Genomic DNA, 144,179 nt, shown 5'->3' with positions numbered 1-144,179 from the left:
ATATGAAAATGTTGATGAAACGCACCCCGGGTCTCAAAACTCTGCATCAATTTGTAACTTCCATACAACTGCCCTACAGATGAGGGGTGGGGCTTGGGTGGAGTTTTGCCCCCACAAATTGTTCAAGAACAAGGAAAAAATTAAATGAAATAAAACTATGGGGGGGGGGGGGGTAGATTATTAAGGGATGTATCTCACTTGGCTTGCAACTTGTTCCCAACAAATATGTGACTCCACATTTGGCTAGTTGCAGAGACACCTCGGCGAGTTTTCCGAGACATCTCCCCCCCCAAAAAAAATCGCCATTTCGGAGAAAATTTGGTTTACATCAGAATAACAACCACTTCATGAATAATAGTATTTGCAGGTTCATAGAAAGGAAAGGGGAATCATAAACCAACGCTGAAAAACGTCCTGTCGACGGAAATGATAGCTCAGTGGTAGAGCGTCCGACTCATGAACAGGAGGTTGTGGGTTAGATGTGCGGGGGAGTCATTCCATTTTTTTTTAAAAGGGCCCTTTTCTGCCGTCTAGGCTTGGCGCTAAGAATTTAGGCTGGAAAAAGGATGATAATGACGTGCTACAATATGCAGGGATAGAGCACTTTATAACTGATTTGGCAACCTTTAGTAAATAGTAATAATGATAATGATTATGATGTTAACATAACAATGATAACTAATATAAAGATGATGGTGATGATAATGATAATAATAATTTTAATAATAATGATAATAATGTTAATAACGTTATAATGAAATTGATAGTAATAATGACAATTTTGATTATTAATAATGACTTGTAACATTTTGCGTAAAAGGTGAAGGCTCCAAGGCTTTCTGAGAGAAACGAACCAGCAAGTTTGAATACAAAAAAAATAAAAATCGCTTTAACAAATTGTGGATTAAGGTCAAGAGTAAAACGTATTTCAAAATGAAGGAAAGTTGCGTGCATAAGGATATCTCTTACTAACTCTGTATGATATCGTGCAGGGTCGTTGTAAAGAAGCAGCAGAAGAAAAAATCTTCCCAGGGGCGCGTGCAATCGTTAAAGGTATCAAAAACACCGATTTTCTTTTTTTATAAAAGGGGAAGTTTTGAAAAATTGGTCAATCGTAGGGTAAAACGTAATTACATGTAGTCTATGTTTTTTCCAAAGCTTTTTTTAAAGACTAGCCAAACGTGTTAAGGGTATGTTTTGTTCCCCAAGCTTTTTGCCCGGGATCATATTAAGGCGACAAATAGTTTAGGGACCAAAATGTATACATAGAGCAAGCAAAAACTTGTATAGGGGGGTTATTTTGCCCACAGAGAAAAACTCGTTTAGGCGGTGTTTGGAAATAATTTGGGTACCTGTGTGTACAGCAATGCATTTGACTGCCTCCCCGGTTTTGACATGCACTCATCCGAGCAAAATTGCATGAATCACCAGAATGCTAGAGCTTAACAATATACATGTATAATATAACCAAAAGAGACATTGGACACTAACGACGAGTTGCTTTGCTTCAATTCATGGCTGTTACTGAGCATTATTGTTTACCTTGACATCCGATTACAGCTCATTTATAGCGTTTATTGTCTCTTTCGTTTCTATTATAATAATGTTGTTTCGCTTGATTTTGTAATAAACACTATTTTTTAGCAATATTTACCACTATTTTTCAGCACTATTTAACTCTATTTTTTAGCACAATTTTAGCGGTTACTAACCAAAATCGATAGGTATCAGGACAATCGATTTGGGTATCTTGCTTTGTTCAATTTATCCATCTTAAGAGTCATTTATGAAATCAATAATATATACGCATGTTGGCGTAAGAAAACACACTCATTGAGAGGTTAGGTTTTGAATATGGGGAAAGGTGCACTTTAAATTATGTAAATTTTTACAAGACTAGCGAATCCCAATTTCCCCCCAGTTCTCTGTTAAAGACGCAGGTCTATTGATGGATATAAAGAATAACCCAGTCGGGGTCTCAAGGCGCTATAGCTCTGTCGGTAGAGCGGGGGTTTCGCATTCCGGTGATCCAGGTTCGATTCTAAAGTGGTGCGCTAGTGCCCTTTGGTAGGGCATTTATCCTCATAACCAGGTCCCTCAGAGAGGACCTTAAGCCGTTGGTCCCCTGGTTGCTTGGTTACTTGCATTCGTGCTTTCTTAGCAGTCAGGTAAAAAAAACCTCGGTGTAACATATAACATGAGTTCCCCACCATTGCACCAGTGAATAAAATGGTATATCAACACACACACCATAATCTGAGCCTCTATACGCTCCCGTGATCCGGTCTTCTCTCAGTTACAAAATGTGAAACATACACAGCAAAAACTGTGGTGTTAACCGGTGTACATAGAGGACCACATCATTTATTTTACACCGGTGTGAAATTGGTGGTGTTAGTTTTACACCTATAAGTGTTACTACAACACCTTTGGTTGTTACATTTACACTCTTTGGTGTTATGTTCAATCTCTAGGGTGTAATTTTAACACCTCAGGGTGTGGTCCTCTATTAACACCAATCGGTGTTTTTACAGTGTACTATGGGGTAGGGAGGGCCCTCGCTATGGAAATTTCTTCCCGCGAGAAATCCGTGAGAGCCACGCTCTGCTCGCGACATTTACGATGAAGCTAAAAACCCTTTTTATCAATCATTTGTGTATGATATTATTGTTATTTTATTTTCTACCCCTTTTCATGTGTCACTTGAGCATCTTTAGCGATATATTATATCAAACGGGAAAGAGAACTTCGGTTTCGACTGAACTGCCGTCTCAGGACGATCTTTAGGACACCACACACTTATACGATTAGTCCACGAACTGATTTTAGAACAAATCGCATTCTTTTTTTTTAGTTGAGGTAAGAATAAACCGAAGGAACAGTAATATAACAATTTTGGATGGTTGCAAGCCCTTCTATCGGAGTAAAAAAACAAATTAGTTTCATATCGTAGCCAACGACTGCCACGACGACATTATGACTAGATATAGAATTCGCTTTTGTTCAAAGATGAGCATAGTCAGATTTGAACATAAATATTCGTACCATGATTTATAGACATTACAGACTACGATATTCCATATTTCAATATTAGAATTATACTCTACTACGTTTTATTCGAAAATCGGGTCGCAGAGAAATTTTAAGATGTGCGGTTGTCTTTAGCTGTAGACTTTTTAGATATGAGAAAGTAAACTAACCATCAATGAAACCAAGGGCGGAAATCTCTCCCCAAAGGTGGGCGAGACCAGGTGCGGGAAAATTAGACGAGCAGAAGAAAAGGTTGAAAAAATGTTATTTACCCCATGTAAGGTCGTTTCTACCAAAATACATGTTTTATTTCTATTTTGAGTGGTGCATTTCTTTCCATCATAAAACACCAAAAGTAGTAGGGGGACATTTTGATATTGTGTCCCCCAACTATTTTACGTAGGGGGCGCGTCTCCCTGGGATTTCCGCCCATGACTCAAACACTAAATGATTTGTCAATGGCAAAAGACAATCAACATTAAAGTGATGAATTTAAAACGTCTCGATAATTGTTTTTAAATCGTTTTTTTTAATTTGTGGGCGTCAACTCGAAGGCAATTATGCAAAATCCGACTTTTCATTACCGATTTGAGCGTTGGCGCGACCTTCAGCGGTCTTTTGTATTTGAAATGATTATTTTTGGCACACTTTTGTAATCATGTTAAAATATTGATAATGGCACTATTGCTTTACAGTAGGAGCATTTTCGCAAAGAAAGTTGATGTTTTAAATCCTGGTTATATCAATTTACACTTTCCATTTATTACAATTATATTACTGTTTTTATACAAATGTTACAAATACGTCTTTCCTGTTCAGATTTCATCATGTTCATAGCAAGCCAATGTCATCGCTGTTAAAATATCGAGTTTCGCTCCCATTTCTAACATAGAAAATGTCTGCGAAGTCGTAATGAAGATATGAAATAGAATGTGATATTAAATGATTGAGCTTAAAACAGTGTACAAAAATGACATTGTAACACCATATTAATTTGATCGAAAATAAATCACTCATAATCAATTGACCCCATAGCACCTCCATGACATAAGTAGGCAAGGAGAAACACAAGCTTTTAAAATATGTGAAAATCTTGCGGGTGATAACCTGACTTTGTTGAAATCAAAGATAGTTCAGTCTGCAAAAAAATTGATCTTGCTGGTAGATGTAACTGCATCTCCAGTGTTTCGTCCTCGCCCCGGGTCCTTGTACAGTGTTAAATTAAGCACTTCGGGATTCGATTTCTAGTTCATGTAAACCGGGAGAGTGTTATTTTATAGCACCTTGCTATTGCTAGGTTGGAAATATTGATGTGCTGCATCACGCACGGGTACACAGGAGGACAAAAACCCAGAAGATTTCACATAAGAGAAGTAAAAAAAAATAATTTACAGAAAGAAAAAACGAAATCATCCTGTAAAATGCTATAACAGAAAAGATTTTTTTAAACAATTTTTTTAAACACTTTTTTAAAATGCTATAACAGAAAAGATTTTTTTAAACAATTTTTTTAAACACTTTTTTAAACAATTTTTCAGAACAGGTCTATCAAAAAAAAATTGTTACCATTTTTTTGGTAATTTGACACAAATGCAAGTAAGATTGCTCAGTGCAGTAAGATTACAGGTGGTGTACAAGTCATTGGCGGCGGAAGCCAAAAATTTTAGGAGGGGACAACCAAAATTATTAAAAAAAAAGGTCTCAACACAAACATTTTAGTAGGGGGGACGTAGGAAAATAAATTGACAAGCAAAAAAAAAAAAATTGTGTGTGTGTGTGTGTGGGGGGGGGGGGGGGGTCGTCCCCCTCCTCAAATTTAGGGGGGGGGGCACGTCTCCCCCGCTTCCGCCGCCTATGATACAAGTACATCAACCTGTTCATAAAGGCGTAAGGCATAACGGTAGACGCTGACGGTATAAGGTGGTTTTTCAAAGAGCATTCTGTGGAGCTTCTATGATTTCCTTACAACCTGAGAGTAAGAAAGTATACATATAGGATGGGAAATGCTTTATTCTGTAACATAATCAACTATATTTTTTTAGCAGAGGTACTTGGAGTCCCTAATTATCTTTTCCTGATAGACTTTGAATGAAATAATACTAACTGGAATACTGTCTCATGTAGGTCTAGTGCACGATTCATATAAATTCAAAAATGTTGTTTTAATGATCAACTTTCTTATCTAATTCTAATGCACCGTTCTCTCCTGACCAGTCAGTAACTAGAGGTTGCACATCACTTATTATTTCCGGTGAAATCAGGGAATCTGAAGTCCTTTATAAAAAATTAAATTCATATCAAATCAATAATGCACATCTAAGAACTGTAAATAACATGAACACATAAATTAAGACTATTACTGCTTCAGATACGTCCAAAATGAGCGTCATTTTATCTTTTGAGTATTTGACGGGATTTTATTAGTAGGATAGTCCAAGAATATCTATCACCACCCTTTCTGTAGGCAAGATTTTTAAGTTTGCTGGGTTGCACAACCGAGAAAAAAATAAATCAGCGGAAAAAAGCATGTTCATATTTTCAGGTAATAAAGTATATTTCATGATTTATTAAAGAAAAGGTAATTAATAATATCACTATTACAAGTTATTTCTGGTGATTTTCGCCTAGCTTGATCATTCATTTTTATCCACCACGTCGATAGCTGGCGCTGGTCATTTTCGTGTTCCGTCTCGTCTTAATTTTGGCAAGATATTCAAATACAACAAAAGTCCTTTTATACACTCTTCGATGTGTTTTGGGCAAGGAAACAATTGAAAAAAGGGTAAAAGATATCTTCAAATCAATTTTACCAGCTAAATTTCATGTGTTCTTCATATTAAGGTCTACCTTTATTTGCATAACTATTTCAGAGTTCTGCGCAAATCATTTTTCACCAACTTTCCAAAAGTAAGTGGGGCTCACTCAAGCAGAAATATTTTTCGACAGTTATATCGTCATTTGCTTAAATGGATCTGTACCAATATTAAAATGTGGAAAAATCTTCAGGATATTACAAATTTATAATTTTACAGAACTTTTTCTAAGTGTAAACCTTTTTTGATATGCACTGTATATATAAATTATATACATACCTATTAAACGTCTGCTACCTGCGGTTTCACGCCCGGACTTGACGTTATTGAATATTTGTGTGTTGCGGCTGGTATATATATATAAATATATATATAATATTGAAAAAAAAAATACTTCTTAACTTATTACTACTTGAACATTTTCATTATTCGTCTTTTGAATTCTTAAAATAAAAATAAAAAGTATTCATCAATCAACAAAGGCTACAGAATCCAAGATAAATTTCGTGTGGTGCGCACCTTTTAAAGTAAATTCTCGCTGTGCAATGATAGTTTTACGATGGTAATTACAAGTATTCGTCATATGATCTCAGTAATATAATCTCGGTATTATGTAATGAAAAGTTTGAAGATGTATATGTCTATAAGATTGCGGGAGAGTAAGTGTTTACTATGCATGTGAGCATGTGGAATTTGTGCATAATTATCTTGCAATGTGAAATCTGTACATGTGTGTGGGTGAGCGTGTGTGTACAGTGTGCATTAAGAATTAATATGAATCATTAATGTAGAAGAGTTATCAATGGAAAAGAAGGGTGGGGGAAGTCAGTAGGGGATATTAGCTCGCTAAGTGGAGGTATTTCACATTCCAAATTAATTTTACAAAACATTTACTTTCAAGAAACTAAATAATCTCTAAAGAAAGAAAAAAAAAACATGACATGTACAGATTGGCATTCGTCATTAAGCATGTGATTAATACCATAGCTTGTCACACTAAAATCGCAGTCATGTTTTTTGAGACTACATAGAGCATTGTAAACTTAAACATAACCAAATGTCCCTCAAAGTTGATTATTTTTGAGTTGAAACTATTTTTTTTGGCAGATATATGTAATTGTACTTCCTGTTTCGTAACCGCATGATAAGAATTATTTTTCTTTACAAATTTTACATATATTTGCCGGTACGTACGCTGACATACAATATACATGAACGCTATATACTTTTCATTTGAACACGTTGGCAAAATGAGGGAGAACGTTGAGGAGTTGAATTTGGCAGAGGTTGCATTTTGCAGTTGAACGACCAAATATCAACAGCCAGGAGAAGATCATCGAAAACTGTCACCAGGACTGTCTCTGTAAAGCATACTGATTGTCAGGAAGCATGCCATATCCTTCAAGGTTATGCTTTAAATACGAAGTCATGACCCTCTCCAGGACCTTATCAATTAATGAAATTTGATAATAATAATAATAATAACAATAATGATAATAATAATAAAATAATAATGAAAATAACAAATTACAATAATAATGGCACTGATTCATTGTTTTTTTATCCAAGGTTAAGAATAATGGTTTATGAAGATTTCATGCATTAATCCAGTATGATTTATCATATTGAGAGACAATAAAACAAAAATGCATGAATTCGGAGCAATGATGTCGATGGTGATGAAAAATCCACTACTACTTCCTATCACTGTGACTTGAAGTCCTAATATTGTTGATTTCAGTTATTAACTGACAACGAAAAACATTTCTTGGGTGCATTATGAACAACCTTTACACATAACTTTGAAACAATAAATTTGATACCACAACTAAACTTAACCTGACCCGGGTCCCATCTGACACAAAGGTTAGTGATTAATCGCTAAATGAGATGGCTTATCAAGATCATCGTTACATGCGCATTTTAATCAGTAGTCTGACCAGGTACCAATCAGATTATTCTTCAAAATTAAAAGGATTAAGGGCTAATTCTTGTGTTACGGGACCAGATCCCGACTACATCCGTGAAGTCCGACGGCTCTCACTACTATCTAAGGGACGTGGGTTCGATTCCCAGCCATACCGTTGCATTCCTGCGGCAAGAAATTTACCCAGGTGCTGCACTTAACCCAGGTGACATAAATGGGTACGGACAGGAAGTAATTCCTCAAAAAGTTGTGAGCACCGGAATCGGTATAGACTAGCTTATATAGCCGGGGTACTGTTGAAGCGCCTTGAGCAGCTAACAAGGTGGATTCATTGCCTATAGACCAATTTCACAACGTGAGAGGGCAGCAGACTGGTCGCCATGCTGCGGTGGGCGAATCAACTTTTATAGTACACAAGTCAATAGGGTTTTTGGTACATTCGTTCGATTTTTTTTTATTTTGGACCAATTGAGCAGATTTCTTGTAAGATTCACAATGAGCATTAATCGGAGAAGTTCAGGTCGCAGCTGTGCTGTGTTCAATTGCCACAACAATTGGAGAAAGCTTCAGGATTGGAAGCAAAGTGAATGTGAAATTCACTCGCCTTGGACTCATGAAGCCTGTTTGTGTGTGAAGCCGTACTCCCTGCATAGGTGTGTGTGTGAGAGAGAGAGAGAGAGAGTGGGGGGGGGGGGGGTGGATGGCCCATAGGTAGATTTACTTAGATGAAAAAAGCATTATGTTGTTGGATCTGGACCCCATTTCATAAAGAGCTGTTACAATAACTCTTGCTGGAATGACAACTTTCACCCAAAAAAGCCATTCAAGGCCCTGTTTCATAAAGAGTTGCTATGATAGCAACTCCTGCTGGAATGGTAACTACCATGGCAAAAGTGAGAATTCTGCTTCCTGATTGGCTTTTATAATAATAAAAGTTGCCATTCCAGCAAGAGTTGCTATCATAACAACTTTTTATGAAACAGGGCCCTGGCCCTCTCTTCCCCTTCCTCCTTTCTCCTTCCTCTCTGTTTTATTCTCTTGCCTTGCCCCCTCCTTTTGGATACTTATAGGCCTGCATAAAATATGGTGGTGGTGGTTTTTTGTGGGGGGGGGGGAGGGAGGGGGGATTTATTTGATCATGCTTAGATGGAAATATCAGTCCCTCTCTCTCTCTCTCTCACACTATCCCTCCCTCTCTTTCCCTCTCACTATCCCCTCCTCTGTATTACACTATCCCTCTCTCTCCCTCTCACACACTCTCTCGCTAGCCCCCCCCTCTCTCTCTCACTACCCCCCTTTCTCACTATTCCCCTCTCCCCTCTCACTATCCCCTCCTCTCACACATACTCTCTCCCCCTCTCTCTCTCGCACTCTCTCTCTCGTTCACTCTCCCGCTACTCTAACACAACTCACTTTTACTGACAAAACTAAGGGGAAAAAGTAGCCAAAGTGCAAAAATTCATCATACCTTCATCGGTCAGATATGGCCATTATCTTACATCGTCTACCCAGGTGTCCATGCTTTATTTTATTGATTTATGATGAAGTTAATGACACAATATCAGAGCTTGTTTGTAATCTTTCATTGAATTTGTACACAGAGCCAATCGCGGTCAGCGCACTTGCCCACCGCAGCAATGGCGTCGCCGATAGAGGGCCAAATACATAAACCGGCCGTGAAATTGGTCTATATAAATCCTATTATTCTTAAAAAATATATTTACCGTGTGTAAATTTAAACTAAGACGTTAGTCCAGTTTGGACTTTGATGTCTGGAAGCTCTATTTCTCAAAGCTATAGAGGGTCCTCTGAGTCCCAATACTTAACAGAGCTGACGTCACTGAGGATTGGTCTTTTTATGGTCAAGGTTTAGTGTCAATCCATTCATATCACATTTGCACCTGTGTTAGGGAACACAGAGCCATTAATGGTTCTGGGTTACACGGGCCTAATCACTAGTGGCAGGCCATAGATATTCATTCGAGCCAACCCATTGCTATTTTTTTATTTTGATATGGCTGATTGACAAAGTGTATGCATATGATTGTACATCTAAAACTGATTCTATTTTTGGTAATTACTGAACTTCCTTTTCCCAGATTGGGAAGAAATATCACCAATTTTGGACTATATTTTGACTGGCGGAAGGATTAGGGCTATTTTGCTATTTGAGGTAATGAATCTGCTCCCCCCCGAAGGTGTCTTCAAACACGCCAATTTATTTTCAAAATGAGCCGGTCGAGGGACCCTTTTCTGGTCAGATATGGATTGCCAGATATATATTCTATCCACTGGTAGTAAACAATCGACCCCAAATTTCATCCTTATTTTTTATGAATTTTTTAAAGTGCCAATTTAACACATGAGTCTATGGGTAATGAATTAGGCCTGTGAAACCTCTGGGCGATTGTGAGTCAGGAGGCCCTCTATGTTAAGGCCTGGTCACACCGCCCGAGCGTTGTTGGAGCGGTAGGGAGAGAGGGTCGAATTTCGCTCAAAAAATTGGGGGAAAAATCGAAAAAAAAATCCAATCGAAATCGAAAATGGTGAACGGTAGCGAGCGGTGATGATTTTTTTTTCCCGCTCCACGACCGCTTCAACAACGCTTGGGCGGTAGAAAGAGAGGGTCGAATTTCGCTCACAAAATTGGGGAAAAAGTCAAAAACAAAAATCGAAAAAAAAATCGAAATCGAAAACGGTGAACGGTAGCGAGTGGTGATAATTTTTTTCTCTCCGCTCCACGACCGCTCCAACAATGCTCGGGCGGTGTGACCAGGCCTTTAGCTTAATTTGGGAAAGAGAGCTTCCATACATCAAAGTCCAATCTGGACTATTGTCGTGTTGCAGGAAGATGAATGTAATATTTTCTATTAGTGTAAGATTACGATTCTGAAGTTAAAAATGATATTGAATGGACATCTATAAGTCTTGAAGTTGGTCAGTCTATCTGGATGAGTGTGGGTCTAATATTCTATCGTTGTATACTGATTGATTGATTGATAACGAATTTATTCATTCCAAAATTTCAACCAAGTTACAAAGTAAAGCAAAATATGATATAGCATTTTGAAATGAAATAGGAACCTTTTGGAAGGCAAAGCGTGTTATTGAAGGTTTCCCTCAATAAATAAGACGCATTAATGCAAAAAACCCAATATATATATATATATATATATATATATATATATATATATATAAATAATGTACAAATCATATTGTTCTTGTTGAAGTTCAAAATATACAAGTCATCATATCTTTCTTGTAAAATTATATGTAAATACTTGTGAAATATATATTTTCTCCCAAGTAAAAGATAAACGAGGCTGGATTATATTACAAGATATGAAGAAAAACTGAAGAGGACACACGAGACAAAACTTTACGAAAACAGGACGTGACAGAACGGTGCAAGAACAAGACATGACAAAAAGTTATTCCAAAACAAGACAGACGAAATATTTCAAGAACAGACAAATTGAAAAAAGACAACAACAACAGCAGCAAAACAAAGGACAAAAACGAGTAAAAGAAAAAAATAATCTGCACAGGTAGAGCGAATGAAAAGACACGGGAAAAGAAACGAAATAAAGGCGGGGGGGGGGGGATCCGGAAGAACAGAAGATCCACAAGATATCCTAAGTAGGATGAATGATGTGAGTGTTATAGTTATTGTTTAGATTGTTTTAAGTGCTCTATTGAAGCTATGGATAGTTGGCTTATTTCGTTAAAGTTTGCGGAAGTGAATTCCAAAGTTTGATACCAGAAGATATGAACAGTTTGTTTGTTAATAATGTCCTCGTTCTAGGTAAATGGGAAAGTCCAGCAGATCTTGTAGGTTAGTGATGTACATTGATATTTCGTGTAAACATAGAATAAAATACGTCTGGTAGTTCATCTTTACTAAGATTGAACATTAAAGATCCAAGATTATAATGGTAAAGATCATGTATCTTAAGAATTCCATGAGTTTTAAAAAGAACATTCGTATGTGCCCGATAATTGGGACCTTTCGCAATCTTCACCGACGCTAATTTTGGGGTCCCCTTACACAAAAGTTATCGCTTAATCATACACTTGATTTTTAAGATTGATTGTACATTATAGTCAATAGAATCAAACGTAGAAAACTGCTGTACGATCAATGCTAAACTTTGTGTTACAGGGGGTTACAGGCCCTACAGATCTGCTTTTCGTGTGCAAAATCCTTTCCCGCGACACCCGCACTATACATACATGTATATTATGACCGATGGCTGGAGATATTCGAAATGCAGGACCTAAAATAGATTATGACATGGATAAGAAAGTGGTTTTTCAAACAGATCGAGTACATATTGAATGAGGAAAAACTTACTGAATGAACGCTTAGATATAGATCATTACAGTCCATCGAATCGATATTGCATTTAATGTGGATTATTGGTGGATCACTGGCAATTGATTTCATGGGTCAGATCAACCTCTCTAGCCAAAACCATTTCTGTACACAGCATATACATGTACAATACGTTTAAGCACGGACCCTATAGGGTCCATGGTTTGAGCTAACGGGTTTTTTTGTTCTATTGTGTACGCCTTCTACACAAACGATATGCCTCTAGCACACGATGTGAGGGGCATTATGTTTTACATTCCCCAGAAATGGGGATTAGATTCAAATTCCGGGGGGGACCACTTCCATTGATGAGTGGATACCAGGCGCGACAATAGAGTTTCGAAAAGCACCCTAAACAATGGAAGTAAGTCTTTTTCATATTATGAAAATGCATCTCTTAATTAGTATTTAGATTGTGACATCCTACAAGTATTGGATATGTCAGTATCCCCTTTTCAGCATTTTAAACATCGTTTTGACACCCTTATAACGCTACATAGGTCTATACGTAATGTACTTGCCCACTCTGTCCCCTTTTACGCGTGGTTGCTCTTGGTATCCACTAATCAATGGAAGTGGGCCCCCCGGGCGGCCTCTCGAGCTCTAGGAGGAATCAAATGTGGCTTTGGAAAGTCGTCCTCAATCGGATATATCGCTGTTACCATAGTAGCAACCAGAATTTTGCACACGAAACGCATATTGAACGTTTCCGTCGCAGATGCGAAACGAAAAAAAAAAATCTCATGTCACACAATTTGCATTGCCGGCTAGAGTTTTACGACGGGCCCAAAAAGTCTCTTCCAAAATCAACTACCGTTGTAAATTAGCGTTCGCGTCCTCAAACGAAAGGTCGGGAATGAGAATGGCAAATACGCGCAAAGCTTTTTTCTAAAGAAGTAAAAGTCTATTCAAATGAAAATCAGCACAACCCCCATGCAATAATACGAAAGTTCAAATGCGGGAGTTTCAGCGTAGAGTATAAGTTTAGTAATATACGAGTCGGGAAATAGAATTTAACTTGATTTATAATTCCAATATTCCGTGAAAGAATTTTGCATGTGTTATCTAAATGTTCTTTCCATGACAGTCTATCGTCGATAGTTACTCCAAGAAATTTCGTACTAAGTTCTCTTTGAATATTAATATTATCAAAAGTAATGTTACCTTGGAGTTCTTCAATGATATTGCTAAAGAGCATGTAATTGGTTTTAGTGAGATTAAGCGATAATTTATTGGCTTTGATCCACTCTGAGACTAGTTTTAATTCTTTATTGAGTGTGTCAAGTAAATATTTGGGGGTCCTTATGGGAAATAATATATTTGAGTCGTCGGCAAAAATCAAGAAGTCTTATTATATCATTAGTTTGGGGTGTAACAATTCAAGATGGTAGTGATCTAAACTTGATCTGATTGGTCTATCAAACTTTCTCTGGTATAAGGGGTGTGGTGATGCTCTGTGCAAGTGACTGGGGCTGGAGTGTGAGTCATACTTCTTCCATGAAGTTAGCTGACGTCACTGAGGATTGGTCTTTTTATGGTCAAGGTTTAGGAGTTAAATAGTATGGGGGGGGGGGTTTGGAATTCCCAGATGACATTGGGGGAGTTTGTAAACAAGTGAAGGTGAATGACTGAAAGGATAACAGGAAGTTAAATACATACTACAAAACACTATTACAAGGTATGGACAGGAATGCACATTAATTTTTCTATTATTTAAAGTGTTTATCTCATGCATACTTATCACCAATTTGCATGATTGTTTAGACCTTTGAAACATATTTGATTTACGGTTTACCTACATAAATGTATTAAAAATTACAATTTGTACTTGTACTAACAATAATTACAAGAAATCGAAACGAGGAAAATGTTTACATTTAAATTGTGTCTTACTATTAGCGTAGACCGGACTGAATCAAACTATCACTGCAAATAATCACTGTTGTTTCTTATAGTTATTTATGGGTCTAAACAGAGGGCGAATCTATCCAGGTGAACCACGGCATGAACACAAACTTTGTAATATTTTTGCATTACATAATTATACTATTAGAATTCAGCAAGAAATTGATCCACAATGTGCTGCACTCAACCCAGGTGAGGTAAATGGGTACCTGGCAGGAATTTATTCCTTGAAACGCAGCGCGCGTAACAGCTGCACTGCTAAAGCCAGGGTAATTATGCTGCATACTGTAGAGCGCTTAGAGACTTCTGACAAAGTAAGTATTAAAGGGGAAGTTCACCCTGAAGAAAACTTTGTTGTAAAAATAACAGAAAAATTGGTAAAAAATTGGTGAAGGTTTGAGGAAAATCCGTTAAAAACTAAGAAAGTTGTTAGAGTTCAAAGTTTTAGATCTGTGACGTCATAAACGAGCAGCTGCCCCATGTGTTATGTAATATAAAATGCATGAATTTCAAATTTTGCATGGTTCCTGATTACTTAATTTTGTGTTCTATTCATGATCAAATTCAAATTTATTTATTTCACTTCCATCAAACAAAAACAAATTGTATACCATATATAAACATGATCGGGTGTGAAATGATTTGTCTAATGATATACAAAAGGTACAGTAAAAAACCATTTTGTATTTTCTGAGAAAATGACATTTCTTTCATTTTTTACCATTCGCTATGTATGAATGCTGCTCGCATATGACGTCACAAATCAAATAATTGAAATTCTAATAACTTTCTAATTATTTGATGAATTTTTCTCAAACCTTCGGCAATATTTTTTAAATAATTTTTCTGCTATTTTTACAATAAACTTTTTGTCAGGGTGAACTTCCCCTTTAAGCGCTATATAAGCAAGTGTAATTATAATTATTATTATTAGACGTATTGATTAATTCGTCACATTCCATTTTTGAGCTTTGAGCGCACACACTCACATGCAACCAAAGGCAGTGGATCGTATTACCAAACACTTTTAAGGAATTCAATCATACCAAACACAATATTCTAAAAAAATTCACCAAACTTTCACCATAAACATACGAATACCTACAAAATACAAATATGTAAAAATTTTGCCAAAATCATTTTTATATTAACACGATATAAGCTTCCAATCGGACCACTCTTCGTATGTGAAATATTTCGGTCACTTGAAAATAGTATGGTATTACCGGACATCGTGTTTTCTATGGGAAAAGTTGAGAAAACAACCAAATAACTGATGAGCTATCTTTTACAATATTTCATTATTTTGTGAATGTAAAGACTTTAAAAATGTGTTTTTTGACCATTTTCATCATTTTTCTATTCAAGTTCCTTTGGAAGGATGTTGCAAAGTTTTGAGCGTATGAAATATACAAGCTTGGCATTTACCAGCAAAACGCTGTCCTGCCGAGTCTTTACGGGTGTTACCATAAACAGAAACAGAAATTATTTTCTGACGCGTACAACGTGCGCGTTCGGTAATAATGATAATAATATAGGTATATTTACCCAGGGAAGCCGCTTCAGTTCCGAAAACTGTCACAGCTATTATTATTACCCCGGCTTTAGCTGGGCTGCCTAGGCGCTCAAAGCATTCAAGGAATTTCTTCCTTCCCATTCATCTCACCTGGGTTGAGTGCAGCACAGTGTGGATCAATTTCTTGCTGAAGGTAATTACGATCATGGCTGGGATTCGAACCCACAATCCTCTGTTTCAAAGTCCGAAGACTAATTCAATGGGCCACAACGCCCCACTAGGTAATACAAGGCCGATCGGTAATACAATCACTCTTTCTACAGTGCGTATCAAAAAAGTTTACTTTGAAAAAGCCCTGGGAATTAAAAATTCTACAACATGTAAGTTATTCTTTCACACATATTCCTGGATTTGGGTCTCATCTATCCAATGAATGTAAAAATTGTGACAGAATGTTACACTTGAATGAGCATTGTCCATTTTTGTAAAGCTCGCAGAAATCCGTTTGGCTTTAATGCGCAGAAATGCTCGTTTTCACGCTGTGTCAAGGGGAAAAGGCGAAATCAAACTTAACCTGCACAACATTTCTCATAAATTTCCTTGCACTTTGAGTCAATGGAAGTAAAACGATTACATGCAAGCATTTTGTAACAATTTTGCCACCAAAATTAAATTTTTAACACTTAGTAAGCACAACCTTTACCGCTTTTGGATCTGAGGACATAACTAAATCTAAACAAAAGCTTATATCGGACATCTCCAACATTTTTTTTTAACTTCATGTTTAAATTCCGAAGCACAAAACAGAATCACAATAGAATCTATATTATACAGTGCGTATCAAAAAAAGTTTACACTTAGAAAAATTCCTGTAAAATCATACATTTGTAATATCCTGAAGATTTTTCCACATTTTCACATTGGCATAGATCCATTTAAGCAAATGACGATATGATCATCGAAAAATATTTCCGCTTGAGTGAGCACCACTCACTTTTGAAAAGTTAGTGAAAAATGATTTGCGCAGAACTTTGAAATAGTTATGCGAATAAAAGTAGACCTTAATCATGAAGAACACGTGGAATTTAGCTAGTAAAAAGGATTTGAAGGTATCTTTTACCTTTTTAAACTTGTTTCCTTGCCCAAAACACTTCGAAGAGTGCATTGCGCCCCACCCCACTCCCCCACACACGGAGGCCATCGTGACGATATTTGCTTTACACTGAGCTGTGATTTACATGAAATGGCTTTTATTTTGTTAATCATTGTCAAGCTTGGGAAAGGTGTGGAAAAACAAGTATTAAATGAAAAACGAAATGTAAACCCACTTTAAATGATAAAAACTTGCTGGAGATGACTGGTATAAACTTTAGTTCAGATTCAGTTTTGTCCTCGAATCAAGCTGGCACAAAAAGGGTAAAGGTTGTGCTTACTAAGTGTTGAAATTTCAATTTGGGTGGCAAAATTGTTACAAAATGCTTGAATGTATCCGTTTTATTTCAACTGACTAAAAGTGCAAGGGAAACGTATGAGAAATTTTTCGCAGGGTAAGTTTGATTTCGCCTATTCCCCTTGACACAGCGTGAAAACGAGCATTTCTGCGCAAACAGATTTCTGCGAGCTTTACAAAAATGGACAGTGTTCACTCAAATGCAACATTCTGTCAAAACCTTTACTTTCATTGGATAGATGAGACTCAAACCCAAGAATGTATGTGAAAAAGTTACCCACATGTTGTATATTTTTTAATTCCCAGGGATTTTTCAAAGTGTAAACTTTTTTGATACGCACTGTATATATATGTATACAGTGCGTCCCAGAAAAAACGAAACCGAGATTTAGCGATCATTTATCATTACTTAATCATAAATAAAATAGACAAATGACCTACCAATTTAAAGCTTAGAATCTCCTCTTTCATCTGATTTTACTTAGATTATTTTTCATTCACGCATGAGTGAGCAAATACAATTTGAAGAAAGGATATCAAAAAATCATTTGGCGAGGGGTGTCTTGGTTTCAAAAAGAAAACCACATTTTTTAAAAGTTCAATATCTCCTCTTTAATTTGATACCTAAATTACAAAAAATGGTCAAGAAATAACAAAGTTCTGGTCATTTGAAATAAGGCTTGAATTTCAATAATTTCATAAAATGAAGAGGTTCTCCAGGCTTGCTTTCATACTCACTCGACACTCTGTTTTGTTGACGATCAGCCATGCATTCAATCTTTTGTTCACCATGCGAAATCTTCTGTGGGAAACCGGTGAAAACACGTTTATCTCATGAATTATGGAAATACAAGCCTTATTTCAAATGACCAGAACTTTTTTATTTCTTGACCATTTTCTGTAATTTAGGTACCAAATTAAAGAGCAGATATTGAACTTTTCAGAAATGTGGTTTTCTTTTTGAAACCCAGATACCCCCGCCAAATGAGTTTTTGGTATCCTTTCTTCAAATTGTTTTTGCTCACTCATGCGTGAATAAGAAATAGCCTAAGTAATATCAGATGAAAGAGGATATTCTAAGCTTTAAATTGGTAGGTCATTTGTCTATTCTATTTATGATTAAAATATGATAAATGATCGCTAAATCTCGGTTTCGTTTATTCTGGGACGCACTGTATACACTTGTTAACATATCATATATATATATATATATATATATATATATATATATATATATATATATATATATATACATATATACATGGGAAAATAGGTAGGAGGGGAAAGAGAGAGATTAAGATACAGGGGGAGAGAGGGAGGGGGGGGGGAAGAGGAGGGAGATATTTGCTCGTTGTGTTGGTGTGAGAGTGTGTGTGTGTATGTGTGTTTGTGTGGAGGGGGGTATTTCAATTTACAGATTAACTTTCAAATACACAAAGAGATACTTAAAAAAATGTAAATCAATTATATCATCTTATTTCACGGAAATAATGCAAAAAGATATTAACAGGTTAGCACTTATCTTCAAGTATATACTTGGTACCATGCCCCAAAATCGCAGGCTTTTTTATTTACCCAAGCTAGAATATGAATGTGAAATTGAACATAACAAAATGACCTTCAAAATTGATTATTTTGAAATGGAATTGAGTATTTTTGGCAGATATATGGAAATGCACTTGTATATATCTCCGGTTTCGTAACCCTATGCTAAAAAAATAATTGTTAAATAACTTTACCTATATGTTCAGGTATGCTGACATATCCTGACTCAGCACGCTACTTTACTTTTGAAACACTTTGTTTAATGAAGGAATATATCGAGGGTGTGAAATAATCTGTCTGTTGATATACTAAAGGTACGATCAAAACCATTGTTATTTTCAAAAAAAAAAAATGCCAATTCGTTTGATTTTTCCCCACGTAATATGTAGGAGAAACTGCTCGCACATGACATCACTAATGAAAGCATAAACATAATAACTTTTTAAATCTTTGATAGATATGCCTAATACCTTTACCAATATATTTTTCCTGCTATTTCTACAATGAACTTTTTGTCGAGGTGAAAATTACAATAATAATAACAAAATGCCTGTATACTTTATACTGTCACTTAATTGTGACTTGTGCATATTGAAAATCTCCACTCCTCAACAACCCACAGACTCCCCATATGAAGCAGGCGTATACTCTATATGTTGGTGAGTGCATTATCATGTGATATGAATCATCTATGTAGAAGAGTTGTTTTGGGAGAGGGGGGGGGGGCAAGATATATATATATATATATATATATATATATATATATATATATATATATAGTAACAAAATATGCTGAAGATAAAAGGTAATGCTTTCAATGCCAATATAGTTTTTATTTACTCGAATTTTCGACGGACCTCCGTCTTCTTCAGGAGTATATACAATGTGTGGTATCAATCAGAGAGCGCATCCTCAGACAGATGTTGTTATGATGACTGGCTGAGGATGCGCTCTCTGATTGATACCACACATTGTATATACTCCTGAAGAAGACGGAGGTCCGTCGAAAATTCGAGTAAATAAAAACTATATTGGCATTGAAAGCATTACCTTTTATCTTCAGCATATTTTGTTACTATTAGAGAAGCAAACACGTGAAACTTTAAGATATATATATATATATATATGGGGAAAATAGGAAGAGAGAGACAGAGAGAGAACGGGGGGGGGGAGATATTTGCTCGTTGTGTTGGTATGAGATTGTGTGTGTGTGGAGGAGGGGGTATCTCGATTTACAGATTAAAGGGGAATGAAACCTTTGGAACAAATAGGCTTGTGTAGAAACAGAAAAATCAAAGAATAAGAATAAAGAAAGTTTGAGAAATATCGGACAAATAATGAGAAAGTTATGAGCATTTGAATATTGCAATCACTAATGCTATGGAGATCCTCCTATTGGCAATGCGACAAGGATGTGTGATGTCACTGATGAACAACTTTCCCTTTGGTGGACTATAAAATATCCACAAAATGTCTCTTTTTGCTTTTTCTTATGATGATACAAACTCTTTATCCATGATGTATTCTTAAAAAATATGTATTACATGCCCTCATGTAGAAAGAACACATGATCTATGGATAGATGTGATAAAAGAGGCAATTCCAGTGAAATATATACTAAAGTAATGGGAGAGTTGTTCACAAGTGACATCACACATTTTTGTCGCATTGCCAATTTGCTATTTCCATAGCATTAGTGATTGCAATATTCAGATGCTCATAACTTTCTCATTATTTGTCCGATTTTTCTCAAACTTTCGTTGATCTGTTTCTTTGATTTTTCTGTTTTCACACAAGCTATCTTGTTCCAATGGTTTCATTCTCCTTTAACTTACAAATACACAACTTTGAACAGATAATCAATCAAGAAAACCACCAAAATTTAGATCAATGATATTAACTTATTTCATGGAAATAATGCAAAAAAGGTGATATGAACAGGATAGCACTAATCTTCAAGTACATGTAAATACTTGGCACCATGCCTCCAAATCGCAGGCTTTTCTTTATACCCTAGCTAGAATATGATTGTGAACCTGAACCTAACAACATGACCTTCAAAAATAATTATTCTGAAATGGATTTGAGTATTTTTTTGCAAATGTATGGAAATTCAATTGTATATATCTCCTGTTTCGTAACTTTTTTTCTAAGAAATAATTTTTAAATAGTTTTACCTATATATGCAGGTATGCTGACATATCCTGACTCTGCACGCTACTTTTCGTTTGAACTCGTTTGTTTAATGAAGGAATATGTTGAGGTGTTGCATGGATGAGACAGGTTGCATTTTGGTGGCAAATTTGCGCAAGAGTTCAGCGACAAAGCCATCAGAAAGAATGAGTGTTATAAGCATTATTCCATCATTTTGCAATACGTCAGGCATCATTAAAGGGGAAGTTCACCCTGACAAAAAGTTCATTGTAAAAATAGCAGAAAAGATAATGAAAAATATTGCCGAAGGTTTGAGAAAAATTCATCAAATAATTAAAAAGTTATTAGAATTTCAATTATTTGATTTGTGACGTCATATGCGAGCAGCATTCCTACATAGCGAATGGTATAAAAAATCAATGAAATGTCATTTTCTCAGAAAATTGAAAATGTTTTTTACTGTACCTTTTTTATATCAATAGAAAAATCATTTCACACCCGATCATGAATAGAAAACAAAATTAAGTCATCAGGAACCATATAAAATTTGAAATTCATGCGTTTTATATTACATAACACATGGGGCAGCTGCTCGTTTATGACGTCACAAATCCAAAACTTTGCACTCTACTAACTTTCTTACTCTTTAACGGATTTTCCTCAAACCTTCACCAATATTTTCTACTATTTTTTCTGCTATTTTTACAACAAAGTCTTCTTCAGGGTGAACTTCCCCTTTAAATGCTTTTTGAGTCTCTGTTGAATAAAAAGGTGCAAAGTTCTATCAGAATAGGTGCTCCTAGTGTGTTCGTTAAAGATGCAACTTTAAAACTACTTCAGTGAAGGGTGTGAACATTGTAAAATATTACAAATATTGGATGAAAATTCACACTTGTCTAATCATCATCATAAAAACTATGATAAAGTGATTAAAAAATACCACTTTAGTTCAGTCTGAAATGGGGGTTCCCGTGCACCACCGTGATATATTTTTAACCAACCTTTTTTCTATTGCCTGAAGTGTCTAGTTAATTAATCTTCATGTTCCCTTTGCCAAATTGTGTCGCATGCTATTCAAAATTGGCAATTTTAGCGGCCATCTTGGATTTTCATGAAAATCAATTATTTTTCCACAAAAATAAAATACGCTTTTCACTATGATTTAAACAGTGGAAATCGATTGCAATCGTTTTCCGGACTGCCCGGTAAATATTTTCAAAAAATTATAATTTATGCCAAAATTTTCATTATTTCGAGAAAAAATGCATGTGCATTAAAATCTTCCTCTTTTATCATAAACATCAACAACTAATGCAAAATATAAGCATTCGACACGAAACAGGATATATTAACGGGAATACTGATATACTTCATGACAAAGCCAATGTCTTAATTTGCTGAGATAAAGGGCAAATAGTTCCAAATGTATTACTCGATATTGCGATAAAATGACACCAGAAAGCAACCTCCGTGTCTGAGTCACACTAATGATACCGACTACAATGTGATCTCTGGCATGGCTTTCAAGAGTCGAGAGAGTACAATCGGTCTGGCATGTCTTCGTCGATAACACGAAGAAATGCATTTAATGCGCATAGTGACGGAAAGTTTTACAGTGCGTCCCAGAAAAATGAGTGATAATAGAAAGTGGTGTTACTAAATTTTCATTTGCACGAGCAAATTTCCATTATTGAGTTAGCTTTTCTGACTTTTAGTGCTGTGTATTCAGAAAACAAAGTTCATAACTTAGTACACATCTTTTCTTTTTCATATGATACATCATTCTTTAAGTATGATTGACGTATGGTTGAGAAAAAGTTGTCTGAAAACACACTCGATTACACTCGATTGTTGAAGCGCTGTGGTGTAGCGGTTCTGATTCTAGCCTTGTAATCGGAGGGTCGTGTGTTCGAATCTCTCCATGGCCTAGCGTCCTTTGGGAAGGCGTCAATCCACAATTTGCCACTCTCCACCTACTTAAAAAAACCCTTCCAAATATAAGTCAGGTACGAAAGGGAGGAAGCAAAAATGCCATTCTTCTCAATTGGGGCTCCAATCTGGTAGATTTTCCCATAAATAGGGGTGGGTGACTTTGGCAGCCTCCTGATGGGGTAGGCTTATTATGTAGCTGATAGATGAAACCTACTCTTTCATCTCCAAGCGGTTTCAGTGAAAGTGGCTTGCTATATAGCAGAAACACCTTTTGGTCACAACATGCTCAATGGGGGCTTTAAAATGGTAGATTTACTTGTAAATACGTTCTAAAAGCAGAGTAAAAATTTACCCAATATTGACCAAAAGCCTGAAATTTTTGGCATTATTCTCATTCTTTTTTTTTTTTAAAGATATTACCCGAAATGTCCAGAAAACGATCGCAATCGATATCTGGTATCTAAACTCTTAATAATCTTCTCTCATAAATCTCACTAGTAGCAATTTTTATAACTTAGTAGTATTTTTAATAACTAGTAGTTGGATAATACAGAACAAGCAGAGATGTGAACCATGGAATTGAGATATTTCTACAGTATATTTGTAGATTTTATTCAATCTGAAATGATAAAACAAAACAGCATATTTTGAGTCATCTCATCCTGAATTAAAACATGCACTTAAAAATGAATATTTTGTGTAACCTGGTCTTGATGCATTTACATTTGTCCATCAAAGAATTACTAAATATTCTGACCAAGATTGACTTTAATTGTTTTTAGTAAAAGCATGGATTAAGACTAATATAAACCAACTGACAGTCTGAATGTAGCAGACAATATTATTTTCTATCAAAATCACTCCTTATAAATTAAAATCATTGCCCAATTTTGGCAGGGCGCCAACAAACATAGTTGAGTCCAACTATGCAGACACAAATCTCTAATAACTTTTAAGACTGCATTTCTCTAAATTAAATGTACATCCAATTATTCATGAACCAAAACTAGTTTTGCCAGAAACTTATTTCTACTTTTTTTCAAAATACACTTCATGAATTCACCAAACGTTCATGTATCAGACTCATGACCATGTTTTTGTATCCTTTTGTATAGATCTATATAAATTTATGCACTTTCACTCACAACGGGCAACTTGTCTTAAGCGTAGATATGCTTTAAAATACAATCCAAACTTTGAAATATGAAATTAAACCCACATATTTTGTTTCTTAATTCTCACTAAAAGATGTCTTATATTTTCATGCTCTTGCTAAGTCTAAGATTATAAATCCAAACCGAACTGAACTTCTTGGAAATGTTTATATTCACATTTTCCAACATCACTAATAAGTAATTGCTCCAAAAAAAAAAAAACTAAACAAAGCTTTCAACTGAAGCTTTTCATTAATCAAATATTCAGATTTTAGACATCTTGTAGCTTTTACTTTATAACATAAATTTCAGTTATGTGCATTTAAGACAATTGTGATCAGATTTAACACGAGCATTTGGAGCCAAAAATTGTGTACTAACTTCAACCTCTTTTCACGTATACATTTATAATGAATTTTTTACTTCTATTTTTCGTCAATAACTCTCTTTGACTTTCTTGACATAATTATATAATCAACAAATTATCTCCCCTATTATCTCATTAATCTACGACACTTACTTCTATGACGGGACACAAATGAACATTGCTGAATTTTGGACATAAAAGGTGACGAACTGCAACACCTCCATTAATTGATGAACGTGAAAAATCTGATGCTGAAGATCACTGCTGTAGATTGACAAATTTGCTATGGTATCTTTGAGATAGATATTTAACAAACATTATAATAATATATGGCGTTTAATCCAAAACAAATCCCTTTTCCAAAGTGTAATCTTTTCTCAAATTTAGCCTTTCTGAAGGATTAAATTTTCTCATATATTTAGCTTCTTACCAAAACCGTAGTATTTTAATAACTTACAGGTTTCTTTACAGATTTTTTTGGTGATACAACTATCAAGAAAAGGTAAATAGGTTGTACTTTTTTCAATTTGAGAACAAATTGAACTGATTTAGAATTTATTCAAGACATTGTTGTACTTCGATTTTGTGATGAATTGTCAAAGGTACGGAGGTGTTGATCACAATATTTGTACGTTCAAACCCAACTCTGTAATTATGGTGTAATTTGATTTGATATCGCTTTTTAATTTATGATCATGAGTGTTATATTTTACTATGTTCAATTTTGTTTTATGAAAGAAGAGAATAAAAGAATACTACAAAACGAAATTTGTGAAGGTGCCGTAAAGCCGAGTGGTTTAAGGCGCCTATCTATTGAAAGTCCGGTGTTCGATCCCCGGCCGCGGCACCTATGCCTGTGAGCAAGGTATTTAATCGGCAATGCTATTTTATCCTGCATTGAAATAAATGGAAATCGCTATACGCATTCTTGGTAAAAATAAATAAACGATAGTGAAAAGCCTGTTATTTTAAGATTTTCTATTGTCTTTGGAAAAACATATTATGGAAATGATTGATTTTCATGAAAAATCGAAATTTCCGCCCAAAATTGCCAATTTTGACCCCCATGGGATACAATTTGGCAAAGGGCACTTCAGGCAATACAAAAAATTGGTTAAAACTATAAATCAAGATGGTGCACCGGAATTTCCGACTCGACTTTAAGAGGAAACTGTTGAATGACATTCATAACACGTGGCTACATTCAGGATGCGAGGCGGGACTTAGCAGCCATGTAAAATTTTGGTTTCTCAGTCACCAGGAGAATTTATATTTTATTTTCTAGTCCCGGTGTGCATAGTAATACGAGCACGGAGATGAGTGAGTCTCGATAGGAGTGGCCCTAGATGACCCCCCGTAAATCAGGGCGTTGAAGTTTGTCCGAGGGCGGTGCTTGGTTCCATATAAACCAATCAGGCAACCTTATCCATATATACCTCTGATTGATTAAATGTCCATTGATCATCCATGACCTTGGTTAACAAATTATATTTTGATCTAATAAAAAATAAGCGTTTGATTTACTCTGGGGATGTTATCTGCTTTGGTTGTTATAAATATTGGCTTCCACCTTTACAAAACACCGGGTAGATCTAGCAGACCTTGGCACATCGGGCAGTAAACGGAGAGAAAATCGCTCAAGAGCTCTACATTCCTCGCCACGGTAAGTCCTTTCTATCTCTTCTGTATACTAATATGGCTGGTAAGTGGAGCTGCAAAAAATAACAACCTTCACCCATAAGAAACAAGAAACTTATATCATATATCATTAAACTAAAATTATCTTTAACCTAACCAGATACAAATCTCGTTTTATTTCATTTATAATCCAATCAAAGTGTGATAATTTTCATCCAAGTTTCACTCCACAGGCAGATAGTGAAGAGACAAGGACTAGGTCTTATGAAACAATGACAGGTGCATAAGAGAAATGTGCGAAATATTCAAACTAACGACATTTAGATGCACACAATTGAGGCCATTGTTATCAATGAATTTCGAAATAATTTCATTTCCGTTGTTATTTGTACGTTCCTCTTTATGTGGACTGCAATGTAAATCCGTCACATTATAAAAAGGCATGTCAGTTAAACAACATTTATGACATTTCCAATCAATAAAGTATTCATTTGAGTGTTTGTATTGATCTTTTGTAACATCGGAACAGGATATATGAATCCATTTGGTACAAATTGTACATTTCAACCCATTATGTGTAGCTTTTACCTCTTTTCTACATATTCCACAAAATGATGATTTCAGCATATACGACGATTTGAAGAAGGAAAAAATAAACTTAAACCAATTAAAATTAAACCGAAACAAAGAAAATACAAGTCAAATGGTCTAAAACAGTAAAAAGCTTCTACGTATATGTACGTGAAGCAGAGTCGATGGGGGTCCCTCTAAAAATCTAAACAGAAGTGTACATGTAGATTGTTTTCCAGCATTCATTGTCCTTAGAACTACAAGATCTTCAAAACCAAAATTCTCAATTAGCTGAAAGCAACTTTGCTTCTTCTAAAGATCTGATAAGCTTTTTGACAGACTTGCCGTTCGTGGTGGGCAATGCAACGAAAATACGACCATCATTTGACCAAGTTGCAATGATTTAAGTAGATTTTCGAGCTGCTTTCAATATTTCATAATTTGCTGCTGTGAGATCTTCGGATATGGATATTCCAGAATTCTTCAACTTGCGTCGAGAATGAAGTATAGCTTGGCGAATGCGGTAGGACGTAAGTTTCACTATTATAGCTCTGTGACGACTTTCAACAGTTGACGTATATGAGTTCAATTTGCTGGCATAAGTTGACGAAGACGGTTCCGATGACGAAGTTGAATTCGCGTTCAATGAGGAATTCATAGTTGGCGGTGAAGAGGATGTAGACATGGAAGTCGGAACTGATGTATGTACTTTGGGCTCCTCCTTGTTATGAATTGGTCCAATCCGATGACTTCGGTCAATGTCTTCATTTTTTAACTCGACTTTCAACTTTTCATTCACAATCTTTAAAACCACATCATCCGTATTATCAAGCTTGGTCTCCGGGATGCCAAACAACCTTATGCAATTCCTTCTGGAATACAACTCTGCTTCATTTCCTGCAAGTCGAAGTGCTGAGATTTTATCATTCTGTTGAGTTAGTTGATTCTGAATTTTAGTAATCTCATTGCTTTTGCTTTGTAAGTCAACTTGTAGTGACATTATTTTATATTCATTTAATTCAATCTGGTTTGTTAGCTTTGCTAATTCCTGTCGAACTATTACAAATTCTTCCCGAACTGCGTCTCGAACTGCCTTCTTTAATACATCGGCAAAATCTTGCTGTTTTGTAAGTTCTCCAATCAAGACACAATGTTGAGAAGATTCAGACGATTGATGTGAGCTACGTGTATGCCTAGCGTATAACATTGGAAGTTTTAGACATTTTGTCAGTATAAGAGTACAGACTCAACCCAATTAAAGATGGCTGCAAATGACCGGTTGTACGTTAAAATGCAATCGTACTCGCTCAACTGTGACAGTAACAAATGATTCCACGGATCAGTGTTCCGAATGAGCAGCAACTATACCGTGTGTCTCAAAAAACGTAACACTTTTGAAATGGTTGCCAAATTGAGCATATGTAATTTTATGAAGAAATGTCGATATGTATAGAAAGCTGAAGGACCAACCTTTCATATGATATGAAAAAAAAAAAAAAAAAATCATGTTTCGATGAACAGTGTTCACTTAGTTAGAGGTATGAAAATGTGCCTGCACATGATTTTTCCTTCCAATTTTGGACAGGTAAGTTACTTGTAGCTTACAAAATAAGGTCGATATGAGATATTCATGATCGATGGATCAACAGGATATTTTTGAATACCTTGAATACCATTCCCTTTTCTCTGTTATCAATCCCGAAACACCACCGCCCACCCCCCACCCCACACACACACACACGCACACACACTTCCACTCCCATCTTATTGTATCATTGATCTGGTAGATGTGAACGGGATTAAGGATGAATGGGAATTGGCTAAATTGAAATATTCCAAATCATAATTAACATTACGCAACCCACTGTCCTCCCCCTCCCACACACGCACACACATACAACCTTCTTCCTATCCTCTCACCTACTCCTTCCTTTTTTATCACTTTTCTTCTGAAAGTTTGGTGGATCATTTTTTTTCCATTAATAATCAAATTATTAACCAGCCACTCATTTTGATCAATGAAATCAATCGATAAATCACTGAAACATTAATTCCATCAAGCAATTGCTCAAACCAATTATCACACGCACACAAACCACGCACACACACGCACGTACACGCACACACACGCGCACACATTAGGGCAGACATGACAAAAACAACTTAAATCTTTTTTTTTTAAGATGTTCATGTTTCTTTTATTTTTTTTCTTATTTACAACAAATTTACGGAAGAAAACAGATAAAGAAAAGGCAAGGGGTAGGTGATGGGATGGGAAAAGGTTGTGGGGGAGGAGAGTGGGTTGCATGTCGATTAATTATGATTTTGAATATTTCAATTAAACATAGAATCATACTAATCGGTGTTAAAACCAGTGAAGAGTTTTTATATATGGTCCAAATATCAATACTGAAACCTGGTTATCTTTTAATAGCTTGAATTTTGCGAAAATATCGTGTTAGTCTACATAGTCAGCGGCTCGTAGTCCACATACATGTAGTCAAAAGTCGGTGAAGTATATGTTTGGCATTTGGTGTGCACCCACTAGGAAGAAAACATGTACATTAAGGCTACTGTACATATTTGGGTTCTCTCTCGGATGCATAAACATGATTAAAAACGCGAACGCCCTGTTCAAGCAAACACTCAAGCTGCCCTGACGGAGCTTGAAAAACCGAAGCAAGTGCTTAAACGCTCAAGCATAATGATTGTTTTACGCATACGCTCTTTAGCAATAGCTTAACCGTCAAAGAAATACTAGCAGTCAGTTGACAATTGCTTGGACTTAGTAGCAAAAGCATTTTGCTTGCTTAATTGTATGCATTCAGAATCAAGCAAAAGTCAAGTAAAAGCCTATCAAATGCAACTGCTAGTTTTTATGCATCTGACCCATTGCTTGTTTTTTAAGAAGTTACTTGCAAGTAATTGCTTCTTTTGCATCTACCCATTGGCGAAGATGAATTTCTGTGAAGCGGGCTGTGAAGACAGATCAATCCAGTGTCCTTTCATATGAATATTTGGTAGCATTAATTTTTAAGGACCTAAAACGAAGTTAAAGGTTAGATTAATTTTCTTGAAGCGTGAAAGTGGGATCAGAGGATGATCTTTTCCAGGATATAGCAATTAGAGGCAGGTCGGGTTTTTAATACTACAGATTGGATTAATGTAGGATCCTTTGATGTTTTGTAAATTTTTCATTCAGAGTAGTAATTTCAGAAACACTTATCGCTTGGAGCTCTCACACTTTCCTTTTAAATTTTAACATTTTTGATAATATTTATTTATTTATTATTTATTTATTTCAGTTTTATTTACGCAGGGTAGCCCTTTCAGTTATAAAACTGATTTACAAAGAGGTCCTGCAACGATAAAAAGAACATATACATATTTTACAATGGACATATAAATAAGATACAATCATACAATAAAAATAACATTATTGAACCTTAAGCAGAGATGTTTTGATATTGGAGTTTTTGTATACTGAAATGAAATTTAGATTTGGTGTACATTGATTTTTTCTTCTTCTGAATTTCATTAGATTCCATCACTCATGTGGCAGCCGAACACTATTAGTCCAGTCAATCTAGCCAGAATAGGGGGGAGACCCGCCACTAATTGCAACACTTGATTTTCCACTGCAATGCTTTCCAGGGCCCATTTCATAAAGGTAGAGCGTCAGCGTCAAGTCCCAAAACAGCGTCAAATTTTCACTTGCAGCGTCATGTTTAATATTTGACGCTGCAGCGCATTTCATAAAAAGTTGACGCTCCAGTAAGAGCGTCAACTTTTTACTGGAGCGTCAAGTATGGTTACTGGAGCGTCAAATAGGGTTAAATATTTGACGCTGGTCATGGGGGAGCGTCAAGTTGACACTGTAACGGGTTTTTCATTGTTAAGAATGGTGTATGTTGTGCTCAGGCATGCCCACAGGGCTCTTACAAGAGAACAAATATTTAGAGCAATGTCTGATGATAATAATGCCAATAGTAGGCCTAATAAAGAATATTAAGGTAATGCTTTCTAATAGAAATGCTTTTTTTGTCCTGCCTACCGAAAAAAATAAAATGCTGAGAAATTCCTCCGAGACAGCATATCTTTCAGTTTATCCCAGGGCAGGTAAAAAAGGAAGGTTATACTATCATGACTATAGACAGACTTTAAAAGAAAATGACAAATGGAGAGGATTTTTTTTTTGTGGGAAAAAATCATGAAAATAGAGGAAGGTGGATGTATTATGTGGAAGTGTTTAATTTAAGGCCTGAAAAAAAGCCCTATGGCCATAAAAAATGATAAATTGCTTTTTTTCCCCGTTTATGACTTTCTCAAAAAAAGTTGTGGCTGTTGTGTTGGCACTGTCATGATTGTTGAATCCATTGATTTACTGAAGTGAATGGTTATTCGCCGTTGAAACTGATAACTTAAAAATAATTTCCATTATGAACAAAAATAATCTTTTAAGGTCATTTTCGATGTTTCATGCATAATTAGAGCGTACAAATTTACTTGCTTCAGGTGATTTTTAACAGCACTGGGCACTGCACCAGCAGTGGCCTGCGCCTGCCTTCAAGTTGTTGTTGATACAACCTTGCATTACTAACACAAATAATCAAGTGTGGGACTGGGATTAAAATTGTACGGTAGAAAACTTTTGAAGGTGAAATTTCGACGGGTAATAATGAGACCTCATCTTTTTCAAAATAATCTTTTCCCTGCCACAGGGCTAATATAAATAAATTCTCTTTCATAAAACATACCCACTGGAGAAACTATGCTATGTGATCACAAGGAAAAATAGCATTTTCTTCTACTCTCTACTAGAATTGCAAGCCATCACCGTGCACCATAGAACCATCACTCTGCTTCAACGGCTAGTCTTATGCTGCAGACCCTGTTTGCAGTTGCTAAATAATAATGTCGCTCCCGAAAAAGTTAACAAGCAAACAAAATATATATATTCTTTTTAAATGTTTTTCTTCTAATTTTGCTTCTCAAAGGTGGGGGGTGGCACAGCCCGGCTGTACCCCCCCTGATCCGCCAGTACTTTCTACCTTAACTTGGGACTTGAATTGAAAACAAAAAACTGGAGAGAAAGGGATTTCCCCCTAATCAGCCTCGTACATGACTATTCAAATAATTCGCTGGAAAGTCAAGCTGACTTTCCAGCGAATGTGCTTTTATGAAATGCAAAGTTGCTAGCATAGCAAGTTGCTAGTATAGCAAGTAAAAGCTGCTATTCTACCAGAGTTGCTATCATAGCAACTTGCTATGATAGCAACTCTTTATGAAATAGGCCCCTGGAAGGTCCCCTTAACAACATACTAAAAGTCCCCAAAAATCCAAGCAGTGGAAATTTATGAAATTTGCATATTATGCAAATTAGCCATAAAAAGTTAGAAAAATAAGGAAAATAGTCCAAAGATTACAAATTAAGCGTCCAAAACAATTTAATTTGAGCGAAAAGTAATGATAAATAACTGTATTCAATGTTTTTATTCAAAAGCGCAAACAAATCTACCTAATTTGCATATTATGCAAATAAGCATCCTTATATGGAACAAATTAAAGATATTGCAATTGTTCTCATATAGACTGATTAAAAACATTTGATTTATGTACACATTTATATGCTACTATCACTAAGCATGAGAATTCATCACAATGCCTGAAAATTAAATTTTTATTATGCAAATTAGCCATTAAAAATAGGAAATAAGGAAAATAATCCAAAGATTATATTATTAAATGTCAAAAGCAATTAATTTGAACAAAATTTTAATGATGAATAAATCAGTACAATTTTTTTATTTTAAAAAGCTAGCAAATCTGCCTCATTTGCATATTATGCAAATAGGTATCCATATATGGAAAATGTCAAGAAATTTTGATTTTCTCACATTGACTGTTGTTCAAATCATTATGCTGCTATCACTAAGCATGCATATTTATCCTAATATAATTTGTATTTAAGGGAAATACTGGAAATGTGCTCTTCACGTCCTAAAGCCATGTTGTTAGTCTGACAAGATGATGCAATTGGCAAGAACAAAGCCCATTATTTGAAATTGGTGAGTAGTTTGTTAGAGCTAACATCCCTTTCTTATATGGATGGGAACGACAGAAGGGAGGCCAAGAAAAGCAAACTTATGGCAGGTGAGATCTGATGAGTAGTCTCATAAAGAAGTGTAACAGAGATTCCATCTGGCCTAGTAGCCTCATGCAGATTGCTTTCTTTAACAATTTCTTCAGTAGTTTGGCTACACCCGCTTGACTAAAAAATAATATGTTTTCTGGCCATGTCTGGGTCAGAACAGGGTTCCAGGACTTGCAGAGCAGCGTCATCATCATCATGATCAGTGGTAAATACTAAGACTAAAGAATCTGTTGTCTTCCAATGTCGTCCATGATATTAAGGGCTTCCAACATGGTAGTTGTTACAGCCTGGATCATTGCCAATCCGGTCAACAAATTATGTACTATAGGCTTGTCTATAACCATTCTATGGTCCTCTAATGCATTGTAGCTATTCTGAGCTTCACCTTACTGATGCTTTAGGAGCTCAACATGCGCAAGCCTTCGTATAAAACTTTTTTTCCGACACAATTTATGTCCAGTGTCTCATTGAGGCGCCTTGTGTCGGAAGAAGACAAGGGTAATGGTTTGGTTCTTGTCAAAGTCCTCTTGATTGACATTCAATCTCCTATGCTCGACTTGTCGGATTTCAGTATGTACAGAGAGTTGTATGATTGTCCAAAGTACATCTGTATGACACTATGAAATTCAGCATTCCTCCAGAAGACATCCTTAGTCGTACCATAATTTCTGAAAGGTTTATTCCTCTGTATACCCTCACGGTATACCAATGAATAACACAAAGTGGCAAACAAATCCTGGTATGGGTACACACTGTTTAATCATTGTTGGATGGTATTTGATGGTGATGTTAATGGTGTTCCGTTGGCTTAGTCCTTCATCTGTTAACGTCTACTTGGTTGTTCATTGTCTCACTTAGGAATTTCCATTTGCCATAAATATCAGGAAATTGATATTATTTGCATACGATTTGCTTAGAAACTTAGCTACAATATATGGAGATAGTTGCCATCCTTAGGAGATTCATCAAAGAGGAAAGAACAGAAAACGGATGCTTCATCCTGGAGCAGCAACTGGATTCAGCAAGGACGTCTAATCATGATTCCTGTATCTGAAAAGATGTCTATATACACTTTAAGCCTTTATCATGACTTTATGAATGGCTTTCATGTCGCTCGTATGGGCAAATGCTCATTGGTACAATACTTATAAACCATGCCCAGGGATCTCGTGATCCAAGGAAGTTACTCATATTCACCACCAAGACAAGTGGTGTGCTACAAGGAACAAATATTCAAAGCTAACGAGCTTTTATTTGAACTGGTTGTGACATCTTGTACTGATCACTTGACAATCAAGGAGCATGATAGCGTGGACTATACTAGCAAGAAACGCAAAGACTCTACCATGTCAAGGAGAGAACATGGGTAGAAATATGAAGCATTCAAACAGTGGGACCCATGTAGAACTGATTCATCTTTGCACAATATGAGTGGGGTATCTACTCCGGTTGTAACTGCTCATGAAAAAAGTCAATAACCAAGCAAGGTCATCAAGGTTACATATATATAATCTACGTGGAATTTTAGAGGAAAATATCACAAGTTTTCTTGATTATTTATAACATGCCGGATGCTTCTTTGCATAATATGTACATTCCACTTCAGATATTACGCTGATATTTAATGTACTAGTAGGCAATCTTAGTAGTCATACATGATCTAGATCCACAGAGGGGAGACCTTTGAAGGGCCTTTCAAAGACCAAAAATTGGCAAGGTCTTATACAGCAGTCTCCAAGATCACTGAATTTTGTCATTTCTGTGGAATGGCTCAGAAAGACCCCTCGAAGAACTCTGAAAGACACCTGTCCTATAGAGATCTTTCAATGGTCTTTCAGAGATGTTTATGCATCAAGTAATCCTTCAGAATTCTTTCCATTGACTTTGCCTGGTCTTTCAATTATCTTTCGACGATTTTTCAATGATCTCTCATGAGTCTTACAGTAATCTCTGAAAAAATATCGAGAGACTGCCGAAAGATCATAGAAAGACCAATGAAAGACCAGCAAAAACAATTTTCCTGTAAGACCGCTGAAAGACTGTTTTGAACCGTTTCAAAAAGTTTTGGACTCAGGGGGACCACAAAGACCATTGAAAGATCTATCAGGAATCGTGAAAGACATCAGATATCTTTAAAAGTTCGTTGAAAGATCAAGCAAGTTTTATGGTCTTACAGCAGTCTCTCAGAGGTCTTGGTCTCTGTGGAATGAGGGTTTAACTGTTTGTGTGAGAAAAATAAAAATTTCTGGTTTGTTCTTTTCCTACAAGTATGCTCATAATTATGATGTAGATTTATTTACATTATTTTTTATTTGAAGAATTATTAAATTTGTAAAGATTATCATAAACTTCCGTTCAATTTATATTGTTTTCCGCACTTGATTTCCAAATTTGGGATTATTTTCCTCATTTGCAAATTTTTATGGCTAATTTGCATAAAATGCAAATTTTGTGATTTTCCCATGCTTGTCTATTTAATGACTTTTAATATGGTTTTAACTTCCTGTAACTTAAGGCATTGCCATATTCAAATTTCAATAAATAATCTACTTGCATTTCTTGAGGAATGTATCACCAGTGTGTTTTCTTGAATATTTATTACATACTTATTTGCATAATATGCAAATGACACTACAGACACTAAGCTAAATATAAATCTATTCAACGTCCTTAGTGATAGCAGCATGTAAATTTCAACATTATTGAAATTTTCAAGCAGTCAATGAGAGAAAACTCACAATATCTTGACAATTTTTCCATATAAGGATGCTTATTTGCATATTATGCAAATGAGGTAGATTTTTTTGCACTCTTGATTAAAAACATTGATTTAAGTTATTTATCATGAATTTTCGCTCAAATAAAATGGTTTTGGACAGTTAATTTGTAATTTTTGGACTATTTTCCTTACTTTTCTAACTTTTTATGGCTAATTTGCATAATATGCAAATTTCATAAATTTCCACTGGTTGGATTTTTTGGTACTTTTAGTATGTTGTTAAGGGGACCTTCTTGGAAAGCATTGCAGTGGAATATCAAGTGTTGCAATTAGTGGTGGGTCAAACCCTATATTGACTGGACTATATGAAAGGCACGATGGCAAGGACTACCATGGCAGCATCTCTACCGCCAGGTCTGGAGAGGAGTGCTAGAACCGGACTTCTGAGATAGCCATTGAAGAAGGTATTACACCTGAGAGCCACCCCGATGGAGGGCTCGGGAACCACAACTATTGCCGCAATCCTGATGATTCCCTCTTCGTCTGGTGCTTCGTAGCGGGCACTGACACACACTGGGAGTACTGCAACATTGGCTTGCCAGGGCCTCATTAGAGAGTTGCTTTCGGATGACGATTCATTGTCTTCTCACTAGCAAATAAGGTTTCTTGCGGTGCTGACCTTCTGAATTCGTATATTGTATTACTATGATTTAGCTCTTTTCGTTTTTTCTTTCCTGCTTTGAGTTATAGATCTTATGTCATTGGTTATGAATGGAACGATTTCCATGCGTATTTTCACTGTAACATGTGGATATTTTCATTATTATTCAGACTCCTGAAATAAAATCTTGCTTATATAATTAACCAATATATATATTAATAAATACTCCCGGACCAAATTCTTTGTTGTAATAACGACGATAGGGAATGGAAAGAAGGAGAATGAGTGTTCTATAACATTACAAACTGTCGTACTGTCGACATACTAACTCAGGTGGGTCTAAATAAAACTTTTGCTTCTCTTGCATATGTATATTATGTATCAATAAAATGTTCACACTTTTAAAAAGTCATGGGAATTTAACAAATATAAGACATGGGGATTTTTCACATATGTTGTTGCGTTTGCGTCTTATCTATCCAACGAAAGTAAAAAAATAATATGAAGAATGTTACACGTCTATATCTGTAAAGCTCGCCGAAATCGGTTGGGCAGAAATGCTCATTTTCACACTGTGTCAAGGAAAAATGGGTAAACAAACTGACTGTGCGGTACATTTGTTATAGGTTTCTTATGGATTTTCAGGCAATTAAAATGTAACAGATACATACAAAAAAAAACAACTTCTGACAACGTAAGTATTAAGCGCAATATAAGCAAGTATAATTATTATTTGCCACCCACATTATGCCAGCTGTATCTGAGGACATAACTCCAGCATTTTTTCACTCGGCTGAAAATGATATGATTTGAACAGATTAAGAAAAATCTGACAAACAAAATACTGAAATTTAATTAAAGTCTGACAGTGAGCAACGTGGCATTCGAGAGATTTCCATTATTCCGGTGAAACATATATAGTCATGTCTTCATAAATATTCAACGAACAAACTGATGTAGGCATCCCCACATGTTCTTTTATATAGATATTGACTGATGGGGTGTGTAATATAAACATTCCTTGGACAGCCGGATTTGTATTTTTCCGAGGGGGTTATATTTTCCAGAAGCGCGCAGCGCTGAGGGAAAATATGATCACGAGGGAAAATATTAATCCTTTAGGTGGTCCAAAGAATGTTTTTTTGCACACATCCCATCAGTCAATATCTGTTATATTAGATAGCCTCTAATGATGAAGATAAGGCCTAATGATGCGTGCAGCATGTTTATGATATTCACAGTGATTGATTGAACTGGTATAGATCTTACAGTATCTTGATCTATAGATATCTAAGTAACGTTAGTCTTACGCAATGAATGACCCTTTTCTAATCAAATCAACTTTGTTTAGGCCTAGCCCTAGATCTAAATCTGAGTTCGAGCCCAGTCCAGGTCCAGGACCCAAGGCAGGTCGATAATGCATGCTAACATCTAATCCACAAGAGGGCGCCATACACGTAGATAAATATATTCATGGACTGGTTGGTCAATATATTCATCGAAGGTTGACCGGCTTGGAAAATACATTGATTTCGATCATATCACGTGACGCGCTATGGACCAATCGCGCTTGGCTATCTGTCTTGGCTATCTAATATTGTATTTTATTATATGAAAATAGATTTATTATTTTTCCTCCAAGAACCAACAAATATTAGAACCGATTAAGTGCATTAGATATTCATTGCTGCAACTTATTTCATACAAAGGACACATAGCATTCACACATATACTAAAAAAAATAAACATAAGGATTTCAGGTAATATAAAAGAAAAAGGAAAGTCGAGATTTGACATCATCAATCCATCCAAGGAATATTCATGACGACGTGCATATAACCGCTTTCACAATATATTGCTTAAATCTGAAATTCAATAACTTCGCTCTTTGTCATCAGATGTTGATGAAATTTACAGCATTTTGCTTTGTGATTTTTTTTTCATATCTAGATATAAATATTTTCAAACCGTAGCATCCCCTTTGAAAGATTGTATACATTTTATACTGCATTTAAGACATGTTCCTCGACACTTTTCCCGAGCTTGACTGTGAGAAGCAGAAGGAAAATCAAACCTAACCCATTTCATGTCAATCACAGCTCCGTGTAAACCAGATATCATCACGATGGCCTGTGTGTGTGTGTGGGGGGGGGGGGGGCGCAATGGCACTTTTAAATATCTTTCTAGATATCTACCAAAATCCATATGTTCTTCATGATAAACGTCTTCTTTCATTCGAACAACTATTTTCTATTTCTGCTCAGATCATTATCATGAATTTTTCAAGTAAGCGATGCTCCCTCAACAGTCATATTGTCATTTGCTTAAGAGATCCGTAACAATGATGAAATATGGAAAAAGCTTCAGGTTATTACAAATACATGTGCATAATGAATTAGGGTTATTTCTAAGTGTATATTTTTTTATACGCACTGTATACATTGGTCTATAATGGTGGTGACTCTATCCGGCTGTATATAACTGCATGAAGATCAACTATGTTACATTGTTACCCTTTTTACACAGGCTAAAATTTCCTTAACCCCGTACTATAGGTGGGGCTAAATTGCCATTTAGCCCCACCTATAGTACGGGGTTAAGCTTAGCCCACTTTCTTTTTACACAGAATTTTTGCAAAGTGGGCTAACCCCACCTTTAGTACGGGATTATTTGGCCCTGCAAAAAAGCAGGGTTATTCCAGCAATTGCGGTGCTAAGAGCGATAGTACGGGGTTAAGATCGCTAGTGTAAAACGAAAGTGGGCTAAGCTTAACCCCGTACTATTTGCGGGGCTAAATGGCAATTTAGCCCCACCTATAGTACGGGGTTAAGGAAATTTTAGCGTGTGTAAAAAGTGTACGATTGAAGTACTTGTACTACGAATGATCGACAAAAACCACTAGTCCGGGGTTAGCGAATTTCGTGTGTGAAAAGCAAGCATTCCTTATCCGGGGTTAGCAATAACAATTTGGCATGTGTGAAAAGGAAAAAAAAAATAGTACGGGGTTAGCGATAGTCCGGGGCTAAGAAAATCCTGTGTAAAAAGGGTATATGATATTGCAATTACTATCTTTAAATCGTTTTAGTGAGATCTAATAAACAAAGATAAAGATATGGAAAAGTGTTGGTGGGGTTGGTGTATATTGGGGTAATTTACAATTGTTTCACACCTACTCGAACAAGACCTAATCGAGCATAAACAAACATACACACCCACCCCTACGAGATATGAAAAAACGAATAATATACACTGTTTTCATTCTGTTCACGATTTTCTTCTCATCGTTTATTCTCCTTTCCATTTACATGCATCGAAAATAATTGATGAACTCATTCTGTCGTGTAGGAAAACGTCTGATATACCATAAATTATTTGTTCTTGGAGCATGCGAGCTACTGTAACTGCAGTGTTTGTAGAATTTTAGATTTCGAAATGCAGATATCAAAATATCTGTATCTTAACCAAAAAAAAAGAAATTGTTTTTACGAATTACGATATGTGTATATGGAACAAGATAAAATAATACAACCAAGAACTTTTCGTCAAACTCAAACTACGTTTTCCCTCTCATCTTCAGACAATCTTACTGGAAAATACTCTGGTTTGGACGAAACATCTTCCATGGCCGCTTCTTCTCGTTTCCTTTAAAGAAAAAAAAAGATAAAAACACTATGAATAATGATGATTATGCAAATGATGTGTTTGAGTATGAAAACTCTAATTAAGAAGGCGCTGGTGATGATGGTGATGATAATAATAATTAAATTAATAATATTACTAACTGCTTCTGCTACTACTACTACTATTAATACCTCTACTGCTATTACTTCTATTAACAGGATTGATAAAAGTAGAAATAATAATAATCATCATCATGATGATGACAATAATGGTTATCAGATACTACCACTACAACCACCACCACCACCACCACCAACACCATCACCACTCTTACCAACCTCATTACCTCCACTGTTACAATGGTTACTACCTATGCTGCTGCTCCCACTTCTATTACTCTTAAGACAAATCATGTATGGAACAATATCTCCGTTCGAGGATAAAAAAATCAGTTGAAATATATTGATGAAACAAAATAGGGTGATAGATAGGAATACACTCAACATTACAAACTCAGTTAAAATCGGCTCTTGTCATAAACAAATCCCGATATATAGCCTACATGTACCTCTATTCAGAGGACAGACAAGGAACAAAAATATAGAAATCTCCAAAGTTTTGTAAATTTTGATAACAGCGCTGTTGGCAACTTGATCATTAATTTCATATTTGGTGAAATGACATCCTTTGAATACTGAAGGTCTTCAGCACCAGGTCACGAGAAAATCAATTCAAATTTCATTCATTGCTGTGTTGAAGTTCATGTAATCAAGAAAAATCATCAGTATTAGGTTTTGGAATTATGAATATTTCATGTATATATGAATTACGGAGACATGAAAACCGACTCGCTGCTCAATAGCTACAAAGCCACGAGTCAAATGTGGCCATTATAAAAATCTCTTTAAGAATGTCGAATAGTCCGTTCTTCCGATTGGTTAAAAGTTGGGCAACTCGCATAGTTCTCAAGATTTCTGCCCGTTGCCCCCTGGCCTCCCTTTGACAACAGGCATAGTTAATTTGGCTGAGATCCCCATTTAATTGCGTGGAAATCTTGCCTTCTGTGGAGATTGCAGATACCATAAATATGAGCGCGATTTAATGGATAATTTTTGACAACTCGCGCATTTGCACGCAACGGATATGACATATCGATGAAACGATTATTGGCCTCTGCTTGTGCTATCCGCAACATTTTATTGAGTATTCCTAAAACATAGATGTTATTTAACAGAATAGGGAACGGACATGAGTCGTGACGGATGTGTCAATCATCAGGCCATGTTGATGTTGTTCATGTCTTAATGCTTGCAAAAGGTGAGGTCGGCTAGATCTCACTCGGGTTTAACGTTAACATTAGAAGTTTGTTAGGGGATGCTTTGACTAATGACAATGTTAGATTTAGATGTATACCAAACTTGTTTAGATCTAGTGCTAGCTCTTCCACTCAATCTCAGATCTGACGTTTATAGATGTAGACACTTGAAGAAGTTATACTTATTATAATATCGGGATATAAATGGACTGGTTTGATTTTTCAAAACCTAACGTTAGCCCTCACTTGTTTTATGGCCTAGAAATGTTAGACTCTGAATCTAGATCTTGACTATTTTAGAGAATTATACTTATTATAGATTCGGTTCATAAGACATGCATGTATATGGACTGCTTTGATATTCGGGATGTGTTTTTTTTTTGCCTCGCAGGTACCTTACCGGCGAGACCATGTCCTCGGGCAAAGCCATCGTGCATAGTCGCGTTGCGGTCCCCATGAGTCTATAGAAAGAATGGACATAGCAGTCCAGATATTATCTATACTTTGTAAAGCTCAGTAGTTCATAATCATAATTACAGGGAAATTCCCCCTGTCATAATACACTTACATTTCAAAGTTTTCCCCCTCTTCCAACGTGTCTGGTAGTTTCATCCCCCGAGTTTCAGGAAGGAGGAGGGTTGATAATCCGACGGCTACACCTGCTGCTCCGTAGATCACCATAGGAAGGGGATTCCAATACTTGGAGAGCGTGAGGATGAGTGGGGAAATGATCCCTGCTACGCGTGACGACGTTGAAAATAAACCCACTGCAGCACTCCTAACGAAAAATCAAACGTAAAACTATCAACCAATGTATCTCTTAAGTTATTCCTTGTTCAATTCCCCCGAACATTTCTGATACTTTTCGTTGATTTTATTCATTTTGCCAAGAAATGAAATATGAATATGATTGGAACCCTTGTACCTAAGTCCATGATGCAATATGACAGGTGATGGTACGTGATGAGTATTACGCTTCACTCACAATTTGATTAAGCTGTGATAATATACATATCGCATTTATTCATAATCATTTATGTATGACTAATCGCAATGTTCAACGCCGTGAATGATTCTTTTGTCTTTTTTATGACATGGGAATAATGGTCTGAAATTTTACAGCCGACATCGATTACCTGATCGATGTTGGGTAGAGTTCAGTAGAGTAGAGATAGAGAACCCCAAAGGCGGCAGATATTCCAAACTTGCCTATCATAGCAACGACTGTCAGTGCCGGTCCAGGGGCTGAAAATATAAAGAGGACAAAAATAGTGTATTCCAAATGATACTGAGCTTTTAAATGTCTTTGCTTGGTGTGGTAGCGTTGTAGCATGAGCCGAGTATATAAGGGGATATAAATAAACTATGTACTCTAACTGCTGTAGATAAGTAAAATGAAATGGAACATCGGTTCTTTTTTAGGATTTTATGGGAGCTTTTATGTAGGTTGCCAGAGAGAACTATCACCTCTGTTGCTGCAAACAAATTTTTTTGAGCAAAATGGGCTGCAAATATTCCAAATTTGCCAATCATATTGCAACGACTGTCAGTGCCGTTCCAGGGGCTGAAAATATCCAGGCGAAAAACGTTGTGGATTAAAAAAATTGTTATTTTTCAAATACCTTTACTTGATACCCGATAACTTACGAACTACGGCTGTAGAGAGCAGCGATGCTCCACTAAGTAGGAGCAATCCACACAAACACCGGGGCCTTCCTATGAACTCGATCAAAAAGGATGCTAAAATGTATGATGGGATCTCAACGGCTCCGGCCACAGCGAAGGCTACGTAGTCATTGACACCAAGGTTTGAGGTATTCAGAGACACTCCATGGTATACGACTGCGTTAACCATCCTGAAACAAGAATAGAAATTAGAGAAACGGTGAAGTAGTATAGGCCACGGGTAGGCTAATAAAACTTTACAAAAAAAATTGTAAAAAGTGTTATCTCGAACGGAGGGGAAGAGGCAATGTAATTTTCATCCCCAGATGTATGTAAAAGGCTTTTGAATCATGAATTGAACAATCTGTTCCTTTCGCATGTTTTATTCGTATATTTTGAGATTTTATTTTATTTGTTTTTTTTTAAGAAACAAAATGCGTTTGATTTGGGTATTGATATAACCTGTAGGAATTGGTCATAAAACATGTACCAGAAGACAGCCTTTAGCTCGGTTTGTATAAATCGACATTCCTGCTTTTGTTATGGTCTGTCATGAGCATGCATATAACCTGTTTCCGAAACTTCAAAGCTAGCTAATCTTTTATTGCGATGTTAAGTAAATTGTTATTTACACTTTTCAAAATGAAAATTCATTCCGCTATGATACAAACCAGTTGAAAATGAGATTGATGGTTCGTAGCCGCATTTTCGGGGTTCTGAAGAGATCCAGAGCTGATACTTGATGCCTTGCATCCTCTAATATCTATATAAATTCAAATACAACCATAATTGTGGTTGGTATCAAATTAATATTTATGGGTAATGTGCGTTTGTAATGGAAAATTAAAAGACGACAGTATCCATTAAAACATCATAGATGCTTTCTTTTTGTGTGAAAAATACAGTGCATATGTCGGACGATGCCATCATTGATATACATGTAAACAGATCTATGCAATTTGTGATTGGCTTCGGCATATTAAGTTACGGTTGTAAGCTATCGTCACCAATGCCAATGTTGAGAGCCAGCCCTTCTGGGAATTGAGTACAGGTTTTCATGATTAGGCCTATATAATTCAAACCTTTAGAATCAAGGCCCTAGGTTCGATCTTACCCTTTCCTTCTTGAACTCTTCGGTAAAAATCGGCGATGGCAGGGTCTTCTTGTTAGCTTCTGCTAGTTTTACAAGTGTCTTTTCCGCTTGGTCAAATCTACCTTTAGATATTTGCCACCTCACCGACTCGGGGAGGAACCTACCAAAGAAATACGAACTCTCTATGCAAAGGAGCTAATCTGGTCCCTTTTCACAATCATTTCAGAGTGAGCGTTGTGGCCCAGTGGATTAGTCTTCTGACTTTGAAACAGAGGGTCGTGGGTTCGAATCCCAGCCATGGCGTTATTTCCTTCAGCAAGAAATGTATCTACATGTGCTGCACTCAACCCAGGTGAGGCGAATGGGTACCCGGCAGGATTAATTCCTTGAATGCACTGAGCGCTGAAAGGCAGCTCGAGCTAAAGCCGGGGGTAATAATGATAATAAACAATGCGCCTCGGAATAGAATATTTCTAGATAGATGGCGCTATATAAATATTATTATTATTATTAACCAGTCCTGAAGGTATGAGATTTAAATCCTTATTATTAAGTTATTAAGTTTTTCTATTTTATTTTTTTCAGTGAAAAGTGTAAAAGAGACACACACATTCACTTCAAGAATGGTAAAAATTCACTCTTGAAAGAGTGAAATCCTATTCCGTCAGGACTGGTCTTTCATCTCTGAGAGGAGTGAGATTAGGGACCAGTTTAGGTCCTTTGCATTTAGGGAGAAGTCATTCATAGAACAGAAATATATAGCGAATAGATGACCAAAATTACGCTTATTGTTCTCATATTATTCTCGTAGAGAGATTTTTCTTAGTGATAATGGTATGTATATAATATATTTTTACATCTTAACAAGTATCGAATTTACACAAACTGGTCTTTTAACTTGAATTGCTTTATTTTTAAAATCATGAATCCCTCCATAAAACTTAGAAATTCAATCCTTTGGTTGCATTAATACCTCAGTCTCGTTAGCTAAACGGCGACCGTACGGCGAGTCGAAAACAGCAGTTTTATTCACTTTTATCGAGCTGGTACAAAAATGTTAAAACTGCTGTTTTCGACTTGCTTAACGGCCGCCGAAGAGCAATTGTGTCTGAAGTATAATGGAACAGGAATAAATCGACAGTATCAAGAAATCAAATTTAACGTCGACAAAAATTGTATTCTTGAAAATATATTACCTTGCCACGTCACTTAAAATAAAATTGAATCGTACTAAGGGACAAATCTAATGTAGATATTAAACTGTCGCTTACAATCAATTACACATCCTAAATACAGATTTTGAGAAACCCACAACATACAGTCACTCTCAAGCATGTTAAACACAATGGCCCGTATTCTGATGTCGGGTTTAAGTTAAACTCAGGTTTAAAGTTGTGGTTTAAGTATGGAAAGCCAAAAGTATCCAATTTGTTATTAAGTTGTTTGTTTCTTCTGTTTACTGTGCTCTTTCTTGATTCATCGATGGTGAAGCCAATAATCTTTTTATACTTCCTAGATAATTGTGACTGAGTTGAGAGCCAAATGAGCTGAAGTATGATACCTCTACTGTTAGTGATTTATGTAACAATTGGCTCGCCATACTTAAACCACAACTTTAAACCTGAGTTTAAGTTAAACCCGACTTCAGAATACGGGCCTAAATCATTCCATGTCTTCTAAAGTTAGAAAACAAATATAGTGTATTTGATATAATTGGTTTCTTACATCATTATCACGATGAGGACGATGATAGGGACTGTAGCAACGATCTCTAGAGTCTTCCAGTAGCGAATGAAGTAGGCAACCAGAGCTAGGGATACATACCCCGTGGCAAAAGGGACACCAAACAGCAGTCCGGTGATATACCGTCTGGATGGACCTGCATATTCATTAACTGAAAATTGACCGGCACAGAAAAAAATGTTTAGTTTAAGATCAGTACTTCATTGTGGTGTCGGTGATTATTTTTATTTCAAATATAATGGTAAAGTTTTTTTTTTAAAGATTAAATGAGATTTTCAAGTACAACTGGAAAACATATTACGGAAATTTCACTGGATATAAAAATGATTAAAAATGAAAAGCAATTATTTTCTAACACGTCCAAAGACATAGGAATCTGATTCACCTTTAATAAACAGTGTTAAAATGCTTTGATGAGGATTCCGGTGTGAGTGTAGAGGTGGGGTGTAGTGTATGTGAGAATGTGTATGCTGAGGTGCGTGTGTGTGTGTGTGGAGAGGGAGAAAAGCGAAGAGAAGAGGGGTGTGCACGTGTGTGTGTGTGTGCGTTTAAAGCTACTGGCCCATATTCTGATGTCAGGTTTAACTTAAACTCAGGTTTAAATTTGTGGTTTAAATATGAATAGCAAATTATTACATAAATCACTAACAGTAGAGATATCACATTTCAGCTCATTTTGCTCTCAGATCATTTATAATTGTCTAGGGAGTATAAATAAATGTTTGTCTTCACCATCGATGAATCAGGAAAGAGCACAGTAAACATAAGAAACATAAAACTTAACAAAAATTTCGACACTCTTGGCTTCCCATAATTTTAGCACAGATTTAGACCACGGTCTAAGTTAAACCCGACTTGAGATTACGGGCCATCGTGTGGAAGTTTGTGTTCGATTTGGGTTTATACACAATCATAATGATACTACTACTTGAGGCAGACATAAAATCCTCGGGCATGATGGATTTGGATGAAAACTTTCATAAATCTACACTTGTTGATGAATTAGCATTATGCTCGTTCCAGAAGCCCTGGTGTGTGTTTCATAAAAATGTTCGTAAGTTAAGAGCGACTTTAAGAACGACTGGTGATCCTTTCTCGTGGCAAATGGTATATTCATTGGCGATTGTTTAGCGCGTAAGAAAGGTTTACCAGCCGTTCTTAAAGTCGCTCTTATCTTACGAACAGCTTTTTGAAATGGCCCCGATGCAATTTTATCGTTTATTGTACAGTCCCACCATACGAAAACAACTCCAACCTGACCGCCGGTACGGCATTGGAAATAACTTTACAGTTTTTATCGGGTCTGGGGTACGTTCTCTAGTGTGACTGCGACATGTGTTTTTAACGGTTATAAAAAACCCAAAGTGGATTGAATTATTTTTTTTCCTAATCATCAGGGGCAATCCAGATAAGAGCCATGTCAAAAAATTACCGCCTGTCCTATCTGCAAGTACTTTTGTCCTACATTCGATGGAAATATTATGTGCATTCTTGGTAACTATGTGTGCACTTTTTAATGCCTTACCTAAGACGAAAGCGATAATGTAAGTAGCTACGGCAACGCATCCTTGGATGAATCGAATGGTAGTAAAGACCCACCATGATGGAGAGAAGGCAAGGGCTAACCCGGTGATGAGCCGTATGATCAAACAGATCATCAAAGACCACCATCGTCCTATCCTATCAAGGTAGATAAGAGGAAACTTTAATGCACGTAAAAGCCACACTTGAACGTTTGGACGAGCTGCACCTTTTACAAACGGAAACCGAGTTTGGCCTGGTCTTTTCTGCTAAATGCCAAAATTAGAACGAATATTGTTTTGACAAATCTTAAATAATCATTTATCCAAATTTTCAGCACCTGGCAGTTATGATGACTTTAAGTAGAACCGATGGCTTTGGACACGCCCACAAAATCGATTGAAAATTTGAAATGAAAGATTCCCCTTTTGAATCGGTCAACCAAGAAACTTAAATGTCATGCAGTTTTGAAAGATAAACGCCCGAATACTCTGAAAATTTTTATGGTAGGAAATCGCCACTCACACTTGCGAAACATACTCACACATCAGCCAAAGATCCGAACACTAGGGATCCAACTAGGTATCCACCAAAGAACACTGACTGGGATACTTGGGTAAGATCTTCCTTTCCACAAACCAGGTTAAACTAAGGAGGAAAACAAAATAAATGTTTCATGGAACTGAGCGTGGGAGTTTCTTTAAAGAAATATTTTTTTCTTTACTTTAACATGAAAGTTGCCGTTATTCTTTAACCAAATTAGATGCACTTTCAGCAGTGTTTTTTGTATTCTCCCTTCTAATCCTCTCCAGAAATTTTCCCTTTTTTGTAAGTTATGACAAAAAAGAGGCGAAGATGAAACATAAACTGATTGTTGCAGAACAACAAAAGCGATGTGTTATTTTAGTTGAAAAATTCCTCAAAACTGTAGCTGAATGAAAAACACTAATTCCTTCTCAAATTCAACTGATTGTCGCCGATTTCGAATAATTGCTTCCTTTCATGCACTTAAGCCTAAATCAAAGATGTCCGTGTCTCTGTATTATAGGGTTATCATAATTACCATCATGCTGGTTAAAAGTTTGCCCAATATTGTTTACAGTGCACGAGGGTATTTATGTGTCCATCCAATTTGGGCAAGTATTTTACCCAATGCGGGAAGAATATTGTCCAGTCAGATTAAAAAATAGGCAGCAATTACTTTAGAGTGGGCAAAATTTTCATCACAGTGGATGAATAAAAATCCCCCCCAATGCTCGATGTCGGTTTGACACATAATTACCCACATGGAAGACGTTTACCCAATATGTTTTAAAGTTGTACATTCACGAAATTGGGAAGTTTTCTCTTCCATGACGAACGATGGACTCAAACACATAGAAAATGTATTGCCAAATGCCTTCCGGCTCGGTGTAAAAATGGCAGAGGTAAAAATGGCAAAGGTAAAAATAGCAGACCTAAAAATGGCAGAGTAAAAAAATGGCAAGATTTAAAAAGCTACTAAAATTTTACGTTAACAGGGACGTCATTAGCGCGCAGTTTCTCCCATAAATGGTGTAATAAAAATATCAATGAAATGTCATTTTAAAATAATAAAATGGTTTTGATTGTACTTTAAGTTTATTGACATACAAATAATTCCACATCTGCTCCTGAAAGTTTTTTTTATTAGCAATCATGAACCACTGATTAAAAAAGTTTGAAGTAGATATTTTGTGCATAAAATACGGGGTAGTAACGAGTATATGACGTCACAGATCAAAAACTCAAACTTCTAATAAATTTCTTCATCTTTGATGGGTTTTCAGCAAACCTTCACCAATCTATTTTTTCTGCTATTTTCACAGTAAACCATTTTTCAGGGCGAATTTCCCCTTCAAAACAGGTCGATAGGATGGTACCTAAGAAACACCTACAAATTTAAATCCCTGATTCGCTACACATTTCAAAATTCATGCGGTAACCGTTACCACAGAAACTAGTTAAGGAACCTGATATCCACTTGGACTAGCTGCAATGAGGTATTACACTGAAAAAAAATTAACACTAGTTGCTGTTACTATATCATTTACATTAAACTATAAATGTATCATATCAATATCTTTTCTATCCATTATGATGTTGAAATATGAAAAAGTTACTTTTATTACAGAACGTTTCGTTATTTTTCTGTTATCCAAGTTATGCAAGTGGTTGAAAGAAATCCCGAACTCGTCTATTTCAGTGTGTTAATGGTAGCGCATATTGGTGTTTACATTAAAACTCGTTTGTCATGAAGTGCTGTTCTACTATACAAACTAGTCAAGATAAATCCTTTCATCACTTACTAATTGGAATAATTTTGACATGAAAATGTTTGAGTTTAATCATATCGAGGATAAAGTATAGACCTAAAATTATTTTTTTTTAAATCCAAATAATATCTCATCAGTTTCTAATACTCTTTTTGTCGATAGGAGTCATTCAAGGTCAATAATTATGACTGATATTAACTGCAAAGGCTCTATCTTTTCCTTGCTGATCTAGGATGCCATGACTTTTACCTCCGTCATTTTTACCTCTGCCATTTTTACTTCTGCCATTTTTACCTCTGCCATTATTACCTCTGCCATTTTTACCTCTGCCATTTTTACCTATGCCATTTTGACCTCTGCCATTTTTGCCACTGCCAGTATTACCTCTGCCATTTTGACCTCTGCCATTATTACTTCTGCCATTTTGACCTCTTCCATTTTTACCTTTGCCATTATTACCTCTGTCATTTTTTACCTGGCACCTGCCTTTCATGACAAAACACTTCAAGTATGTCTTTGTCGAAAATTGGAGAATCAAAACATCAGAGTCGCCTTGGACTCTGGTCAAACGACATATTTCAATTTTTTTATGGTCTGGGCTGAAAATATTTATATCTAAAAAATAGAGTAAAATTCACAGAGCAAAGTGCGGAAAATTTCATCCAAATCTGATAACAAATAATGAAGTTATTGAGTTTTAAAATCTAATAATATTTTTTGAAAACAGTTACATGTATGTGCACATCGTCATGAATATTCATTAGGTGGGCTGATGATGTCACATCCCCACTTTCCCTTTTCATATGTTATTACATGAAATCATAAATGTTTCATTTTTCATACATGTGTAAATGATGTGTCCCCATTATGATGAAATAAATTGCGGCAATAAACAATAACTAATGCACTTAATCAGTTGTCAATCCTGTTGTTTTAGATCTTGGTAGAATTTTTTTGAATAAACCTAATTTCCTGTAATAAAATACAAAAGAACATGTGGGGATATGGCATCATCAGCCCACCTAATGAATATTCATAAAGAAATGCCCAGAACTGTTTCACCGGAATAATGCAAATCTTTAAAATTCAATAACTTTGTTTTCCGATTTTGATCAAATTTTCAGCATACTCTAATTATTATTATATAATTATTTCCAGCCTGGACCGTCCCTTTAACAACTGAAACTTAATACCAAACTGTCTTTCCGGTTCACAAATTTTAAAGGTCATGGCCACTTCAGAAAAATGTTGATTTGAATCAATAGAGAAAAATGCTCAATGCTGAAAGTTTCATCAAAATCTGATGTAAAATAAGAAAAATATGACATTTCAAGGTTTCGCTTATTTTTAACAAAATAGTTATATCAACGAGCCAGTTACATCCAAATGAGAGAGTCGATGATGTCACTCACTCACTATTTCTTTTGTTTTTTTATTGTTTAAATTATACAATATTTCAATTTTTACGAATTTGACGATTAGGACCTCCTTGCCTGAAGTACAAAATGTTAAAATAATGGAATTTCACGTGTTCAGGGAGGAAAGAAACTTCATTTCACATAACAATGACGAGAAAATAAACATATTTCATATAATAAAATACAAAAGAAATAGTGAGTGATGTCATCGGCTCCTCATTTGCATACCGACCGAAATGTGCATATAACTGTTTTGTAAAATGAAGCGAAACTTTAAAATGCCATAACTTTTCTGATTTTACATCCGATTTTGATGAAATTTTACTGTTATGCTTTTTGAATTTTTCTCGTTTTATTCAAATCAAGTTTTTGTTGGGTGGACTTGTCCTTTAAGGAAAGACCTACCAGCTGATCATTGTCATTTTGACGGGCATTTTCGATACATTTACTGTCACCTTTTGATGATCATGATGATTTACACGTTAATATTGTTAAGTTACTCATGAGTATACCTATGAAAATAAACACCCATGGATCATATGGCATCATATATTGGACTGGGCAAAATTGTGGGTCCAAGACATTTGCTCCGGCGACAACTGATCCGCTGTAAATTCCACACACTAATGGAATCGCCAACCTCAACCCTGCATTTAACACTATACCCTACAATAAACCTAACTCGACATCTAAAATAAACCCTATTACAGTCCTAACCATAACACTATATCTTGGACGAAATAATGCCCGGAGCGATAGTTGCAGGAGCCAGTGTCGTGTCACCAAATATATGACGTATTAAATTTCATTATTTCGGGGTGCTCTGGAACAAGGTTCCTTGAGAAACAACCGAATATCTCTATCCATACAAAGCAACCTGTGATTATGTATGATTTACTGGCTATTTAACGTGTAAGTATGCCATAAAAACTAATAAAAATCTAATCATTATGATAATACGTGCATTTAATTCTCCTGCGAGAAAACTGCTGAATCAGACAGTTTCCGTGCGATAATATTTCAACAAAAGGTTTTGGATCAACAGGAAGTTTAAAAAGAATTTAATGAGAGGGTCGTACCATAAAAATTGTGCGTTTTATCGCCTTTTAAGGTGTTTGACTGTTAGTCTTCATTTATTTTACGTACACCCTACAATTTGCTTACCAATAGAATATTATCGCATGTAAACCGTTATGAGTCCCATTTTCATAATTTTGTTCTCCTTGAAACGGAAGCAGAATATGATACATAAAACAAGTGCCCTTAAAAATATTTATAGCCATACAATTTATAGAGCAGTAAATACTTATTCCTACTCCTTGGGTCATGCATGAGCGTTCGTGTCAGAGAAGTTACACTTTTATCATGTTTATGTATCAATATTAGTGTATTTCGGGGAAACATTTAACATCGAATCTGAAGGGATTTGGCGCCTGAAATATTTGGGCCAAAACACGCACTAGGACCTATTATCATTATATACGTCATTAGTTATATTAATCATGATTATAATTGCTTATATCGCTAAACACTTTCTTTATCAGAAGTCTCTAAGTGCTATACAGTGCGTATCAAAAAAAGTTTGCACTTTGAAAAAAATCCTGTAAAATCATATATTTGAAATATCCTGAAGATTTTTTTTTTCATTTTAACATTGGTACAGATCCATTTATGCAAATGACGATATAGCTGTCGAAAAATATTTCCGCTTGAGTGAGCAACACTTACTTTTGAAAAGTTAGTGAAAAATGATTTGCGCAGAACTTTGAAATAGTTATGGAAATAAAAGTAGACCTTAATCATGAAGAACTCATGGAATTCAGCTAGTAAAATTGATTTGAAAATATCTTCTACTTTGTTTGACTTGCTTCCTTTGCCCAAAACACTTCGAAGAGTGCATTTCGCCCCATCCCACTCCCCCACACACCGAGGCCATCGTGACGATATTTGCTTTACACTGAGCTGTGATTTACATGGAATGGCTTAAGCTTGATTTTCATTTTGTTAATCATTGCTAAGCTTGGGAAAAGTGTGGAGAAACAATTATTAAATGAAAAATGAAATGTAAACCCACTTTAAATGATAAAAACTTAGTGAAAAAATGCTGGAGATGTCTGATATAAACTTTTTTTAGATTAAGTTATGTCCTCAGATCCTGCTGGCACAAATAGGGTAAAGGTTGCGCTTACTAAGTGTTGAAATTTCAATTTGGGTGGCAAAATCGTTACAAAATGCTTGAATGTATCCGTTTTATTTCAATTGACTAAAAGTGCAAGGAAAATGTATGATAAATCTTTCGCAGTGTAAGTTTGATTTCGCCCTTTCCCCTTGACACAGCATGAAAACGAGCATTTCTGCGCAAACAAATTTCTGCGAGCTTTACAGAAATGGACAGTGCTCACTCAAGTGTAACATTCTGACAAAACTTTTATTTTCATTGGATAGGTGAGACCCAAACCCAAGATTATATGTGAAAAAATTACCCATATGTTGTATATTTTGTAATCCCCAGGGCTTTTTCAAAGTGTAAACTTTTTTTTGATACGCAATGTACAGCAATAGCATGTAATTACGCTGGCTTTATTTTATTGGAACAGTCATTATTCGGAATTATCCGTATCATCGAATTATTACAAAATTTCAACGAGACTTAGACTTTTTCGGGGCCTTTTGATAAATGTGAGAGAAACAGAGACAATGTCTAGGAATACTAGCTTTTGACAGTCATGGCAGTTGCTTATCAACCATAGCAATTTGTAGTAGTGTTAAAGAGGAAGTTCATCCTGAAGAAAAGAAGAAAAGTTTGTTAAAAACAGAAATAACAACAACAAAATATTGAAGATTTGAAGGAAATCCGTACAAGATTTAGAAAATTATTAGAATTCTAAATTTTGGATTTGTGACGTCATAAATGAGCAGCTGCCCATATGTCATGTATTATATAATGCACGAATTTCAGATTTTTAATGGTTCCTGATGGTTTATGCCTGTTTTCTTTTCGTGATCGGGTGTGATATGATTTGTCTGTTGATATACAAAAGGTACAGTAGGGGAGACCGGGGTTAGTTGGAACATGGGGTAAGTTGAAACAAAGTACTTTTCTTAAATGCCTGTAAAATAAATTTATGCAATACTGCCCTCAATTTATTGCAATAATGATTCAACACTGCTGTATTATTAATAGCAATAAATTGAGGGCAGTATTGCATAAATTTATTTTACAGGCTTTAAAGAAAATTTCAATGTTTCAGCTTACCCCATGTTCCAACTAACCCCGGTCTCCCCATAAACCATTTTCAATTTTTGAGAAAATGACATTTCTTTGATCTCTTACCATTCGTGATGTGTAGGAATGCTGCTCGCATATGACGTCACAAATCAAATACTCAAATTCTAAGAATTCTTAAATTCTTTGATGGATTTTTCTCAAAACTTCGGCAATACTTCATATTATTTTTTTCTTATATTTTTACAATAAACTTTTTGTCAAGGTGAACTTCCCCCTTCAGTACTCACGTCTGTCACTATGGAAGATTTGTATTGACTGGTATCATAGACCCATCCCTGATCACATGGGATAATGTGCGGTAGTGATTCGGTGCTGTAATTGGACGGATCCATCCCAGGCCAGAATCCCACTCCTGACACATTATATTTCTCACATTGTGCGTAGATCAGCTTTCCATCTGATGTATAGTTCGCAGGGATGCTTGCATTCTTCTTGGCAATCTGGCAATCTTGCAGATCTAATCCAGAACCCTCACAAGCTTCCAAAAATGACCCATCTTGAGTCTGTGGAAAGAGAACGAGATTAAAAATGGAACTGTTTATCACAAAACTTTCCAGAAATAAACGAAAATCAAACAAGCATAAAGCATGATGCTCAACATTTAACCAAAATTAGATGTAAAAATGAGAAAGTTTGGACATTTTAAAATTCTTCTTATTTTTTATGAACAGTTAACATGGTTGCCTTCTCCTCAGAGTAATATTCAAGCGAGAAAGTAGACATGGTAGATGAAATTGCCCATAATTTATTGTAAAAACAAATACAATGTAATTTCTTTTCGCGCATTTGACAATAACGAGACTCTTCATCAAATCACAATAGATTCAATCGAGGTGATTCCTCTTCGTCACGGTGAAATCAAACTTAGTTTCGAATATCCACGTGGAGAAAACCGAAATGTTCAACATTTGTATGTAAAAAAAGAAAGAAAAAGAACAGTTTGTGGGTGACGCCATCGGTTACCTCATTAGCATATTGATGATTATGCATATTACTGTTTGGAAAATAAAGTGAGATTATCTTATATCCAGTTTTGATTATTTTTTCAGTGTTATACGTTTTCATGATTATTTCAAATCATCTTTTTGCTGGGGATGAACTTGCCCTTTGAATACTGCGTTAAATAGGGCACTTTACACGTAATCACGAAGATTCAAGGTAAGCTCCGGCATTAAACTATTTTAATTGGAAAGGCAGGTCTTGTGTTATCATTTTAATAAAATTTGATTTATGTTGGCATAATCAACGATAAATTAAAATTGTGTTTAGACAGTCAGAATAATAGAGTGCAAGGGTTACGCGTTGCCAACTTACATCAGTGTCGAAATAAGATGGTAGATATAATAATTCACTTTTGCGAGGGAAGCGGTGACCTTTGCCGTTATTGTTGCATTATTCTATGTCTGTTGGCCAATGATATTCTGAGCACTATGAGAGAGATAAGGGCGGGGGGGGGGGGGGTCTGTGAAGTAATACATATTTCGTTTATACCACTTCGAATTACACTACGGCGGACATAATTCCGCCAGGAAACTACCTTATTCCAAAGGCGAGCAAAAGCTACTTTCAATAGGTTATACAATGGGCCAGGCTCGTTGCTACGTTGGTGCATAAATTGTATTTTGTTGGGCATACATTAAGTATTTAGAAATTACCATTAAAAAAGCATTCCAACCGATTGGTCTATTTCTGCAACTGCCATTCGTGACAGTACCGGAGTATTTTCCGGGGCCGCTAAGTCACTGAGTGACAGCCCAAAGTAGATCTAATGCTAATGAAGGGGGTCCAATTATGTTTCTTATGTCTATGAAAACCTGACAAAGGTGGATGGAAATGAACTAAGATAATATTTAACAGACATGCATGTATTCAGATTTTTGCTTCAAATTTCGATACTCTCCTCCGATATTTGATGTGATTATATTCAAAGAAAAGCGAGAACAGACTTTTCCATTATTTAGTTGTAATTTCTTATTTTCTTGTACAATTATTTCCACAAAAATTAAAGATAACCTGAATGAGCCAAAAAGAATACCCGATACTCGCTTAAGTGAAATCCTGACGTATTTTTTAATTTTTTTTTAAATTTGCAATAAATGTCATTGTTGTTAATTTATTCATTATGTTTTACTTCCTTAACTTACTCTCACCCCGTGGTATTTTTCTTCCAAATTCCTTTGATTTTCCCATGGGCCCTCTTCCTTGATAATTTCTTCTATATTCTTGCCAATAAAGGCATGAGTAGACCTTCATTATGCCTTTGATAATCTTTTCATTTCAGTCAAAATGTAAATAGGATGACATACATTTCGAGCAATGAAATTAGTTTGCTTTATGTATCATCAAACATTTTTATAAAACTCTCTTTTTAAGTACGAAATTTCGTACGATGATTATGTTGGAAACGTAATGTGAAAAAAAATGCGTTCGCAATGACGGAAGGAACATACCCCCGTTTTGAAAAAAAGGAGAAAATAAACCCTCTCTTACCTCACACCAGTGATCAACGTTCGGTGTAAAGAAAACAATAATCATCGACGCATAGGAAGAGAAGAAGACCACGGTGCTGGTGATTGCAAACACCCTCCTCTGGTAGGGACCAAACTCACCAACTTCCCGTAGAAGGTCGTCAAGTTTAAACATAATTGAAATACTTTGTAATGAAGTGGAGAGATGCAACTAAACTAGATCCCTCGATGATCTACATGCACCAATATCCAAAGACAAAAGTTTGGCATCTCTCGAGAGAGAATTGTATGAAAATTATGTTTATGAGCGAATGAGTTGTTTCACGGAAGTAAGCTCTATTCCTTCCCCTAGGTCTTTCTGGGAGCTTCAAGTTATTGGCCTACATCATTTAATTCTCTTGAACTTTGGTATTGTGCGTGTTCCGACTGGGTCAATATTATCAAAACTTGTTTCGCACAATGCGACTGAAATTTGATTCATCTGGTTTCAGAATGTTTCAATGTGAACTTTCGTCCCCCATATGATAAGATTTCTTTCATTCTTTTTTAAATACAAAAACAGGCAGTGACATTAAAGTAACCTGCAGCGCAGTAATACTAGTTTAGATTTACCTTTAGTTTTATGTGGACCATCAGCATGGGCGAAAATAACTATCAATTTCGTAATTGTAGTGACCATGGTTCTGAAGATACAGTTTAGTACGCTTCTGCTGTAATAAGCTTAGTCCTGAAAAGGTATGCCAGGTTGTTAATTGTAGAGAGAAATATATGTTGCTATGTCAGTAAATATTTGAAACCCCTTGTCGAAACAATATCATTACTATATATTTTTAAATTATTATTACTATGCAGTTCTTAATTTCTCTTCTTTTTCTTTAACAAAGGAGGCGAGTTTCCTGTAATTTTGCTATTTGTTGTCTTTATGAGTGTTATGTATTAGGTACTGGAGCCTGGCGAGTACACATGCTATTAATAGGAATGTGGAGGCATGCTCTTGCTGTTGTCTAGTGCATTTCTCCTTATTTCATTTCATTGTTACTTTTCGGGCTCTAGTACCTCACACAAATCTAAGTTATTTTTGTGCTATATTATGTCAAGCATTACAAACATTCCTTAATCAATCCGGCATGGGTATTCAAATTCTTTCTAATACCCGTCTTTATTTCTTTTACTGTATCTTGCCTGGCGTTACATACTTTTTAGAATGTTTGTCAATGTGTTTTATTTGAAATTTAATAATGTGCAATTTTATATATCGAATGTGCAATATTCTCTCAACGGTTTTTCCATGAGGGCTCGCATGCCTCTGGGCAATAGTACTGAATTTTACTTTTGCGAGCCCTGGCCCACGGAAAAACCGTTTTCTTACTCTTTTCTTTTTCATTTCTACTTTATCTATATTTAATTATTCAATTTCAAATTGTATTTATGTAATTGCATTGTACAATTTTTGTATGTTTTTATGGCCAAATAAATAATAATAATATTAATAACAAACACCATCCAAACTTTATCGGTCTCTGAGTGTAGCTATTTTTATTTTGTATATTTTCAGAGGGGGTGGTTCTCCCATGGACATTCATATCATCGAATAGTCAATGAATTCACTAACATATGGCCTTCACTGTGCTCTGAATAACATTCTCTTCATATTTGTATACTTTCATCTTATCGTGTTCCGGCGTCAATAAGGCCGTGAGTTGAAAGAAGCAGTTCGGGATAAGACATTGATATTGCACAAACTGTATGCGCAGAAGATAATAAATCACTTAAATCCTGGAATATCAATTTGCAGTTCTGTTTACCTTTGACAATCTCAGGTCCTTGTGTTTTATTTGGGAAAATATATGCATATTTTAATATAGAGGCAATATTTTGATTGATTTTCTAATATTTATAATCCTAGTTTTCGAATTTTCCTCCTAATGTTGCAAAGATACATGGCTCATATCATGTAGAGAGCATTTCTTATGTTATTAAGGTCATTATGTGTATGCGGAAGTGTGCGGACCAAATGATAGCATATTTTTTTTGTCACCCAATCGTCTGCTTCTTAATTTTGCTGCTTCAAATCTGAGGCATGTGGATTTAAAAGCATTTTTTAACACTGGGCATCAGCCGGCAAAACCAAAACCAAGAATGCTATCCCTTTGCAAATAAGATACGCTTTAGTAGTCGCTATTGTCAAACACCTGTATGCACATAATCACCAGGCGGCGGATCCCCTTCGATCAAAGAAATGATAGCGTTGAAGTCCATCTCTAATAGCTCCATGAACGGGATATATCCCGATAATGCCCCATTTGCATTTTGTTTTATGATCATCATTCATGTCGCAAGAGGACGGCAGTCGTATTTTCTTTTGTCCTTCCATGGAAACAGACATCTGATTGAGCAAACTTGTTTGATTATTGGAACGCAAATCCCCATGCATGCCAGTTTTTAAACTCGCTGAGTAACACAGTGCATCTGCTACATGAAGGATATTGATCAATACCTATACAGTAGAGGATAAAATGCCAAAAAATTATTTAGTATTGATATTCTCGATTGCATAAACAGTCTGTAAGGCCCGGTCACATATTATAGCCTGACGCAAGGCCCACGCGTTAGATTTTAGTCAAAAGTGTGGACAAAATGATCGGTGCATCGTTGTACGCCCCACTCTGGTAAGGAATCTGGGAAAGGCGCTAACGGGCTTGCAACGAATGCATCACGCGTTGCCGACGTGTTGCGTGTATACATGTATTGGGCGCGTACAGACCGTACATAGATCGCATTTTTTTCTAGAACTCCCAAAGGTTCTTTTAGAAAACGATCAATATGAGCCTCAATTTGTCATCATCCATGAGGGCTGGATGAAAAGTGACGAGGAAGGTGGTGCTTGGCGCGCTTATAATTATACCTCGCCATGAGTACACGATAGGCACACGCCACTAGGAACACACAAGAAGAACGTTGAGTGCGCTAGAGGGCCCGATCAGCAATCACTCAACTCGCTGCACATTCACTGGGAAAGCGGTAAAAGCACGTTATACCCCTTTTCCACTAGGGCCAGGACAGCGTCAGGACAAGGCGCGGAATGTAATAATTGCAATCCGCAACCCTTCCGCAACCTGTCCGGACATTCCTGGGAGTGTCCGCACGCTGTCCTAAACCCTTCCTGGTGTTCGGGAAATCAAAATTTGTCCGCATCCAAATTTTGGTCTCGACCAAAATTTCGACGCGGATATTGAATTCCTGACACCTTCGGGACCTTGTCCTTACGATGTCTTGATGATGTCCCGCCCTTCCTAAACCCTTCCGCGTCTTCAGGAAGCCATCCGCGATCAGGTGGGTGTTTCATAAAGCTGCTCGTAAGTTAAGAGCGACTTTAAGAACGACTGGTGATCCTTTTTTGTGATAAATGACGGTTCACCATTATATTTTTAGCGCGTAAGAAAGGTTCACCAGTCGTTCTTAAAGTCGCTCTTAACTTACGAACAGCTTTATGAAACACCCACCCGGTAGCAAAGAAGAAGCCATGCCGAATGTTTCAGGAACGTGCGGATTGGAATAAGAAGGCAAGCGGACAGTTTCAGGAACGTGCGGATTGGAATAAGAAGGCAAGCGGACTGTTTCAGGAACGTTCGGACTGGAATAGGAAGGCAAGAGGAGTGATTCAGGAATGTGTGGATCCATTGCTAATATGTATGGAACGAGTACACAAATAGCAAAAGCCATTTGAAGTCAGTGCGCTTGATAGGGCAACGGGATGATACAAGTAACGAGTACGGGGTCAAGGGGCCTAATTATTGTATCACTAAAAAAACATGAGGAATTAAAATTTCAAGCAGTGTTTTAAACATATTACGCGAGCGCAAAGCACGAGCAGATTTTTTTTTTTTTTTTTTGGGGGGGGGGGGTTACAGACTTGAAGGAGGTATATTTCAAGCACTTTCTACTGATCAGAAAAGTGGACTTTTCAAATATTTCTTGCAATAGTTAAGCTGGCAATGATGCTAGCAGATTATTTCGTTCTGTACTGAACATAAAACAAAGTTTCATGCAACGTTTGATTTAACTAGAGTATTTTAATGTATTCGACTGAAAAAAGGACCACATAGGCAGCGCTTGACTTTACGAATAGGACAAATATCATAACAAAATTAATAATACAGGTATAGATTTCAAACTAAAATTCAAGTTAAAAAATTAATATTTCTATTGCATTTTAAGCACTTTGTTTGATCATGAATGAGATGCCATTAATAAGAAATAATAATAAACATGATAAATATCGCTTTTGTCAGAACGGCTCAAAACGATTTACAGCATATTATTACCCCAGTCAATTATGTTTTTTTTACCCCAGGATTCATTTCAACCCTCCATGAAAAGTGCACAATTTCCACACCCTGTGAAGCATTCCTTGCATTCATCGCAGCCTCAAAATGGCGCTGGCAAATTCAAGCATACAATAACTTTCGCATCCAACTTGGTACCCATTTAGCACCTGGGTCGAGAATGGCAAGGTATGCAATACACCTTTCCAAAGGACGGTATATAGACCGCGGTGGGAATCGAACACACGACTCTCCGTTTACAAGCGGGAGTCAGAACCACTACACCACGACTCCAAAAAAGGCCTTCCTGAAAAAGTCGTGCACAGAACATGTTTCTCACAAACATAAAATATGAGCGCGAAGCGCGAACTTCTTTCAAACATCAAGGACGAAAAAGAAAAGACCTAAGTATTTTTCATAAAAATGAACAGCGTGCACAATTTTCTTAATTAAACTATTGAAAGTATGAAGAGCGAAATGAACCATTAATTTTTACAATTGACCTAGCTGAAACGCTGATATTCTCCCAGTCTGTCAATTTCTTCACTCTTCTTCCTCTTTTCCACTCTTATTTGGTTATTCAAGTTTTCCTTTTTTACGCAGCCAATAGAGCGCAGCGATCGCATTCGGCCTCCTGGAATTGCCCATTTACATTTTTCTTTTTTTAGTCTATATCTTAATTGGTACAAGAGGAGGCAAAGGCGATTAGGCACTGGATTCACAATTTCGTCCAAACATTAAAACTGATATTTCTAATATTACACACTCATAATCTCGGCCAATTATTTTCTGCTCATTATCGCGATCTCCTTTGTTTGTTCCCATTTCTTTTGTATTATCTCTTTAATACTGGGAGGAGTAAGCCTGCAGCAGGGAGAGGAGGGCCGTATCAGTACGGCATTCCTCCCCCTTTGTTTTTCTTTTCCACCATATCATTTTTTAAGTTTCCTTTTCCATTTCACTTATATTTCTTCTGTTTGTAATTTTTTTAAAGGGGAAGCAAGACCACCTCGCCCCTTGGTCCTCTTGTGCCTGTCGAATGCAATTTGCATCCTAACTTCCCGTTTTTTCCTCTTTTGTAATATATGTATTAATTTGTTGAAAAATTATTAGAAGTAATGTTATAAAGGGAGCCTCGACTTTGGTATGAACATATGCAGTCTTTTAAAAGTTACCTTAGATCCGAGATAATTTATTGTCATGTATAAAAATGCACAAAATCTGCTTTTAAAAAGTGAATACTACATTACACCGACAAACACAATTGCTTTTTATTAGCCTACATATTTCAACAATCAAATACATGTAATGTGAGCGCGAAGCGCGAGCTGAACATTGTTTACATTCTCACCTAAACACAGGGCATTTTAAGCACCTTTTAAAATCACGAACAGGATAGGGGTATATGACTATACACTTGATGTGAGCGCGAAGCGCGAGCCGAAACGAAATTCGACATCTTACGTTTTGTAAATCAAAAAAAGGATGGATAGTTGGATAAATGGATAACATTCCTACATTAATAATTTGATAATCTGATCTCAAACTGGAGCAAGATTCGTATCTAAATAAACATGCGTGCGTGTGTTTAGATTCAAACCTAGAATCTGGATATTCTAATTACATTCTTTATTATAATATCAATAATAAGAGCGCGATGCGTGAGCTAAAGATATTTGATTTTCCGATCTAAAAAAAATAATCTAAGCGCAATTACGAATTGGATATGTATCGCGCTTAATAATTGATGCGAGTGCAAAGCGCAAGTTGATATTTTTATCAATACACATATTTGAGTTGCGACCTGCACATTTTAAGGACATTTTTTTTGTCGAGATGAAACTTGTCGATATTCCGTTCTGAAAAAACGGACAATGATTATTAGGAAATCATGAAAATATTATTTTACTTATTAATCTAATAAGCCCAATGAGGACGCGAAATTGATATCAAGGTCAGTGTAATAATGAATAAGATGCATGGGTTAATATACCTTCAACAAAAATAATGCGAGCGCAAATTGCGAGCAGAAAATTTTGATAAACTGTCATGAAAGAGGAATTTAAAATAATTTGTTACAATATTGATATAGGTATACATAACTTCCCAATCAAAATGCAAGTGCGCAGCTTTAGCTGATACTATTCAGAATCAGACTAGCTTAAAAAGGGATATTTTTCAAAAAAAAGTTATGGAATACACACAGAAAATATTTACTTGACGAATCAAATAATGCTAGTGCGCAGCGCGAGCGGAAAATGTTGATATTTAGACCATAAAATATAGTCATTTTACAGAAAACTATAAAATATATTTGTAAATAAAAAAAAAATAAAAACGCAGTGTCCGAGAAATATATTGTATATTTACTTCACAACTTGATATTTTAAGCTCAATATAAGCCTATTGAGCAAGCTATGTATCTCATAGATTTATTTATTTATTTCACATCTTTATCCAGAGTAGCCTGTTCAGCTTTATACAAACAAATATATGTTAAATTACACAATATATACAATTAAAATATTCATTAAAAATCGCCTGTCTTCCACAGGGCTCTGCATAAATACCAAAAAACATATAATTCATAACATAAAGAAAACATAAGTAAAGAAAACATATATACACATCAAAATAAGATTTGGAATGTGAAAGTAAAAGGACATTGTAAGATAGTAAGAAAGAGATAGAGAGAGAGAGAGATGGGGCAGAGGTAAACAGAGAGAGAGAGAGAGGCAGAGAGGTGGAGGGAGAGAGAGAGGGAAGAAAATGTGAGAGAGGGAGAGAAAGAGAGAGTTCAGGAGCAAAGGTAATTACGTAATATTTGACCAGTCAGGCATATTCTTATGAATAGCATAAAATAGCATAGGATAAAAACCAAATCGAGGAAGTGATCATGCATTTCTAATAAAACACAATACATGTAGCATGTGCTGTAAGTATGAGAAGTGATGTCATATTCTTATCTGTGATTCCATTATATCATTTTAGGAGTAATTTAAAGGAGGCTGGCCGCTTTTCTAGTCGCGTAGCGTCCGGATGGTTGTTCCACTTTGTGGCCCCTGAATAAAGGAAATAATTTTGATAAAAAGAGGTGGAACATTTTGGGAGTCTCAAAATCAGTTTATTTGATCGTCTAGAGTTCCTCATTAGTACGGTGTCTAGAAGTACAATTCTACGTGGAAGTATAGGTGGGGCAAGTTCATGAATTATTTTAAACATTGTGCAGCAGGCAGATTTCCAAAAGAGTTTGTCCAATGTTGGCCAAGATAATTTATTAAATACTTCATTGGACGGGGTTTCCCAAGTTAAGTGTGAAATTAAGTATGCTGCCCTTTTATGTAGGCGATTAAGGATATCGTAATTGACATCACTTCTCCCTGTCCACACATTGCAACAAGAGAGAAAATGGGGCACTATATACCCCAGTAAATCTGTGACAATTGTTCAGCGGAGAAGGTAGATCTCAGTCTCCTCAAAATACCCAACTTTTGCTTAACATCTTTTGCAACTTTGTTTGTATGACTCCTAAAATCTAGATATGAGTCAATGATAGATTAGGCAATGCGAGCACAAAGCGAGCGAAAATTCAAAAATAGTGACATGAAATCCCCCCCATCATCGTATTTTATTCATTCATCTTTCTCCTCTAATTTTTCCCCTTCATTTTCTCTTCCTTTTCCTCTCTTTCCATTTTTTCTTGTTTGCTCGTTCCAAAAAGTGGGGAGGGGGGCATTTGATATCAAATGCCCCTCCTTCCAAAGAGTGAGGGGACACGTCTCCCTGTCCCACTGGGATTTCCACCAATGTATGCAATTTGATTTGAAGTAAAAGAAAATTCTATATAGCCTTTGTAGTCGAAAAACTGTTTAAAAATAGCGCACTTTCATGACGAATTACTTCATTCTCGCCTGCTCCTAAATCGGATTTAATAACAAAATCAAGGTTTCGTAAAAAAAACGCTACCCAAACTCTAAATAACACCCCTAAATTCATAAAAAAATATAAGAACGATAATTTTCTTGAAGTATTCGCAACTTTTGTATTCCGAAATTGCATTTGCTTCAACGTTTTTTTCCGCTCAAAAGAAGTCATAATTGAGAGGAACTGGTGTGGTTTATGACGCCAGATAAATACAATTTTTCAAGATGCCAAGGTAGTACCTATCGGATTATTGATATGTACGCCCACAACTTAACCTTGGCCAAAAAGTGCATATACTCTCACTTGTTTGTATCTAAAGCATGATGTGTTCAACATTATGCGTATTTCTTATATTTGTAATGCATTTTTACCTTAAATGACCTTTGACTGACGTATGCGTAATTTAAATACTCAGTGATCTACCATTTGCATTTCATTTTCATTAGCTTCTTTCTAGCCGTAGCTGTCGTTATATTGAATGTTTTGTCTTCTACAATGTCTCCTGCTGCCAATGTTATCTCTTAAATTTTTATCTGTTAACATTTTGTCCTAGTCTGTGAGGAGCTCACAATATGCATGTACAAGCAGTGCTTCCGAGCTGGAACCTCCATTTTCTTAACTTATAAATCCTAAGCATACTTTGTGGTTTTTTTTTACATTTTTTTTTCTAAGGTGATTCTATAAGGCCTTTGTATAAGACTTTGCAGGAGAAGAAGAATTAGTGAGAAAGAGAAGGAGGATAATGACTAAAAAAGAAGCTGGATAATAGCAATAATTATAATAAAGAAAAAAAAGAAGAAAAAGAAGAAGAATAAAAAGACAAAAAGAAGAAGAAAAAGAAGAAAAGGGGGAAAAAAAGAACGGAAATAAAAGCAGATGAAAGAGATGAAAGAGCAGATAAAAAATATGAAATTGTATTTATTTATTGATTTATTTATTTATTTATTGATTTATTTATTTCATTTCCAGGCAAGAAAACATGACAGCAATATAAACATTACAAAAGGAATGTAAAATTGAGCACCAGCCAATGCCTGGGGATCACCTAAAAGAATTGAAAATTCTGTCGAGAGGTTCTCCACATTGGCTGGTCTCTACATGGAATAACACAAAATAACAATAAATTCAAACATGTAATTACAATACTTCTATATAAATAAACCTTCATCGTAATATGAATGGAAAGAAAACAAGGTAATCAAATTAATACTAAAAAAAAATAATAATAATAAAATAAAAAATAAATAAATAAAACGCAGATTTGGTCAAATCAGAAATTAGTCATTTAGCAAATTAGAGACAGAGATGGTAGGTCAATTTATTGAATTTTGACAGTCTGATTGTAATGAATTCCAATCTAATAACTTTATTTAGCAAAAACCAAAACAAAACAAAATCTAAACATGCCAGTCAATTTAATTGAGTTTATGTAACTTGGATGGATGAGAAGGCAGGGGCATGATAAAATCATAGTCAGAATAATTAAAATTTAATTTTTTAATTTAAATTGCAAGTAAAATTCAGTTTTGTTTAAAAGATATTTTTAAATTTATATTAAACATCTCATCGAGTGTCGGTGAATATAATTTGGAGAAAAGTTGGCTTGTGTATTAACTTCATATCATTAAGGCGAATATACCAGCATGACTGTCGACTTCTTTATCAAAAGTTCTTCAACCATTAGGGAAATCAAAACCTAAAACAAACAAAAACAATAAAGATATTGTCAACAGAATGATTTACTCTACTGGATACATTGCTATTTCCAGAAAAATCCAGCTCACAGATATTTGAATAACGGGAAGAGAAGGAGCGGGGGCGTAAGGCGTAATTTTATTGGATCTCATCTAAAGTACGTATCAAAATCCCTTCAAACAGTAACGTAATATAGGGGAGTAGAAACGTGAAACTAAAAATGAATGATGTATATTTTCAACAAAATGACTTTCTCTGCTAGATAAATGGTGTATCTTGACAATTACTATTTCCTAAATAATCACATTCACACAATGTAACTACGGGGTGGGGGCATGGGGGACACGTGCCCCCCAATCGGCTGGCCAAAGGAAAAAAAAACAGGGGAAAAGGAGAAAAAGAGGGAGAAAGGCAGAGAAACGTAGTGGGAAAGAATAAATTACTGTTCATCATAGTTATAATTATGTTATACTATATAAGAAACATTGTTTTTCATGACTTTATGAAACATAATTTGCTCAGGGCCTATTGTTCCTGATGCACGCATATACATTATGATCATGTTGTACTAAAACTTCCGGTTTCAACTATGTACACCATATATATTCTTCACACTTCGAGTTATCAAGTTGTTTTATATAGCGACATAAGCTTCTTTTTCATGACTACTTAAAGTGATTGCCCAATTTTAAGGTCTTAATATATAACATTTGCTATCCGTGCTTCCGTTCACATTAGTCATGTTAGTAGATTGGTGATATTCGTCTGCCCTTCATGAATTCCTAAAATCAGTCCTTAAAATTTCCCCTTTTTTATCTGAATATCAACAATTTTCAGCTCGCGCTTCGCACTCGTATCATTTGGTTAGTGACATACTTATAGTTTTAGTGAATTCCTACAAGCAAGACTTAGAATGCCTCTCTTCATATTTGAATTTCCAAAATTTTCAGCTCGCGCTTCGCGCTCGCAATATTTGATTGGTGAGATGCGTATATTAATCATGATTACTATGACTACAAATGCTTCATGTGTTTAGATATAATTCTAACAAAATCAGCAAGCGCTTGGCACTCGCATTGTATGACCTTGGTGAAAAATGTATACTCTTAATGGATTTCTAAAATATAGTCCTTAAATGTCCCTGTTTGGGGTTAGTCTATACAAAAATTTCAGCTTTGCGCTCAAAATGACAATAAACATATATAGCGCATATCACAGTGACAAAATCACGTATCTACGCGCTATGCGTCTCCATGTTATTAGATCTCACCTAAAACATGTAAAATGAGGCTTGACATATCAACGTTTAAAACATTTTTGCTGAATAGGTGCATGGCAGTGACAGAAACAGGAATTAGAGGGCGGGGTAGAAACGAGGTAGGTGAGAGGTAGCGGTGTTTTTTTTTTTTTTTTTTTGGGGGGGGTATCATATCGGGGCAACTTCACAGCTGCCCCTGCCTGGACCCCCACTATTTTCTATAGAATCATAAGCATATCAGTGTCTTATGCATTTTCATGAACCAAGTTTAATTCTGAACTAATGTTGAGTGATCATAAGACATATCTGACATTATCAAATACTATATCAATACCATATTACTACTTATTCAATACTTTTCTAGGAAGTAAAAAAAGGAAACATATAAGAGTTTACCAATTCCAACTTCATTAGAAAGCATCACTCACTCTTTTTCCAGTTAAACTCCTGCCGTACACTCATCTTATGAGTTTCTTTATTCACTACATTACTTATTGTACTCTACTCCCCCATTCTCAGTAAAGTTATGACGTACATATTGTTTTGGTCAAGTACTCAAGGTTGACCACCAGCTGTACAGTCTTGATCGATTACTATAAAAAAAAAAGGTTCAGTTCTGAACTCCAGTCAGAGTGGTTTCAGATTTGATTGGCTTGAGAGTCACCTTAGACTTACTTTGTTCATTTGCCATCAAGCTTCAAGCTTCATTTGCCCCCCCGCCACACACACAATTAAAAGGGAGTTCCAGGCTAAAAAGAATAAAATTTGAACAGATGAAGAAAAATCAGATAAACAAAACACTGAAAATTTGATATAACTCGGACTAGGAGTAACAAAGTTATAACATTAAAAAAAAGATTTAATGCAATAAACATTTACTGTTGTAACTTATTTTATCACAAGGGAGAAATATTCTTCACACATACATAAAAAAAGAAATGATTATAATAACATCAGAAAAGGGAAAGTGGAAATGTGAAATCAACAGACTACCTAGTGAATATTTATGACGATGTGCATGTAACTGTTTTCATAAAATATTGCTTAACTTTGCGAATTCAATAGAATTCATTAACTGTTATTTGCTCAGATTTAAATAAACTTTTTCAGCAATTCGCTCAGTGAATTAAGTTTACTCTTTATTCATTTAGACGGAATTATTTTCAGCCCGTAGTTCCCCTTTAAATACTTTACGGAAATACGAATTAATTAGAATTAATTGAAAAGGGTGGAATATATTAGGTGGAATATTTGATATTCATTTCAACATAGAATATACTATCATTGAAAAGGTTTGGTCTTTAATCAATACATACAGCAGTTGCATAATACTCGGTAAAGTTGTTATATATTACCACTAGCATGACTAGCATGACTAGGTGACGTACTGATTGTGGAGAAATTTTTTTAAAAAGAAAATTATCGAACAATACATAGTGAGCCTCAAAAAATGTATAGATATACAATCCTGCACAATAGTTAAAGCCTAATTAAAGTTTGGTAAAGCGTCAGTAGTGTGAATAAAACTCAGATTCATAGTCTACCAATGATTTGTGTTGATTTCTTTTTATTCTTATAAGTTACGTTTTTGATGATTAAATGTATATACATGTCTGTTTAAAACTTGATATCTAATTCGCGAATTTATTTTTCATCTAAATATGTTTTGTGTTGATCACTTGTATATTTCTATTACTGATTTCGTTGCTCTTTTCTATTTATCTTCAGTACATGTTCGAGTTTCATCTGTTATTTTGACATGGTTTTACTGTGTCCACCTTAAACATTATGTTAATGTTAAATGTGTTTTATTTGTTGGACCCCACGGAATAAGGCTGTCCCAGTCAAGCTGAATGTGGGCAATCCACCGTATTTGATTTTAATAGTCATCGAATGGATTTTTTACTCATTAGAATTTAAATATGGTATTTTCCAGCCGTTAGGATTTAAATTCAAATCGAACGCCCCCTCTCAGCAATGAATTTTATGTTTTTTATTTGGAATAGCGGATAGAGCACTTACTTTACATATTTACTAATTTGATATTAGAAAGCTACATTTACTGACAAACATCATGTCTTAAAATTCTCAGCCCATTTCATGATTGCGAAGGTATTTCATATAACTAAATATATGCAGATATTTTCAATTTAATTGGGCACCAAATTGAATTGTAATTTTATGTGAAATCTGTGAATTTATCGAATAGATTGATTGATTGATTTTATTCGTCAAGATTGATTTTATTCGTCAAGAATATCACAGGAGATTACAATGAAATTGAAGAATGCCTTGACAGGATATCCCATGAAAGCCGAAAGGCTTATTTCCAATGGGGTCCTATAGTTAGTATAAAACATTAACATATTGTAACAAAAAGTATAAACTACAACAAGTACTGGAATATTGTAAAAAAATAAAAGATAAAATAAGATACATACATACATATCCATCAGTCAAATAATTTGCAAACATCTGAAGCAAACAATGATCTTCCTTATATGTGAAACGAGATTATATTTTAACATACCCTAATGTTTACATTATCTACAATACTAGAAACCAACTGTATAAAATGTGTTATTTTTACTGGTAATGTTGTTCTCGAGCAGCTTCCAGTTTGAGGCGCTTCTTTAATGCACTCTTGAATTGAGGAAAAAAATTAATAGCTTTCACTTTATCAGGAAGAGCATTCCAAGATTGGATGTCATTAAAATAAAAGGTGTTCCAATATGTCCTTCACGTTGGTAATATGAAATTAAAATTACAGCTATTTCGAGTACCGTACCTATGGATATTTGATACACTGGCGAAATTATTTGCTATATAATGATCTAATTTATCCGAATATAATATTTTATGCACGTGGTGTAATACTAATTGTTGCGACCTGTGATCTACATGAAGCAATCCTGCCTTTTCAAGTTCATTATATCCGACATGATCTTGGTCCTAAAACATTTATGTATCTAACAATTTTATTTTGAATTATTCTTAGCTTTTTCTTATCCGTAACACCCAGACTACCGTACCAAGCCGCATTAGCATAGTCGAATAAACATTATATTAAAGCAAAGCATAAAATACGTCTAGACTTCATGTTCAAACATGTTTGATATCTATACAAAAAATTCAAGCGTGAATTTGCCTTTTTGGCGATTGAGTCTACCAAACCCGTCCATGATAAGTTACTTGTTAAATTAATTCCCAAATATTTTACTGAACCTTTTCTGTCAATTACCTGATTATTATATGAAACCTTGAAATCGTGTGTATATCTAAACTTTCGTTTCGAAGAAAATAAAATGCTTTCCGTTTTCCCAACGGGTAAACTAAGCTTGTTGTCAGACATCCATTCGATTCAATTTTATCAATTATCTTGTGATTTGTATCTGAATATAGCAAGACACTATCATCAGCATATAAAATTAATTTAGATTCGTTAATACAAGTTCACATATCATTGATGTAAGACATAAAAAGAATGGGGCCTGAAATGCTTCCTTGAGGGACTCAGCATTTAATAGGCAGTGAATCAGAAAGAACCATCTGCAGGGTAACTACTTGATGACGGTTAGACAAATAATTATGATCTAAACCATGTCACACATGCAGAGTCTTAACCCATCACTTCCAATTTCTTTAAAAGTATGTTATGATTTACAGTATCAAAGGCTTTTTGTAAGCCTAAGAGAACTATTCCAACCATGCGCCCATGTGAAATTTCATTCCTGACAAAATCTGTTAAATGCATTAAACAAGTTTCAGTAGAATATCCGTTACAAAAAGCCAGACTGAAATTTATACATCAGATTGGTTTCTTGAAAGTATTTCTCCACTTGAGCATGAACAGATTTTTTCCAAAATTTTCGACACTACAAATAAAAAACAATTGTAGTTTACATAAATCACACCCTTTTTGGAGCACATGGATCGACATGATCTAGTAATGATATTGAATAGTGACATTCAGTTTTGGGGGATTTATCAAACCTAAAGATAAGCTTTAACAATATAAGGGTGAACCTTGACCAAAGAAATGGTAATCTGGGATAAAAACTTAATTAAAAACCAAGTTTTGTCAAAATCGGCTATAATATAATAGAGTTATGAAAGTGTGAAAAGTCTTGCAACATTTTCCATAGGGATCCTTGAATTGGCAAATATACTCCGAAATGGCCGATTTTGTGAACTGACTCTAAATTTGTTTTGTACACTTATTTTAATATTTATCACTTTATTTTTACATATTTCTGATTATCTCTTCCTGACCGTGATATATGTGACTCGGCATACCGAAATGAGAGACAAGTCGGAATTTTTCAAATCCAACTTTTTTAGTGATTATTATTCCCCGTTTCTTTACCTTTAATTTGATATATCACTCGACCCTTAGGAGTAAATATTAGTGGAGATATTAGCTTTAGAATGGAGGAAGAATTTGGCTCTTGAAAATAAAAATCAAGAGAAAAACGCCTTCGAAGTTTGACTTCCGTTTTGACCCTGCTCCATGAAAAAAATATATTTTGCCACCGCCGAGCTAGCCGAAAGGCCCTAGTAACCGCGTGCCAAAAAAGGCGAAACGATTAACCAATGAGGAGGCTGCATTGAGAACAATAGTCAACTTGTTAGTCACGCGCGACTGCAAGACGAAACAACGTTCCACGTCAATCAATTATCGTCTACGTACACATCATTGGTTAAACCGGGGTTTTATAATAATCTTCGTGAAAGAAAAAAAGAATGCCATGATCTCCCTTATTAATTAAATAAAAGGCGGGGTTAAAAAGTTGGATAAGGGGGATCCTTTGTTTTTATTTCTCTGCCACAGCCCGTTCTATGTTCTATTGCTTTTGATTTTATGTAGATTAAAAATTATAATCACAAGCCCTTTGAAGCACTTTACTTCAGGGGCGTTGGAGCGAATTTGAAGGGAGGGGGGGGGGCACTAGGAAAAATGGCACCTTCTCGTTAAAAGGGAACTAAATCTTTTTTTTTTAAAAGAAAGGCATCTACAGTAGTGTGGTGAGCGATTTTTTTTTTAGTTGGCTGTAGTATCGACGCTGCGAGCGAGCAAATATCCACTTTTTTTCTAACGAAAATCCAATTTGTCTTAGATTTTTACATAGGCCTATTCAGAATAATGTCATATCTCTCTTTCCTTCTCTTATTCTTTCTTTTTTCTTGCTTGTGATTTTTGTTGTTGTTTTTTTTTTTTTTTGGGGGGGGAGAATCCCCCATCTGTACTCATCTACCCACTCACGTACCTGACACATGAAACTTACTAATGCACGTATGATTATTTTTTTCCCTCAGAATATTGCTTATTTCTTGTTTAAAAGGGGCACTCGTTATACACCGTGACAAAACTTGTCCTTCCCAGGTGAAAGAGGCACAGCGTGTTGGTAAGAGCTAGGGGCACTTTATTTGGGTAAAAGGGGCACTGATAAGAGAAAGGTCACCTATATCAGAAAGCAAAGGGGTCCCTTTAACGGAATAAAAACGGGCCCTTAATTCTCGGGTGTGAAATGGGCTGCACGTACAGAACACGTTTGTGATGGCATTTGGGGGTAGAAATTGGCATACGAAAAATGGCACTTGCTTACACACACAAAAGAGAAGATCAAACTGGGAAAGAACGATAAACCGAAATATGAAGAGGATAAAACAAAGATAAGAACAAGAAGAAAAAGGGCGTGGAGGAAAAGACGATGGATGTGGCAAGGAAGAATAAAGAACGGCTGTGATATAAAAAAAATAGAAGATCGAACGGGGAGAAGAAGGATATAGAACAACAAAAAATAAGAGGGGAAAAGAAGAGGAATAAGACGTTCGGATGAGCAAGAAAGAGAAAGAAGGAAAGGGGGAAGAAATGAGGTAAAGAGGAAGAAAATAGAAATGGAGGGGGAGGAATAAGATCGTGGGGATGAGCAGGTGAGAGGGAGAACGAAAACAAAAATAATATAAATTATTAAGGAGGAACGAAGATAAAAGGAAGAGGAATGAGGCGGTGGGTGAGGGAGGGAGAAAAGACGGAAGGAAAGAAGAAAGAAAAACCGGCAAAAAGAGAGAAGAACGAGAAACAGAATTATGTGAATAGAAATGAAAAAGAAGAAAAGGTGAAAATAGGGGGGAAAGGTGGAGGGTGAAGAAAGGGCAGAGAGAAGAAAAAAAAGAGGAGAAAATAATCGACATAGAAAAAAAGAGATCGAAAGGGGAAAAGAACGGAAAACAGAAGAGGAATTAACGAATAAGATTAAAGAAGAGAAAGGGGTTGAGGAAGAATAAGGGGGGGGGGGATTTAGAAAGAAGAGACTGACTGATCTGAAAGAAAATTGCGAACGAAAAGGGGGAGCAGTAGAAAGGAAAAAATAAAACACAAGAAAGACGAAAGAAGAAGGTAAGAGAATAACAGAGAGGGAAAGAGAGAATAGATCTGGGCAAAGTCGAATGGGACAACGTGACAATGACTTTTAGGAAATGATAATTTCAATAGGTGTATTTTAAATGACTAATATTTTCAATCAATATCGTAAGACCCGTATACCATTATCCAAAAATTAAAAATGCAGGCCTACTGCATGGTCCCATATTTCATTTGTCAAAGTCAGGGGCGGATCCAGGATTTACCAAAAAAGGATTTTTTTTTGTTGGTACTTCGTACCCGCCAAAAAACTGACAAGAAAACCACATTTTTGAAAAGTTCAATATCTCCCCTTTAATTTGATACCTAAATTACAGAAAATGGTCAAGAAATAACAAAGTTCTGGTCATTTGAAATAAGGCTTGAATTTCAATAATTTCATAAAATGAAGAGGTTCTCCAGGCTGGCTTTCAAACTCACTCGACACTCCGTTTTGTTGGCCTATCAATCTACCGCTAACGCCCCCGCCTAGTACCAACTACCATTATTACAAAAATAGCCCTTTAGAAGTTGAATCCCGTTTGTTAACTTTCAGAAGCCCCCTTTTCAATTTCAGAATACCTATTGAAAGCGATGCTTTTGATCTTTCTTTTGAGGCTCATTGAACCGATCGATCGAGCGGACGGTCGGCGGACGCCGCCAGCTGTACTTGAGTTTAAATGAATAGCCAATCAACAATGGCGTTACGTTGCTAGGGGCGGAGCTTAGTATGAAGCGAAATTCGATGAAATCGAGCGTGCCAAGTATAAAAAAATTTCGAACTGACCGAAAAAAACACTCGCAGAAAAACTGTTTTTTTATCACTTTCCCGTCATCAAATTCACTCATTTTTTTCACACAGTAATTATGAAACATGGAAGAATCTAAAAATGAAAAAAAAAAAAATCTTCAAAATTTTGACTTTTTTATTAGTTTGTCGAATTTCTAGGAATTTTCATTTGCGACTTGTCTCTCATTTCGGTATGCCGAGTCACATATGTTGTGTGAAATGTATTTTCCCATCGCATTTGTTATACTCAGACGGAGACAATACACTATTATGCGATGTGAAAGATAATGGGAAAATCGAAAAATATGTGTAGAAATTACATAACAAATCGGCCATTTTGAATCATGTTTGCCGATTTGAGGACCCCCATACATAGAAAGTAAAGGCTTTTAAAGATTCCATAACTCTCTTATTTTATAACCGATAACCGAAAAATAACATGAGTAAGGGAGACCCGTACTTCATATAAATCGTACTTTTACCGAAATTAAACTTTCGAAAATTAATCAAATGGTTCTTTCTCTTTTCTCGGGCAGGGTGACTTGCACAGACGCCTCCTTAAATGTTACATCCATCTTCTCTTCTTCCACGCTTGTCCTGTTTTGTGAAAAAACACACAGTGTGAGCGAATCATGACAAAGGCAATAACTTATGAATGCAAGGTTGTAACTTATGATGCAATCGTACAAAACTTGAAAGAAGCAACATCAGCATCAACGGCAACAAAAATTAGCAATGGTAATAATGGTGACTCCAACAATGATGATGATAATAATAATAATAATGATAATAATGAATTAAAAAATGAATAAATGAATAAGTGTCTGGTACTGAAAAATCGTAAAATAGCCTGAAAAACTGACATACTAAATCCTTTGGTCATGCACTCATCGGAGTAAAATCGCATGACTAAAACGCTAGAGCAAAATAATATATTATAGAACGATATTTTAATTTGCTCTGGCGTTTTAAGCATTCATGCGATTTTACTCCGATGGGTGCATGTCGAAAAGCTTCAGTATGTCTGTTTTAAAGGTTTTCTTACGATAATGAAAATAAAATATTGATAATAAATAATAATAATATAGGGTATTTACATTGCACACATATCCACCTTGTTAGGTGCTCAAGGCGTTCCTATATTACCCGGCTAAGCTAGGCGTTCATAGCGCACACAGCTTCTTGAGGAATTACTTTCTACCGGTACCCATTTACCTCACCTGGGATGAGTGCAGCACATTGTGGATGAGTTTCTTGCTGAAGGAAATTATGCCATGGGTGGGATTCGAACCCACGACCCTCTATTTCAAAGTCCGGAGACTAATCCACTGCGCTACAACGCTCAACATTATTAATAACATAATTATCATCATAATCATTTAACTCGGTCTACTCCTATACTAATACCATGGACCTACCAGTAGGTCCATGCCAATACTACTACCATACCACCTATACTACATGTAAATAGTAAATAATGATAGTAATGATAATAATAGTAAGTTACATTTATCAAATTAATTATGATGAATGTAATGATAACAATAATTAACTTTTTGTCTAATAATCGTTCGCTTACATTCCGAAGTTCTCTCCTTCTTCCAGCGTGTCCGGTAGCTTCATCCCGCGTGTTTCAGGAAGGAGGAGAGTTGATAACCCTACGGCTACACCTGCTGCTCCGTAGATCACCATAGGAAGGGGATTCCAATACTTAGAGAGCGTGAGGATGAGCGGGGAGATGATACCAGCAATGCGGGAGAAGGTTGAAAACGCGCCCATCGCAGCACTCCTGAATTACAGTATTCGGATAGTGACAATAAACGTAAAGGCAAACGGAGGCGTTTACGCTACTAACATGACTAACGTGCATTTAAATCGGCTCATATTGGCCAATACTGCAATATAATGTTAATGATTCAAAACCATGTCATCTTTTCATCTTTACTTCGATAAAAAAAACGACTAAAATTCGAAAATAAGATTTCTTATATAATACGGCGGTTGGTTGAATGTCTTTTTTTTCTTTTAAATGAGGATTCTCGTATTTTTCAAAAATCCCTTTTTTATGACAAAATTCAAACAGATTTAAACAGATTTCTTAAAACATCGTTAATTGATAATGAGAAGCAGTGGCGTAACAACGGGGGGCATGGGGGGGGGCACGTGCCCCCCCCATCATCTGGCAAAAAAAACGGGGAAAAGGAGAAAAAGAGGGAGAAAGTGAAAGAAACATAATGGGAAGAAAGAAATTATTGTTAATTATGTTATATTATATTATAATTATGTTATGTTATATTACATAAAAATAAAATATATATATATAACTTTATGAACATAATTTGCTCAGGGCCTATGTCTTCATTGTTCCTGATACTCGCATTGTCTGTTTAACGAGATATATAATCCTGTTGTACTAAAACCTCCCGTTTTCAAGTCAATATACACCAAATATATCTCCTCGCACTTCGAATTATTATTGTTTTATGTAGTGACATATTTCAAGGTCTTAATATAAAACATATCCCGTCCGTGCTTACATTCGCATTAGTGGATTAGTGAGGTAATATGTCTGCTCTTCATGATTTCCTAAAATCAGTCCTTAAAATGTCAATTTTTTAAATCTGAATATCAAAGATTTCAGCTTGAGGTCGCATCATTTGGTTAGTGAATTCCTACAAACAAGCCTTAGAATGCACCTCTTCAGGTGTGAATTTCCAAATTTTTCAGCTCGCGCTCGCAATATTTGACTAGTGAGATGCGTATGATAATCATGAATACAATGACTACAAAAAGTATGTCTTTAGGTGTAATTCCAACAAAATCAGCATGCGCTTGGCACTCGCATTAGATAACTATGGTGAGATATGTGTACTCTTAATGGATTCTTTTAAATATAGTCCTTAAAATATCCATGTTTGGGGTCAATATATACAAAAATTTCAGCTCGCACTTCGCGCTCGCTTCATTTGGTTAATGAAATACGTAGGGTCGTCGTGAATTCCTACAAAAAAGCCTTAAAATGTCCCTCTTCAGGTCTGAATTTACTAAATTTTTAACTCGCGCTTCGCGCTCGCAATATTTTATTAGTGAGATGCGCATTTTAATCATGATTACAATGAAAATTGCTTTATGTGTTTGGATGCATATACTTCTAACAAAATCAGCAAGCGCTTGGCACTCGCATTAGAATACTATGGTGGGATATGTATACTCTTAATAGATTCCTAAAATATAGTCCTTAAAATGTCTGATTGGGGTCAATATATACAAAAATTTCAGCTCGCGCTTCGCGCTCGCATTGTTTGTTTAAAGAAACATGTACATATCATGATTACAAAAATTTGCTTATAATTTCCCTTTTTAGATCTGAATATAAACAAATTTCAGCTCGCGCTTCGCGCTCGCATTATGTGATCAGTGACATACATATCCGTTTAATGACACTGTCCTTAAAATATCTCTATTAGGTCAGCATAATTAGCAACTGAGCGCGCTTCGCGCGCTCACTTGGTGACTCAAAATTTTTGCTGGTGCCCCCCCCAATGCCATGACCCACGGTACGCCACTGATGAGAAGTTTCTTGTCAAAATAAAGTTTGAGTAGATTGTACGCTCTTTTTAAAGTTTACGCCTCGGAAAACAGCAATATGGCTGCATTATCACGATAATTGACTAATAAGTTTATGAATCGGGGTCAGTCCAACCACTGTCAACTACACGGCCAATGTAATTAAAATAAGCGCAAGATTCAAAAGCTTGAAAATAAAATGAACGGAATATGGTGGTCCGTAAAGCATCTTTTGAATTTAGGCCCGTTATCATCATCTATCCAGTTAGTATCTGTGCATATAATAGCAGCAAAGTTGTCAATGATGCTTATCACTTTCTGATATTGCTGTTCAGTTACACCAGTGTATTGTCTTGGAAATTGATTCTTCATTGATCCATGGCTATGAAAGAAAAGAAAACGATGTCCTTTGACAATTTGTTTAGCCCTATAAAGAGAACAGTGTTAACAATCCATGGCGTTTTCGTGTTTCGTGAAACTTTGCTTAATAACTTCAAAGGACATTAAAAATATCAAAGAGAAAGAAATAGGAATTAGATAGCAGGAGAGGGATTGAGAGAGGGAGAAAGACGAAAAGAGAGAAAGGGGAGGGAGAGAGAGGGAGAGGGGGGGGGGGGAGAGCTCGTACCTTATTGATGTCGGGTATAGTTCAACCGAATACAGATAGATGACTGCATATGCGGCAGATATTCCAAATTTGCCTACCATAGCAACAGCCGTCAGTGCTGTCCCAGGAGCTACACACATAATGGGCAAATTGAATTAGGTATGACATCTATCAATTCATTAAATTAATTGTTTGTTTTTATGCATACTGTGCATAAGCAAAATCGACATTGTCTTCAGCCTATTGCTTCAGTCACACCAACGAATTGATGTAACAGCTTTTGCTGATCTGGACTCCGTGACACAAAGATTAGCGATCGCGAACTGACCAATCAAAATCAGTATTACAAGGGCATTTGGCGCAAAATGCCGACCAGGAACCAATCAGAAGTGTTCTTACCTATTTCCTATTCGTTCATAATAAAGCTTTGTGCTACGGGGTCCTGGTGTCATTTCCACCAGTGTAACTGTGGCTTTGCTATCATCAACAGTATAAGTTCAGAACACGAAACAATAATAACACTTTCATTAAGGAGGCAACTGAGTAGCAACAGACATTTTGAGGTGATATGAGCTCAGTCATTAAGAGGATTGTCTTCATTTGGCGACCCGGTATCGAAACCGAATTTATGTTCGAATGTACGGTAGGCATAAATGTATTATTAATATTGTTACCTCTAACAAAGGCAGGTTGGCCTGTTAGATAGTCGTTATATATATATATATATACATGTAAATATATATATATATAACACTATCGGAAGAGTGACGTACAGTAAAATACGGTGACTGCAACCAAACCCATGAGGCCAGTCAACACCAACGTAGATGGAGCCAACCCTTATTATACATTGGCTTTTCATATACTGCGTACACTCTCAAAAGAAATCAGTCAAAATGACTAGTTAATCGAGTAAGCTGGGTGGAACTTTATTCTTGTCATATTTGACTATTTTCTAGTCGTATTTTACTAGAACATAGTTTTTTTTGTCTAGAATATCCGCCAGAAATGGGACAAGACACATCAGTTGCACCCAGCATACTAATGATCTAGTCAATGCGAATGTTCATCCTTAATCTGAAGTAATCAGAGTGTCATGATTGTTGTCAACAGTTTCGTTAGACGGTCGTTAGTGACGTGCCATTTTTAAAGAGAAAGTTTAAAAAGCAAAAAAAAAAACAACAACAACAAAACAGTGACTTACGGAAAATGGCGGTAGAGAGTAAGGATGCACCACTGAGGAGGAGGAGACCACAAAGACTCTTGGGTCTACCGATCAGCTCGATCAATACTGATGAAAAAAAATAGGCTGGTATCTCGACCGCTCCTGAGACAGCAAAGGCCAGGTAATCGTTGACACCAAGATTTGAAGTATTCAAAGACAGTCCATGATACACGACTGCGTTTACCATCCTGAAGCGAATGGCAGAAAAGGGTGACTTAATCAGAGATAATCATAATTTGAAAATCTTTATTAATTGTTTTGTAAATTTCTTAAACCGTAAGTAAATCTCAACAAATTTCGTTTGCTACATTGCGTGTTTATTGTGAAGCTTCCTCTCCGGAATACACTATCAATGGTTTTGGTAAATGTTAGTCAGAGAAACGAAAAAAGTTCTAACTCCCTATATTATATAAAGCCCTACCCAGTGTCCCTAACTCGGATATCGAATACTATGGAGAGATAATAAATCCCGCAGTTTTTCCTTTTTTTTGTTTTGTCGTGGAAAATGAAAATAGTAAGAACTTTCGAAATTTATTGATACGTTGATTAGCCGTATTTTAGTTACCGAATAACACTAAAGCAATGCAAACATAAATAAGTTGTGATGAAATATACCAACCAGGTAAATGTGAGATTAATAGTTCGCATTCGCATCTTGGGGGTTCGGAATAGGTCCAAGGCCGATGGCTGATGTCCCGGATCTTCGGATTTCTAGTTACAATTAAAAAAACCCCTTTTTAATGCCAAGATCAGTTTCCACGAAAGGACTGCCAACATGATTTTATTTACTTTTAATATTACCGTGTACAGTGATTAAACGTAAAGTAGCTTTATATCACATAGTGATCATGGTAATGGATATCATGTTTAACTCCAAACAAACATTTTAAGATAAAGAGGATAAACTAGGAAGAAGCTGTAAAAAGCCCCCCCCCAAAAAAAAGTTCCTTGCACCATGAACAGATGAAGACGCAATCTCTGCAGGTGGTTTGTAAATAAGATTATAGATTTCTTTACCGAAGGCTTGGTGTTTTAGACAATATCAAAGTCCGATAGGTAGTGGACGAATCGATCACCATCAATCTGAAACCACTGATGCCAGTCTTTAATATTTTGCACAAACTAACCTGTAATTATTGTCTCATTAAATGATGGTTCGATCCTCGATAAAAGCCTTTACCTGTCCTTGAGTAAAGACTTTCGCATGGTTATAGTTCTCAAGGTAAAATGCTACGACTAGTGTATGTTTAATCTTATTAATGCCGTTATTCTTCTTTTTATTATCCTTTTCCTCCTAATTGTTCTTCCTCTTCTTGTTGCTGTTGTTATTATTATTACCATTAATATTATCATTAACATCATAAGAATACCAAGCATCATTATCGTTGTAATTTCGTGATGGTTTCTTATATCACGATTCTGATTATAAATACGGTTTCTCTTACCATTCCATCTTTGATTTGATCAGTAAAGAGTGGTTCAGGAAGTGTCTTCTTGTTAGATTTAGCCAAGACCTTGAGTGTCTTTTCTGCTTGGTCATATCTTCCGTTCGATATCTGCCACCTCACCGACTCGGGTAAAAATCTAAATCAAACGAGAAAGAATGGCAATTCAGAGAGGTGGATCACTTTATTGGTATTAATTTTCCTTGGAGATAGAGCGTTATATAAAGATATTTCGAAAGGTGTTTAACATTGTTTGTATTATTCAGTTTTTCCAGGATAATGAAAGCTCTCATTCTGTAAACAATTTACTCAAACCTGAGGTTGTTACTTGTTAAAGAGAAACTTGATAGAGTTCATATTAGAAAGCGAACAGTTTCTTCTAACAAGAATCTAGCCCCTTAAAACAAATGCAATCAATTTTTGACAGGAATCTTCTACTATTTTGAGGTAAATATCAATGATTGCTCCTCCGAAAAGTAAGGACTATGCCTTAGTTAAATGTGCTGTCATTGTGAAAAAAATATGATTTTTAACATATTAGCTTACAAAAAAATCAGAAGTCTTTTATTTTAGAGCGTAATGGCAAATTGTAAGATGTATCATAATGATTGCATAATGCCTGGTTAAAAATGAAAGATGAAAAGTCACCATTCCACGACGCAGCGGAAGGGGGTGGGGGGGGGGGCATTTAAGAGTTACGCTGTTGTTATAGCGGTGAGACTTTCGTTTCGATTCACTATCAACACCAAAAAATATTTCGGATGCTCCAAAAGCCCATCTTTACATTCCTACTACTTCGTGATGATCATCCTCTCCATACTTGTATATATACATAAAAAGATTCTGTGCACTTCTTACATCATTATTGCCATGAGGAAAAGGGTAGGAGCGGTGGCGACCATCTCAAGGGTCCTCCAGTGGCGTAAAAAATAGGCAACCAGTGCAAGTGAGACATACCCGGTAGCAAAAGGGACAGCAAAGAGTATCCCGGTGATGTTACGTCTAGACGTACCTGCAAATTCATTTGCTGTCATTGGAATGAGAGAGTTATGAACCAAATAGACGGTTAGAACACGGAGCTATTAATTAATAGCTCCATGGGTAGAAGATGAGAGTATGTTATATAGGAAGCATGGAATTATAATTCTGTAAGAAATAATCCTCCTAATTTAGGGGTAGAATAAGCCAGTTCACGGTTACCTCATGATCAACTATTCTCAAATGACCTTTGTAATTTTTCATTAGGATAAGCACTATCATTTTCAAATGTAGATGTTGCGTAAGCTTTACCAGTAGAGTATTCAAATTCTAAGAACAAAAGGCATTGTATAGACCAGGTGACTAGAATAGTATTGCGGACAAAAGTAGGATGCTAAACGATTATTGTGGAAGTATTACGTATGCATAGAGAATGCAATGCGCACGTGGTGCGGAAACAACGGTCACATTGCGAATGTGATACATTTGAATCGAGACCATATAAAAGAAGAACACTCCACTCTTCAGCGTTATTATCTTTATCAACATTGTAGAAAGTAGCAACATGTCAACAAGAGCCAAATCAATAGGAAAGAAGAAACAAAAGACAAGCAAAGTTGGAGAGAGGGCTCCGTCACCAGTACCACCTCCTCCACAATCCCCAAGGTCACCGAGTCCACCTCCAGAAGACCTCCCTGGCGCCGATAAGGTCCCTGGTGTAAGTCAGCCTAGAGATGACAAAGCTGAAAAGAAGAAAGAGAAGAGGCCACGAAAGAGCTTCACCCTCAAACCCCACCAAGAAGATAATGCCTTCGAATGGTTAGCAGAAAATGAGCTTTTGACGAGAAGGGGAAGTAGGATGTTTAAAGACACAAACAGAAAGAAAGCTTTGTGGGAAGAAAAAGCCACTGAGCTTGAGATCTCTTGCCATCTCTTGAAGCTGTGTTTGGTGCTTAAACCTCCACTGTGTCAACAAGGTTTTGGCCCCTTCGCCATTTTCCAGGAACCATTTGTCCATTCTCCAGCTGCCGGTCCACAAGCCTGTTCTGTAGGACTGGGTAGCGGGTGCGCAATTCGGTAGTGGAGCAGTATCAGCCCGACTGTGTCGGCATGGTGCTGCATGGTGGTGAGGACTTGGAATCTATTCGCCATGATACCAAATGTGTTCTCGACGACTCTCCTGGCCCTCGACAGCCTGTAGTTATAGATACGCTCTTCCCTGGTCAGGGCCTTTGCACTGTATGGCTTCATTAGGTATGTTCTCAGAGAGAAAGCTTCGTCGCCCACAATGAAGTATGGAACATCTTGGGTGTCATTGAGTAAGGGATTTGGATTTGGCCAACCCATAATGTCGCCGTTCTCGAGACCTTGCTTTAGCTCACTTTGGTTGTATATTTGAGCATCTGATGCGGAACCGTTTCCTGATACGTCAGCCCAAAGAACCTTGTAGTCAGAACTGACCAGGTGACTAAAATGATACTGAAAAAGCCCTTGTAGTTGTAATATTCCGAGCCTGAGTTTGGGGGAGCTTTGCATGCCACATGCTTGCCATCAATCGCACCGATTGTGTGAGGAAAGTTCCACCTCTGCAACCAGTCATTGGCAATTTCACGCCATTCTTCATCGTTGGTAGGGCAAGTCATCTGTTCATCAAGGTACTCTTCTGATATGGCTGTACATACTTCTCTGACAACTTTGCTGATTGTGTTGTGAGGGACCCTCCAACCGTACTGCATGTCCCTGTATTTTGAACCAGAGGCAAGATGGCGTAGGGTTATGGCCACTTTGAGTCCAGGCTCTAAGTTCGCTCTGAAGTTGGTCTGTGTCTTGAGCAGTCGAGGAGTGAGCCGGTTCACCAGTTCGTCAAACATGTATGGGGGCATTCTCATAAAGTTCTGGAAGGCACGTGGATCTTTGTTTCGCAGCTCCACCATCAATCTATCGTACATGCCCAGATCTAGTCTTCTGCCAATCCAAGGTCTCACCCAGACAGCTCTTTGATTTCTCCTTCGCTTTCTTTTCCGTATTTGGATAAAACGTTGAACTTGGAAGAGAAGATTGTTATGTTGTTGGATGGCTGCAACTATCAAATGTCCGTGATGATCCTATATTCTATATTCTACACAACTGTTCTTAAAATGACGGTCAAATTTCATTTTCTGTTACATTTATATAGTAATCTGGGTTTACGATGAATGTTTGCTGTATACTCGCAAATTGTTCGCGAAACAGTCGTAATACAAACGCACTATTCGTGACCAGTCTGTAAGCATTCTTTATTAATTATTATAGCTTGGTGTAAAGTCGTATTAGGCACGCTATGCATTCGTTTCGCATTCTATCCCAGTCCGCTACTTATCCGCAATCCCATGTCCGTTGCGGATATCACAGGATAACTGCGAAATTTCAGCGCATACATTGAGTATGCATTGCGTATGCATTGCGCATATAAACCGGATGATTTCCGCTCCCAGGAGTTTTGGGCAGCCCAAAACTCCTGGGAACGGAAAAATGTGCCGAAGCGGATGATTACGGACATGTGCGGAAAATAACCGTCTTAAAACAGCATACTTTACGAATATTGCGGATGTTTAGCGTCTGTAATCAAATTTTATCCGCAATTTATGCGCAATCCATCCTAAATGTCACTGGGACCGGGCCTTTAGGGGCAGCGGAAAGGGGTAGGGGGCTGAGGTGGTTAAACTTTTAGGTTGACGTGGGGGGAAATGTAAAAGTACCATGTTATCGTGATCTCTTGAATAGCCAGTCCACCTACTTTCTGCTCAGCTTCCCTCTCCCAAAACCGTTCTGCAACCCCGTATGTGGTGCCGATTGATGACATCCAATGCTGTGAGTGGAATTTATCTCCGACAGATAACGGTAAATGGGCCTATCTTATTTTATGGTCGTGGCTAACAGAGAAAACTGGAATACTTCCCAGAGACTGCAGGATGTGCACTCATTGTGTGCTGGAATAACTGATTGAATCCGATGACCGGGGTAATAATATATCTGTACAGCGCTTAGACACGCTGTTCCGATATATTAAGCGCTATATATATGGACGAATTGTAAAAAAACGGATGCCTTACCTAAGACGAATGCAATGATATATATTGGGATTGCTACGCATCCTTGGATGAATCGAATGGTAGAAAACACCCACCATGACGGAGAGAAAGCAAGGGCAAACCCGGTGATGAGCCGTATTATCAAACAGATCATCAAAGACCACCATCGTCCAATTCTAGAATTTGAGGTAAATAAACAAATGAACAGCTCACTTGTAAAAGGGTTAGGTCCACTTTACATCAAATTTGATTTATTTTTTTCAATGCAAAGATTAGCTCTATAAGATGATACCAAAGAAAAGTTGAAATGTCCATTAAAAGTGAACTAAAATGACAATTTTTTTTAATATATAGAAAAACATTTAAGACAGGTAGATTCTTATATACCCAATTTTATGTTTACATGATAAGGTAGTACGTGACAATTTAGTTTCTCATAAGAATATTGCAATAAGTGAGAATAAAAAACATGGTTTTTCTCACAATGGTACAAAGTGGACCTTAACCCCTTTTGCAACCAAGCCCTTCAAATATGAAAGGTTGATTTTAAGGGATTTGGTGGATCCCATCATATTCCAATGTATTTTGAATCTACTATAAAACACCACAATTTACACCAGTTGTTAGAGCATGCTAAAATCGTGTTTAATGCGTTTGCAGTCGCAAATTTTTGTGATCTTCGCCATGCTGTAAATTTCTTCCCTTCACAGTTTTCAGCTGAGCCCTACATGTAATTGTAAAGAAATACTAATCATACCACAGCCATTGGAAGAAAATGTTGAAATCTGAAAGCCGGTGAGCCGCCAAAAGAACTAAGTTTTTAAAAGAACAGGGGTTCTCAAACTAGTTTTGTCACGACCTGGGGAGCGTTTCATGAAAAGACTTGTCGGACGTTTTATCGACATGTCCTGTTTTATCCGACAGTTACTATAGTAACAATGCTTCTCAACCAGTCAGAATCCAGGAAAGTTGTCAGATCTGACAACTTGTCGGAGGAAAATATTGATGAAACACCCCCAGGTCCTTTTTTCTATTCTTCTTCCTCCTTTCTTCCCCCTTTTCCTCCCTCTTTTTCCTCACTATTTGGAAAATCATGGGGGGGGGGGAGTAGAGATCAGGGTGCAGTCGCTCCTATCCCAATGCGACGAAGAAAAAAAATCCTCTTTGGCAAGTATTAATACAACGGAAAAGATACCCACACATCAGCAAGTGAGCCAAACACGAGTGATCCAAGCAGATATCCTCCAAAATAAAGTGACTGGGATACCTGAGTAAGATCTTCTTTGCCGCACACCAGGTCAAACTGCAGAGGTATCAATAAATTGTAGGTCTATTGTTAATGTTTCATCTAAGCGTGACGAAACGTCAAAGATTTTATTGCAACCTGTTCTAATTGTAATCAAATCACGGTTATATTGGTATAATTTTGATAAGAATTTACCTAGGTTCGAAATGATATTAGAGATACATTAATATTATTTGGATAAGAACTATATGTATATGGTTTCCTTAAAAATGGATAATGACTTTTACTTCAATCATTAATTTTTTTGGGGGAAATCATGTTTTTTCTATCTTCTTTGATTTCATTAGTTTTATATTCTTAATATTAACGAATTAGCATTTTCATTTGTAAAATTGTTTTGCTTAATGATGTTTTATATGATTACTTTAATCTTAAATCAATATTCCTGTTGCTTATTCTGAAATCTACACATAACAAACATCGGTCTGAACTCCTTTTTATTTCGGGGGGGGGGGGGGGAGGTATCCTATAGAATTTAAACTTTAGTCATATTTTGGTGACACATCATTAGAACCTCTTTTCAAAATGTGTAATATCTTCACATAAACATGAACAAATCCCGATCGTGCCGTTTGAACAGAAAGCAAAGCTAGTGTTTCGTGGAAAAACGTAATATATCAGTGTCCCTCGAATTATTATCTCTCATTTGAATGATTTCAGGGATTAACTGGATAACTGGATCCGTATTGATGTTGATGAAATTGCAGGATACAGGATTTTAATGCTTGCCTAATCATGCTGTTTTAACACGAAGTAAATGCCATGTTACTAGGAAACAGTTAACAGAACATTACCCCCAAGTCATTACCTCTGTTTGAATTGATTTTAGAGATTAAATACAAAATAATCGGATTAAATTCATTATCATCTGATAATGAAGTATTGGTAAAATTTGCAGGATGCGGCAGGTGAACTCCCCCTTTATAGACCATTGAATTATAATGTTATAGTAGCCATCATCATAAAATTTATAAGGCACTTCATATACTGAGTTACTTTTAAGATCAATATCTCCTAAAGATATATACTGCCTCAATAAACCCGCCAAATGAATACCAAATTGGTTATGAAGATTCCATGACACCATAAATATACTGTGGCTATCACAGCGAACGGTTCAAAGAGTTAACGAGTCAATACGTTACTTTATATCCCTATTGTTGAATGAAGAATTTTATGAATTCTCCGTCCAATGGTAAGTTATAATAATGATAATAGATCTGATAACATGGATAAAACTCTCTCGTTCAAGAGCAATTCAGAAATTAAGTTTATGGCTATCGTATGAGTTTTTCGAAGATTACAGCAAGTGTCTAATATTTGTTTACAACAACGTGAACACCATTAACATGGACAATACTATATACAGAAGGGAAGTTAATGATAATTATAAAAACATATCTTCGTCATCATTAGACAGAATGTCCTCACAAATCTTGAATGTGTTTAACATGTATAAGCAGATTGAAATAATTGGGATGAATGGAGAGAGATAGAAAAAAAAGAAAGAGACAATTATCGATAGCCAATTTATTGAAAGAAAAAATAATGCCGATAACAATGCGAGCGCTTTGAAATGGGTAATATATTCTACATGTTTTTAATAATACATTGGTCGTTTTTAACTTTCGTCAATGGCGGTCAAAAACGACCCCCCCTGTGGAAAATCTATAGGTACGCTACTGGTTACAAGCATTGTTGATACCAGCGGACATGGCGTATGGAAGTCTTTCAAATAAAAGGAGGTAAAGTGTCGGAGCAGACACACATGTTTTTCGTTTTATGTGATAAAAGAATAATGCCAATAAAAACACGAGCACGTATACTTTATTCAAATTTATCCAAACACTCACATCCTCACCCTCATATCCCAACATGATAAGATAATGATTTTTGAATACGTAAGAACTCAACTCACGTCTGTAACAATAGAAGATGTGTATTGGCTTGTATCATACGACCATCCCTGATCACATGGGATAATCTGCGGTGGCGATTCGCTGCTGTAATTGGACGGATCCATCCCAGGCCAGAATCCCACTCCTGACACATTATATTTCTCACACTGTGCGTAGACCAGCTCTCCATCTGATGTGTAGTTAAATGGGATGCTGGCATTCTTCTTGGCAATCTGGCATTCTTCTACGGACAAACCTGAGCCCTCACAAACTGTTGAAGACCAATCGTCTGTCTGTCGAATATGAATGTTAAAAAGAAATTAGGAGATGGAGAGGGAAGCAAGGATAAGTCTGAAGTTTTATGGAAAAATTGATTCTGCTAAACAAACTATTCGATGCACACAAAAGAGTAGAATAGGACCAGAACGACTACTGATTTATACACACACACACACACACACACACATTCATGTATTAAATACATATACTGTATATATAACAAAATGCAAGGTAAATAAAACAACAGTAAATTGTTTTTTTTATCAAATTTTCATCAGGAAATGATGAATTTATCAAGTCAACAAGAATCTGCTGTGTTCTACATGCTTCCTAAAATACACAAGATGGTGAATCCTGGGCGTCCGATTGTGTACGATAAACTATCCCACCGAGCTCATCAGTGAATATCTAGACAGCATCTTCTATTGTAAAGGGTCTTCCGACGTACGTACGAGACTCATCCGAGATGAGCCGGGTTCCTGAGACAATCACTCTCCCAAAACATGAAGAGTAGTGTTTTTTTTTCTTTAGATGTCCATTCTCTCTCCACCATCATCCCTGGATGGCCTCACCGCTATTTGTTTCTTTCTACGGAGTCATCTATCGGCTAACAGACGCAGTGTGTGGAGGAAAACAAATTCTCGAAGGTCCAGCATCTGGACTACTAACAGACCTGACGAGGACACTATAGTGCGCTTGACTGACCTCGTTCTCACACGTTCAGCATTCAGCTTCAATGGTATACTACAAACAGAAGGGCGTGAAGATGGGTACTGAGATGGGACCTTCTTATATTAGCCTGTTCATGGGATACACCGAAAGCAGGTTTTTGTCACGAACTACTGTTCCAAGTGCAAGGCGATTTACATCGGAGAGACGAAGAGGAGGCTTGCCGACAGAGTGACGGAACATCTTCGCTCCATCAGGATAAGCCCTTGTCTGCCGCTTTGTTGGAAATGCTCGTGTTTCATTTATCCGTCCATGCAATAGGTATAAATCAAACATGTTTTCATACAACTTTTTTTTTATCGATGATGCGTCAATCATACTTTATGTACGACGTCTCGTATGAAAGATGAAATAATGAATATTAAAGTTATTAACTGTGTTTTCCGAATACACAGCAGTACAATCCAGAAAACTCACTAAAATTTGTAATTTAATCGTGCAAATTGACATTTGCTGGCACCACTTTCCATTGTTCTAACTCAGTCATGCATGTATTATGACCGTTGAGATGGGCTTTAAATGAAAGAAGAAAAGCACATCTTTCCGTTTATACACATTTTACGAAGCAAATGTGTGATCATGATAGCAAAGAATTACAATGAATTTCGGGGACGCACTATACAGTGCGTATAAAAAAACGGGACAGATTTGAAAAGTCTATAAATCTAGTTTCAAATTATTATGTCTATATTTTGCCGTTAATATGTGCTCTAAGGTCTTGACTTTCAAATGCTATATAAAAAAAATTAGTTTCGTTCATGCTTGAGCGAACACGGGACGTTTTTGTTGGGGGTTCAAAAAGAGGCTTGCGCCAGAATTGCAGAATATGAGTAATATGATGTTCGGACTTCTTGCTAATTAGCAGACTTCCTCTTAACCTTTTCATTATCTTTGCCATAATTTTCAAATCATGCGGTCAAAATTCATTTTCAGATCTATTTATTTGCTTGAATTATTCTGTTATTTCTTTTTAATATGCTCTCTGTTAGCTTTGAATATTCCTTCTTCAAGCTAAAATTATTTTTTATCAACCGAATTATGGGAGAGCATGGATTTTTTTTCAAATCCTTTCATTATGTGCTACAAAGGTTATGGTGCCTTTTGAACAAAGCCACACAGATGGGCGGGTGCTCGGGTTGCCCCCCCTCAATTAAAAACATCATGACCAAGAAAAAAGTGGACAGGAAATAAGGAAAGATAGAAAGTAAAATATGATATTAGTTTCTGAATATTATGTCAAAATCTATCACAAAATTTGATATTGTAATTAAAAAAAGTGGGAATATTTGCGTGCTCACTTCGCTCGCTCACAACTTTTTAATACATTTTACCCGATCTGCCATATCTAGCTCCCTCAAAATTGACTCAATACACCATTGTCATTGAAAACATGAATCCCTTCCTGCGTTTCCTGTCAAGCAATTAAACTTGGTCAAGGAATTAATGACCCCTTGAAAAATAGATTCATGTCTTTTAAAGGTACATAACATTATTTGTTTCACATAATAAAACGATTTGAATAATCACAAGTTTTCCCAATTAATAATTCAAATCTTCTTGCTTCGGTTGACAAAAACAAAATCTTCTTTTCTCAGTTACTTATGAAGGAAAATTAAAAGGTAAGAGAAGTTTAAATGAAAAAACAAAATAATTCAATTAAATAAATAACTTTGTAAATGAAATTTGACAGCATAATTCGAAAATTGTGGCACAGATAATGAAAAGGTCAAGAGGAAGTCTCCTGATTAGCAAGAAGTCTGATCATTGTATTACACACATTCTGCAATTCTGGCGCAAGCCTCTTCTTGAACCCCCAACAAAAACGTCCAGTGCTCGCTCAAGCATGAATAAAATTTATTTTTTTGAATTGCATTTCAAATATAAGACCCTAGAGCATCTATTAACACCAAAATATAGACATCATTATTTGAAACGAACATTTTATAGACTTTTAAAATCTGTCCCGTTTTTTTTTGATACGCACCGTATATATATTTATATATATATATATATATATATATATATATAATGTGTAGAGCTTAATATGTATGTATAACAGCATTTGGCAACTCTTTTTTATTTAAATATTGTAAAGAAATGGATGAAGAGAACGGGAGGCGTAGCCTAAAATCAAGGTTCCCCAGAGCTATCTACTCTTTGGAAAAGTTGGTGGTGCCGAAAAAATGTCTCTGCCGGGAATCGAACCCGGCCCCCAGCTTTGAACGCCGGTGCCTTAACCACTAGACCACAGAGACGGGTTAGTGGCTAGGGTGAGCCCGATCCGATTGACCGTCAGATAGACAGATTTTCGACACTATACCAATTACATTGTCCTTTTCGCACCGGCGTTCAAAGCTGGGGGCCCGGGTTCGATTCCCGGACATTTTTTCTGCATCACCAATTTTTCTAAAGGGTAGATAGCTCTGGGGAACCTTGATTTAAGCTACGCCTACCATTGTTCTCTTCATCCATTTCTTTACAAAATATATATATATATATATGTGTGTGAGTGTGTGTGTGTGTGTGGGTATGTGTGTGGTGTGTGTGTGTATGTATGAACAAACTAATCGATGAAAAATCGAAGAGCCAACAAACTTTAAATCTAATTTTCAATAACGAAATTAGTTTAAAAAAAAAAACTTATAAAGTTGAAAAAAATCTATACTTTTTAACATTGCACAAGAAGTTCACAGATGCCTCCATCTGGCACATTGAGGACAAATAGGATATTTGGTTTAAATCTTTCTGGATGTGTTCCGTAGAATCAAAGCACAAATTGATAAGGAATCATTTGGAAATTCCTCTGAATACCAAATGCTTGAAATCCTTCGAGATTCAAGTCGATAGTTGTATCTTCTTCTCGAAGGAGAAGAAGAAGAAGAAAAACCCTTTCGTAAATTTAGCTTGGGACATTTCAGTTTTATTCCTATAGATCCCAAAGACTTACCTCGCACCAGTGATCAACGGTTGCTGCCAGGAAGACAGGTATCATCGACACATAGGACGAGAAGAAGACTATGGAACAAGTGATGGCAAACACCCTCCTCTGGTAAGGACCAAACTCACCAAGATCCTTGAGAAGATCATCAAGTTTAAATATACCCATGATAGCTGAATTAAGAACTGTAGGTGAAGCTCAAGGAAGACACTCGACTGCACCCGTCAACAATTCATTTATGATATCACCCCCTCAATGATAATGATGACAGTTCACAGATTTCTCGAGAGTGAGCCATAAACAAACTAATGACGGGGGTGGTTCAAATTTAAGAAGGAAACTATAAAGCAGCCGTTGATCGCTTTAAGTGTTAAGTCGATATCCACCCTTCCTCCTTATATTACCTTTAGGTATATCAGGGATATGTCTCATGAAGCGTCTTGTCAGAGATTTTCACCGAATGTTTGTTCTTAGCCCATCAAATACAAGGGATTCAGTAGCTCGTTATATTTTGCAGTGAAAATCATATAAAATACACTCCTTGAAATTCTCACTGGTTCATATCCGAATCATTTCCTTTGCTTTCAAGTTCATGTTCAAGGGTCAAACGTAATACCTGACAAGGTTCATATTGACAGATGTTCGGAAATGCATTGTCATAATTGTGACAGTTTATCCACCCTTTTGGATATTTAAGCATTTTTTTAAGGGGGCCTGGAACCTCACTATTATACCACCATAAACCTTGTTCTGTAATATTTACACGATTAATATTGGTCACACCATTTTAGTTGACGACAAACGTCTGCGATGGGCCTGTATTTAGCTTTGGGTCGTGATTTTTTGTCATGAAATTTAAGCACTATGAGAGCTGCTCGCTTGACTTACAACTACCTCACATTAGAACCTTGTTATGTGTACCTTGTAATTGTATTTGTTTAGCAAAAAAAAGATCAACACTTTCAATTATGATTGAATGGACGAGAAGTCAACCGAAATCAACGGTAAAGTTCACCTACAATATGCAATAAATTGTTAATAAAATTATATGATTTATGACATCATAAATTAATTATAGCCAATATAACATTATCATGCTTGAGGTAGTCCCGTGATCTTGATAAGTGGCTCGCGGGGCGGGGGATGTGGGATCATCTTCATGTATATCTTTGCACGCACCCATGACCATACTTTTCAATTAGACGCCTTTCTGCCACTTTTTTTTTCTGCATCTTAGTAAATAATTCATAATTCATTAAAATGCGTTGCGGTGAAAAAGTAGGAAAAAGATGGATGTTTTCTAAAAAAAAAAGAAGCCCCCAACAACCGAAAGGTTCGGGTGCGTCCCTTGAAATTGCAAGATAAGAGAGGGAGAGAGGGGCGGAAAGAGAGAGGGGAAGAGAGGGAGAAGAACACAAAAGACCTTCATTTGGGAGTGATGGCCCCTTTTTTGTTACCCTTTCAATGTGTTTTCTGGAGATCAAACGCCCTTCATTTTTACCCATGATTATCGACATATATCAAAGGAAAAACATGCCTAAATGACGCCCATTCTATGATAACATGACGCAGAGAGCATATCAAAATAAGGTTTCAATATTCATTTTATTCCAATTTTCATTTTTTAGTAAACATTATTAAAATCAACAAAATTAACAGTATGACTATGAGATGGAAAAAACTGAATACAAAATAAAAATCAATGGTCTTATACCCTGCCAACTTGTCGTGAATAATAGTCAATACAGAAATGCAGAAGGATAATGGGTATTCAGGGGCTGATCGAGCCTTCGCCAATAGGGGGGGGGGGGATTTTTCAGCCATATTTTCCCGATCGGCCGCTCGAACATGACTTTTGCTTGTTTCTTTAAAGGGATAGTCCTAATAGTTACTTCTTAGCTTTATTCTTATTAATCAAAATGAATATACAGTATCATAATCCTTATTTATTTAATGCGGCGCGAAGCGCGAGCATTTTTAAATCTTTTTTAAATTTCGAGATTTAGACCTAGAAACGAGACTCTCTATTCATGTTTTGTAAATCATGAAAAGGATGAATAATTGAGGATCTCCTTACATAATGCGAGCGAATTTTTTTTATTTACGTTTTCAGCTGATCGAAAAGGTAGGTCTTATCTGTTGAGGACTGCTTGCACTAAGCCATGGAGACGTTTATATTTCAACAATCAAATAATACGAGCGCGAAGCGCGAGCTGAAATTTTTGACATTTCTGTATAAGGAATGGACAATTTTATTCAGCATTTGTAATCGTGAACAAGATAGCTATATAACTAAACATAAGATGTGAGCACGAAGCGCGAGTGGAAAAATTCGAGATTTAGACTTACATATGGGACATTCTATTTATGTTTTGTAAATCATGAAAAGTGTGAGTAATAGGGGATCTTCGTACATTAGTAATGCGAGCACAAAGCGCGAGCAGATTCGCCCGAGTGTTTCATATTTAATCATAGAATCTAGGCATTCTAAATACATCTTTTATCATGAGCGAGAAGCGCGAGCTTTATATATTTGATATCCCGATCTAAAAAAGGGTAAATTTCAGCTCTATATTTCAAGCACTTTGTAGAAAAATTGTGAGGTGGATATGGATCGCACTTTATAAAGAGCTGACAATTTACATTATAAATTTATTAAACGCTAACTTGAAATAAGTTTGTGTTGTTCCTTAATATAGCTAGTTACCTGGTTGATATACATAGGTCTACAAACATCTACTGTGCAAGTTGTGTTTTGCTAATATATCGCGCCTAATACTAATTTGTTATTATTATTAAAAGCTTACAAGCTTCAGATGAAAATTTCACAATTTTTAGAACTTTTTAAACTCAAACACAATTGAATAGGTTTACAGGTTTTTATTAGTCATGATTTAAATGCATGTATTTCACATTGTAACAACTAAAGGGAAACAATGTTTGTTTTTTATGCCAATATTTTACTCATTTTTATTAAGATTTCTAATGTGGTGGAAGATATATTATTTTACAAACTGCGTCATCCTTCAAATTGTAAGTAAACGTTCTCATGATTTAGCAGGACGGATTCTTGGGACGGGTGACCACTCACCCCCCTTGGTTTTTTTTTATTTTTATTTTTTTTATTTATCTGTATGCTTAATGAGTGCAAGGTGCGAGGGGTGACTGCTGGGTTGGTGGATGCAGTTGTTTGATTTAACGTGCTCATGGTTGTTGGATGAATGAGGAGTGTTGTATGAATGTGAATGTTTTTTTTTGTAAGAGATTGTTTGTCGGCCCTATAACTGTATAGCTCCAGTGAGGTTAGCTGACCCTATTAAGTTCCGCCTGAGCGATGGATTTGAATAACCAATTCCATTGCCCAGGTTGAATGGTGTTGTTGAGGGATTGGCATTCCCTGGCTGGAGCTGTGCATTGAACTTGACTGCTCGCTCGTCCCCAGACACCCTCCTGTCTTTAGTTCTTTTGTTACTTGCTTAAATCTATTTTTTTTTTGAATTTGAATGGCGATGTTTGTCAATAAGCATCCTTCCACCACCACCACCTTACAGTCTTCTATTTGTTCTTTTGTTAAGTTGCATTATATTTTCGTAATCATTTCAAGTTTTGATGTTTTTAAATCAGTACACTATTTATACATGTATACCTGTAATAAATTGTACACAATTCAGCCTTGTTTTGGCTGCAAAGTGCAATGATTTTGAATAAAACCTTTTCAATTCAATTCAATTCAGACATTTTTCGTTTGTATTACTCTGATTTTGACATAGGATCGGGACATCCTTAGGACATTTCATCATCTGAAAATGATGACTCTCTTTATTTTCCTCTTGCTAATTAAGTGTGAGATGAAACAAAAGGAACAATTTGATGATTAAATTGATATCTTATTAGTTAATGCATAATGAGGGCGCTTCATTCTCTTCTTTTTTCTCCTCTCTTTTCCTTTTTTTTTCTTTCTTTCCTTTTTTGCTCCACAAATGGGGAGAGGCGCGGGCCGGATCTGCTTATGGATATTCATTAAAAAGTGATAATGACAAGTCTAATCTGTAGTTTAATATCTCTTAAAAATGAAACTGATTTGATGTTCCGGTTTTTAAATGATGGATGAAAGCCATTTTAAGTATTTCTAATCCATGTAAACTTGCTTAAGTTTATTTCTAAATTCTTTATTATTACAAAGGTGATAATTCTCAAATCGTCTACATTTTCATCCAAGGTATGATATCTGCGCATGTGCGGGATACGAAACTTCTCTATGTCTCTGTAATAGGATCCATTAAGGATAGGGAGATAGAGATAGAGAGACGTAGAGAGAGAGAAATAGATGTGCGGTGTGTCTGGGTGTGTGTGTAAAGGGCTGCTGATGAGGAGTGTGTTTTCAGATGTGCATTCGTGCTTTGAAGGGTGAACGTGTGTGTGTGTGTGTGTGTTGGGTGAGTCTGGGTATAGATTATCTCTGTGAATTGCTTGGTATTGAAGATATGAAATAAAAACGCTTTTAGGGGATATATTTTGCAACTTTAAAATAATGAACGGGCATCCGATCAAACTAATCTTGTTGTTGTACAAAACCGTTTTAAGCTTAGAAATTCGGTCAGAATGTCACCATGATGCAATGATTGCTACTTACTTTCTACCATGCAATCACCAAATTCATGGAATAAGATTAATGAAATACTACAGAAAATCAACAGTTGGAAACTATTCAGTGGTCGCCGCATATATAATTGTTATATTGCTATATTACTTATACATGAATAACTTGTATAACTTATATTACACACCTTCCATATTAGTTACTGAGATGAAAAGTCAAATATGAAATATAACAATTTCAAATTAACCCTTGCTTTTTAATAACCTACGTGGTTCATAAAACGAAGCTACCGTAAATAAGATACCTGACTATTTATCCTTGATATCCCATATCCTCTCCTAAAATAAAGGATACGAGAAAGGTATGTTTGACATCTTATGCTATAATAAGTTCACATAAATGTAATTTTTGCATTTGAAATCAGATGTGTTTATATGATTGAAGTGCAGTGACATCATCTTCACAAATTTCTTTAAAAACAGGAGTTGATGTGCGATATCATGAGATGTTTTCTTTTTTATTTGCAATGTATACACGAAGTGCGATCCTTCAAAGCGTAATTCGTTATCCAAATACGACCGGTATTAAATATTTACATGGGCAATTGACATGAAAAAAGGTAGAAGGGGAAAATCGAAAAGGAGAATGGAAGTATATTTTCTCAGGAAATACAAATAGTGTGAGAGTCACAGCGCAAGCAGGTACCTATGGGAATGTGAAGGAAACAAATATTAGGTTGTATAACCAGCCTAAAACACCCAAGGAGGCATTTTAGGGTGCGGAACCTCATTTTCATATAAATTTGGTAAAAAAAATCAAATTAAAAACTGGTAACACTCTATATAGTAGAGGAGAATGAGGAGAGGGGTAAAAAAATCGAAGAACAAAAAGAAGTGGGCTATTAAAACGTTAACCGTTCTTTCCATTTTCACTTTTCAATCTCCCCTATCTCGATGCATGAATATCAAATTACCGAGACATCTATTTTTTTTCATTTTGAAACATATTTTCCAAATCATTGAATGTATCAATACTCATAATATCTAGAAACTATTTTGAACAAACATTTATTTTAGATGCTGACGTTGCTTGCTTTCCATAGCTGTGGTTGATTGGATCGGTCGTAACTCAATTGTGAGGCAATGCCCTGGTCACTTGGCTAAACTTCTTCCCCACCCCTTTCATAGGCCCGTCCCGTCTGTGGACGCGATCCCCACCCAACTCTTCAAGGATGTCAAATACGAGCACATGTTATGATAACAACGAGAGATTGAGCCAATCAACGATTTACTGAAAAGTGAGACTATCATGTTAAGCCGATAATGTATAAAGCAGTCGACATAAATAAGGATGATCATTCTTGAAGGCGGCACTGATAAACGTATAAGTGTCTCTGACATTTTATTACTTTACAGCTTCATTTGTTCTTTTTGATATCGTAATGAAGTTCGACGACATTTTAGCAACTGTTGGCGAATTTGGAAGGTATCAGCATCGTCTATACTATATACTTGATGTTTTCAAGTTTACGATTTCCTGGGCTGAATTCATATATATCTTCATTGAGGCCCCCGTTGACCATTGGTGCGCGGTAAGAGGTTACTAAACATATATTTGTGTCTTTTCATCATTTCGGGTTTATTGTTCTACTGTGTTTCAGCTGTTTACAATGCAATTAATTGATAACAAAATAATTACAAATAAAAACAAGACGACTTAGGCTAAAAGGTATGTCTAACCAATATGTTATGTATCCCATATATGAATTTTCAAGTGCTTATGGTTATCAGTGTTAATGTTTAAATGCAATCTGATTCCCATTCAATTGTTTCTTCATCAAGTTTTACAGAGATATCCTTCATATGTTACTAGACCTATTGTATACTGTCGTAAGTGGTGTATCCTGCATTCCTTCTCAAATACCAACACAGTTTAATATGCCTAATAAAAAGCAGTATTGGGTCCAGTTGATCGAGAAATGTGTAATCATTTAAAAAAAGGTTCGATGATGATGATGCATGGCTACATTTTACACATTTCCTTTAATATCAAAGCACATTCACACAATATCCCTCAACTGTTTCCTTTGTTTGTGTCCACATAATTCATATTCCGACATCAATTTATGATATGCAGATAACAAAAAAAATGTAGTATATATATATATATATATATATATATATATATATATATATATATATAATGTATATTATATATATAATTTATAATGTGAAGACAAGTTTGCTTGTACCAAACGCTCTTGAAACATAATGAGATGAGGTCAACTCTAACGATGTCGCAGGAAACAATTCTTAGCTTTAGCTTTCGGTAGGCATCTTACTTTATCGAATACACATGTACAACAGCAGAAAGCTCTGGGAACCTTGATATAAGCTATGCCTACCATTGTTCTGTTCATCCATTCCTTTCATAATATATATATATATTATATAATAGGAAATTTGAATTATCAGCTATCTATGTATAACAAATATAAAATGTAGATAAAGGTAAAAGTAAGAAATTTGAACATTGAAACTTCATTCACATTTTGTAAAAGAATCTAATTAAAGTAAAAAATATCACAATTGCACAAAAAAATAGTAATAAAAAACCAGAACAGTCATATTCAATCTATTTTATCAAGGAGAATTAGTAACTTTGGAAAAATGATATTGGTGAGAGGTTAAATCGTCGGCCAAATGCTTGAAGCATTACCAAATTTAAAAACGTAACCTTTTTAAAAAAATGTGTAAACTGGCTTGACCGCGCACTTTTCAGTGTCAATTAAAAGAATCAGGTCAGGCAGATCGTTTAATATCAATTGAATATAAGTAATAATATCACTTTTTAGTTTCCGAACATAACATAAAAGAGTACAACATTTAGAATATTCATATTGAAAATTAGTTTTTTCAAAGGGGATCATTAAACATTTACAAAGAAGAAGAGATTAACGATATGTAGTTGCATCGACATAATATCAAAAGCATGGAATTGAATAACTTTATTGTCCATAATTTTTTTTCCATTGATTCATACACATGTAGATACAATTTTTATACATAGAACAAAACAAAATGTGATGAAAACATGTCAACATAAGGAAACGATTACAACTCAGGAAAACATGGTTCACGCAAAAAATTACAATACACAAGTGTGTGAAATACAAGTGAAAGTTAAATTGAGGTTTAGGAATAAATTCATATTCCAGAATAATCATGTTTAGTTATACATGTACTGTAGTTATCGGCAAGAAGTAATGAATCAAGCTGATGCAAGTGCAGTCGTAATATAGAGTAAGGGAGGTGCAAGAATGGTGTGTCTGATTCTAAGAAAATCTTTATTTAATGTATGTGTGAAAAGTCAAATTAATATATCGTTATCAATCAGAAGAGTAAAGGGAACAAGTTAATTACGGGCGAGACACAGACCTTCGAACTTGAGCATTAAAGTTATCAATAGCATTGGGACAAATGATTGTCTCAAACGGGACAAGAATAAACAAATAAAAAAAATAGAAACAGGAAAATTTTAAATAGGAAAGTAAACTGCCTTGACTTTGTATTGCTCAATGGAAATGCTAAGGTACATGAATGCAGATCAGATGGATAATGTAATATGAATTGGATGAAAGAAAATGAAGTAAGTACATCACATTTCCGCGCAAAAGATATAACAAATATAATATCCAAAAATTATATCCGCTATTATATTGCTGCTTGGTTGCTATATTAAGGTAATCATCGTATGATAAATCGATCTTCTTCTTTGGGGGAAGGAATAATAATATTCGTGTATTCATTTTAAGTATTTAGCTTAGCCAAAAAAAAATATTATCAATTATCAGGATTGACAATTAAAAATAAATTGATTAGTGGTAAAACGAACGGAAACTGCCTAAACTGCCTTGATCTGGTATATTTTTCAACGATAATTGAGGTATTCAGATGAGGTGGATCGTTCACATATTTTTTTTTCAATTGAAAATTATGACTTTTTAAACCACTCATATTTCTCTATTTTCGAATTTCATTTCTTGGTACTTGTAAAAAAAATGTTTTGTTTCTCGCTTCATCCGTCTTTTTTTCAATAGACTCCCGAGCTGGACTCGTTGTGTGAGAAAGATGGCATGTTAACTGATGCCGAGGCGTGTGTGCTGGCACAGAAAGAAAGTAGTATCCCGTCAAACCATACCCCGGATGGGACGCTGGTCTACGCACAATGTAAGAAATACAACATGTCGGGAGTGGGATTCTGGCCCGTGACCGATCAAAGCAATTACAGCAGCGAGACGATGTATTGTGACAGTGGCTGGGTCTACAATGACAGCCAATACCAGACGACAACAGTAACTGATGTGAGATTTTTTTAAATCATTTTTTTAACTTTATGTAAGAGAAATGGTAATACTCACTGGCTACGGATCCAGGGGGAGGGGGGGGGCACAGTTGGCCCGTCCCCCTTGAGATGCCTAATTGAAATTTGTAATGTAAAAATGCCGTTAAAACAGAAATGTGCCCTCTTTGGAAACTGAAGACCTCCCCCCCTTTCCGGTTTGTCATTTTTTTGTAGACAAAATCCCCTGAATTTTTAGTTGAAACCCTTTGTAATTTGGTTTTGCATGTCAAATTTTTCCTCGGAAAAATGTGCCCCCTTTCGAAAAAATCCTGGATCCGCCCCTGGTGATACTGATCATCGTGTCAGTAAACATAAGAAAAAAAAAACACTAGATAAGCTTGGAATAAGCTATCCATACATTTATAATGTCAAGATCGTCAGTCAGTTCTACACCCAACTCAATTTGTTTAATAGATCATTACATTTGCATTTGGGTCCCTGGTATAAAAAACATTAATTCAAGACGGGGTGCCCCGAAAGCGGGGAATGATACCCTATTTTAAAATGCTAATTTCTGCAACCTTTATACGCAAAAACATACATTTCACCATATCTCACTGTAAAAATTTTCAAAGACCCATTTTTTGTATCTGGGTTTTATTTTTCTAAATATTCAATTGTAGGTTGATTTTTAAAAATAAAATTGGTGAAATATGAATCATTTGTAAGTGTTAATTTATGCAAATTTTATGCAATCATATAAAAAACACATATTTCATATCTCAACATATAAAATTGTTAAAATCACAATTATTTTCCACATCTGTCACTGGTATCAAAAACATATTATGAGAGGATGCCTCGATATCACTGACTGGAATCCTATTTCATAATGCTAATTTATGCAAAATCACACAATTCACCGTATATATATATATATATATATATATATATATATATATATATATATATATATATATTACAGACCTAAGCTTTTCTAGAAGTCAACGTTTTTTGTATTTGGGAATTATTTTGATGGAAAATCTAATCTGGATTGATTTCTATAAGATTGCGAAATGAAAATCAGTTTTTAATGTTGATTTAAATTTATTCAAAATTCTTGCAAATTTGTGCAAAAACACATGAAATACATATATTTTGAAGTTTAGAATAAAGGGACCAGCACAGCACTATGTAAAATGAGACACTGTGACACAGTCCATTCGTCTTTGGTGATTTTTCATGCAACCAGAGGAGGTTATCATGTTTAATTTGCAGATTTATGCAAATACATAAATCCTATGCATACCACTTTCATAAAAAAGAAATATATTCAACAATATTTTACTTTTCTTCAAAGAAATTCAAGAGGTCACATTTCTTTCCGAAAGAAAAGGAAGGTGTCGGTAAAAGTTGTCGAGGTCTGTCCATCTACTTGTATGTTGCACAACTTTTTACATTTTCGACAATAGGGAAACATCAGATTTGAGCAGAGACATGTTTATTTTGTTCCTATCGTCCCTTAAGTTGGTTGAAGTTGATCTGAATCATTTGAGTGATGTTTCTTTATTGGCTCATAATGATCCCAATCGCTAAGGCTAGGGTTATGCCAAAACCACAAATTCTCCCAAATAGTTTCAGACAGAATTAGAGTTGAATCGGTCCGGAATGGGTCTCGAATCGGAGCATTATACCAAGAATAATTGACTTCACAAAATTGCCAAATGTCTCCAAAAATCCAACCCAATTACATCTGAATACATCTCCGAGAAGATGTATTCAGATTTTAAACATTTCAAAACGAGCAGAATCCCTCCACGAATGTTCCCGAACCCTCCCGGGTTGATTCGGGGAGCTCTCCGAATCGGAGACGAATAATTTCTGAATCCATCCCTATCTGGTATTTTTTGTTGGGCAAAATCAGGCAAAATTAATTGGAGAGAATTTAGTTTTGGTATAACCCTTCCTTACAGCTTGGGAATACATCGGAACCGAATCAGCTGTGAATCAATCCAATTACACATATAAGGGTGGTTTCTGCCCCAGGCGGATTTCACTGGGAAAATAAAAACAAAAACGGGGAAAAGAGAAAAGGGAGAAAGAAAAGAAAAGAAAGGGGAAGGAAAAGGGGAAAAGAGGAAATGAGGAAAAGAGGAAGGGAAAGGAAAAATTGAAAAGATAACGAAGAAGAAAAAAACCCCGGAAAACTGAAGGAACGCGGGAAAAGGAACGAAAGGAGAACATATGAGAAAGAACAAATCATTCCGAATAGTCGTAATGATAATATATTACCATGATCAGTAAAAAGGGAAAATGAATTAAGTAGTGACAAAATGAAAAACACAAGCGGAAAATTAAGGTAGAATGTATAATTATTAGCCCCCAAAACGAATAAAAGGGACAAGAAAAAAGAAAGAAGAACTTAATATCTCGACCGGGATGCCGAGGATTGAAAATAAAGAATAGGAAAAAGGATGGACTGCATACAAATATTGTGATATGGGCTTGCAAAAATTTTATGCAATAACGGTCGCAATCACTACAAAAAAGGGCTTAATATATCCTCCTGTTATACGTTATATGTCCCTACGTAGGTAAACCTTTACGCTGGCAAAAGCTAAATAGTATCATAATGTTTACTTTTGCTAAATCTCCACAGCTAACGGGGGTTGTGCCCACAGACCGCACGCAGCAGTAGGGGCTCTTCATCCTGTAACCTTCAAAGGGCTATATAAAAACAATATAGGAGGCAACCTTAAAAGAAAGTAATGAAATATGTTATTTGCTGAATATCTTGGAAAAATCTATCACATAATTGACATTTCATTTCAAAAGGCCATTTTTCGAGCTCGCTTTATACACATTTTCTCACATTGCTAAAATTGGTTCAATTGTTTTGAATTAGTGTAAAATTTTATTCTGTATATACCCGTGATTTGTTTAAGAATAACAGCTATCTGTAGGCTATAAAATGCCTTTGATATCAAGAGGTTCTGGCTCCCAGACACAAAGCACTTGTGTACAGATGGAAGGGCAAGGCCACAGCCACCTGCAACCAAGAACAAAAACGAAAAGGATGAAAGAAAAGCAAAGGAAAAGTGTAAGATATGATGTTATTTACTGAATATAATAAAAAAAAACATCAAAGTTTGATTCTCTCGAAAATGTTATTTTTCTCGCTCGCTTTGCTCGCTCGGGACTTATATTAGGCAGTTTTTTGGGCACATGCGCCATACTGTGCCCCCTTTTTTTTTTTACTCTTCACGCTACTGCAGATACAGCTTCGCGCACAATCATAATGTAAGAAATAGTTCACAGTGGCGTTTAGACAAAAAAGAGAAAGGGATAACGGTGAAATATGATATCATTTACTGAATGTTTTGTCAAAATCTTTCACGAAATTCGATTTCCTTGTAATGAGATATCGAAATTTTTGCATTGAAAAAAAAAACAACAAAGATCTTGCCCGATACACCATATCTGGCCTCCTCTAAAATTGTGCCTCATTACACCACTTTCTGTTCAAACCATTAAGATCAGGATTTTTTTTGTTTTGTTTGGGGGGCTCTTGACTACCCCCCGCCCCACCCCTGACCATCGACTGCTGTTACGCCCCTGCACATTCCTGAACTTTACCACAGTTTTTGACTGGCTTTAAGTGAGAAAATATTCCACATTTAATATATTCAATATCACAGACAATGATGTTTCCGTCACGATACTAGTCTTACGAAAGTACTAGTAATTGCTGTTCTGTGTTACAATAAAAATATATGTATTAACATTTCCAATACTTAGTTTATATGTCCGAACGAACAAATATAGTTTAAAACTGTGGGAAAATATGTATTAGAGAAGAGTACAACATTCAACTGCAAACAATAAACATATTTCTTTCTAGTTATAATTAAAAAGTAATCGACGATCCATTTGGTATATATATATTTTGCACACCCTAATGTAAAATGCTCCCTAAAGGAAAAAAAAGCACGAAGATTATTTCCATTAACTTGTCTCTGACGGGAGGCCAACACTTTTTATGTAAACCTGACTATGCAACTGATTTATGAGATAATTAATCATAATCAGCTGGCTATTGCTGTTGTTTATTTGATCTAACATTCAGCATTCACCATTGTTCAGCTGGCTCTTTGAATGTGTTTCTTTTATTTTTAATATATGCCGGTGTTATGTACGATAAGATATGTTAAATACTTTTTTTTAACAAAATGGAAAAGACCGTTAATGTGCCAAAGTCTGAGTTAACCACCAAATTGTGTGAATTCTCTAAACCCTAAAAGTGCCGACTCACCTAGCCATCATATTCATGAACCTACACCCACTATCTGTGTCATATCTCTAACCTGTCCTTCAGCCTATGGTTACTATGGGTGGAAAATCTTCAATGGAGAATTTAGTTTGCATTAATGATCTGAAAACTAAATACGATTACACATGAAGTTTTTTTCAGGGGGAAACTGAGTTTCTATTCAAATCCACCGAATATCATATTTGTCCCCCGCGTCGCATGCAACTGCAAATGTTTGGAAGGAGAAAAAAGAAAAAAAAAGAACCCGGCAAGGTCGAAATTCTTTAGGCTCCGTATAAATTGAGCAAATGTTTTTTTTTTCGTGCAGACTGTTTGTCGAATGTGGGAGATCAACCACCCTCTTCTCTGAGATGGCATAGATAAATAAAAACGTTCAATAGGAGTGATGAACGTGCCATTATATTCGCTATTATATTGCTGCTTGGTTGCTATATCAATTTAATCATCGTATGATTAAATCAATTTGTTTCTTTGGGGAAGGAATGATAATGTTCGTGAATTCATCTTTAGTATTTAAGTGAAGGGGTGGCCCATTCGCTTTTGACGTAAAGAAAAGCTAAAAATAATGGATCCCACGCCATTTCCCCATGATAGAATGAAATAAAATGAATATACATATTTATCGCGGAAGAAATCGTATTTTTATACAGGAGTGGCTAATTTGCTTTTGATGTTAAATTAAGGAAAAAAATAGTCTGTACACCCAACCTCCTCCTCAATATAGAATATAAACGAATAAATCGATATATCTATCGTGAAAGCAATTCCTTTACTTGTATAATGGTAGCATCTATTACTGAAGTAGATCATATTCCTCTTTACCCCCCTCAAAGCCTACCTAATATGCCTAAGGCTGTGGTACAAGGTCATTTTTTTTCGAGGAGTATTATCTAATTCGACAATGCTACACATATATATAAGAGAGAGAGAGAGAGACGAAAAAATAGAACTTAAGAAAAGAAAAATGATCGGGCACAAAGAAAAACTGTTCATATAAAATAATACGTGTTTTAAGAGCTAAACATTTTATTTGGGGGATTAATTGGTGTAGTGACACGCACTTTTAGGGACTCTACCATTTAACCTAAAAATAGGTCTCAAAGTAGGTAGGATTGTTTATCGGATCATGACCGTATTTAGAATAGATCATTTGTATCTACAATCGTATCCTTCGAGGAAGTCCCATATACAAACAACTGTTGTCTAGTGTCACTAGTAAACATTTATATATCCCCGACTCCTTTTATCTTATCCGCGAAGATGAGAAATGCCTAAGCCCTTTTCCCTTTTAAAGGAGTAGGGCAAGGTCCCGTATTTGATAGTTATAGAGAAGATAATTAATTTGAGGGGTTTTGACCTCCGCCAAATTGGAATTCAAATTGAAATGATTAAGAGTGAATATCGAATATATTCCTACCATACTAAAACATGTGATTAAACTGTAATGGAAATGGATAGCCTACACCTACCGCTAGGCTTCTGTGATACTGTTTCTGTTGATTCTACCATGGAGCTAATAGCTCTATATGCTTCTACCAGAATAGCAAAAACTTTGCGGAGAATATCTTTAAAATAGACGCCAACAGTGCAACCAATAACTGATTATTTTTATTTTATCTATTGCAGTTTGATCTGGTTTGCGGTGATGAAAATCTTACTGAAATGTCCCAATCTATTTTCTACCTGGGTATTGTAGCTGGTTCTATTTTCTTTGGCATCCTGTCAGACAGGTAGGTTTTTCCAGAACTTCAAGAGAAATGCCAGTAGTTGCAGTAAACACTGATTTCATGAGAAAGTCTGTAAAACCAGGCTTAATTGTCAGTATATCATCGAGGATCTAGAGCTGGTACAGTTACATAAACTGAACTTTGTGAAATCGTGAAATCTACGCTGAAAAATGTTCACACTGAAGATCACCAAAACAGATGGGCACACGTGGGACAGTGTATTATTGTTGCTGGAATAAAGACCCGACGGAAGTGACCGATTCCCCCGGAGGGGCCACTTACATTGACGAGTGGATACCATGCGCGACCAAAAAGCACGTAAAAAGGATGTCTTTTTCACGATAGGGCACGTTACGTACGTAACGTGATAAGAGTGTCAAAAACACAAAAATAAGGAAAAAAGGGTATCTATTTCGCTAGGAAAATTACGTGTTTAGGGTCGAATTTGCGGGGATTATAAAACAAAATTCAAATGTTTTATAAATTAAGGATGTCCTTTTTGCCCCCAACACTTCGTGTTTAGAGTCCGATTTGCGCGAGGTGTAGTGGGGTCGTACTAAACCAAATAAGGTAAAGCCGACGACCGAAGGACCCGTAACAATAAAAAATTCCTGTACTTGTTAAGGGGTGCATTTTCAGAATATGGAAATTACGTGTTTAGGGTGCTTTTGGAGACCCCATGGTCGCGCATGGTATCCACTTGTGAATGGAAGTGCCCCCCCGGGCCAATTCCGCGCTTATTTTTCTTATTTCTCAGCAATTACACAATTTCTTCTAGAATCCTTTGGCACATATTTTATTCATACAGACACACACTTGGGTGGTCATTATATTAGATTCTGTAAAAAGTAATTTTGCGATCGTTACCAGAAATGGAATTTATCTTTAAAATTCACCCCACGATGTTTTTTATGGAGAAACCGAGCTCTATAGAAACAAGGCTCGAGTCGAATTCTAATCTCTTCATGTTTCCCCAAGTCGCACACTAAAATAAATAGGTGTGTGAGAGAGAGCGTGTGTTTGTGTGTGTGTGTGTGTGTGGGTGGGGGGGGGGGGGTGAGAGGATGTTGTACACGAGCGAGGGTGCCACATGATGTATGTGTGTCGTACATGTACCACAAATAGCTTAAAGCACAAATAGCACTTTTGATCAGGATAGAGATATGGCCAAGGCATTGGGACGACCAGTAACAATGAATGATTATTAATTGTATTTTGGGTCATTTCGAGGGAAGGGATGAATATATTGATAAATATTAAAACTAAAATTGGGGGGGGGGATGGTACAGAGATTTGCCATCCATGCCGGTAAAATCCATATTTTAGCTGATTTCCACATAATAATGATATTACCGCGCACTTTTTTTACATTGGGATTACTATGACACCGTTACATGTTTTCTACTTTTATACTAATAGGGCTTTTTGCAGCTTTAAGACTGAGCTGATGGTGATGATATACACTCTGTCATCAGACTAAATTTATCAACAAATTGGCTATATATATATATACATATTGCGATATTTGAGGTTCCAAAATAAATCAAACTCAAATCGAATCTAATCAGCCCAGGGTCTATGCGCATGTTTTAAAAGATACAGTGTATCTTAAAAGATATGCTCTAACTCTAACACAAACTACTTCAGTAACAACTGCTGACAACATGTTTGTTTTTGTTTGGGTTTGGATAGGACAAAAAATAGCGCACGACACTTAGCAAAATCAAAGAATCCAGCCTCCTCTTAATGTGCCTAATAATAGCAGTTTAACTAACATTCTTATCAAAATTGCCATATTGCAGAATGATGAATATAACCGCACATAACATCATAAAGTAATGCATATGAAATAGGTACAAACAATGGTCATCTCTATTCAGATTATTGCGGTCATCGAATTACGATCATAGATAAATTAGAAATAGTTCGAGCATTGGTCGTCTTTTTGAGATTCTGCTAAAGCCAAATTCTCAACATACTTTTTTTTTATAATTCGTAGTTCGTACAAGTAAAATCTAATCCACCCATCTTCAATGTTATCCGAAATGGCTGGGATAATCAAACTACTCTCTTTCTTAACATCCTCAACAGATTTGGACGCTGGTGGGCATTGTTCATCGGTAATATTATATCCCTTGTTTCCGGTGTAGCTCTTGCCTTTTCACCAACCTGGTGCTTCTTTGCCGTTATGCGTTTCTTTATGGGGTTTGGTAACACTGCCCTGAACACAGTACTGTATATTATAGGTAAGGCAATAAATAAGGAGATCATATAATATAGGACAGATTTACATTGAATGAATATAATAATGATATGATCTAAACTCTAAGTGCTTCTTTCTCCTACCTGAAACAGTGAAAGTGACTTGTCAAAATGACGTTTATGCACACTAAGAAATGTTTGAACCCTAATGAAGCACTTGTACCAACCTTTACGGTTGTAATCTTGCACCCTGGTGGCAAAAGGTGAACAAATTCACCTTTTTATGCACCAAGAAATGCTCGCTCGCACCCTAATAGGTGCAAATATGCACCAGTTAAAGTACATAGTACTTGAAAACCCGGAGGGTTCAAACTTGATCCCCTATTTCTTAGTGTGTGTTGTCTTCATAATGCTATTACACCATCTCGTAAATTCTTTAAATGGAACTTACAACGTGCAGAATTGCCAAATAATGAATCAAATATTCAAGTTTATATACACATTTATCCTTACGTATTCCTCTTTTCAAAACTCATATCCTGTCCTGACCAAAATGAAGTAAAATCAATGATCAAACTCCTAACAATTATTGTTTTGTCGTTCTATTAATTGTAGGTATTGAGTATATTGGGCCATCGAAGAGGAACGTTATTATTCTAGCATCTATCAGCTATGCACTTGGATACTTGTCACTAACACTCCCGGCATACTACATCAGATCCTGGCGGACCTTACAGTTTGTCATGACTGCACCCATTTCCATCCTTTTTATATTCTTCATGTAAGGGACTCTTCGAACTATTTAGCCATTGGTGTTTCACATATACCAATACGAGTAAATACACGAATTTCAATTCAAAAGTTTTTTTTGACGTAATGTGTAGTACCACAGTGACCATTTTGGGTCAAAAAATTAGGACGTATCTTTTGGCTTGAATATAACACAGATATCCTGAAACCCAAAGTTTTCTTATTAAAAGTAGATCTGAGTAATATTCTTCAATTTATACTTGGGCTACTTGTATTTTAATGGGGAAAAATAAACTGAAAATTTCAGATCGAATAGAGGATGGCACAGGAACGAGTCGCCTTACGACTTCTTTTTTTCTCATTTCATTTCAAATCATTGTATAGTCGCATGAATGAATGAAAATTGAATAAATACCAATCAATTAGCTGATAAATAGATGTTCGTTTAAATGTAATAATCGATGATTTATCTCTTTACTTAATTTGCTTCGATCCAAGATGGCTGCCAGAGTCACCGAGATGGTTGATATCAATGGGTCAATACGAGAAGGCGGAGAGGGTCATAAAGAGGTTTGCCAAAGTCAATAAAGTGGATTTACCAAAGCCTGTCTTTAGCAAAGACTTCGTTGAGGAACAAGTAAGTCTTTCTTTTTCTTTGTTTTTTGAAATCATAATTGCAGCCATTGTAAAAACAATACAACAAAAAAAAATCATTTTTTTTATCAAGGCAGATTTGAAAGTTTCAAATAAAAAACATTGGTAAATTAAAGAGTGATCTTTCAACAAGATTTTTCAAAACTTCATACATCTTTGCTAATGACTGGTACAATTTGTAGCCGGGCCGCTTAATCAGATTCCCAATCATTTTGATTCACATCATCAAAAATGACAACGGATATATAGAGATTAACATTTTCATAAAGTTTATTAAAAGTATAGGAAATGAAAACCCCGTTGACTTAAAAAAGGGAAAGTTTGCGGTATTTTTGTTTATACAAGAAAGAGTCTAACCTATTGTACGCAAAGTCAAACAAATTCATGAAACGGTCCCCTGATGGTTTATTTTATATTCTTTCTAGGATAAAATTCGCAAGGCGCGGAAACCTAATGGTCTCGACTTAATCAGAACACCTAGGATGAGACTACGTACAATCAACCTTGTTTGTATATGGTAAGCCAATGGTATAGATCATGATTTTGAAATTATTGGGCATCCGAGTTTGGATAGAAACGAAAATATCAATATAAGTACTTTGTGCTTTAAATTCTCGTCCTTTCATTCAGGTACAATATTAGACAAGTTTCTGATCTTTAGTGTAAGATTTATTTGAACAAATATACAAAAAGTAAGGTTGAAATGCATAATATATTTACTTTTCTTATATCATATAGAAAGCTTGAAGAAAATCCCTTCAGCAATGTTACATGTACATAGAAATCAAACTCAAAGACAAAGAGAACAGGAATACGTAAATAACAGAAGTAAGCAAAGAAGCAACCATTTTGTCATTCTGGCCTGACTGTAGAGTGGACACTCCAAATGATTTTTTTTCGAAGTAACTCACTTAATCTCACTTACTGCTGTTTATTGCAGGATGGTGAACTCGTTGGTATATCACGGCCTTTCGCTCAACAGTTCCAACCTTGGTATTGATGTCTATCTCGCTTTTGCTCTCTCGGCTGCAGTTGAAATCCCAGCCTACATTCTGGCTTTCGTCATCGTTGAGTTCTTCGGTCGTAAACTTAGTGTCTTCGGTTGTATGATGCTGGGCGGGGTTGCTTGTATTTCAACAGCGTTCATTGGTACGATGCGATTTACGTTCCCGTTTGCTTGTACATTATTTTTCTGCATAGAATACCGAAGTGATAACGTCACAGAAACTTTTTTTGCATTTCAGCGTTTTTTGATACCATATTTCGGTAGTGCAGGATAGCACAAAAAACACACACTGCCAAAGATGAATGAGAATCGGTCCAAGGGAGCATAAGATCGCCATTTGAAGTCAATGTATTTTTGGCCTGGTCCCTAAATTTTAGAACCAGTCCAATACATTGACTTCCATGGGGCTAATTATGTATTCATGATGTCATAATATTGGGGGCCAATGGACCGATTCTCACCAAATTTTGGCAGTGGGGTTGTTTTATCATGCTCTACCAAAATATGGAAAAAACAACGCTGCCAATGCAAAAAAAAAAGAAAACTGATGAGGTAACACTTCGTTTCTATAGGGTTACTGCATATAGACCAAAGCTATTACGTTTATTGCCAATGACAAACCAACAATCGATTTGGACTCGGTTTCCTTGGTGTAACTGTAATATAAACTTCGTTGTACATGTGACGAATTTTGGAAAAAAAATCGTAAAATGCGATGTTCTGAGCAAATGAAAGACTCCTGTGTATAATATCTCGTTGCCGGAAGCAAGCTGAAGATTATATATTTTTTTCACACTTTATTTTGCTGTAGCATAAAAAATATCTGTGAGATCTCTGTTTTCTGGTAGGACGGCTGTTATATCAATAGAGCAACATATATATTCATTTGAAAATAATAGTTGCACGACCATGTTGACATACATGTAGCGTGATATTATTCATAATGTAAAAACGTACTCAATATCAAAATAATAAGGTGAAGGGCAAGAGGCTTTAGAAGAAGCGCAACTTTAAGTTGAGGAAATTGAATATCATCAACTGTTCTTATTCAATGTACCAGACTTTTTATCCTTTATAAAATATTCTTATTTTCAATATTTTTGTTATGATTAGAACACGCGATTGCATTGACAAGTGTTGCTATGATAGGCAAGTTTGGGATCTCAGCGGCATCAAACATCATTTATCTGTACACTGTGGAACTTTTCCCCACAAACATAAGGTAGGTCATGTCTGTTTTTCGCTCCATGGCTCATGGTAGTTAAAGGATTGATTCGATTTTCTTGTCATATAATGTTATACGATTTTGCCTTTAAGGACGTTCCACAGTTATGTTTGTGCGCTTAATTATGATTTGCGCATATTTTACACTCTGCGCGCTGACGTCACAATGGATGAACTGGTGATTAATGAGCTGTAAGTATGTGAGCTGATTTTATCATTATCTGCACTAACTGCAGATCCGATGTGTTATTTCATAAATCTAATAAACTGGAATTATTCCATGAACCATTTTTTTCTTATTCTACAATTGAAGAGCTCACTTGCACAAGGGATTAGGTCAATTTTTCATCAAATTTGATTTTTATGTCTCAATGTATAGATTTTTAGTAGCTCTATAAGATGATACCAAAGAAAAGTTGAAATTCCTATTAAAAAGTGAACTAAAAAGGCAAAGAAAAATAACTTTTTCTTTCAAAAGGGGTTAGGTCCATTATAGTTTAGTTGCAAAAGGGGTTAGGTCCACACAGATTTCTTTTATACCAAATTTTATGTTCTCACGGTAGGGTATCATGGAAATTCAGTTTCGCATAAGAATATTGCAAAAAATGTTTTTCTTCGAGTGGACCTAACCCCTTTTGCAACAAAACTCTTCTCAGGAACTCATTTGTCAAAAGGGGGTTAGGTCCATTTTTCAATTTTTTTTCTATCTCAAGACCTCAAAATTTTTAGTCACTCCGATAATACCAAATAAATATTGCAATTCAGATGAAAACGTGAATGAAAGTGGCAAAGAAAAATCACTTTTTCAATCTAATGAGATTGGATTAATTTCAGTTTCGTTGCAAAAGGGGTTAGGTCCACCCACAATGAATTCGTTTTTTAAAAGATATATGGAAATAAAATTGAAGACAGGTAGATTTCTTTTATACCCAATTTTATGTTCACATTATAGGGTAGGAGATCAAGACAATTTAGTTTCTCATAAGAATATTGCAATAAGTGAGAATGAAAAACATGGTTTTCTCGAAATGGTCTAAAGTGGACCGAACCCCTTTTGCAACTAAACTCTTCAATTTCAAAATACTTTTCTCTTTAGTGTTGCGAAGTGTGATGAATATAACCCCGAGTTTGATTAAATGGAAAAAGTGGTTCGGAATTTTTCCTCGTATAGATACAAAGCTTTTGGCGCGTTTGGGGTGCTTTAAAAAGCACATTTGCTCTAATAAGAGTGCTGATAGTTTGAAAACAAGCACATGAACCCATATTTTTTAATGTTTGCACCTCTTAGGCATACCTTCCTCTACAACTTTGCAAAGTTTGGTGAAAATGATATGGGTTTCGAATAAAGTGCAGCATTTCTTCTACTTCTCAATTTTTTTTTGAGGATGAGTATTTGTTTTCTTTCCCGCAATTTCTAAGAACTGAAAGTGCTGTTAGGCTTAAATGAGCAATCAGTTGACAATGTAAATAGATTATTTATCCTAAGGATACAATTATTAATCATATTGCACAATTTGGAGTAATTTTCATAGATTTTGACGGAGTAATAAAGCTTTAAACTCATTGCTGTGATCTCGTAAGGTCTAAAACTGCCAAATTCTCTTGAATGTGCATTTCTTAAGAACATCCATTTGAGTCAACCTTGAGGCTCTATAGCAAACAATCAAGCACATGGACCCATGTTAATTTTTGCATATTTGGAGTATTCAGGTGCTAAATATCTATGTGCAAAGTATGATGAAAAGGACATGGATTTTCAAAGTTTGGGAGCAAGACTTCGGAACTATTCGCATTTTAGACGGTAAACTGACTTTTGCATGTTTTCTGAGCATTTTGGGCTGTTTCAGGACAACTCGGAAACTTTGGACACTGATAATTTGAAAACGAGCACATAAACCCCTTATTTTAAATGTATTAACTTCTGACAAATATATTCCCTACAAATCTAGAGTGTGATGAAAATGACATGGATTTTGAATGTTTGGGAGCAGGACAAAGGAATCATTCGTTTTGGACGGTATTTTGGACGGTATTAGACTTTTGCCCATTTAGGCACATTATAGACTGTCTCAAGCCAACTCACAACATTTGAGACACTGAGGCCCGTATTCTGAAGTCAGATTTAACTTAAACTCAGGTTTAAAGTGGTTTTAGTATGGGAAGCCAAAAGTATCAAAATTTGTATCAAGCTGTATGTTTCTTATGTTTACTGTGCTCTTTCCTGATGGTGAAGACAATCATCTAATTATACTTTCTACACAGTTATGAATGATTTGAGAGCCGAATGAGTATGATATCTTTACTGTTAGTGATTATGTAACCATTGGCTGTCCATACATAAACCACAACTTTAAACCTGAGTTCAGACTTTGGACACTCATAGTTAAAAAAATAACGAGCACATGACCCCATATCTTTAACTTCCCTACACCTTCGATATGTATTCCTCTACAATTTAGCCGAATTTGATGAAAATGACATGGATTTTGAAAAAAGTGCAGCTTACAAAATTTTGAGTAGATTCGCGTCTTTGAAGATGTGTTTTTCAGGGTTTTTGCACCATTCTTGCCAAATGAGGGCGCTACTGACTCCAAAATAGATATAGTTTTACCAATATTTTTTTTCTTATTTGGTATACACTTTGTTATATATCTTGAAAATTTGATGACGTCTGATGCCGTTTCCAATGAGTACACATGATTCAAACTCATTTGGTGAATACGTGAGGTCTAAAAGAGGCATAATTCTCTTGATTGCGCAAGATTGTATATCATTCAAATACGGCGAGTTTGAAGACCCGTAGAAAGAAAATAAGCACATGAACCTACATTATTTTTTTTTGCATTTTCATCATGCATACATGTACATACCAAAGTAACTCTCTGCCAAATGACATGGACTTCATTTTAACTGGAGAACGCCCTTAAGCAAAAGATCATTATATGATGAGGAAATGATTATGAGATATCTGCTAGGCTATGTAGCTTAATAATTTACATGATTAGTAAAACAATATTTCGTATTAATTTTCTTATTTTATCTTCTTTTTTTCTAAATCGTACTGGAAAAGGAATTAAATGACCAAGTCTATTCAATGCCAAAGAAGTATCGTTGTCCACTGAACTTATTTAGCAAGACCAACATTAAACACCAATTCTCAAAATGCATCTTCATGATTAACTTTCATTTTGTCTTCTTGCAGAGGTGTTGCTGTTGGTAATTGTGCAATGTTTTCATATATAGCTGGTATTTTAGCTCCCCTTATACTCATCCTCGTCAAGTATTGGGACCCTCTGCCTCTGGTAATCTATGGCTCTTTATCCGTCATGGCTGCGCTTTCGACCCTCTTCTTGCCCGAAACCAGGGGGAAGAAACTCCCCGAGACGCTCGAAGAAGGGGAACGATTCGGCCTGTAAGTTTCCTAATTGCTGAATTATCTTAATTATCTTAATTTATTTATTTTTATTGTTGGAAATTTCTGCTTTGTAGAAGATAACTATTGAAGAAAATACGTTGCACGAATATACGACTCTCTGAAATCGACAAATGTTCTTCTTTTTTCTCTCATTAAAGACGAGACACGTGTGATGGAGACATTAAATCTGTGACGTCACAGCCAGGACCGAAGGAAATGTTCGGGGATGACGTCGACAATGGACATAATTATGAAAACGTACACGTCATATCGGTTGATAACAGCCATGAAAACCCCATTTTTGCACTGGAGGACGATCATGATGATAGTGGACGAAAGAGGGCCATGTGCAATCGGAACCCTTTGGAAAACCTTACAGAAAGTGCAATCACACTAGAGGCTGATGGGAAGGGACGCACAAATGACATTTCAAATGGAGTTGCGGTGAACAACGACATATACACGATACATAGAATAGAGGATGAATGCAACGATGAAAATGGAAACATAAGCTATATTTCGGGGGTAATAGTTCATGATATCAACTGAAGATGAACTGAATATCCCAAATTATGGCGTGTGTTTGGCATCAATAAGAAGCGACCTCACGATCAGAGACATTAAAAAGCGAAAGAATGCATAGAAAGAGTAAGGGAGGGAGAGAGAGAGAGAGAGAAGAGAGGGAGGGAGAATGATGACCTCCACAATTTAGCCATTATGGAAATAGGTAATACAATTCTGTTCACAAATGATTTGTATTTTTTTCCCAAACTAGTTCAATATCTAAAAATATAATATATGATATTTATTTGTATGTATATGGTGTCATTATGGTCTTTATAAAACCCCGAATCGACGAATTGTCAGTAAATAAATCAATTGCAATTAAAGTCAACAATTAGGCCGAGAAAAAGATCTTCATTTCCTCAAGGACATGATGAAACATGATGGTCCAGGTAAATTATGGATAGCGATATTAGTAATGTCATTACGGCCACCGTGGATATGGTTAGGTTTCATGGGAATGTCGGACTTCTTACTGGTTAGGCTGCTATAGGCCTGCCTAAACAATATGACACATAACTATAGTGTAAACAAAGATATTTTATATTAGAAAAATGGGGGGGGGGGGATAACGATTTAAACTTTTTTCGATGGAATGTATGATCGGCTAGGTTGTCTACGCAAACAATATGTATACAGAGTATTTAATAGCTTACATCGTAGTGTATGTAATGGATAGGCCGATATTCTAGACAGAAGGTTGCATATGCTGCTAGAATAGTATAGGGCAGTGGCTGTAAAAATGAAATGTTTATACTTTAAACAAAAAAATATTTTTATATTTGGAAAATGGGGGGATAACGATTTAAACTTTTTAACAATGGAATTTATGGTCGGCTAGGTTGTCTACGCAAACAACATGAATACAGGGTATTTAATAGTTTACATCGTAGTTAATCAAGTGGATAGTCAGATATTAGACAGAAGGTTGTACATACATGTACTGATAGAATAGTATAGGGCAGTGGCTGTCAAAATGAAAGGTTTATACTGTAAACAAAAATATTGTTATATTTGAAAAATGGGGGGATAACGATTTTAATTTTTTTCGATGGAATGTATGGTTGGCTAGGTTGTCTACGCAAACAACATGAATACAGGGTATTTAATAGCTCACATCGTAGTGTATCAACTGGATAGGCAGATATTAGACAGAAGGTTGTATATCCATGTAGTGCTAGAATAGTATAGGGCAGTGGCTGTCAAAATGAAAGCCTTACTTAAAAAAAAAAATATTTTTATATTTGAAAAATGGGGGGATAACGATTTAATTTTTTTTCGATGGAATGTATGGTTGGCTAGGTTGTCTACGCAAACAACATGAATACAGGGTATTTAATAGCTTACATCGAAGTGTATAAACTGGATAGGAACATTAGACAGAAGGTTGTATATACATGTACTGCTAGCAGGGGCGGAAATCTCTCCCAAAAGGTAGGGGGACAAGGGTCTGGAAAATTTTACAAGCAAAAAAAAAAGAAGGCTATTACCTAAAATTTAAGGTCTCTTCGACGAAAATATATTTGACAAGCAAAACAAAAAATAAAAATAAAAGGTCATCTCGTCCCAAAACGCACGTTCTATTCCCATTTTGAGTTATATATTTCTTAGCATCACCAAAGACCCCAAATACCCCTAGTATTTTGAGGATTTCCGCCCATGACTGCTAGAATAGTATAGGGCAGTGGCTGTCAAAATGAAAGGTTTATATCTAAACAATTGTGAAACAGTATACAAATAGCGAATAGGCATGAGTGCGATGGTGCGAGATTTCGCATGAGGTGAAAGAAAGATGCTCTATTCAACGAGGCGTTAGCCGAGTTGAATAGAGCGTTTCTTTCTTTCACCGAATGCGAAATCTCGCACCATCGCACGAATAAGAATATTCGCTATTTGTGTTGTACAACGCCTCGGAATCTAGCGAAAAAAAAAAGTTTTTTCCCTGCAGTAATGAAAAGGGAGCAAAAATATTGAAAGCGAAAAGCAAAATCCCACAAGCCGGGCCCCACAAGCGCACATGATCTTGGACAGCATTGCGCATTTAGCCAGCGAGCTGTACGCGCTTTATTTAATCAATGAAATCGCATTGTGACGTCACCTGCTAAAGCCGTGCAATGGTACATTTTGGACGGTACATTTTGGATGGTACGTTTTGTGTGCAATGGTACGAATGTGTGACATTCAGCCTCCCATTTGATCGCGTAGCTAAGTAGGCGTTGTACAATCATCGTTATTTTCAAATTTTGGAAATGAGTGAAGCGACTTTTTTAATGAAATCGAGGTTGGGTTATGATCTTATAACTTCGAAGTCGGGGAATCAAACTAACCAGCAGATGTTGGACAGTAAATGACCAAATGTTGGATGGACAGGTACGACACCAAAGTTAGTAAAGCATTTTTCAGCACCTGACCATTTAATCTAAGACGGTGAATACTAATAAATTCCTTTGATTTGGGAAGCATTAAAACCTGTGCCAACCAGCCAACAGGAATACCGAAAAGAAAACATGTATCGTCTCCTCTGCAAGTCTTAAAGTTGTGTCATGGTATTTGATATATTTAACTTAGTTTTCAAAGGACAAGCCAATGCCAACAAATAGTCGATTTGGAATAAATGAGAAAAAAGTCATACAAGCATTACATTGCAAATTTCATCAATATGGATGTAAAATACGATTTATGACATTTCGGAATTTCGAAAAACTATGGATAACGGAGTGATATGCAGAAGAGAGAAAAAAGTCAATGATGTCACTCATTGTTTCTGTTGTTGTTTATTTTTCAATAATATATATATATATATTTTATATACTTTTCTTTTTTACCCTATTACACCAATTTTTTCCCAAAATATTTCATTATTTGATGATTTATCGACCATTGCTTGTCGACACCACGAGCTCCCACTATACATGTACAAATTCGGGCTTTATCCCAATATGCAGATGATTCAGTCTTATATCGCACGATTAATCAAATGAATGACGTAGAAATGTTGCAATCTGACCTAAATTCTCTTGTCATATGGTGTAATGACAATCACATGGAACTCAATACACTGAAATGCAAAATTATGCATATTATCAGCTCGAGAAATGCCATTAACGATGTCTATTATGTAAGTGATCAACCCCTACAAGTGGTTAAGTCTTACAAATACCTTGGCATCATTTTCACTCGTGATTTATCCTGGTCAGAACATGTAAATTGTGTTGTTAATCGATGTTCACGATTGTCAGGGTTTATCAGAAGAATATTTAACTCTAGAAACCAAAACATACTCATAGTCCAGGATAGGAGAGGCGTAACCTTGTTTTTTTTATATATACAATATTTTATGATAGTTTCTTGTCAATTCGAGGGTGCTGATTACGAATCTGAATGATGCCACTCGTGTAACCTTGAGCATTTTCTGCAAATTGGCAAAATCCAATATGGCCGCCAAAATATGCAAATTACCAATAAAAATCCTAAAATTGTCCGCACATTAGCTACGAAATGCATGAAATTGTGTGGCAGGAGTGAGATACTCCCTGAAAAAAACAATTTTTGACAAAATATTTATTTTCCTCATATTTAAAATGGCCGCCATAGTCCATTGTATACTATATTATGTACGATATGAATATGGAAAACTAGCTTTCACAAAAGTGAGCACTAAACCGCAAACAAATCGCGATGTATGAACGAAGTGATATATGCAAATCATTATTACTAAAGAGATATACCATTTACTATATCATAAATGGAAATATTTCTGTATTTTGATATCTAAAATGGCCGAAGCTGGCCCAAACAGTATTACGTACAATGGCAATGGGGGCCAAAAAATTCACAAGAGTGATCACTGAAATGCATGTTATTAAGATTAAACGAGTGGAGTAGTGACTAAAAACATAATTGATAACGAAATATATTATTAATATGCCATGTATGTGATGAATGTTGTATTTAGATATTCAAAATGGCTGCCAAAGGCCCCAAAAGCATTATTCACAATGATAAAGTGGGGCAAAAAAATCACAAGAGTGATCACTAAAATGCATATATATGTGATAAATTCATGGGATACTGTTTAAAAACGTATTTTCTTACGAAATACAACATTCAGGTTTAAAGTTTGTGTTAAATACTGTATTTTTACTTTCAAAATGGCCGCCAGAGACATTAACATTCTTATGCACAATGCAAAGTGGGAAACCAATATTCACAAGAGTGAGCACCATAAATGCAGATATTAGTGATCTATGAGTAAAATATTGTCTGAAAGCACATGATTTCTATTAAGAGATATCATTTATTCTGCCAGTTAGGTGATAAATACTGTTATTGGAAAATCAAAATGGCCGCTACAGGCCCTTAAGATATTACGCACAATGTGAGGGAACAAATTATTTCATCAGAATTTGGCTTTGATTGGCCAAATGGTGATGTATGAGTGAAATATCGTCTGAAAACATGATTTATGACAAAATATATCATCTCTTATGTAATTTATGTGATAAATACTGTATTTCAACATACAAAATGGCTGCCATATGCCTTTTTTGTGAACATTATTTGTCTACACTAAAATTGTATATTATACTATAAGGGCTTATGTTGGCCATTTTCACTTTAAAAATGCAGTGTTTATCACCTTAAATACACAACATTATGATATATCTCGTTAGAAACCATGGTGTTAGACAATATTTCACCCTTGCATCAGAATTCAAAATAATAGGCAATATTTAGAGTCAAACAAAGCCAAATTCTGTCAAAATTATATGTCTAATGTTACAATGTACATAATACTTTTAGGACCTATTGCAGCCATTTTGGATTTCAAAGTACAGCATTCATAACCTCCACAGCCAATATGTGATGTATTTAGTTATAAATCATGTTTAAGACAATATTTTTACTCGTATATCACAGTCATATGCATTTCATGATTCTCACTCTTGTGAAAATTAGTTTCTCCATTCGCATTGTACATGATAAATATAGGGATTATGGCGGCCATTTTGAATGTCAAAATACAGCATTCATCACATAAATTACATAAGATATCATATATTTTGTTATAAATCATGTTTTCAGACGATATTTCACTCATACATCCCCAATTGGCCAAGCAAAGCCAAATTATGCTGAAATAATTTGTTCCCATTCACATTGTGTATAATATCGTAGGGCCTGTAGCGGCCATTTTGACTTTCCAATAACAGTATCTATCACCTATCTGGCATAATAAATGATATCTCTTAGTAGAAATTATGCTTACAGACAATATTTTACTCATAGATCACTAATATCTGTATTTATGGTGCTCACTCTTGTGAATATTGGTTTCCCACTTTGCATTGTGCATAAGACTGTTAATGTCTCTGGTGGCCATTTTGAAAGTAATAATACAGTATTTAACACAAACTTTAAACCTGAATGATGTATTTCGTTAGAAAATACGCTTTTAAACAGTATCCTATGAATTTATCACATATAATATGCATTTTAGTGATCACTCTCGTGATTTCTTTGCCCCACTTTCTCATTGTGAATAATGCTTTTAGGGCCTTTGGCAGCCATTTTGAATATCTAAATACAACATTCATCACATACATGGCATATTAATAATATATTTCGTTAACAATTATGTTTTTTGTCACTATTCCACTCGTTTAATCTTAATAATATGCATTTTAGTGATCACTCTTGTGAATTTTTTGGCCTCCATTGCCATTGTACGCAATACTGTTTGGGCCAGTGGCGGCCATTTTAGACATCAATATGCAAAAATGTTCCCATTTATGACATAATAAATGATATATCTCGTTAGTAATGATGATTTGCATAATATTATTTCGTTCATATATCGCGATTTTTTGCGGTTTAGTGCTCATTTTTGTAAAAATTAGTTTTCCCTATTCATATTGTACATAATAGAGTATACAATGGACTATGGCGGCCATTTTGAATATCAGGAAAATAAATATTTTGTCAAAAATTATTTATTCAGAGTGTATTTTACTCCTGCCACACGCTTCCATGCATTTCATAGCCAATGTGCGGACAATTTTAGGATTTTTATGGGTAATTTGCATATTTTGGCGGCCATATTGTATTTCGCCAATTTGCGGAAAATGCTCAAGGTTACACGAGTGGCATCATCCAGATTCGTAATCAGCACCCTCGAATTGACAAGAAACCATCAAAAAATATTGTATATATAAAAAAACAAGGTTTGGTCAAGTTTCTATGGGGCCTATCCTGGACTATCAAGCGTCTTTTCTTTGCTCTATGTAGGCCAATCATAGAGTACGGTATCCCAGTTTGGCTCCCGCATCAAAAGAATCACATCCATGCCCTTGAAGCTGTCCAACGACGTTTTACTCGTTTTTGTTTTTCATACAATGATGCAAAAAATCTGACATACACAGAACGTCTGACAATTTTGAACATCTCACCGTTATTAAATATATTGATTTTACTTGTCAACTTCTTTTATGAATAAATGCCTATTTTGTTTGTATAATATGCCAAAACAAATACTACCTTACCCCAGGAAAAGGAAAGTAGATTATTTTTTACTCATGCATTTGCCCGAAGGCGATGCAATGCTTTAAAATATACTTGCTTTCATAGTTTGCACGCTTCTGGGAAACAATTCCTAGGGCTGAGAGAGACCCGTGCCTGGAACCAAATGTCAATATAATTCGTAATGCTCTTCAAGAGCTGCTATTTAACATGCAACTAATCGAAAAGGCATTTTAAACATTTTTTTTATTCAAACATTGCATTTCCTCTTTCTAACCATCAATCGTTTAAGAAAAAAAAATGCATATCTGTAATTCTGCCTTCTTACTTTGCTTTCACCTTTTCTCCTTTTCACTTTTATCCAGCTTTTGCTTTCTTTCTTTCCTTTTTGTTTTCTCATTTTCTTCCTCTCCTTTTCTTTCTTTCTTTCTTTCTTTCTTTTCTTCATTCCTTCTTTCTTTTTTCCTTCTAAACCTGCATTAGCCAATTACGTCTTCAAATGGCATTTTTATTTATTTATTGAACTGTATGTTAATGTTAGTGTTCTTTTTTTAGCACCAGCTAATGAGGAGGGTCTTGTAACAGAAACTTGATTTTTCTGATAATCCCCAGGCATTAGCTGGTGTTCTTTCCTTTTTTAAATTTGATATTGTATATTGGATGTTGTATGATGATTATTTTTAATGTAATGAATTTGACTATTGTTATGACTATGTGTACCTGGAAATGAAATAAAATAAAAATAGACTAAAACTATTCAGATCGAAGGAACATCATATAGTACTATTCTCCCGAGGGCCATCGGCCCGAGGGAAAAAATGGACTATGCGTGACGTCAGCAAGGGAAATGAACTATTTCATGGCAAACGTTTTTCGTAGTAAAACTATTATTTTTCTCCTTGTGTACACTCTCAATACAACAATCTTAAGTAAGGGATATAATAAGGAGTTCTCGCTCCACAACGAAGATTCAAGGACACGGAACATATATTGGAAATGCCGGTCGATGCTATATAGCAGTGTGTAATATTATAATATTCATACCTGCATGTTGGACATCTACAACCTGAGGTTCCAAGCTCTTCCTAAAGGCGATCTTCAGGCAGAGCGGCTATTTGTTTGGTGTGGCAGATCAATTCGTCACTTCGATGGTTGCAGTCTCGATCGGTGCCTGCACTTTGAAATCGGCTCAGACATTTATTAGTTAGTTTCTGTTTTTTATGATGGTTACTTTCTCCTCCAGGCAAAGATTACAGGAGCTGCTTGTTCTTGGTATATTTGGTAAATATATATTTGTTTGGACATTTTACTTTTTTCCATGTCCGAAGTTAACGTGAATTCGATGTTTCTTCTTTCAGGTGTATTTTGATAGTTGGGGTTTGATCTCTCATGCTAGGATTGGATATGGCATGGAATTTAGGTGGATAAATAAACAATTACAAAAGAAGCTCCGGGATGATGAAAAACTCAGTTATACTTCAGGAATAGTGTCAGTCTTTCATTCCGATAAAACAAGGAATGTAAGTAAAGATGAGTCACATGGAGTGCAAGAAGCCATTGAATGAGAATATTACAAGTAAATACAAGTCTGCCAATGAAGAAATTGATCGTGAGTCAGAGTTGACGACAAGAAAATTAGACATCGGTCATGTCAGTTATAGAACAGTATGGCAGAAACACCAGTATTCATCACTTTGAAAAAAAAACTATGAGGCCAATGCAGGAAAATGACTTCCAGGCCAGGTTCACCATCCCTACGAAACCGGAGATAGCGGATCTCGCAAATTAACGCTTGTTCATATTCAACGAGTAACTAAAAGCAAGAAAAAAAAAATCCACATTCGTCGACCAGCACAGCCGATGTACTAACATGGTTAAGCTCCCAGATAAGGAATCATTGTTGTTCATTGTATTTGATATCATTGATTGTTATCCCTCCATCACAACTGAGCTATTGTCTACCTGCAGGGCCCAGAAATTAACTGTCATTGAATTTGGAAACAGTCATGCATGACACGCAAGAACATTGCTGGGAGAAGGTCAGAAGCAATTTGACGTGCATGTCCAGGGGTACCTACGACGGAGCCGAGAAATTTGTGCTCGCCGGCTTATAGGATCTGTCACAATTAAACAAAAGACGTTGCACTTACAAACACTATTTCAACGAGCATCCGTGAGCAAGGAGGATAAGGAGTGAAAAGACATTACAAAGTTCTTCATTCATCTTGGCCTAACCATCAGCGTCCAAACCAGCCTCAAAATTATTAAGATTACTTGGACGTCTCTCGTAATCTAGACACTACCCTACAGAAAACCCAATATCACCTGGAGTAGAAAGTAATCATCATAGCAAACAGAAACTCTATCATTAAACAAAAGGTTTGAGCTGATTTCAAGTGAATTAAGGCACCGAACGAAACCGAACCAGAAACCGTCAATGGATCAAATTAATCCACCACCCAACACAAATAGCCTATTCCGTCAGTTTGCATGAAGATCACCTTAAGGAAGTTTCTCGTGCAGACGTCAAATAGGTAAGAGAATTATGCTCTACTACATGGCATTGAGCACTTTTTCAAACAACATATATATATATATAGTGCGTCCCACAAAAAAAGAAACCGAGATTTATCGATGATTTATCATAACATAATCACAAAAACAACAGACAACTGACCTACCATTTTAAAGCTTAGAATCTCTTCTTTCATCTGCAATTACTTCAATTATTTCTCATTCGCGCATGAGGGAGCAAAACAGTTTGAAGAGGGGATACAAAAACGTCATTTAGCGGGCTGTCTCTGGGTTTCAAAACGAAAATCACATTTTTACAAAGTTCAATATCTGCTTTTTAATTTGATACCTAAATTACAGACAATAAACAAGAAATAACAAAGTTCTGGTTATTTGAAATAAGGCTTGAATTTCAATAATTTCATAAAATGAAAAGGTTTTTACAGGCTAGCGTTCAAACTCACTCGACACTCCGTTTTGTTGACGATCAGCCATGCATTAAGTATTTTGTTTAACATGATAGCTTCTGTGGGAAACCGGTGAAAACACGTTTATTTAATGAAATTATTGAAATACATGCATTTTTTCGAGGCAACATGACTCTTTTACTTCTTGTCATTTTTTGTGATTAAGGTATCAAATGAAAGAGCAGATATTGACCTTTTTGGCATGTGATTTTCTTGTTGAAATTCGGATACCCCCTGCCCAAATGAGTTTTTGGTATCCTTTCATCAAATTGAATTTGCTCACTCATGCGTGAATGAGGAACAATCTACGTTATATCAGATAAAAAGGAGATTCTAAGCTTTACATTTGCAGGTCATATGTCTATTATATTTGTGATTAAGTTATGATAAATCGTCGCTTAATCTATATATACAGTTTTTTGTTGCATGCCTTCATTATTTTCAGTATAATTTGCTTCCGATTTGTTTTTCTTTTGGGTCATATAATCCCTGATGAAGATTCGTTAAAGGGTCGAAAGGTTGGCATTAATATATAAATATATAAAAAATTTTGACAAGCAAAAAAAAAGAAAGAAAAAGGTTATCAACCAAACATTTTTTTTTTTGGGGGGGGGGACGTAGGAAACTAAAATTGACAAGCAAAAAAAAAGGTTATCAACAACAAATTTCGTCCCTTCCCCCTCCTCAAATCTAGGGGGGGGGCACGTCCCCGTCCCCTGCTTCCGCCGCCTATGCATACATGGCATATATCCATGAGATACAGTGACGAACTGAGAGAACCCAAATGCAGGACTTTACTGTATCGTAGTAGCGCCCTACCATTTCTCGTCCGACTACTGAATAAGAATGGACTGTGTTAGTTTGATCGGCCTAAATAGATTTGACTTATCATAATCAATTATCGTCTAACTGTACATGTATAATGTCATGATTCAATCAGTTTTTAATTCGTAATATTTGTTAATTACTACTTTTTTAATGTAATATTCGTAGTCCTTAAATGAAATGGTTAGTTTCAGATTAATTTAATGATGGTTTACAAACTATAATTCATCGCAAGTATATCTGTATTATTCATATCTCATTTTACACCAGGGAAAGCTATGACTATAATTTTCATATTTATCAGGATTTGTTAATTATGTTATTATGTTTGTGTTTAATACATGTAGATTAATGGCAGTATACTAGACGAATTATTAACTCATACACTACCCACTTTTTAATGAACCCATAAGAGCACATGCATGAATCTTATAGTTTTTATGTCTTTCTCATTTTATGTTTTCGTCATTCAAATTACCTTTTGCCATGCAATTTGTTTAATGTTTCCGTTGATTTATCAATCATTTCCAATTCGTTTATTATTCAGACACACAATTTACTTTCAGTTAATATTTTTTTCTAGAATTCCACAACGCAAGTAGTTTCAATACCATACCTTATCCGTATTATTTATTTTGTATTTATCTGTGCTATTGTTCTCACATTTTTTTTCGTTATTACCTTGTAAATACATCACAATTCGGCCTTAGCCGCGATGATGTCTTGATTTTTATCAACAAACCATTTATCTATATATATCTCTATCTATCTCTGAAATTGGATCTTAAGTTATGTGACAGTTCTGGAAATACAAATGGATGTCATTTATTGCATAGCTTGAAAAAATATGTATGATAAATCTCTAAATGAGTGTACGACTGCATTCACTCCTACCAGGCAGCGTGTAAAATTCAAATCTCTCCCCTTTCTCTTGCATTCCCCTGAAACGTTTTCTTTAAATTACTAACACGACTAGTTTGATAAGCAAAATTACGGATACTATCCATTACTCCATTTCGAATTGCAAGTATATGAAAATAAGAAATTGCATGTATAATTATCGAATTTGATGAACGAAAAATTGATTTAGCATGGTAATCTAGCTTACTATTATAATTATTTATTTTAATCTATTAATTTCTAAGTAAAGGCTACAGGCAGGCTTAAAGGACAAGTCTACCCACGACAAAAGGTTGATTGTAATAAAAAGAGAAAACTTTAACAAGCATAACACTGAAAATTTCATCAAAATCTGTTGTAAAATAAGAAAATTTTAAAGTTTCGCTTAATTTTACAAAAAAACAGTTATATGCCCATTTAGCTGGTATGCAAATGAGGAGACTATGGCGTCATCCACTCACTTTTGTACTTTATTATATGAAATATTCTAATTTTCTCCTGATTGGCAAGTAATACAACGACTGATTCGTTACTTAACATGGGAAATTAGCATTGTTTAGTACTATATAGTTCAGCTAAGTTGGTCCTTAATGTCAAATCTATAATAAATGAAATATTGTATAATTAAAAAAAAAGAAATAGTGAACGATGGACATCATCGACTGACTCACCTATAGTTGTGCATATCACTGTTTTGTGAAAAATAAGCGAAACTTTAAAATGTCATAACTTAATTATTTCACATCCAATTTTAATAAATTTTTCAGCACAATGCTAGATTGATTTTTCACTATTTGTTTAAGTTGGCATTTTCCTCAGATCGACTTTACCTTTAATCCATAGTTTCAGCTGTTTTTTGTTAAATAGCTGATGATGATGTAAAAATATATATATATAAAAATCGACAATGACAAGTCACATAAACACCTGATTTTTGCAGTATCCTTTTACCCCATTAATTTTCCAAATATTAAATCGAGGTTGCACGGGCCTAATCACAACTGGCAGGCAAAATATATTCATTCGACCCAACCCATTGCTCAATTTTCAAATTTGGTATTTCTGATTGACAACAAATAAATGAATATGGCTGACAATCTACCACTGATTTTAGGGAAGGTACCTACTGAACTTACTTTTTTCCAAATTGGAAAGATATATCACCACTATGGAACTATATTTTCTTTACTGGCGGAAGAATTAAGGGCATTTTACTCTCTCAAGTGATGGATTTTATCCCGTCAGGTGTAGTCTTCATAAATGCTGATTTATCTTTAAACTTTTCTGGTCAGATATGGAATGTCAGAGATTTATCTTATCCATTGGTAGTAAACATTTAACCCTCGAATTTCCTCCTTATTTTTAATGAATTCTTTTTAAATGCCACTTTAACACACGAATTTATTATATGGAAAATGAATTAGGCCTGTGAGCCCTCGAATGAAGTTCTAAATTTCCAAAGATTTAGGTGTAGCGCCCTCACTTGTCGTCCTCCATAATGAATGCTGGGTTCTGATGAGCTGTCCCTGAACTTATCATGTCTTTCTCGCTATGTGTGAGTCCATTCTCATAAGCGTCGTGGTCTTTCTCTTCAATGCTTTCATCAACATGGGTAGTTCTGTAATGGCAGAGAATATTATGAGAAGTTAGAGAGAGGGACTTTGGTAGTAGACGGATATATAATTTCTCGGGGAACTATTTCAGACCTTTCTGTGATCATTGAAGCTTAACTTCTAATTCCCCAAAGATTACAACTTCCCGAGAGATGATACGATATTCCTTCATTTAAAATAAAGTTAAAAACCTTTGGTAAGTTTATTCACCTCGATAAGCAATGACACATGGCATATGATTCTAACTGCAGCCCATCTCAAAACAAGACTTCAGTGAGGCAACAGTAGTCAGCCTTTCAGTCGTTCATTAATGTTAGGGAAATGGTTAACTCCAATTGAAATACGTAGAATTGTATATCAAATGGCAGGATGCAATATAACCGTATTAAAAAAACGAACATCAAGTCATGATTCAAATTATTCCAGAACGAGCAGGTACACAGCTGATGGTGCGACCTTTATACATTTACCTTATCCTGTCTATCGAATTCGACCTTTAAAATCCAACCCATTAAATTTCGTCTATCATTTTATCTTTGATTACGAAATATATAACTAACTAAATAAAATGAACTTCTGTCATTGTCGTGTTTGAAATTGAATAATACTTGAAATAAAATCAAAATGAAGTTTATTACTTCAGTCCGAATTGTTCCCCTTCTTCTAGCGTCTCTGGTAGTTTCCTTCCCCTTGTTTCGGGCAGAGCAAGGGCCGATAGAGAAGCAATGACAGACAGAGACCCGTAGATGACAAGGGGTAGAGGGTCCCAGTACTTCGCCAAGATGAGTACCAAAGGTGCTGAAATACTTGCCACTCGGGAGAACATGGAGCAGTTGCCGATGGCCACACCCCTATTTATTTCCGGAGGGGAGTTCGGGTCGGGGGACAAAGATTATACAATGAAGAAAATACAATAATTAAGTTAAATCAAATCAATGAAACAAATGGTCGTTATTTATTGTATTTCTTTCATGAAACTATATATTTTTTTCTCATTTGCTCAATCAAGACACCGCCAGGAATACCAGCAATGTAGGTCTGCCACATTAGCATTTAACAATATAAAAAAAAAATCAACCAGTTGTTCATGGATTAAGAGTCTCCCGTAAATACCTGTCTCTCAAAACCCACCAACTAAAACAAACATGATCATGATGATGGGTTATGACCTAGATCATTTATATTCGTCTTGGAAAACCTTTCATCGAATCATGCCTACTTTGAATTAAAAATAACATTTCGAGCAGATATTCAATTTAAGCCCGAAAAATTTATAACAATTTACTTTGGTAAAAATGAAGCTTATGTTGCGATATGGTTACGTAGTACTTACCTTATATTTGTCGGATAAAGCTCGACAGTGTATAGATATATTACTGCAAATGAACCGGTAATTCCAAACTTTCCCACCATAGCAACAGTTGTCAAGGCAACGCCAGATGCTACAAGGAAAGGAGTAAGATGAATGTAATTTTAGGCTCCTAATTCTTAAATATTTTGCCTGTTATTGTTATACATTTTCCGAAAGAAATCAGCATCTAAATGAATTTTAATTCTCCATTACAATCTCTTCAACAATTTCTTCAACTAATCTGTTACCAGACGTTCTCAATTTAAAAAAAAATCATGTGCGTATTTTCGATCGGGGGAAGAATTCTACTTGTTAGGTTGTAATGATATGAATGCATATTTTGTCCTCGCGACCTCTTCTGATAGTCAGGTGCTTTATTCCCGAAGGAAATTGGTTGAGTCAGGGCTGACATGATAAATATATAGAAAAGGATGTTTCTTATAAATTCCTCGCCTCATGAAATTATTTGTTTGCCTCTTTTTATCTTCATAGTTCAGTGGGATAAATCCTATTTTATTATGTTTTACTTTTTTTTACAGAAAGTAATACAATCTTACGTATAAAGGCACTTGACAGGCAAGCCAAACCACCAACCATCAAGCAGAAGAAGAGACTGAATCTCCGACCAAAGAATTCTACGATGAATATATCCATAAAGTAAGCTGGGATTTCGATACCACCAGTGATCGCGAAGGCGACGTAGTCGTTGACACCTAGATTTGAACTATTCAGAGACAGGCCGTGATAGACCATAGCATTCACCATCCTAGAGAAGGGAAAAATTAAGAATGGGAGGATAGGTGATATCAAGTGAAAGTGTGACAATTAGCGTGGCAATATCATTCCCAGTTCAAAGCATGCCAACGGGACGTATGCCACTGCTTACTGAGCTGAACATAATGTGCGCGTCGGCATTCAAGGACAAGTCCACCACAACAAAAAAATGTTAAATAGGATAAAGTAAAACAATAATCCAACAGCATAACACTGAAAATTTCATCAAAATCGGATGTAAAATAAGAAAGTTATGACATTTTAAAGTTTCGCTTAATTTCATAAAACAGTTATATGCACATCCAGGTCGGTGTGCCAACGAGGAGACCGATGACGTCACCCACTCGCTATTTAATGTGAAATATGCTAATTTCTCCTCATGTCAAGTGAAACAACTGTTGATTCCCCCTGAACATGTGGAATTGGCATTGTTCAATCCTCTATGGTTACATCAAGGTTGGTCCTTACTGTAAAATCTGTAAAAAATGAAATATTGTATAATAAAAAAAAAGAAATAGTGTGTGATGGACATCATAGACCGACTCATTTGCATGACACAGAGTTGTGGGTTTCACTGTTTTGTGGAAAATAAGCGAAACTTTAAAATGCCATAATTATACCTCCCAGTTTGATAAAATTTTAAGCTTTATGCTAATTTGATTTTCCCTATTTATTCAAATTAACATTTTCTGGGGTTTACTTGACATTTAAAGCATGACTTAGTCACATTAAAGTTTATGTGAAACATCCCCAGGATATTATTACCTATACACATATTTTTGTACAATGTTCAAAACGTGGAGCGTAAGTCTAGGTTACACTTTACTCTTTAGGAAACGGCATTCTGACCAGACGTAACGTATATATAATCGAAATCGATGTTTCGTGACTGCACAGTAGATTAATTTCAGTTAACACACTATACAAGATTTGTATGAAATCATTTCGCATCCTTGCATCTGCTTTTTTTTTCAATCAACTTATAAATGCCTAGCTAGAAAAAAAATGAGTGTAGTGAGCACTGGACACTGCAAGAACTGCAGCTCGAGCGAATACTGGGGTACTGATGAACAAATGCTTTTTGGAAATGATTATTTCTATCATAATGCCTAATATTTTTATTTCATTTACGACTCGAACAATGTTTGTGAGAGCTAGATTGCTTGTGATACAGACAAGATGTTTCTTAGAAGATGGGGGGGGGGGGGGGGGGACTATGAATAAAATTGTTTCAGTGATGACCTACCATATAAAGACCAAGTTTATGGTCCTCATTCTCATTCTAGGTGTGCGGATCAGATCGAGACCAGATGGTCGATGTGCCTTGCGGATTTGATCCTGATGGGGAAATAAAGGACATCCAAAGCGTATTTAAAGATTACAGACGCTCTACGACTGAATATAATGGCTTTATTTGAAAAATCACACGAAATAAACTGACTAACAACCCATCGATTGTATAACCGTTTCCAGTAACTCTTTATATTTGCACCATGCCCGCAATGAAATAGTACCCACAAGCGTTTAGTAACTACATAACCATGATATTTTCCAGCCCTAAAGAAAAGTTTGTGTAAAAAATACCAGAAAAATAACATAGAATGCTGGTGAAGGTTTCAGGTAAATCCAACAATGAATAAATGCATAAATTTCAATCTTCCAGTGATTTATGATAAAAAAAAATTTCTTTCAAGAGTGGATGTGAAATAATTTGCATGCTGATACACTGAAAGTACAATTTAAAAAAAAAAACAAAGAAAAATCTAGAATTTTGCATTGTGGAATTGAGCTCGCCAATGAATTAGCATATAGAAAAAAATGTACTTGTTATTCTTTGACTGATTTCCCCCCAAAAATCCACCAACATTTTTCATCGTCTTTGTGATATTTTTACAATAAAATTTATGTCAGGGCGAACTTCCCTTAGGAAAAACAATACCCTCCAAAAAATAAAGAAATAAGCGCGTGCATATTGACTTCCTTTCGAATTGCTTTGTCAGTGATTACGCTATCGACGGTACGAGACTGGCACAACATAATTGATACCTTGTCATTATCCTTATCATTAATTTCATTAAGAGACTTATAATCGGCAAGAAAACCTAACTGCTGGTACTCGAAATTATCAAATGAGGCCATTTGTGTCTACCAATATCCAAGTCAAAGTTTTTTGCAAGTACAAGGTGAGTAGTTGAAAAAAAAATCCCCGTAAAACCTCTTACATCAGTAATGCTAGGTTCACTTCCCAGTCGTTTTATTCCATTGTTAACACACCCTCACACAGATGAAATCGATATCCGGTTTGCTGCCACTTTTACCAATTGTGCAACTTTGCGCGTCGAATATAATATGAAAATAATTCAATATGTGCTTTCAGGGACAAATACAAAATTAGGTGAGGAAGGGCTGATTTTCCAAATGTGGGTAGAAGGGTAATTTGATATAGATTCGCCTTCGAACCCTATTCTATAAAAAACAACACGAGAGAGAATGACAAAGAAAAGCGTTCTCTTTTTACCTCTTCTTCCCTGTATTCTTTTGTAAACAATGGCTTCGGTAGTTCGGCTTTGTTGACTTCGGCCACTTTGCTGATAACTTTTTCGGCCTTGTCATATTTCCCCACAGATATAAGCCATCTTGCAGACTCGGGTAGCCATCTGAAATGGAATGGAGTAAAAGACTCTAATAACCGATAAACGTTTGGTATCTTTTTGGAGGTATCTTAGCTTTAGGAATATTAGGTAATTAAAATATATATATATATATGTATATTTGTATCTTTAAGCCACTGATGAGTTAATCATGAAAAGTTATAGTAGGCCCTCTGTATCTGCTAGAATTCTCAACATTGATAAAAGTTGATTACTCAGAAAAAATTAATAAGATGATGGAAAAATAAAAGTACATAGGAAAAACTACGTATGTTACACGTTTCATAAGTAATTATTTTAAACATTCTTTTTTTAAGAATGGTTCACTAGTCATACAAGTGCACCACATAAACCACAATTATAAACAAACGTTATTCATAACCACAATTATGAAATATTTGTTTGTCATTGAAGTTTAACTTTTCTAAAAACCGCAATAATACAACCACGTTAACAAAAGTTAAGTGTATTATGCAAATATTTTCAGAAGAAAATATGCAAGTGGTTACAATCTTAGACGTATATAGGGTATTGGAAGACGAATATAACTTTAGCTTTAAATTGCACTTCTTGTTATTTCTTTTACTGATGTTAATATCATTTTATGCATTCACTGTTAGTCTATTTGATTTGAATTAATTTCAAGCTGCATTTTTAAGTTTAATCGCGCTACGAATATGCACAAAGCATTTTGTTTTGAATAAGAGTTTTGCAGGCCAACGCGTAATACTTCTGCTCACTTCTAACCAGTGGGAAGATAAATGATACATTTATTAGGCGTCGCAAGAAACTTGCGATCAATTGCAAGTCTCTTTTCGTTCCCTAAATTAATTATAAGTTTTGGAATTAATTGTAAATTTGCAATTGATTTCTAATTTGCTTCTTGAAACAAGCAGTGTTTGATTTGATACAGTTAGAATTAACATTTTAATTTGAAAATTGCAACAGAATGTTTGCAATTGATTGCATATATTTTCTTGCAATACACCCTAAGACTGGAGAACTTGCATTTTCCCCACCAACAAAATAACGCACAATGGAATGGCCAATATTGGCGTGGACAGATCTTCGTCCACATATCCAGAGATCTTAAAGATGTAACAACCGGTTACAGCCAACACTGTACCGCGAGCGAGGCCGGGTAACCGAGGCCAATGCCTGACTGAATGCAGCCACACCCACCTTGCCCAATCACACGGTCAGACACGCATAAAAATGCGCAGCCACACACACGTCAAGCGGTCACACCTCCTCCACACAGACGCGGTCCCTCACGCACGCGTACACACCCTCACACCCCACTCTCCCCCAAACACACACATGCGAACAAACAGTATATTCTTACATAAAACATATGAATAGAAATAGGAGAGGCAGCGTTACGATGAGTGTCAGAAGACGCCAGGATCGGATGAAATAAGCAGGAAGAGCAAGGAACATGTAGCCAAGAGCATAGGTGGTAGAGACTAGAATGATCAGGGATCTCTTTGATGGTCCGATGTACTCCGTCCCTGGGGTCCAAACATATGAAAACGTGAATAATTTATTTCATACAAACTAAATATGCAAAATCAGAAAAAAAGACACTATGTATGCAATTCAGATTTGAAATTTAATTTTGTTCTAACATATGATGCCTTTAATAAGCCGCTAGAGAGACAAATTATTTTGCAAAAAAAAAAACAGTTGAAAAAAGGACATCATAATATACATATACATGTATGTGAGGGTGTTTGTGTAAGGTATATAGACCGACGTTGTATGTTTAATGATCTTCTTTATTCATATTATACATATAGTGCATGCTGTTGAGTTCAATATACCATGATATGAGTGTCCATAGATTTAGATTTAGATTTTATTCATTTTCCGTTCACAAAGCACAACAAAATCAAACAATACATAGTCAAATTTAAAGTACAACATCAATCGAAATAAGGTATAAACAATGAGAATTAATGCAAACTGCAAACTAAAGTAACTTTGACTATAATAACTATATAAAACAGAACGGAGGGGCTTGCCAAGAAAAGCGAAGCTTGTATGGGAGGCAAGCCCCCGTAACTTAGTTTCAATACGTATATTACAAAACTATAGTATAAAGGAGAGACGGAAGACAGTTTAAAAGGAGGCTGTACAAAATATCGAAGGTAACAACGAAAGAGTGAACCAAATTAGAATAAATGATAATAGTAATAACAAAAAAATAATAAAAAATAACAACATGGTTACAATAATTGTGATTATGAGGGAAGAACAGAGGCAAATATAGGGAGAGAGGGGGTGCAGGTACAATTGGAGGTGCAAAGAAGAGCATGGCAGGTGCGGAAACAGGTAGCAGGCAAGTTGTATGGTGGGAGGGAAAAAAAAATTGTATTTGGTTTTGGTTATGTGGTAGATTGACTTGTTTGTGTAAAGTATTGGCAAATAAGCATCTTTTTAAGGTTATGTTTAAAAATTGTGATGCTTGGGGATTCCTTAAAGGCGTTGGGCAAGGAATTCCAATATACAGGACCAGAAAAAACAAAAGAATTTTTTGCAAGTAAAGTTCGGGTTGGAGGTAGGTGATAAGAGTTTCGTTGTCTTGTAGGATAATCGTGTACAGAGGAGTTTTTGCAGAACATAATTGAAAAAATTGCGGGGAGATCATCTTTATTTAGTTTGTACATAAATTGGCCGAGTTGGAACAGATATATATCATTAACTTTAAGGATTTTGTTTTCAAAAAATAATTTATCTGTGTGACAACTGAAATGTGTATGAAATATTATCCTAAGTGCTTTTTTCTGTAACAAAAGTATCCTATGTAATTGTGTTTGAATTGCACAACCCCATGCCAAAATACCGTAATTAATGTATGGTAATATTAAGGTGTGATATAATGTAAGTAGTGTACGAGATGGAAGGAAAAATTTGAGCTTGTTGATAATTCCAATATTTCTTGAAATTGTTTTGCATATATTATCGATGTGTGGTTTCCATGACAATTTATTATCAATAAGTACACCCAAGAATTTTGTTTCAGAAACATTTTCAAGGACAGTGTTTTCAAAGATGAGATTGCCAGGCAAACTATTTACTCTATTACTAAATAACATGTAATTGGTCTTTTGTAAGTTAAGTGAGAGTTTATTTGCCTTGATCCATTCAGTCACATGCATGAGTTCAGAGTTAACGATCCTAATAAGTTGGTTTATGTTATCGTGAGAAAAGAAAATGTTGGAATCATCGGCAAAGAGTATGAATGAAAGTAAATTTGAAGTTTTGTGGATGTCATTGATGTATGTGATAAAAAGAAGAGGGCCTAGTAAGCTACCCTGTGGTACCCCGCATGTAATTGGAAGGTTGGATGAATTGTGATTATTTATTGATACAAACTGAGTCCTATCTGTAAGGTAGCTCTTGAACCACTCCAAGGCCTTCCCCCTAATACCGTAATGAGATAGTTTATGCAAAAGGATTTCGTGGTTAATGGTGTCGAAGGCCTTGGAGAAGTCCAAGAAAATACCGACAGTATGACAACCTTTATCAGTGGAAGTAGTGATTTTGTTAATGAAAGATAAAATTGCATGCGAGGTGCTGTGATTTTCGCGAAACCCAAACTGAAAGTCCGAAAAGATATTGTTTATTTTAAAGAACGTACTGGTTCGTGTATGGACAAGTTTTTCAAGAATTTTTGATAACGAGGTGAGCAATGATATGGGACGGTAGTTGGAGACGTTGAAATATAAACGCACGCGAGAAATTTGAAATTGAACGATATTGTATATTGAACGATAATAAGCATGTACTATGCGGTATATGATATGGGAACACAAAATTGTAATCACTGGATCACCTTATAAGGTTTTGTACACTCCGCTACCGTGCAGAAATTGCCGGTATATGCCACGATCGTGGCCATATACCGAATTACGAAATTGCAATTGACCAATCAGAAGCCTTCTCTCATACCATCCATCTTATATACTCACTTTATTGGGCTCATTGTTTTAAACACACCCTCTCTGACTCGTTATCATAGACACAGTGACAGAGATGGATAATAAGATTAATACAATAGGGACAGAGAGAGGACAGCATAAAGTTAAACAAACTGAGCGGAAGATCGATAGATGCATACATGTAGATATGAAAGATGGATGTAGCGTAGAAGGTAATGGTGGTGTCACACCTTGGCGTTTTAGACAGCGTATGCCCGACGTATCAAAAATTCTCTGAAACGTCGGCATACTCTGAACTTTGATTTTTTTCAACTCTGGGCGTATACTTAGCGTATTCATAACGAGTTGGACTTATACATAACGTATTAGTAACTTATACCGAACGCTTCGTTAACTTATAAGTAACGTATTCCAACGAATGCTTAGCGTATTGCTGGCGTACACAACTCATGCCCTACGATAGCCTAACTTACGCATAGCGCGCGGAAGCGTATCGCTGACGAACACGTGTCGTAGCCTATACGAAGACATAGTTTTGTCTTGATGTCCAAGAGGAGCAGCTCATGTGCGAATTCCTTCGAGAAAACGCCATGATCTGGGACATCAAGAAGACATGAGTTCCTCCTGTGAACCCCACCTTTATATACCAATTCCTATATAAACGTTTTCAATACACCATTATACGGTAGCTGTAAGTTATAAACACGTTCAGTAAGTTTTGTGGTCGCCCGGAGCACGTTTTTCTTCATACGTCTTCATACGTCAATATACGTTGGAGTTACGTTACACATACGTTCAAAGCACGTTACTCATAGGTTAGAAGTTTTAGGGTATGCTGGACATTATCTCGACGTACATCGACTTATGAGTAACTTACGAGTAACGTGTGTCAACGTGTATCAACGATCGCGTAACTTGCCGACAACTTATGGCCCGCGTATACGGGACGTATGAGCCATACGCTGGCAAACGTCGTGAAATTTTGTGCTTGCGCAAAATTTTTCAACGACCTCGCCGTATGACGACATATACCAGCGTGTTTTAGCGTACTCTTAACGTATGAAAAATTACCCGTAACGTATTTGACGTACGCCAGCGTATTCGCCAAATTCCTCATACGTCGGGCATGTCTAAAACGCCAAGGTGTGACAGCGCCATTCAAGTATTTTTTGTGCGTCTGCAGGCCTGGACGAAATTGTGGCTGGGTAGGTGTGCGAGAGAAAGCGAGGGTGAGAGTGAGAGAGGTTGAGTATATGTTTGTGAGCGTATGTGTGTGTGTGTGTCTGGGATCATGAAATAAGAGGTGGGCGCTTGCCGATATGTGGGACATAAAAATATTGTGCCAGATTGAAATCAACCGTTTTTTTAATAACCAAAGCGGCTTTTGAAATTTCGTTCTTGGCAAGACTCAATCTTCCGTCAATGATATTGACTGCAGTAAACTCACAATGGCGTTTTACCGATCGCGCCACACCAGATGAGCGATACGTTGGAAACTACGCTTTCTTATATACATATTATATATAATATTCCATGAAACCATGAATATTCACTAGACGTAGTCTAACAAAACAAACCCTGTTGAGTATTATTTATGTTACCAGTAATTAGCCCTTATCGTAAATGGGGAAAACGCGAAACGTAATACTGAAAATATCTTTGTTGGTCAACTCTCTGTCTATTACCATAATGTTCTCACCTATCACATACAGGGTGATGTTGAAGGCAATGTTTCCGAAACCCATGAAGAAACGCATCGTGGCAAAGAACCACCATGTCGGCGAAAAGACGATCGCCACTCCAGATATAAGAGAAACAAGGTTAGTAAGAAAGAGTGTCCACCAGCGACCAATTCTGCAGGAATGATAATGAGGATGGTGATAATGATAATAGAAATAGAGATAGATATAGGAGTGGGCTATAAATGGGTGATTTTTGGTTTTACTGTGGGAACAGTTTTTTTTTATTCGTTTTACCTTATCTCAACATGAAAAGACAAAATTTTTGTCTCGGGTCCGAGGAAAAAGTGTGCCGAGCCAAAATCCAAAATGGCCGCCAAAAAAAAACCCCCAATTTGTTTTTCCTAAAATTTTCAGGCAGTTTGTTTTCCCTAAAATTAGTACTTTTGAACCATTATTTGTAGAGTTAAGAGGTAATTTTACTTAAATTGTCAAATCTTTAGACCCTGTTTTCAGCCCCAATTTAGGTTCCATCGTCTTGTGGTTCTTGGATATTAGACGATGCCAGTTAACCAGTAGTAATCATCTTCTTAAAGCTGTATTGCTTTTATTCCAAAATTCGGATTGACGGGTATTTGCAAAATACATCTTATCAAATAAAATAAAAGGCCATTCATCCATAGGGGCTGTATGGTACATGTATACAATGTACTGTATATAATACAGTACACTGCATATATCCATGCATTGACCACCATGACAAATAGGCCTATAACAAGTCCTGCATATGAACTATATGGTCATAGTTTCAGTGAGCTCGTGAGGTTTAGAATTAGATTGTGACTTGTGATTTTGATTGCTTGTTTAATAGATGATGTAATGATAAACATAAATTGCACGTAAGCATCATGTACGTACATGTACATGCATATGTACGTACATCACATATTTAGCAGGCTTTATAGCCATACCTTCTTCATTTGGAGGCTTGTTTTTACCTGATGGTCTAACCCTAAGTTTATGGGGTCAGGAAACTACCAAGGTAACATTGTTCAACGGCCAATCAGAATCAAGGACTCCATGCAAGTTACCATTGGACGGCAAAGTTACCATAATCAGAATAGCCACAGTGTACATGTATTGCCATAGGATTGACTATGATCCAATATATTTTCCTCTCCTCACCCCCTGGATGAGCATAATTGACAAAGCATGTCTTCAATTTCTTAGACATTTTCGATTTCTCAACAGCTTATTTCTATGACACTATATATACACAACAAAAAAGTAAGTCCCCCCTTAAACAACCATCAATAATTTCCGAACCAATGCCAGTTTTTAATATATTTTTACATGAGCGTGTAGGTAATTTTATAAGCTACCCTCTGAGTAAATGTTGTAAACGTATTTTGCGTCATGCTTCAGTGAGCACCGTCAGAGGGCAAAAATGTCACTTTTCAAACGTCACAAGCCAAATATCATGACTTTGATTCCATTTTATTGGAACTAATTCCACATTCTCATCATGAAAAATAGTCACAAGGCTTGTAAAAGGTACTTTCTACAACACGATACAACTTTTTTGGCTAAATTTCACGGTTGAATAAACACAAGTCCACATTTGCTATAATTTGATTTTTATACATTCATATCAATAAGAATGGAAGAATATGATGACGGTTATTTTTGGGAAGAGTATCTTCAAAAACTTTCATCGTTTCACGGTTCAATGAACATTTATTGAAAACAAAAAATACGATTTTTAAATATAATAGGCAAGTTTTGTGTCATTTTGGTAACTGAAACTGATCTTTTATCATTTTTTTCGTTATGTTCACGACCATTTAACATGTTTCAATGATTCAAAGGCGTTTAATTAAACATTCACGCTTGAATGAACATGTGGAATGTGATTAGCTCTTTTTTACGTTATTGGAAAAATTTCAATTTGTAACTATGGATATCTGTCACAAACGTCCTTGCATAGTTCATTTGATTTGATTTTTATGAAAATCCCGATGCTTAATGCATCAGTGAGCACACAATATTCGAAAATTATGCAAATGAGAAGAAAGTTCAAGGCCTTGGCCCCACTCTGTGCCGTGTTGAATGGTTTATTTTGGTGTGCGCGCCTTTTGGATAGTGTTACTCTGAAGCCATGTACGAAGTTTCATGAAATAACTGATGAGTGAGCACTCATCAAATTGGGGAAATTGGTATTTTCAATGTCACAGACTCATTTTAAAGGGTAATAAAGTGAATATTGAGGGCGAATTTGGTTTCAAATGTTTTTTTATCATCCATCATTTCTATCACCACACACTTTCCGAACTTTAAACATATTTTTCATGGTTGAGCGAGCACATTCGAAAACTTAGGAATGAATACGCTTTATACGGCTTAAATGTATTTTTTGCGTAACAATTTCTCATGATCAGTTTAATTTATGGGCAAATCAGTGGTGGATCCAGAATTTTAAAATGGGGAGGGGCCTATAATCGGGGGAGCCACCAACATTTTCAAATTTTAACATGATCTAATAAGTTGTAGAGGATACCATCCTAAACCCTATGATGATACGTCACAATACAGGGGCCGCGGAACGGGTTTCAAAGTTGGGGGGGGGACTGAGCCAAAAGTGGAGGGTGGGGGCTGACCATGCAAAAAATCACAATCGTTTGGTCATTTTTGCACATGCTTTATGAAAAAAGTGGGGAGCTGACCCCCCACCCACCTCCCCCGCTTCCGCGACCCCTGCAATACAATGTGCTCACTCAACCATGAATATACGATATCAAAATTGTGTGTGGAGTGACTAAATGATGGATAGTAAAACAGTATAACACCGTAAAATTCACCTAAAATCAACTTTTTGTCCAACTTTGCATTTGCACAATCTCAAACACGACTCTTGTGACTTTCAAAAATTGTCATTTTTAATTCAATCTTTCATAACTCATGCATGACTCAACTGATCAGTCTCATATTTCTCCAGGAGTTGCCTAAAGAGTGTAAAAAAACACCTTCGAAATATCATATCTCAAAGTAATTCCGTTCAAAAGTTACAGCAATTTGATTTAGGGGGGAATTACTTTTTTTGTTGTGTATAGTTTATATGCAGACCTTGTCATGGTGGTCAATGCATGGCCATACATGTATGCAGTGCACTATGTACAATACAATGTATACTGTAGCCCCTACGGATAAATTACATTTTTATCTTTATTTCGCAAATATCCGTAAAACCCAAAGTAGAGGAATAAAGGCAATATAGCTTAATGTAACTACTTGCTATATGGAGCTTGTATCGTCCAATATCCAAGAACCACAAGACAATGAAATCTAAATTTT

General features: G+C 35.8%; 4 protein-coding genes across 4 annotated transcripts in view; 1 reads left to right on the top strand and 3 right to left on the bottom strand.

The window, feature by feature from the left end:
* Positions 1-39,127: 39,127 nt before the first annotated feature.
* Positions 39,128-56,766, bottom strand: LOC121412649 (organic cation transporter protein-like). The gene is made up of 11 exons (XM_041605426.1): positions 56,360-56,766; positions 54,097-54,372; positions 47,413-47,516; positions 46,873-47,027; positions 45,330-45,498; positions 43,626-43,764; positions 43,183-43,274; positions 42,494-42,702; positions 41,983-42,091; positions 41,415-41,624; positions 39,128-39,552 (listed from the first exon to the last, which is right to left on the bottom strand). The coding sequence occupies exons 1-11, from the start codon at positions 56,510-56,512 to the stop codon at positions 39,459-39,461; spliced, it is 1,710 nt and encodes a 569-aa protein (XP_041461360.1). The 5' UTR covers positions 56,513-56,766; the 3' UTR covers positions 39,128-39,458.
* Positions 56,767-75,084: 18,318 nt separating this feature from the next.
* On the bottom strand, positions 75,085-92,943 carry LOC121412943 (organic cation transporter protein-like). The gene is made up of 11 exons (XM_041605706.1): positions 92,785-92,943; positions 88,850-89,122; positions 86,825-86,955; positions 85,647-85,801; positions 82,435-82,603; positions 81,577-81,715; positions 80,751-80,842; positions 80,111-80,319; positions 78,928-79,036; positions 76,312-76,521; positions 75,085-75,329 (listed from the first exon to the last, which is right to left on the bottom strand). The coding sequence occupies exons 1-11, from the start codon at positions 92,941-92,943 to the stop codon at positions 75,239-75,241; spliced, it is 1,737 nt and encodes a 578-aa protein (XP_041461640.1). The 3' UTR covers positions 75,085-75,238.
* A 5,709-nt stretch (positions 92,944-98,652) lies between these two features.
* Positions 98,653-119,040, top strand: LOC121413834 (organic cation transporter protein-like). Its single transcript, XM_041606803.1, has 11 exons — positions 98,653-98,966; positions 101,475-101,738; positions 107,676-107,779; positions 109,868-110,022; positions 110,594-110,759; positions 111,227-111,365; positions 111,808-111,899; positions 112,323-112,531; positions 113,502-113,610; positions 116,815-117,024; positions 117,186-119,040. Exons 1-11 carry the CDS (start codon positions 98,817-98,819, stop codon positions 117,574-117,576), a joined length of 1,989 nt encoding a protein of 662 aa, XP_041462737.1. The 5' UTR covers positions 98,653-98,816; the 3' UTR covers positions 117,577-119,040.
* An 11,012-nt stretch (positions 119,041-130,052) lies between these two features.
* Positions 130,053-144,179, bottom strand: part of LOC121413833 (organic cation transporter protein-like) — an 18,164-nt gene continuing 4,037 nt past the window's right edge. The window contains exons 4-11 of the mRNA XM_041606802.1: positions 140,849-141,003; positions 136,551-136,716; positions 135,073-135,211; positions 133,801-133,892; positions 132,338-132,546; positions 131,763-131,871; positions 131,068-131,280; positions 130,053-130,434 (exon numbers count right to left, since the gene is read on the bottom strand). Coding sequence (XP_041462736.1) covers positions 130,296-130,434; positions 131,068-131,280; positions 131,763-131,871; positions 132,338-132,546; positions 133,801-133,892; positions 135,073-135,211; positions 136,551-136,716; positions 140,849-141,003 — 1,222 coding nt within the window. The 3' untranslated portion in view covers positions 130,053-130,295. The remainder of the gene's footprint in view (positions 130,435-131,067; positions 131,281-131,762; positions 131,872-132,337; positions 132,547-133,800; positions 133,893-135,072; positions 135,212-136,550; positions 136,717-140,848; positions 141,004-144,179) is intronic.

The sequence above is a fragment of the Lytechinus variegatus genome, chromosome 4 (genome assembly GCF_018143015.1).
Source record: "Lytechinus variegatus isolate NC3 chromosome 4, Lvar_3.0, whole genome shotgun sequence".
NCBI lineage: Eukaryota > Metazoa > Echinodermata > Echinoidea > Temnopleuroida > Toxopneustidae > Lytechinus > Lytechinus variegatus.
The sequence above is the reverse complement of the archived record's forward strand: the minus strand, read 5'-3'. Positions and strand labels throughout refer to the sequence as shown.

Coding starts and splice junctions, on each gene's coding strand:
- LOC121412649 (XM_041605426.1), bottom strand. CDS start 56,512: ATGTTTAAACTTGACGACCTTCTACGGGAAGTTGGTGAGTTTGGTCCC. Junction 54,373..56,359: donor ACGTTGATCACTGGTGTGAG/GTAAGAGAGGGT, acceptor CTCTTTCCACAG/ACTCAAGATGGGTCATTTTT. Junction 47,517..54,096: donor AATCTTCCATAGTGACAGAC/GTGAGTACTGAA, acceptor TTTCCTCCTTAG/TTTAACCTGGTTTGTGGAAA.
- LOC121412943 (XM_041605706.1), bottom strand. CDS start 92,943: ATGGGTATATTTAAACTTGATGATCTTCTCAAGGATCTTGGTGAGTTT. Junction 89,123..92,784: donor CCGTTGATCACTGGTGCGAG/GTAAGTCTTTGG, acceptor CATATTCGACAG/ACAGACGATTGGTCTTCAAC. Junction 82,604..85,646: donor TATCATTGCATTCGTCTTAG/GTAAGGCATCCG, acceptor TTCCAATGACAG/CAAATGAATTTGCAGGTACG.
- LOC121413834 (XM_041606803.1), top strand. CDS start 98,817: ATGAAGTTCGACGACATTTTAGCAACTGTTGGCGAATTTGGAAGGTAT. Junction 107,780..109,867: donor TTTGGCATCCTGTCAGACAG/GTAGGTTTTTCC, acceptor CATCCTCAACAG/ATTTGGACGCTGGTGGGCAT. Junction 111,900..112,322: donor ATCAACCTTGTTTGTATATG/GTAAGCCAATGG, acceptor TGTTTATTGCAG/GATGGTGAACTCGTTGGTAT.